The sequence below is a fragment of the Nicotiana attenuata genome, unplaced genomic scaffold, assembly GCF_001879085.1.
Source record: "Nicotiana attenuata strain UT unplaced genomic scaffold, NIATTr2, whole genome shotgun sequence".
Taxonomy (NCBI): Eukaryota; Viridiplantae; Streptophyta; class Magnoliopsida; order Solanales; family Solanaceae; genus Nicotiana; species Nicotiana attenuata.
The window spans coordinates 1,034,077-1,178,255 of NW_017670279.1; the positions used below are offsets into that span (position 1 = coordinate 1,034,077).

Genomic DNA, 144,179 nt, shown 5'->3' on the forward strand with positions numbered 1-144,179 from the left:
TGATTAATCGGGTGTTGAAGCCATATATTGACTCATTTGTCATAGTCTTCATTGATGACATATTGATCTACTCGCGTAATATGGAGGAGCACGAGTAGCATTTAAGAGTTGTGCTTCAGACCTTGCGGGAACAGAAGCTATATGATAAGTTCTCCAAGTGCGAGTTCTGGTTAGATTCTATGGCATTCTTGGGACATGTTGTATTAGGTGAGGGTATTAAGGTAGATCCCAGGAAGATCAAGGCAGTCTAGAGTTGGCCTCGTCCTACCACTGCGACTGAGATCAGGAGCTTCTTGGGGTTAACAAGTTATTATCGTCGGTTTGTGGAGGGCATCTCGTCTATTGAGGCACCTTTGACTAGATTGACCCAGAAGGGTGCTCCGTTCTGATGGTCCGATGATTGCAAGGCGAGCTTTTAGAAGCTCAAGACCGCATTGACTACAATATCGGTGTTAGTGTTTTTCTCCGGGCTCAGGGATGTATACTATGTATCGTGACGCTTCACGTGTTGGCCTAGGTTGTGTATTGATGGAGGAGGGGCAAGTTATTGCATATTTTTCACATCAGTAAAGCCCCACGAGAAAAATTACCCCGTACATGATTTGGAGTTGGATGCAATAGTTCATGCTCTCAAGATCTGGAGGCATTATCTTTATGGGGTGTCCTATGAGGATTACACCGATCATCATAGCTTGCAACATTTGTTTAAGCAGAGGGATCATAATTTGAGGCTGCATGTGGCTTGAGTTACTGAAGGACTATGATATTACCATCATTTACCATTCGGGCAAGGCGGATGTGGTTGCGGATGCCTTGAACAGATTGTCCAAGAGTATGGGTAGTTTGGAATTCATTTCAGGAGAGGAGAAGCCATTAGCTTTGGACATTCAGTCCTTGGCTAACAGACTTGTGAGGTTGGATATTTCAGAGCCCAATCGAGTTCTTGCATGTGTTGTGGCTCAGTCTTTATTATTTGAACGGATCAAGGCTCGTCAATACGATGATCCGCACTTGCTGGTTTTTAGAGAGACGGTACTATAGGGTGGTGCCAAGGAGGTTGTTATCGGTGAGGATGGTGTTATGCGACTCTAGGGTCGCCTATGTGTTCCTAATGTTGATGGCTTGAGGGAGAAGATTCTAGGAGAGGCACACACTTCTGGGTATTCATTCCATCCAGTTGCTAGGAATATGTATCCCGACCTGGGTAGAAATATTGGTGGCGGCGGATAAAGAAGGACATAGTTGAGTATGTAGCGAGATGTCTAAATTACCAGCAAGTTAAGTATGAGCACCAGAGGCCAGGTGGCCTACTCCAGCAGATGGTTATACTAGAGTGAAAATGGGACTGCACCATTATGGAATTTGTAGTTGGGTTGCCGCATACGTTGAGTAAGTTTGATGTCGTTTGGGTCGTTGTTGATAGTTTGACCAAGTCATCACACTTTATTCCGGTGGTGACGATGTACTCTTCAGAGAGATTGGCCCAAATTTATATTCAGAAGATTATTCGATTACATGGTGTACATGTTTCCATCGTATCAAATAGAGGCCCTCAATTCACTTTGCATTTCTGGAGAGCAGTACAGAGCGAGTTGGGCACCCGGTTAGAGCTTAGCACAGCCTTTCATTAACAGAACGACGGGCAGTTGAAGCGGACAGTTTAGATTCTGGAGGATATGATTAGAGCATGACTTCGAAGGGCAGTGGGATCGATTTTTGCCTTTGGCTGAGTTTGCTTATAACAACAGTTATTAGTCCAGCATCGAGTTGGCTTCATTTGAGGCTTTATATGATCGGCGATGTCGTTCGCCCATTAGATGGTTTGAGCCTGACGAAGCTAGGTTATATGGAACTGATTTAGTGAAGGATGCCTTGGAGAAGGTAAAGTTGATTCAGGAGTGACTTCGCACAACACAGTCCAGACAAAAGAGTTACGTGGATCAGAAGACGCGTGATTTATCATTTATGGTAGACGAGAAAGTTATCTTGAAAGTCTAACCGATGACAGATATCATGAGGTTCGAGAAGGAGGGCAAGCTGCGCCCAAGGTTTATTGGTCCATTTGAGGTGTTGAGGTGAGTTGGGGAGGTTGCTTATGAGCTTGCCTTGCCTCACAGCCTATTAGGAGTTAATCCGATTTACCATGTGTCTATTCTCTGGAAGTACCATGCCGACAGATCGCGTGTGTTAGATTACAGCATGGTTCAGCTAGATGAGAGTTTGGATTATGAGGAGTAGCTAGTTGCCATTGTTGACAGGCATGTTCGCCGGTTGAAGTCTAAGAAGATTTCTATGGTAAAGGTCCAGTGGAAAAGTCAACCAGTTGGGGAAGCAAATTGGTAGACCGAGGAGGACATGAGTAGCAGATATCCACACTTCTTCAGCACACCAAGTATGATTCTAGACCCGTTCGAGGATGAACGTTCGTTCAAGAGATGGAGAATGTAATGACCCGATCGGTCATTTTGCCTTCTAGATCCCTGTTCACCCAATTAAGACTCCCTATACGTGCTTTTACAGTTTTATGACTTGGGGAGGGGGGGGTAGTGTAGGTTTGGAAGGGTTCGGGTTAAAATCGGAACACTTAGTTCCTTAGTAGTGGCCCAAAATGACCAAGTTTAACTTGAGTCAACATTTGTAGTAAATGAACTCGGTACCGGGATTTGATAGTTCCAATAGGTTATGATGATTTTGGACTTGGGCGTGTGTTCGGATCGGGTTTCGGGTGATCCAAGAGCATTTCGGCACTTAATGCTGAAAGTTGACAAATTGAAGTTTTCTAGTTCTTTAAATTTGGTTTGGAGTAGACTTTGTTGTTATCGAGGTCTGTTTGGGATTCCAAGCCTAGGAATAGGTCTGTATGGGGATTTATGACTTGTACGCAAAATTTTCTTTCATTCCGAGTTGTCTAAGTATGATTCGATACGTTCGGAGCTAGTTGAAAAGTTTGAAGCTCGTAAGCTGATTCAATTTGGTTTTGGGGCATGATTCTTGGTTTCAAGGTTGTTTTACGCGTTCTGATGGTTTGAGCATGTCCGTATTATGTTTATGGAGTTGTTGGTGCAGTTCGACGGAGTCCCAGGTGGCTCGGGTGTATTTCGGGCTGCCCAGAGCTAAGTCCAAAACGGTTGCATTGCTGGTTCTAGTTTGCTTCTTCGCGAATGCGGAGGTCCTCACGCGTTTGCGATGAAGAATTTGGGCAGTGGGGTGATTTGTTCTTCATGTTCGCGATCAGGCGGTCGCGTTCGCGGAGGCTTGAGGCCCCAGGCCTATGCGTTCGCATAGAAGAAATGGACCTGGTAGGGGTCAACACCCATTACCCTTCACGTTCGTGAAGGTATGACCGCGTTCGTTATGCTCAGGTTGATCAAGCCTTCGCGATCGCGGGACTTCCCTCGCGTTCGCGATGAAGAGTTCCTGGGATTGGGCAAGCTTTTCCTTCGCGATCGCGAGGCTTCTTCCGCGATCGCGAAGAAGGATCGCTGGGCATTGTCTTGATTAAAAGTCAAGACTTAGGCTTATTTTTCTCATTTCTCATTGTGTTGGCCGAATTTAGAGCTTCCTGGAGAGGGATTTTCATCAATCACTATAAAGTGAGTGATTTCTACCTAATGTAAGTTAAATACATAGATTACGGGTAGAGTTTGTTGAAAAACCTAGGTTTTGATAAAAATGGGATTAGACCACGAAAATGGTTATGGAATTGAGTAGAAGTTATATATTTGTATTTGTGAGGTTTTGGGTGCATGTAGGCCCAGGGGTGAATAAAAATCTATATATTTGTATTTGTGAGGTTGTGGGTAATATTAATTTACAAAAATTTCTGGAATCCGGGCATGTGGGCCCAGGAGTGAATAAAAATCTACCAAATGGGTTGATTAATTACTTTGATAGTTAAAGTATGAACTTTTGAGCAAATATTGATTAGTTTGTACAACCTTTGGCTAGTTTCGGGTTGCTCGGCATCGGTTTGAGGCTTTTAGTGTGATTTGTGGACCGGGAAGTGGTTTTGAAAATGAGGTAAGTCTCGTGCCTAGCCTTGTAAGAGGGAATTAACCTTATAGGTGTTTAAATTATTATTTTCTACTAATTGTAGGTGCTACGGACGCACGAAGTGACGAGAGTCCGTACGTAGCTAAAATTCATGTTATGTCCGGGTAGACATAGGATGCAATACTTGCCTATTTGATCATGCAATACTTGAACTCTTTGAAATCAACTTATTAGTTTAATTACTTGTATTAATGAGTAAATTTTGGTTAAAGATTATGTTAGACCGAGCTTCATTACTTAGAGATTTGGCAGAATGATTAATTATGTGATGGAAAATTCATGTTCCTTTATGGGCTTACCTTGGGTTGTAAACACGAAATTCGTAGTCCGGAGAGTTTTTCTATTCATGTGGATCGGACCGAACGCCTCGGCAATATTTTATATAATGTGATGCATCCATGGATCGGGCCGTACGACCTTGGTAGTGTATGTACACGATTGTTATGGATCGAGCCGTACGACCTCGGCATAACTCATGTGTGTTGTCGCTGGGAGTCCGATTATACTCGATATATCCTTCATGACTTGTGAAGTTGTAATTACATGTAGGCCCTTACTTGTTGAGATTAGCATGTGATATTTGGGGACTTCTAATTTGTTATTTTGTTAAAGAATCATTTAATTATTGCCTCCTATTCCATTATTGTTGTTGTATTTCATGACTATTTATAATTCTTGCACTTTATGTATATTGACCACTAGCAAGTGTCGTGGCGGCCCCTCGTCTCTACTTCTTCGAGGTTAGACTAGATACTTAATGGGTACACTTTGTTTACGTACTCATGCTACACTTAGTGTTCGTCCAGGCGTGCATCCGCATTACCCGGACGCCTAGTGGTGAGATGCCTCCCATGCTCCGTTCTGTAGTACTCGGAGCTTCTTCCTGTTGTATTTATTATTTCTGTCTATTTTATTTCAGACCGTAGTTGTAGGGATTTTTGTATATCCTACTAGATGCGCGTGCACTTGTGACACCGATTTTGAAAAATTCTAGTAGATACTCATGGTTATTGATTACTAAATTCACTACTTTACTCTCATGTTTAGTTTATGCTTTACATTACTACGACCACCTACTATTTGTTTCGTTATTAAATAAAATTAATGACTTTAAAAATATTAAAATGAATAATTGAATGGATAGTTCACCATAGGCTTTCCTAGCAGCGATGTTGGACGTCATCACGGCTTATAGTGGGAAATTGGACCATGACAATCCCGAACCAAGGAGGCATTCTGGCAGACGCATGCGTGTAGGAAGGCCGACGACTACATAAGCTAAAAGATTATGACTATAAGATAGGCCGGAAGTGACTCGCTTCTATTCTCGTTGGGATTGGTATAGATGGGAAATCTATAGATCATAGTAGTTCGCCAACCTCTCTAACTAACATATGATAAAATTTTACAACACGGCCAAAAAAGAGAAAGAGCTTCACTCGGTTGGCTGATATTAATCGGAACTGAAGAATTTTAGATGGAGAAATTTCGAGGTCCACCATTTAAAGCGACATTCTCGCGCTTCGAAGAAATTGGATTTTGTTCGAGATCTGAAATTTATGTGAGAAATCAGCTTGGTAACATAGATTCTTGTTGGAAATAATATGCAGCTGAATCCGAAGTTTGGAGGTGATTGAATCTGATTGGGTCAGAAATTTTGAAGTTGATTCCTGCAAAAAAGATGACTGGGTCTTTTGATTTGGTTTCTAATAATGCAAACTAAATAGTGGATTTTGATTTTGGAGTTGTAGTTGATCGTTTTCAAGCAACGAGATGGATTGGAGAAAAAGGAGAGAGGAGATATAGAAGGGAGGAGATATAGGAAAAAGGAGAGAGGAGATGAGAGAAAAAGAAAAAGAGAACTTATAAAAGAAGACAATGTCTGGTAGGAGACTTCTTACGGGGATTGTATACAAATCGTAAAGAATACACAGTTAAAGCTGATAAAAAATATACTTTAGATAATTCGTATAAATAAGTTCGAAATATAATATATGAACAAAAAAATTCCTTTTTGTTTTATTGATTCAAGAACGAGATCATACAATTTTCAAACATTCATCTCTCTCGTCATTTATCTGTGTTTCATTTGCTCTCTTGGAGGACCCTGGCTACACAAGTTACTTTAAAACTATGTTTGAACGATTAACATTATGTAGCTGGTTTTGTATGATTTACTTTTTGGGTAATTAGTTTTACTTATTTCAGATAACTATACGTAGTTATCTTTAATTTAGCTCACATAATAGTATCGAATTCTTTTGCACTACTCTTTTAAATTAGTCTTACTTTTCTTTCCCTCGGTCAATTTCTCTACCCAAAATGCAACAAAATGTCCTCTTGATAAAGGCTTTGCCTGAAAAATATGAATGGTATGAATATCAATTTTCCTTGGAGAAAAAGGGAAATTTTTTAGTGAAGTCTAGATTTTAAAAAAAAAAAAAAAAAAAAAAAAAAAAAGGGACAAAATTTCTATGGAAATTGACTAATTCAAGAAATTGAGCAACCAAAAGGTAGGCTAAAAGTGTCATTTAGGTTGGGTTAGCTCGAGACCGAACTGTCCCGATAAAAGCCCGAATTGAACGACCCAATTGGAATTGGGGTAGGATAGGCTAGGGGAAACCGATTGGGGGCATGACCGACCAAGGGACTAGGCCCGGTAGGCCGGCCCACATATAAGCCTGAGTCTCAGTTCGGACATGCAATAAATTTTATTAAGAGAAATTTTCATAAAGCACTATCTTTTAGTAGTAATTAGCCATCTATAGATACCATTTGATATATTACGGATTATAGATACCTTTTATGTGGTTATAAGATGTATTTGATGTATTTAAGCTATTGTATTCATGAATACAGTAGCAAAAATAGGCGTGAATCTGGGAAGTCCAGCTAATCAGTTGTTGTATTTGAGTGTATTCGACTATATTCATGGAGTGAAACATGGGATTACAGCTGGACAGATTATTGTATTCGACTGTATTCATGGCGTGAAATAGGGGATTACACTGTTTTTAAAACGGAAAGTGAATCAATTAACATAATAGACTCCTATTATAACTCAACAAACTCAATTATAACACACAAATTTTGTATTTTCAGTTATAAAAAAGATTTTCAACCTAAAAATACCCAAAAAAATATAGCAATCTTCAGAGAAATTAGATAATACATCTGAATACATAAATTATATTAATTTAAAAAAAACTTGTGAATACATTCATGGCATATAGCGAGACAGTGAATACAATAAAATACATAGAATACATTGGGGTACATTGAAATACAATGAGAAAAAAAGACTGAATAAAATGAAATACATGGAATACAACGAGATACATTGAATTACAATGGAAAAAAAGATAATGAATACAATGAAATACATGAAAATATATTAAAATATATTAACAGAAAATCAAGTTGCTCAGCCCCAAACTCCATCGTCTTTGTTCAAGAACAAACCCTAATTTCAGGCGAATCCGCCGTTCACCGGAAGCCGGTAGTGAAAACGAGTATTCGAAGAAATCTATGGAAAAATGGATTTGAAGCGAATGGCGAAAGCAGTACTTGGAAAAGTTATGGAGAAGCAATTGAACAATACTTTGAGTTGGAATGCAGTAGATTTGTGCTATGAACAAGTTGAATATGGTGCTATTGATGCTTTTGTGTCGTTTGAGTTAGGGAAGAATTTGTTTAATATACTGTCGAACATAGATGGCCGTCGTGTTAAGTTTCAATCATGGCTGCTGCTAAAAGAGACATTGATTCACAAAACTTTGGGAGAATGGGATGTATCAAAATAGAGAGAGAAAGAAAAAGGTGTAACTGATTAGCGTATTTAGTGGCTTAGGGCTAGGAGGAAACCAAAATTAAATATTTTGCTATAAACCTTAAAAAGTATCTATAGAATATAATTTTTTTAAATGGTATTTATTTAAAATAAATAAGGTGTTAACCTTTGCTACAGGAGGTAAAAATTCCTTTTATTAATTTTGCACTTTATAACCGTCAATCAATGACTATTTTTGCAAACTGTTGGCCAACAACTATATATTTCCAAAACGACCTCCCATCCCCCACCCCCACATAAATTTTATTTTTAGTTTTAAAGTTTATAATTTTACACCTTTCTCCTATTTCTCCTTAAAAATACTCATCATTTTTCTTTATTTTTCACATATATTCTACTTACTATCTCTTTAATTCTCTCTATCTTTCTCTCTCTAACTCAAATTGTTATCAAAATTGATTTGTATAATGTATAGTCATCCTCATATACCTAGGCCCCGAGCAAGAGCAAGTCATGTGTTGAATTATTTTAATTGACTAGAAACAAATATGATCCAGTATAAACTTTATACTCGAACATGTAAGTAGGGGTGTTCATGGTTCGGTTTGGATCGGTTTTTCCCTAAAAAGAAATCAAACCAAGTAAGTCGGTTTTTCAAATATTAAAACCAAACCAAACCAATTAAGTCGGTTTTTTCTCGATTTGGTTTATGTCGGGTTTTTCAGTTTTTTCGTTTATTTGTCGGTTTTTTCTTAATATAAGACATACACTACCAAACACATATTCTGGCGACCACATTTTCAACGTAACACTATCAGATCAATTGACCTTTGAGAAATCTATTATTTACTAAAATATATTGATGATAATTGAATCAAATAGTGATGAATAATTTAAGGACTCAATTAAAAATATTTTTTTTTAACATGAAATGGATTCTTACACTTAACAAAAGAAAACTACCAATCAAACTAGAATATAAAGGTAAAAAACTATACTAAAAGTAAACGATTAACATTCACCATTAAAAATTTGAAATTTTGTATAAAAATATACATATATATAGGTGTAATAATAAATTTGAAATAGTTACTCCTATAGTCGGTTAGGTTGGATTTTTTTCGGTTATTTTTTGATTAAAACCAAAATCAAACCAAATCTGATCGATTTTTTAAATTCAAAACCAAAACCAAACCAAACAAAAAAGTATCGATTTTTTTGGTCGGTTTGGTTTGATTTTCGATTTGGTTTGATTTTTCGGGTTTTTATGAACACCCCTACATCTAAGCATGAGTCTGGAAATAATATGGGAACAAGTTATTTGGTTAGATACTTGATTTATAAGCACCTACAAGTGAGAGATAAAGTAAAAGGCCGCTAGAAGGTCAGAGATTAAATTATATCGGAAAGAAGAAACAAGGAAGAGCATAAGATCGTCTAGAGTTTCATTGTGAAGTTTCTTTTTTTCTTTTTAAAGATTATTAAATTTGAAAAATCGTGTTTGTACTTTGTAATTTATAAGCTTGAAATTTTGAATTTACATTTTTATCAATGGTTGTTTGAAGATTGGTAGTCTAATATAGCTTTGTAATGTTATTAGCATAATTTTAGTATCCTAATCTAATTCAAAGTTTTAGATCGTAAGTCAATAAGACAATAATCTAGTAATAGGAATAAAGTCAGTGGTAAATGGTTGAACGGGCATAACATTCGGCTCGTTTATCCGATTTATATGATTTTTTTTGGGTGTGTTTGGTACGAAGGAAAACATTTTCCGGAAAATATTTTTCAATTTTTTCATGTTTAATTGGTTGGCTTAAATGTTTTGGAAAATATTTTCCTTATGATCTCACTTTCCTCCAAATGAAGGAAAATGTTTTCCTTATCAAAAAAAGGGAAAATATTTTCCAAAACTTTTTCTCAACCTTCCCACCCTCACCAACCCACCCCACCCCCTCTCCAAAGTTTTTTTTCAATTTCAGTTTTTCCGTTACCACCCACCTTACTACCCCTCCACCTCACTGCATCCCCCCCCCCCCCANNCCCCCCCCCCCACCCACACACACACACTGACTAAAAAAATTTAGTTTTTTTACCTAAATTTTTTTTTTTTTGCAATTTCAAATTTCTATTTTTCGTTTTTCTGCACCACCCACCCCAACCCCGCACCTCGCCCCCTCCTCCCTCCCCCTCCCCCTACCCCCCCCCCTCCCGAAAAAAATATTTTTTGAAATATATTTTTCAGTTTTAATTTTTTTTATTCATCGGTTTAAAGGTTCAAAATTTTACAAGTTCCAAAATTATGAGTTCGGAGGTTTATGTGTTTGGAAGTTTACGGGTTCAGAAATTATAAAGTTTACGGGTTCGAAATTCCGCGGTTTTGAAAGTTTAGCGGTTCGAAAGTTTATGAAATTTGTGGGTTCGGAAGGTTGTTAGTTTGAAAGTTTATGGCTTCATGTTTATTATATCTAAATTATTTATGAATACTCTTGAGAAATCATTTTCCTTAATTTGCGTATCAAACACCGAAAAATGAATAAGATTACTACTTGTTTTCCAAGAAAACATTTTCTTGGAAAACATTTTATACGAAAAACATTTTCCGTTATACCAAACACACCCTTTATTTCGTGTATTTTTTACACATTCTCATATTAGAGGACGTACAATTTTTACCTTATCGGTGAGTGTCATGACCCAAAATCCCACCTTAAGGATCGTAATGGCACCTAGTCTCTACAGCTAGGTAAGCCGATCAACTATAACAGCTAAACCAATCAACATGATATTTTTTAAGTAGAGTTTAATATAAATACCTAAATAAAGATGATACAAGTCTACGCAGCAATAATCACAGCAATCTCCCCAACACTAGGTAGTACAGAGTCACAAACTCTACTGAGTACATAAATTAACTCAAAACAAAATACAATATTGTTCGGATAGTGAATTAATAGTACAATCAAAAGGAAAAGGACTCCAAGGGATTGTGGCGATCGAGCAGCTCTACCTTGAATCCTCGCGATCAAAGAAGCTAACAATGTATGGGTCCACAGCCTCCAACACCTAGATCTGCACAAAAATATGCAGAAGCGTAGTATGAGTATACCGCAATTGATACCCTGTAAGTATCAAGACTAACCTCAGTAGAGAAGTGACGAGGTACAAGTCAAGACGCCTACTAGACATAATAACATGTGCAATATTGCAATGACCCGATATGTCGTTTTTAGTTTTAGCCCTTATTTCTATATTTTGAAACCTCGATTAGCTTTGGTAGGCCTTTCTCGATTTACGTGCGCAGTCCATATCTTTATCTGGAAGATTTTATGTGAAAAACTGATGAAAAAATATAAAATCGTGCATTAAAACTCATTTGAGTTTATTTCGGTCAATATTTTGAGAAACGGACCAGGATCAGTGTTTTGACGGTCCCGATGGGTCCGTATTGTGATTTGGACTTGAGCTTATGCCCAGTATCAAATTCGAAAGTCCCTAACTTGATTTAACATAATTTATTGAAAATAAGAAATTTAAAGGTTTAAAAATTCCTAATTTATTGTTGTTACCGGGTTCGGATTACGGTTTCGGACGTTGGTAAAGGTTCATTTCAGTATTTATGACTTGTCTACAAAATTTGGTGCAAAATAGAGTTGATTTGACGTGATTCGGACGTTCCGGTTGAAACTAAAAGTTCTTAAGTTTCTTTGAAAATTTCATTAGTTTTGGTGTCCGATTCGTGGTTCTAGGTGTAAATTTGGTGTTTAATTGCATGAGAGAGTTCATATGATATTTTTACACCGATGTACATGTTTGGTTTGGAGCCCGAGGGGCTTCGGTGAGTTTCGGATAGGCTACAGAGTGATTTTGGACTTAGAAGAATAGCTGATGCATGTTTTTTTCTAGTGCTTGACTGCAGATCTCGTATTTGCGAGGTCTTGCTCGCTAATGCGATCCTCGCTTATGCAAAAAATGAGTCACATTTACGAGCATGGACTGGGTTGGGAAGAGTTCACATTTGCGAGAGATTCTTCGCATTTGCGGACTCTTTATCATCACAATTGCAAAGGTTTTGGTCATAATGGCAACCACTATCTGACTTGGCACTGCTTCGCTTTTGCAAAGTATTGTTCGCATTTGCGGACAGCCTTGGTTCGCATTTGTAATAAAATTATCGCATTTGTGACGAAAGCAGGCTCAGTGACTTTTTCTCATTTGTGAAGGGTTGATCGCTTTTGCGATCATCGCAATTGCGATAACTCCAGTTGGGTAAAAGAGGTAAAAAATGGGATTTAGCTCATTTCTTTCAAATTCTCAACCCTAAACACCCTAGAGGCTATTTTTCCAAGAGATTTCCTTCCTAAATACATTGACAAGTGACTTTAAGCTGCTTCTTTTCAATTACCCATTACATTTCATAAGATTTCAATATCAAATCTAGGATTTTCATGGTAGAAATTAGAGATTTGGGTAGAATTACAGATTTTTGCAAATTTGGGAATTTGACCTCGAATTGAGGTTGGATTTCGAAATAAATTACATAACTAGGCTCGGGGGTGAATGGGTAATGAGGCTTTGGTCCAAACCTCGGGTTTTGACCAAGCGAGCCCGGGGTTGACTTTTGTTGACTTTTTCAATAATGATCTAAATTGAATCTCTTTCATTCATGGGTAGTTTCTAAGGCTTATTTTGAATCGTTTGGTTAATAATTTGCTAGATTTGATTGGTTTGGAGGCCTTTTCAAAAGGCAAGGCCGTGGTTGAACTTTGAGTTGGTTGCGGAGTGAGGTAAGTGTTGGGTCTAACCTTGATTTGAGGGAATTAGGAACCCTTGAGTTATGTGCTATGTGAATTACATGTGTAGCAGCGTATATGCAAGGTGATGAGTGTATATATGTCGTCAAATTACTTGTTTCCACGTTTTCCCGTAGTTCATTAATTTCTGTATTCCATGTCTTAACCATTACCTTACTTGTTTTCCCTATCTTCATTGCTTTATAGTAAATCTTGTTTCATGCCTTAATTACTATATGCTTATTTGACTTCCATGCCATAATTGCTACTTGCCATTTAGCACTTCTTGTATTAAATTGTCCATCCCCTCCCTGATTCCATACTTATTTACTACTTTTCTCTATTTATTTCCCTCATATATCTAAATTGTCTTATGTCTTGTTGCCTTATAGTTTAGTATTAATTGTTGCCTTCACTAATGTAGTTTCACTTGTATGAATTGTTAAAAGTAGATACATTTTAGTTGGTAAAGTTGAGACATCCGAGTAATTCGAGTCTCTTGATTATCATGTTATTCTCCATTGCTCGTACAATTGTTCTCTTGATGTATGATTTCTTGTAAATCTTAGTTATTAAGTTACTATTATTAATTGACATTGTTTTCGGAGCGGGTTGCACACCACAACAAAAATTGGAAGCTAATGAATTGAAATGTTGGAATAAGGATGGACTATGATATTGACAGATGATTATATGATGGGATCGGATTGCGCGCCGCAACAGATAGTTTAAAGTTGATATTGTGAGATCAGGTTGCATGCCGCAACATATTGATAAAAGTAATATTTGTTTGTGACTGTTGGATTGGCCTCGATGTTGAGATAAATTATATGACGGGTTATTTGGGACTCTCTGCTGGTTGATTTTGAGTTTCGTTGATATGAGTTACCTGCTTTACTTCTATTCCTATCTTTTCTGTTATTATTATATTATTGTGTACAGGTTAATGTAAGTAACCTGCCTTAGCCTCGTCACTACTTCGTCAAGGTAGGCTTGATACTTACAGGGTACATGGGGTCGGTTGTGCTCATACCAGAGTTGGTCCCAGCGGCATACCGTAGATTTGCTCGGATCCAGCTACCTAGAGGAGACTTGAGGTATAGCTGCACAACATCCACATCTCTGAAGTCCCCTTCTACTTCTTTTAGTTATTCATTAGATTCGGACAGTTATGTTTATTTCAGACCATTATTTATAGTATCTTAGACGCTCATGTATACGCGACACCAGTTCCGGGATTTGTATTCAGACTTCGTCACCTAATAGTTTATTTACCTGTTCCAGACTATTCGGATTTCCTTTATTGACATCGTATGTGAAACTTGTTAAAAATGGTTAACAATTACATCTAACGTTGGCTTGCCTAGCAAGTGAAATGTTAGGTGCCATCACGGTCCCGGTGGTAGGAATTCCAGGCTGTGACAAGTTGGTATCAGAGCACTAGGTTTCCTAGGTCTCACTAATCATGAGCAAGCTTAGTAGAGTCTGGAGGATCGATACGGAGAGGTATAACTTATCTTCCAAAGGCTCTGGAGTTTTGGAAAATTTCACTTCTTTCCTTCTCTATCGTGTGATTTTTATTCTATCATTGATGATTGAACCATTCTATTCTTGTTCTCTCGCAGATGGCGAGAATGCGCACAGCATCAGCGGCAGGGTAGGAGCTGGAGCCCCCTTTGGCAGCTCCTACCAGGGGAAGAGGTCGAGGCCGAGGCCGGGCTAGAGGCCGAGGCAGAGGCAGAGCTGAGCCTAGAGCTCGAGCAGCATCACTCGCAGTGGAGCCTCAGGTAAATTTTGATGAGGAGCTTCCATCTCAGACTGTAACCGTCGGACCAGCTCAGGTCTCGGAGGAGTTTATAGCCACTCCAGTGCTATAGGATGCTCTAGCCCGTTTGGTGGGCCTTATGGAGAGTATGGCCCCAGCCAGTATGTTCCCGGTAGCACCAGTCATCTCTCAGGCTGGGAGAGAAGCACAGACTCCCGCTAATCACACCCTGGAGCATGTGGATCCCCAGTATCAGACTCCAGCAGCCCAGCCAGTTGGGGCTATGTAGCCGGATGTTGCAGCGCAGGCTGATGATAGGCCCGCCATGTATTTTGAGGCTTGTTGAGGTTGGACAAGTTTACCAAGTTCTTCCCTATTCATTTTGCTATGTTTTAGATGACTGGTTCCGCTAAGAGGTGGTGGAGAGATTATATGTTAACTAGACCAGCTGGGTCGCCTGCACTTACTTGGGATCGGTTCTCCCAGCTATTTCTGGAGAAGTTCATTCCTATCACTCTAAGAGAGGATTACTGCGGGCAGTTTGAGCGTCTTCAGCAAGGTTGTATGACTGTTACCCAGTACGAGGCTCGATTTGTGAACTTGGCTCGTCATGCCATTATCTTGCTCCCTACTAAGAGGGAGAAAGTGAGGAGATTTATTGATGGACTCACCTGCACTATCAGGCTACAGATGGCCAAGGAGACTGGAGATGATATTACTTTTCAGAGGGTCGTGAACTATGGATCGAGATTGTTCGTGCTCAGGAGAGGGGATCGGTGTTTGATAAGAGGCCTCGCCATTTTGTTGGTTTTAGTGGTGCCCCATATGGAGGTCGGGGTTATTTCGCAGAGGCCATCCTCCTAGGCCATTTCAGTAAGGATATGCTTCAGTTCTATTTGATCCGGGCTTACGTGTCATCCTATTTTACTTCATATCTGGTTGTCCCTTACGATTATTTGAGTGCTCCTGTGTATTTGTCCACGCCTGTGGGAGATTTTATTATTGTAGATCGTGTCTACCGCTCGTGTGTGGTTACTATTGGGAGTCTTGAGACTAGTGTACATCTTCTACTTCTTAATATGGTAGATTTTGATGTTATCTTGGGTATAGATTCGTTGTCACCTTATCATGCTATATTGGATTGTCACGCCAAGACGGTGACCTTAGCCATGCCAGGGTTACCTCGATTATAGTGGAGAGGGACCCCTGGCCATTTTTCTAGCAAGGTTATTTCCTATGTGAAGGCTCGACAAATGGTCGAGAAGGGTTGTCTAGTATATTTGGCCTACGTTCGTGATTCTAGTACGGAGGTTCCTTCCATGGATTCAGTGCCAGTTGTGCGTGAGTTTCCAGAGGTATTTCCTGTAGATCTTCCGGGGATGCCACCCGACAGAGATATTGACTTCTGTATTTATTTGGCCCCGGGCACTCAGCCATTTCCATTCAACCATACCGTATGGCCCTGCTGGAGTTGAAGGAATTGAAGGAGCAGTTGCAAGATTTTCTTGATAAGGGCTTCATTAGACCTAGTGTCTCGCCCTAGCGTGCGCACGTGTTGTTCGTAAAGAAGAAGATGGATCGATCAAGATGTGTATAGACTATCGACAGTTGAACAAGGTCTCTATCAAGAACAAGCATCCGTTGTCGAGGATTGATGACTTATTTGATCAGCTTCAGGGTGCCAAGGTGTTTTCGAAGATTGATTTGAGGTGTGGCTATCATCAGTTGAAGATTAGGGCATCCGATGTCCCTAAGACGGCTTTTCGAACTGGTATGGGCATAGTACCTAGTGATGTTATTTGGGCTGACAAATGCCCCAACAACATTCATGGATTTGATGAACCGGGTATTCAAGCCCTATTTGGATTCTTTGTGATTGTATTCATTGATGATATCTTGATCTACTCCCGCGGTCGAGAGGAGCCTGAGCAGCATCTTCAGATTGTACTTCAAACTCTGAGAGATAGCCAGTTATTTGCCAGGTTTTCAAATTGTCAGTTTTGGTTAGACTCAGTCGCCTTTTTGTGAAATGTTGTATCGGTAGAGGGCATAAAGGTGGATCCTTAGAAGATTGAGGAAGTTTAGAACTGGACTAGACCTACTTCAGCTACAGAGATCCAGAGTTTCCTGGTTTGGCGGGTGATTATCGCCGATTCGTGGAGGGGATTTCATCCATAGCAGCCACACTGACCAGATTGACCCAAAATAGTGCCCCATTCAGATGGTCGTATGAGTGTGATTTGAGCTTTCAGAAGCTCAAGACTGCTTTGACTACGGCGCCAGTGTTGGTTTTGCCCACAGGTTTAGGGTCCTACACGGTGTATTGCGATTCATCTCGTATTGGGCTCGATGCAGCGTTGATGCTGGATGGCAGGGTGATTGCATACGCATCACGGCAGTTGAAGGTTCACGAGAAGAATTACCTTGTTCATGACTTAGAGTTGGTAGCCATTGTTCATGCGCTGAAGATTTGGAGGCACTATCTTTACGGCGTGTTGTGTGAGGTATTCACAGATCATCGGAGTCTACAGTATTTATTCAAACATAAGGATCTTAACTTGAGGCAGAGGAGGTGGCTGGAGATGTTGAAAGACTATGATATCACCATCTTATATCATCCCGGGAAGGCCAATGTAGTGGCCAATGCCTTGAGTAGAAAGGCCGTGAGTATGGGTAACCTTGCGTATATTCTAGTTAGTGAGAGGCCGCTTGTAATAGATGTTCAGTAGTTGGCCAATCACTTTGTGAGGTTAGATATTTCAGAGCCTAGTCGTGTTCTAGCTTGCACAGTCTCTCGGTCTTCCTTGTATGGGCGCATCATATAGCACCAGTATAATGATCCGCATTTGTTTGTCCTTAAAAAAATGGTGCAGCGCGGTGGTGCCAAGTAGGTTACTGTTGGAGATGATGGGGTTTTGAGGATGCAGGGTTGCATTTGTGTGCCCAGTGTGGATGGGCTTCGTGAGTTTATTCTTGAGGAGGCCCACAGTTCTCGGTATACTCCACATTAGGTGTTGCCAAGATGTATCAGGACTTGCGGCAACATTATTGGTGGAGGAGAATGAAGAAGGATATAGTTGCATATATAGCTCCGTGTCTGAATTGTAAGCAAGTAAAGTACGAGCATCAGAGGCCTGGTAGTTTGCTTCAGAGGCTAGAGATTCCTGAGTGGAAGTGGGAGCATATCATTATGGATTTTGTTATTGGACTCCCACGAACTCAGAAAAAGTTCGAAGTAGTATGGGTCATCGTGGACAGGCTTGAGGCAAAGGAGGTGACTGGAGATGTTGAAAGACTATGATATCACCATCTTGTATCATCCCGGGAAGGCCAACGTAGTGGCCGATGCCTTGAGTAAAAAGGCTGTGAGTATGGGTAGCCTTACGTATATTCCAATTGGCGAGAGGCCGCTTGCAGCAGATGTTCAGGCTTTGGCCAATCAGTTTGTGAGGTTAGATGTTTCAGAGCCCAGTCGTGTTCCAGCTTGCACAGTCTCCGGTCTTCCTTGTATGAGAGCACCAGAGAGCGCCAGTATGATGATCCCCATTTGTTTGTACTTAAGAAAACGGTGCGGCACAGTGGTGCCAAGCAGGTTACTGTTGAAGATGATGGGGTTTTGAGGATGCAGGGTCGCATTTGTGTGCCCAATGTGGATGGGCTTCGTGAGTTGATTCTTGAGGAGGCCCACAGTTCCCGGTATACTCCACATTGGGTACTGCCAAGATAAAGACTTGCGGCAACATTATTGGTGGAGGAGAATGAAGAAGGATGTAGTTGCATATGTAGCTCGGTGTCTGAATTGTCAGCAAGTAAAGTATGAGCATCAGAGACCTGGTGGTTTGCTTCAGAGGCTAGAGATTCCTGAGTGGAGTGGGAGCGTATCACTATGTATTTTGTTGTTGGACTCCCACGGACTCAGAAGAAGTTCGAAGTAGTATGCATCATCGTGGAAAGGTTGACCAAGTCGGCACATTTCATTCCAGTGGTAGTTACATATTCTTCAGAGTGGTAAGCTGAGATCTACATCCGAGAGATCGTCCATCTTCACGGTGTGCCCGTGTCTATCATTTCTGATCGTGGTTCACAGTTCACCTCGCACTTCTAGAGGGTTGTACTGCGTGAGTTAGGCACACAGTTGTGATGACCCAAAAGGTCATCTCTTGTTTTAGAAGTCAAATCTATGTTCCGAGGCCTTGAAAACCTCCTTTTGTCTATCCTTGATTTGCGTGCGCAGTCCAGGTGTATATCCGGAAAGCCTTTATGTGAAATTTGAGAAAAATGCTAAATTTTGCCTTTAAAATGGAATTAAGTTGACTTCGGTCAACATTTTTGGGAAACGGACCCGGATCCATGTTCCGAAGGTCCCGTAGGGTCCGTAGTAAAATATGGGATTTGGGCGTATGCCCGAAATCGAATTCTGAGGTCCCTAGGCCGAGAAAAGAATTTTTAAAGAAAATTGTTTACTGGAAAATATAAGCATTTTTAGAAATGAAATAGCGTGTAATCTTCATAGTATCGGGCCCGTATTTTGGTTTCGGAGCTCGGTAAAGGTTTAAAATAACAATTAAGTCAAATCTGTGAAATTTGATAAGAATCGGAGTTGATTTGGTATAAATCGGACCCTTAGTTGAGAAAATGGAAATTTTAATGTTCTTAAGAATTTCATGAATTTGAGGTTAAATTCGTGATTGTTGATGTTATTTTGATGATTTGATCGCACGAGCAAGTCCGTATGATGTTTTAGACTTGCGTGCATGTTTGGTTTAGAGCCCAGAGGGGTAGGGCGAGTTTTAGATAGGCCACGGAGTGAGTTTGGACTTAGAAAATTTCTGATTTGCATCTGTATTTGTTGCAGGCTCTGATCTCGCAATTGCGAGCTTGCCGGGCTTGGTAATTGCGAGGGGCCTTATCGCAATTGCAATGACTGTCTTGGCCAGCACTAGTTCGCAATTGCGAATCTCTCCTTCGCATTGGCGAAGTCAACAGGAGTCAACCTTCGCAATTGCGACTAACTGTTCGCAATTGCAATAGCAGCAGACATTGCAGCAGGTTCGCATTTGCGAAGCCTGTCTCGCAATTGCGAAGTTCCTGTCGCAAATGCGACATCTGTAGCTGAGTAAAAAGGGTCTTGGACGGGATTTTCACTTCATTCTTCAAAATTTCAAAACCTAAACTCCTAAAGGCGATTTTTCTAGAGCAAGTTCTTCCCCAAATCATAGGTAAATGAATCTTAACTCATCTTCTTCAATCTAACTCATCTTTTTACATGATTTCACTTCAAAATCTAGGGTTTTTCATGGGGGAATTGGGTGTTTTTGGGTAGAAATTAGGATTTTCAAATTTTGGGGATTTGGACCTCAAATTGAGGTCGGATTTCAAAACCAATTGCATATTTGGGTTCGTGGGTGAATGGGTGATCGAGTTTTGGTTCGAACTTCGAGTTTTGACCAAGCGGGCCCGGGGTCGGGTTTTTACTTTTTGGGGAAAACATGGGGAAATCTGTGTTCATGCATTAGAATTGAGTTATTTAGCATTTATTGATGTTATTAAGCAAATTATGAATAGATACAAGCGGATTGGAAGTGGAACCGAGAGGTAAAACGGTAATTGAGGCTTGATTTGTCTGCGGAATTGAGGTAAGTGTTTGGTCCAACCTTAGCTTGAAGGAATAAGAGTTGTGGTCTTAATTGCTACGTGCTAGTGTTGAGTACGGCGTATAGGTGTGGTGACGAGTATCTATACGTTGGTGTCAAGCATGCCCGTGAGTCTTATACCCTGATTGTTGTGACTCTATTGTGTATTGTCCATGCTTAGGTTGATGATTATCAATGTTGAACATGATTCATGATAATTTCTTGGTAATTGACCATTGTTGAGTATTGGCTCAAGTTGAGACTTGTTTTGTGAAGTAACTGTTGGAACGAGATTGGTTATAGCTGATTCCCTTGCCGGGATGTTATTGTTTATATTGTTGATTCCTTTGCTGGGATGTTATTGTTTATGTTGTTGATTCCTTTGCCGGGGCGTATTGTTTCTATTATTTGGGTAAGGAAGAGTGTAAAGCACAAAGGGTGAAGCCGTGCATGATATTGTGAGTGAGTGTTAAAGCACGAAGGGTGATGTCGTGCCGATATTGTGAGTGTTAATGCACGAAGAGTGATGTCGTGCCATGATTTGAGAGTTAAAGCACGAAGGGTGATGCCGTGCCGATATTCTGAGAGTTAATGCACGAAGGGTGATGCCGTGCCATGATTATGAGAGTTAATGCATGAAGGGTGATGCCGTGTCGATTCTGTTGATTCTTATGGTGAGGACGAGAGTAAAAGCACGAAGGGTGATGCCGTGTACGTGTTACTATTTTCCTTATTCCTGCTGATATAAATATGGTGTTCTTTATGCTTCTCTACTGAAATTCTGTTAGTATTTGATATTCCCCGCAGCATGTTCCATTTCCCATCTTTATCTGTCATATTCTATTATTATCGTTCTGTTTGTATATGATTTAACTGCACAGGTTTATATGGTTGTCGTGTCCTAGCCTCGTTGCTACTTCGCCAAGGTTAGGCTCGACACTTACCAGTACATGGGTCGGTTGTACTGATACTGCACTCTGTACTTTCTGTGCAGATTTCGATGCCGGACCTTGTGAGTAGATCGTGGGTTGCTGCCTTCAGTCCATTAGAGACCCGAGGTAGATCTGCCGGCGTTCGCAGACTCCGGAGTCCCCTTTCCTTATGTTTTAGATATACTGTCTCTTTTCATTTCAAGAACAGTTGTACTTTTCTTTCTAAACCAGTGTTTGTAGAAATTCATAGATGTTCGTGAATTTGTGACACCAGATCATTGGGGTAGACATGTATTGGAGTATTTGAATTGCTATAACATTTTCCGCACTTTATATCTTCTTAGTTTTACTTACTATTTATCTCGCTTGGGGTTAATTGCTAATTTGATAATATCACAGTAGTTGGCTTGCCTAGCTTCCACGAGTAGGCGTCATCACGATCCCGTCGGTGGGAAATCCGGGTCGTGACAAGTTGGTATCAGAGCTCTAGGTTGCCTAGGTCTCACAATTCACGTACAGGCTAGGTAGAGTCTGAGGGATCGGTACGGAGACGCCTGTGCTTATCCCCAGAGGCTATAGAGTTTAGGAAAAACTTCACATCTATTCTTTCCTGTTGTGCGACTTGATTTCTCAATGCTAATTGAACTTCCACTCTGTTCTTTCACAGATGGTGGGGACACGTAGCGCTTCATCAGCCGACCAGCAGCCCGAGCCCCCAGTGGCAGCTCCTACGAGGGGCAGAGGTCGAGGTTATGCTAGGGGCCGAGGCAGAGCTCAGCCCAGAGCTCGAGCAGCAGCACCAGCGACGGAGCCTCGAGTTGAGCTTGAGGATGAGGTTCCGGCCTAGACAGTTCTAGCAAGGCCAGCTCAGGTTCCAGAGGGGTTCATCGCCATCCCGGTACTCCATGATGCTCTGGTCCGTCTAGTGGGCCTTATGGAAAGCGTCACTCAGGCAGGCATATTCCCTGTAGCACCAAGTGTCTCTCAGGATGGAGGAGGAGCCCAAACTCCTGCTGTTCGCACTCCGGAGCAGATGGCTCCCCAGTTTCAGACTCTAGCAGCTCAGCCAGTTGGGGTAGTTCAGCCGGGTGTTGTGGCACAGACCGATGATGGGTCAGCTATGTGTGCTGATGCCTTGTGGAGATTGGACAGGTTCACCAAGCTTTTTACTACCACATATGGCGGTACATCTTCAGAGGATCCCCGGACTATTTGGACAACTGTCACAAGGTTTTACAGAACATGGGGATAGTGGAGACCAATGGGGTTGACTTTGCTGCTTTTCGTCTGTCAGGTTCCGCCAAGACTTGGTGGAGGGATTATTGTTTGGCTAGACCAGCTGGGTCACCGGCTTTGACTTGGGACCAGTTCTCTCAGCTATTTCTGGAGAAGTTTCTTCCTATCACTTAGAGGGAGGACTATTGGAGGCAGTTTGAGCGTCTCCAGTAGGGTTCTATGACCGTCACTCAGTAAGAGATCAGATTTATTGCCTTGGCCCGTCATGCTCTTCTTATACTTCCCACTGAGAGAGAGACAGAGTGAGGAGGTTCATTGAGGGACTCACTTAGCCTATTCGATTGTAGATGGCTAAGGAGATAGGGAGCGATATTTCTTTCAAGGATGCGGCCAATGTGGCCAAGCGAGTTGAGATGGTTCTATCACAGGGGAGTGGTCAGGGGTCTGACAAGAGGCCTCGTCATTCGGGTAGGTTTAGTGGTGCCTCGTCTGGAGGTAGGGATTCTTTTGGTAGGGGCCATCCTCCCAGGCCGTTTCATTCAGCACTACAGGCTTCTCACGGTGCTCCAGGTGGTCGTGGCCCTCATATGCAGTATTCAGATTAGCTACCCTACAGTGAACCACCAGCTCCTATCAGTGCACCTCCGCTCCAGAGTTTTCAGAGTGGTCACTCAGGCAGTCAGGGTTAGTTTCAGGGTCAGCAGTCCCAGCAGCCGAGGACTTGTTATACTTGTGGCGATGCGAGGCACATTGCTACATTTTGCCCTAGAGCCTCGAGCAGTTCTCAGCATCAAAGTTCTCGTGCTATGGTTCAGGCATCGGGTGTTCCACCACCCACTCGGCCAGCTAGAGGTAGGGGTCAGGCAGCTAGAGGTGTTAGAGGTGGAGGTCAGGCCGCTAGAGGTGGAGGCCAGCCAACAGGAGGCCATCCCAGGGATGTAGTTCAGAGTGGTGGGGCCCAGCCCCGATGTTATGCCTTCCCAGCCAGGCCTGAGGTTGAGGCATCCGATGTCGTTATCACAGGTACGGTTTCAGTTTGCAGTAGAGATGCATCAGTTCTGTTTGATCCAGGGTCTACATACTCCTATGTGTCATCTTATTTTGCTACGTATTTTGTTGTGCCTCGTGATTCTTTGAGTGCTCTTGTATATGTGTCTACACCGGTGGGTGATTCTATTGTTGTAGATCGTGTCTATCTCTCGTGTATGGTTATTATTAGGGATCTTGAGACCCGTGTAGATCCCTTACTTCTGGATATAGTTGATTTTGATGTCATATTGGGGATGGATTGGCTGTCACCTTATCATGCCAAGACCGTGACCTTAGCCTTGCCGGGGTTTCCTCGATTGGAGTGGAGAGGGACTCCTGGTCATTCGACCAGTAGGGTCATTTCTTATATAAAGGCTCGGCGTATGGTCGAGAAGGCGTGTTTGGCTTACTTGGCATATGTTCGTGATTCTAGTGCTGAGGTTCCTTCTATGGATTCCGTGCTAGTTGTTCGTGAGTTTCCAGAGGTATTTCCTGTAGACCTGTCGGGGATGCCCCCGACAGGGATATCAACTTTTGCATTGATTTGGTTCCGGGCACTCAGCCCATTTCTACTCCGCCATATTGTATGGCCCCGCCAGAGTTGAAAGAATTTAAGGAGCAACTGCAAGACTTGCTTGATAAGGGCTTTATCAGACCTAGTGTCTCGCCCTGGGGTGCGCTGGTGTTGTTTGTTAAGAAGAAGGATAGGTCGATGAGGATGTGTATTGATTATTGGTAGTTGAATAAGGTCACAATCAAGAATAAGTATCCATTGTCGAGGATTGATGATTTGTTTGATCAACTTCAGGGTGCCAAATTGTTTTCGAAGATTCATTTAAGATCGGGCTACCATCAATTGAGGATTAGGGCATCAGATGTCCCTAAGACAGCTTTTCGCACTCGGTACGGGCATTACGAGTTTCTAGTGATGTCATTTGGGTTGACAAATGCCCCAACAACATTCATGGATTTGATGAAATGAGTGTTCAGGTCGTATCTGGATTCCTTCGTGATTGTCTTCATTGATGATATTTTGATCTACTCCCGCATCCGAGAGGAGCACGAGCACCATCTTCGAGTTGTTCTTCAGACTCTGAGAGACAGTTAGTTGTATGCTAAGTTTTCGAAATGTGAGTTTTGGTTGAGTTCAGTTGCATTCTTGGGCCACATCGTATCAGCATAGGGTATTCAGGTGGATCCGAAGAAGATAGAGGCAGTCAAGGACTGGCCTAGACCCACATCAGCTATAGAGATCCGGAGTTTCTTGGGTTTGGCGGGTTATTACCATCGGTTTTTGGAGGGGTTTTCATCTATAGCAGCCCCGATGACCAGGTTGACCCAGAAGGGTGCCTAGTTCAGGTGGTCGGACGAGTGTGAGGAGAGCTTTCATAAGCTCAAGACAACTTTGACTACGGCGCCGGTGTTGGTTTTGCCCACAGGTTCAGGGCCATATACAGTGTATTGTCACGCATCTCGCATTAGACTTGGCGCGGTGTTGATGCAGGATGGCAAGGTTATTGCTTATGCTTCACGACAGTTGAAGGTTCATGAGAAGAATTATCCAGTTCATGATTTGGAGCTAGCATCCATTGTTCACGCACTAAAAATTTTGAAGGCATTATCTATATGGCGTGTCATGTGAGGTGCTCACGGATCACAAGAGTCTACAGTATTTCTTCAAGCAGAAGGAGCTGAATTTGTGGAAGAGGAGGTGGTTGGAGCTGTTGAAAGACAATGATATCACCATCTTGTATCATCCGGGGAAGGCCGATGTGGTGGCCAATGCTTTGAGTCGGAAGTCGGCTAGTATGGGTAGTCTTGCGTATATTCTAGTCGGTGAAAGGCCGCTTGCTTTGGATGTTCAGGCCTTAGCCAATCAATTCGTGAGGTTGGATGTTTCTGAGCCCAGCCGTGTTTTAGCTTGCACAGTCGCTCGGTCTTTATTATTTGAGTGTATCAGAGATCGGCAGTATGATGATCCTCATTTGCTTATCCTTAGGGACACGGTGCGGCACGGAGGTGCCAAGCAGGTTACCGTTGGAGATGATGGAGTTTTGAGGATGCAGAGTTGAGTTTGTGTGCCTAATGTGGATGGACTTCGAGAGTTGATTCCAGAGGAGGCCCATAGTTCCCGGTATTCTATTCATCCGGGCGCCGCTAAGATGTATCAGGACTTGCGGCAGCATTATTGGTGGAGGAGGATGAAGAAGGATATTGTTGCATATGTAGCTCGGTGTTTGAATTGTCAGCAGGTAAAGTTTGAGCATCAGAGACCTGGTGGTTTGCTTCAGAAGATGGAGATACCTGAGTGGAAGTGGGAGCGTATCACTATGGACTTTATTGTTGGACTCCTACGGACTCAGAGGAAGTTCGATGCAGTATGGGTTATTGTTGATGGGCTGACCAAGTCAGCGCATTTTATTCTTATGGCAGTCTCCTATTCTTCAGAGAGGTTCGCTGAGATCTATATCCGGGAGATTGTTCGTCTTCATGGTGTGCCCGTGTCTATTATTTCTGACCGAGGTATGCAGTTTACCTCGCATTTCCGGAGGGTAGTTCAGCGTGAGTTGGTTACTCGGGTCGAGTTGAGCACAGCATTTAATCCTCAGACGGACGGACAGTCCGAGCGTACTATTCAGATTTTGGAGGATATGCTCCGAGCATGTGTTATTGACTTTGGAGGTTCGTGGGATCAGTTATTGCCATTATCGGAGTTTGCCTACAACAACAGCTATTAGTCGAGCATCCAGATGGCTCCCTATGAGGCCTTATATGGTAGGCGGTATCGATCGCCAGTTGGGTGGTTTGAGCCGGGGGAGGCTCGATTGTTGGGTACGGATTTGGTACAGGATGCCTTGGATAAGGTTAAGATCATTCAGGATAGGCTTCATACAGCTCAGTCCAGGCAAAAGTGCTATGCCGATCGTAAGGTTCGTGATGTGGCATTCATGGTCAGAGAGCGAGTGTTGCTTCGGGTGTCGCCCATGAAGGGCGTGATGAGATTTGGGAAGAAAGGCAAGCTAAGCCCTAGATTCGTCGGGCTTTTTGAGATTCTTGATCGAGTGCGAGAGGTGGCTTACAGACTTGCGTTGTCGCCGAGTTTATCAGCAGTACATCCGGTGTTTCATGTGTCCATGCTTCGGAAGTATCAGGGCGATCCATCCCACGTTTTAGACTTCAGCACCGTCCAGTTGGACAAGGACTTGACCTACGAGGAGGAGCTGGTAGCTATTCTAGACCGGCAGGTTCGTCAGTTGAGATCGAAGAATTTCCCTTCAGTTCGTGTGCAGTGGAGAGCTCAGCCTGTTGAGGCAGCGACCTGGGAGTCTGAGTCCGATATGCGGAGCCGATATCCCCATCTTTTCACCGATTCAGGTACTTTTCTATGTCCGTTCGAGGATGAACGGTTGTTTTAGAGGTGGAGAATGTGATGACCCAAAAGGTCATCTTTTGCTTTAGAAGTTAAATCTGTGTTCCGAGGACTTGAAGACCTCCTTTTGTCTCTCCTCAATTTGCGTGGGCAGTCCGGGCGTATATTCGGAAAGCCTTTATGTGAAAATTTGAGAAAATGCTAAATTTTGCCTTTAAAATGGAATTAAGTTGACTTCAGTCAACATTTTGGGGAAACGGACATGGACCCGTGTTCCGATGGTCCCCTAGGGTCCGTAGTAAAATATGGGATTTTGGCGTATGCCCGGAATCGAATTCCGAGGTCCCTAGCCCGAGAAAAGAATTTTAAAAGAAAATTGTTTGCTGGAAAATATAAGCATTTTTAGAAATAAAATAGCGTGTAATCTTGATAGTATCGGGCCCGTATTTTGGTTTCAAAGCCCGGTACAGGTTTAAAATAATAATTAAGTCGAATATGTGAAATTTGGTAAGAATCGGAGTTGATTTGGTATAAATCGGACCCTTAGTTGAGAAAATGGAAATTTTAATGTTCTTAAGAAGTTCATGAATTTGAGGTTAAATTCGTGGTTGTTGATGTTATTTTGATGATTTGATCGCACGAGCAAGTCCGTATGATGTTTTAGACTTGCGTGCATGTTTGGTTTAGAGCCCCGAGGGCTTGGGCGAGTTTTAGATAGGCCACGGAATGAGTTTGGACTTAGAAAATTTCTGATTTGCATCTGGTATTTGTTGCAGGATCTGATCTCGCAATTGTGAGGTCAGGCTTCGCAATTGCGAGCCTGTCAGGCTTGGTAATTGCGAGGGGCCTTATTGCAATTGCAATGACAGCCCTGGCCAGCACTAGTTCGCAATTGCAAACCTCTCCTTCGCATTTGCGAAGTCAACAGGATTCAACCTTCGCATGCAACTAACCATTCGCAATTGCAATAGCAGCAGACATTGCAGCAGGTTCGCATTTGCAAAGCCTGTCTCGCAATTTCGAGCTTCGCAATTGCGAAGTTCCTATCGCAAATGCGACATCTGCAGTTAAGTAAAAGGGGTCTTGGACGGGATTTTCACTTCATTCTTCAAAATTTCAAAACCTAAACTCCTATGGGCGATTTTTCTAGAGCAAGTTCTTCCCCAAATCATAGGTAAATGAATCTTAACTCATCTTCTTCAATCTAACTCATCCTTTAACATGATTTCACTTCAAAATCTAGAGTTTTTCATGGGGAAATTGGGTGTTTTTGGGTAGAAATTAAGATTTTGAAATTTTGGGGATTTGGACCTCAAATTGAGGTCAGATTTCAAAACCAATTGCATATTTGGGTTCGTGGTGAATGGGTGATCGGGTTTTGGTTCGAACTTCGAGTTTTGACCAAGCGGGCCCGGGGTCGGGCTTTGACTTTTGGGGGAAAACATGGGGAAATCTATGTTCATGCATTACAATTGAGTTATTTAGCATTTATTGATGTTATTAAGTAAATTATGACTAGATACAAGCGGATTGGAAGTGGAACTGAGAGGTAAAGCGGTAATTAAGGCTTGATTTGTCCGTGGAATTGAGGTAAGTGTTTGGTCTAACCTTAGCTTGAGGGAATAGGAGTTGTGGTCTTAATTGTTACGTGTTAGTGTTGAGTACGACGTATAGGTGTGGTGACGAGTATCTATCTGTTGGTGTCAAGCATGCCCGTGAGTCTTATACTATGATTGTTATGACTCTATTGTGCTTAGGTTGATGATTATCAATGCTAAACATGATTCATGATAATTTCTTGGTAATTACCATTGTTGAGTATTGGCTCAAGTTGAGATTTGTTTTGTGAAGTAATTGTTGGAACGAGATTGGTTATAGCTGATTCCCTTGCCGGGATGTTATTGTTTATATTGTTGATTCCCTTGCTGGGATGTTATTGTTTATGTTGTTGATTCCCTTGCCGGGACGTATTGTTTCTATTGTTTGGGTGAGGAAGAGTGTAAAGCACGATGGGTGATGTCGTGCATGATATTGTGAGTGAGTGTTAAGCACGAAGGGTGATGCCGTGCCGAAATTGTGAGTGTTAATGCACGAAGGGTGATGCCGTGCCATGATTTAAGAGTTAAAGCACGAAGGGTGATGCCGTGTCATGATCATGAGAGTTAATTCACGAAGGGTGATGCCATGCCGATTCTGTTGATTCTTATGGTGAGGACGAGAGTAAAAGCACGAAGGGTGATGTCGTGTACATATTACTGTTTTTCTTATTCCTGCTGATATAAATATGGTTTTCTTTATGCTTGTCTACTGAAATTCTGTTAGTATTTGATATTCCCCGCAACATGTTCCCCTTCCCATCTTTATCTGTCATATTCTTTTATTATCGTTCTGTTTGTATATGATTTAACTGCACAGGTTTATATGGTTGTCGTGTCCTAGCCTCGTAACTACTTCGCCGAGGTTAGGCTCGACACTTACCAGTACATGGGGTCGTTTGTACTGATACTGCACTCTGCACTTTCTGTGTAGATTTCGGTGTCGGACCTCGTGAGTAGATCGTGGTTGCTGCCTTCAGTCCATAGGAAACCTGAGGTAGATCTGCCGGCGTTCGCAGACTCCGGAGTCCCCTTTCCTTATGTTTTAGATATACTGTCACTTTTCATTTCGAGAACAATTGTACTTTTCTTTCTAAACCAGTGTTTGTAGAAATTCATAGATGTTTGTGAACTTGTGACACCAGTTCATTGGGGTAGACATGTATTGGAGTATTTGAATTGCTATAACATTTTTCGCACTTTATATCTGCTTAGTTTTACTTACTATTTATCTCGCTTGGGGTTAATTTCTAATGTGATAATATCATAGTAGTTGGCTTGCCTAGCTTCCACGAGTAGGCGCCATCACGATCCCGTCGGTGGGAAATCCGGGTCGTGACAGCAGGTTGAGTTGAGTACAGCATTTCATCCCAGTCGGACGGACAGTTCGAGCGCACTATTCAGATATTAAAGGATATGCTTCACACTTGTGTTATTGATTTCGGGGGTTCTTGGGATCAGATTTTGCCGCTTGTGGAGTTTGCCTACAACACCAACTACCAGTGTAGCATTCAGATGGCTCCCTATGAGGCATTTTATGGGAGGCGGTGCCATTCGCCAGTTGTTTGGTTTGAGCCGAGAGTGGCTCAGTTGCTGGGTACCAATTTGGTTCAGCATGCCTTGGATAAGGTCAAGATTATTCAGGATCGACTTCGCACAGCTCAGTCCATATAGAAGAGTTATGTCGACCGTGGAGTTCGTGATGTTGCATTCATGTTTGGAGAGAAGGTATTGCTTCGGGTTTCACCCATGAAAGGTGTGATGAGGTTCGGAAAGAAGAGCAAGTTGAGACAGTGGGTGAGGCAGCCTAAAGGCTCGCATTGTCACCTAGTTTATCAGCAGTCCATCCGGTGTTCCATGTGTCTATGCTCCGGAAGTATTATGGTGATCCGTCCCATGTGTTATATTTCAGCTCAGTCCAATTGGACAAGGATTTGACTTAAAAGGAGGAGCCGATGGCTATTCTAGCCCGGTTGGTCCGGCAGTTGAGGTCTGAGAGTTATCCTTCAATTCGAATGCAGTGGAGAGGTGAGTCGATCTAGACATCCAATTGGGAGTCCGAGTCGGATATGCGGAGTAGACATCCAGACCTTTTCACCAGTTCAGGTACCTTACTATGTCCGTTCGAGGACGAACGGTTGTTTTAGATGTGGAGAATGTAATGACCTGATAGATCCTTTTCAGTTTTAGCACTCATTTTTGTGTTACAAAACCTCGATTAGATCTGGCTAGCCTTCCTCGATTTGCATGCGCAGTCGTGTATTTTTTCGGAAGGTTTTATGTGAAAAATTGATGAAAATGTAAACTCGTGCTTAAAAACACATTTGAGTTGACTTCGTTCAACGTTTTGAGAAAACTGACCCGGATTAGTGTTTTGACGGTCCCGGTGGGTCCGTATCGTGATTTGGGGCTTGGGCGTATGCCTGGAATCAAATTCGGAAGTCCCTAACTTGATTTAACGTAATTTGTCGAAAACTAGAAATTTAAAGGTTTAAAGAATTCCTAAGTTTGACCATAGGTTGACTTTGTTGCTACCGAGTTCGGATTACGCACTACTAAAAACGGCAAATTTGCGACTCAAACAACAAATTTACGCACTACTACCGATGAATTTCCGACTGAAAAATGTTAGTCGGAAAACATGTGGTCGCAAATATTTGAAACAGAATCAGTCAAACGGATTCAGTCGCAAATTGAAAAATATGGGGACATTTAAATTTAAGCGATTTGCGACTGAATTAGTCACTATATTTGCGACTGATTCAGTTGCTGACGAGAAATAAAAAAACAATTACAAATTAAAAGTTTCGACTGATTTGGTCGGAAAATTTAAAAATAAAATTAATCTTTAATTAATTGTTCCCACTGAAACAGTCGTAAATATTGAATTAATTAAAATTTTCAGAAATTCTGCATTTGCGACTGATTCAGTCGCAAATAATAGTTATTAATTAATTAAAATTTTCAAAAATTCTCCATTTGCGACTAATCCAGTCGCAAATCTTAATTAAATTTTGTTAGAAATTTTCAATTTGCGTCTGATTCAGTCGCAAATCTGGGTAATTCCTGGTGAAATTTGTGACTGATTCAGTCGCAAATCTGGGCATTTTTTAGCAGAATTCTGCTGTATTTCTAATTACACCACCTGCCAAATAAAGCAGCCAACCAAACAACATAACAATTAACCAAAAACCAAATATAACAATCCAAAAACCTAATATAACAATCCAAAATCTAATATTTACTGCAAAACGAATAGTAACATTTATAACAATTCAACCAACTAATCAAACAACCAATCATCAAACATGTCTCTAACTTCAACTCTAAAACATTCAAATAGCGTATTCAGAATCAGTCTCCTCCTCAGACTCAGATTACTCTATTGCAGCTCCTTTCTTGCTTTTCTTTTTTAACAATTTTTGGATCAAAGCCTGAGTTGCTTGAAATTCTTGCGACATTTGATCCACTTTTTGTAGCATAGCTTACATGCCTTTTGGGAAACCGATGCCCCACTGAATGATGTTGATGATGCATACAACCTCTTTAACCTTGGTATAAGGGTTAAGTAGTGCATCGCCTTCACCGAGGTCTTTTTCTTTTTATCATTTGTGGCATCCTTGTAACGAGGCTTGTTACAAAATTTACAGTTCCCTAGAGATGCATCATCCTTATAGAATAACATGCAACAATTCTCACAGCAATGAATCCTCTCTGATGAAAGACCCAACTTGAAAACTAATTCTTTTGCTGTATAGAAATCTTTGGGTAGGTCAATGTTATACTGATTAAGTTCATTTATAAGCCCAATGATAGAATTCATGCCCGATTGAGAAATAGAACTATCTGACTTAATCTGAAGTAATCGAACAGCAACAGACAACTTGAAATGCACTGGGCCTTCATACAACGGACAACTAGCTTCCTCTAACTCTTTGAAAAACTTCTTGGCCTCATCATTTGGTTCATATTGAGCTCCCGGGAACATCTCAAAGGCATCCCTCATCATGTCATTGAATCTAGAATTTTCAACATTATTATCCATTACGGGACTACCCTCCTCACCACCAAAAGAATTATGAAAATCAACATCATTTACGTACGCTATTAAGATTTTCCCCATGAGCAGTCCTTACATGATAATTTTTCATAAATCCCTGTTTTTTTAAAAATGACACATAACAACATCTTTTCCCATTAACTTAACACCCTTGCATTTTCAAACAAGGGCACCTAATCGTTCCTTCAATACGAAAATCATCAAGTGTCCTTGCCTTAGCAATAAATCAGCAACCCCTTCTTTAAATTCATCCCTTAACCCCACACGATTAGGATGATTCATATTATACATCCATCTACGAAGCGCAAATGCCATCTACACAAACAAAACTAGAAGTCGACATATTTATTTTATTTATACTACTTACTAAGTTATATTCTCCTAAAGGTTATCTAAATAGTTTAATTATATATTTTACTATAATACTTGGGTGGTTTCAATATTAATATGTACATTAATTAATTGTAAGACAAAAAAGTCCTAAAACATAAAAATTAATCTAATTTATTTTAAATTAGCATATAATGCGCTCTAATACTTAATTGATTGCGTTTTCTTTATTTCTTTCAAATAATAAATAATATAATTAACACATATATAGGGCATGGAAAATTTCCAAACGAAAAACCGAAACAGAGAATTATTAGCACTTAAGTTGTTCTTAACTAACCTAACTTGAATGTATAGAAATTCTAACTCTTTAAAATATTGTTCAACTCTAACTACTATAACCTAAATTATAAGAAGTATTAGCAATTAAAACTAGTGCTTCATCTTCTACTCCTCTCTTTGGATTATTTTTCTTGAATAGTTATGATTTAACATTAGATAAATTTGTCATTTATTTATTTTTTTGGTATTTAAAAGGCCAAATACATAGACAGACACTTAAACTTGTCCGAATTTAGACACTTAAACTAAGCCCACGACCTATCAGGCACATAAACTATATTAAAACTACACCAAATGAACACACCTGGGTGACATGGCAAGCCATGTGTATCTCACCTAAACTATAGCGCGTGAATTTCCCAAAAAAAATAATTTCAGACTTTTTTGTCTTCTTCTCCATACGCCCGGTCGCCTTGTTCTTCAAAGCCTAAATCCTTGCCGGAAAAAATGGGGTTTCACCGGAAAAAATTTGAATGATCTTCTCCTTCTTCTTCAAGTACCAGAGCTCTTGCTTGAAAAAAATGGAGTTTTGCTGACAAAATTTCTGAGAACCAAATATGTCATCTTCTTCCCCAGAAAATATTTAGACCCAACATATAAGGATTCAGCTTTTTAGCCCTAAAACTATAAATTAATTGCTTCAAACTCAGATAAAAAGCAACCATTATTCAACCAAAGCTCTGAAGATTAATGAGCCAAAGAACTCGAAAATAAGAAATTTGATCCAACAAGCTCCAATTGGTTCTGATGTTGTTAAGCACAATGTTGTTATCCGAAGAGAAAAAACATTAATTGTGACTCTAAGGCCTACGGACGCCGAGCAGGTATACCTTGAAGTCTCCGGATGACAACTACAAATCAACACTAATGTTCAGCACGGGCACACGTACCTGGATCTGCACAAAAAAGATGTGCAGAAGCGTAGTATGAATACACCACAACGGTACCTAGTAAGTATCAAGCCTAACCTCGGTAGAGTACCAGGTCAAGAAACCTACTAGAATATAGATAAACGATATGAAAACATAATAAGGATAAACAATGGAAGGAAGAGAAATAACTAATACTCCCTCCGTTCCAAATTATGCGAACATGTTTGACTGGGCACGTAGTTTAAGAAAAAATAAAGACTTTTGGAATTTGTGGTCCTAAACAAGTCAAAAAGGGGCCAGAGTATTTGTGTGGTTGTAAAAGCTTCTCATTAAGGGTAGAATTGTAAGTTTAAGCTAAATTGTTATCAAATTTAGAAAGGGGACATTCTTTTTGGAACGGACCAAAGAGGAAATAGGTTCACAGAAATTGGAACAGAGGGAGTACGAAACAAGTGAATAGCATAGACTAAAGACAGAATTGTAAGCATGGAGATAACATAAAGGAAGCAACTAAAGAGAACCACAATAGTCAAATACAGACCAAACTATTAATAGAAGGAAGAATAAAAGCAACAAGAAGTGTTTCCCCAATAACTCTTTCAACCTGAGAAGCACAACACGAATCACAACTGAGGTACTGCCTCGTACACAACAGAATCAGAACCTAGGTACCGCGTCGTATATGACAAAAATCACAACTGAAGTACCGCCTCGTATTCACTTTTCACAATTGCAACCAAAATCTTTCCTTATTTTACTGCGGAAGCCTTACATTTAGCTTCATTTTTAAACAAAATCATTTTTCCCGAAATAGCTACCCGTGTTTTAGCCCACCTTATCGCACCGCGTGGCTTCAAGTAGTTCCCCTGCTAGCAACACGCGTATCAAGCACACCTTATCTCAAGGCATGTGTATCAACCCCAAGACTTATACCATCGCATGCGTATCAATTTTACAACATAATCACAACTTGCACCACAAGTGCCCATATGCTACTACTTGCCAATAATCAACAATATAAATGTTTTCACAACAATGGCCCACGGCTCAATCACAATGTGTGCAAGAATATCAACATCAACAATAACAATGGAATATCAACAATAACAATGAATGCAAGTTGCTCAACAAGGGAGACATCTCAACAATTAACAACTTCGCCTTAATGTGATTAAAACTTTCACAACTTCAACATCAATAACTCAACAAGAGGATATTTCACGAAATAACAACTTAATTTACAAGTAAATCAACGATTAAGGATGTATCAAGGCAATAAGGAAACCAATAACTTCAAATTAAAACATAAGAGTAAAGTATCATGTAAGATGTAAAACAAGTATTAACAAAGTCAAATAAGGCATGTACGGATAGACTAACACAAGTAAGAGTATATTGACGTTGAAAATTAAAACATGATGTGAAAATTCAAATAAAGGCATGAAAGGAGTCCAAATAACTTAAACATGTCAAATACCACAAACCTGTGTACCCACTCGTCACCTTGCGTACACGGCTTTCACATAACAAAATTTGCACAAACAAACCAAATTCCTAAGGGGTAGTTCCCCCACACAAAGTTAGGCAAGATACTTACCTCAACTAGGCCAACTCAACCCTCGAAAATAGCTTTTCCCCTAAAATACGCATCCATACGGCTCAAATCTAAACAAAATTGACATAATATAAACAATGCAAGGGAAAACAATTACAATAGATAAAGCTATGATCTTTACACTTTTTCCAAAAAGTAAAAAAAAAAAAGTCAACCCAGGGCCCGCCTGGTTAAAACTCGGGTCCAAGGGTAGATTTCGACTATCCGTAAACCCATGAGTTCATATATGTGATTACTTTCAAAATTCGAGATCGACACTCAAAACGCGATTTCTCATTTTTCAAAAACTTGACAAAATTTCCCAATTTTTCCTCTTTGATTCACATGATTTTGATGTTAAATCTAAGATATATTGATGAAATATAGTTGAAAATTGGTTAGAATCACTTAACTCGTATTTGTAGATGAAAATCCTATCCCCAAATCGCCTTCTACAGAGTCTAGGGTTCTAAAATGTGAGAAATGAGGTAAAATCCCGACTTCCCAGCCCTTATGACCAGCTGCAGATGTCGCATTGCGACACGGGGTTCGCATTTGCAAACCCTCGCAATTGCAAATCAGGGGGTCGCATTTGTGAAGCCTGACAGCCTTAACAAAAGTCGCAATTGCGAAGCTGGTCACAATCGCAAAATGCGACCAAATGATCGCAATTGTGAACCAGCCCTCAAGCCTGCTGACTTTGCAAATGCAAAGGGGAAGTAGCATTTGTGACATCTAACCACCCCCTGTGACCTTCGCGATTGCAGGGCTGGTGCTCGTAATTGCGATAATTGAGCACCAGCACACCAACAATTCCATTTTCAGTTCAAACCATTCTGACTCATGTCTGAAACTCATTTGTGCCCTCGAGGCTCCAAACCAAACATCCACACAAGTCTAAAATCATCATACAAACTCGCTCGTGCGATCAAAACACAAAAATAACATCTAGAACTATGAATCGGACACTAAAACGCATGAATTTCAAAGTACATTTCAAGAACTTCTAAAATTGCAACTAAGCATTTGAATCCTATCGATTCAACTCCAAATGATACCAAATTTTGCAGACAAGTTCTAAATAGCACAATGATATTTCAAGTCTCAAAATTAAATTTCGAACCCGATAGCTAAAAGTCAACCTACGGTCAAACTTTTCAACTTCAAATTGCCAAATTTCAGCAAAATAACACAAATCAACCTATGAACTTCCGAATTCGATTCTGGCATATGCCCAAGTCCAAAATTACGATACGAAGCTATCGGAGCCATCAAAACGGGGTTGTTTACACAAAACTCAACCATTAGTCAACATAAACAACTTAGGCTTATAAGCCACGAACCAATGGGTCTAAATCAACCCGGATTCTTCTCGGAATGAAACTAATCAACCCTGTAAATCATAAAACCATAAACACACATATGAGAAGCATCTAAAGGGGAAATGAGGCACAATTACACAAAATGACCAGTCAGGTCGTTACATTGTCCCCCTCTTAAACAAATGTTCATCCTCGAATGTGCATAAGGACATACCTGAAGTGATTAATAGATGAGGATAATGACTCTACATGTCGTGCTCGGTCTCACAGGTCTCTTCGTTGATCGGATGACCCCTCCATTGAACCTTCACTGAAACAATGTTCATTGATCTCAACTTCCGAACTTGTCTGTCCAAGATAGCCACCGGCTCCTGACTATAAGTCAAATCCTTGTCTAATTGGACTGATCTGAAGTCTAAAACATGAGATGGATCACCATAATACTTCCGGAGCATAGAAATATGGAACACCTAATGAACGGTAGATAAGCTAGGTGGCAATGCAAGCTTGTAGTCCACCTCACCAATCCTCTCAAGGATTTTAAAAGGTCTGATATACCTAGGTCTCAACTTGCCCTTCTTTCCGAACCTCATCACACTCTTCATGGGTGAAACCCAGAGCAAAACTCGCTTTCCAACCATGAATGCAATATCACAAACTCTCTGATCGACATAACTCTTTTGCCTGGAATGAGTTGTACGAAGCCGATCCTGGATCAACTTGACCTTCTCCAAGGCATCTCGAACCAAATCTGTTCCTAACAACCTAGCCTCTCCCGGCTCAAACCAACCAACTGGAGAATGACACCGTCTCCCATATAGGGCCTCGTAAGGAGCCATCTGGATACTCAATTAGTAGCTGTTGTTGTAGGCAAACTCCACAAGCGTCAAGAATTGATCCAAAGAACCCCAATATTCATAACACAAGCACGAAGCATATCCTCCAATATCTGAATGGTGCGCTCGGATTATCCATCCATCTGGGGGTGAAATGATGTACTCAACTCAACCCGTGTACCTAACTTATGCTGCACAGCTCTCTAGAAAGGCGATGTAAACTACGTGCCCCAATCAGAGATGATGGAAACCGGCACGCCATGAAGTTGAACAATCTCGCGGATATAGATCTGAGCTATCTTCTCTGAAGAATAAGTGGTCACCAACGGAATGAAATGAGTCGACTTGGTCAATCTATCCACAATCACCCATACAACGTCAAATTTCTTCTAAGTACGTGGGAGCCTAACAACGAAGGCCATGGTAACATGCTCCCATTTCCACATGGGAATCTCAAGTTTCTGAAGCAAACCCCTTGGCCTCTGATGCTCATACTTCACTTGCTGACAATTTAGACACTGAGCTACACACTTCACTATATATTTCTTCATTTTCCTCTACCAATAGTGTTATCTCAAATCCTGATACATCTTAGCGACACCTGGATGAATGAGGTACCGCAAACTGTGGGCCTCCTCAAGGATCATCTCATGCAACCCATCCACATTGGGCACACATAATCAGCCCTACATCTGCAACACCCCGTCATCTCCAATAGAAACCTCCTTGGCATCACCGTGTTGTACCGTGTCCTTAAGGACAAACAAATGGGGGTCGTCATAGTGAATCTCTCTTATGCGATCATATAAAGAAGACCGAGAAACCAGGCAAGCAAGAACTCGACTAGGCTCCGAAACATCCAATCAAACAAACTTGTTGGCCAAGGCCTGAACATCCATGGATAGTGGACTCTCAACTACCGGTAGATATGATAAACTATCCAAGCTCTCTGACCTTCAACTCAAGGCATCGGCCACTATATTGGCCTTCTCGAGATGGTATAGAATAGTGATATCATAGTCTTTAAGCAACTCAAACCATCTCGCTGCCGCAAGTTAAGATCTTTCTGTTCGAACAGATGTTGTAAACTCCGGTGGTCGGTATAGACCTCAAAAGGGACACCATACTGATAGTTCCACCAAATCTCCAATGCAGGAACAATAGCTGCCAATTCTAAGTCGTGGACCAGATAATTATTCTCATGGACCTTTAACTGCCGAGACGCTTAGGCAATCACCCTACCGTCTTGCATCAACACCGTGCCAAGCCTAATACGTGATATATCACAATACACTGTGTAAGACCCCGAACCCGTAGGCAACACTAACACTAGGGTTATAGTTAAAGCAGTCTTGAGCTTTTGAAAGCTTGCCTCACACTTCTGGGACCACCTGAAAGGAGCACCCTTCTGGGTCAATCCCTTCATAGGTGCAGCAATAGATGAGAAACCCTCTATGAAACGACGATAATACCCGGCCAAACCAAGGAAACTCAGAATCTTAGTAGCTAAAGACAGTTTGGGCCAATTCTGAAATGTTTCAATCTTCTTCGGATCTACCTTGATCCCCTCACTCGACACCATATGACCCAAAAATACCAACGAATCAAGCTAGAATTCACACTTTGAGATTTTGCATACAACTTCTTCACTCTCAAGGTCTGGAGCACGGCCCTCAGATGCTGCTCAAGATCCTCCCAGCTGTGGGAGTACACCAAGATGTCGTCAATAAACACAATGACAAATGAATCAAGATATGGCCGGAGTGCACTGTTCATCAGGTGCACGAATGATGTTAGGGTTTTGGTCACCCCAAATGACATCACAAGGAACTCACAGTGACCATACCGAGTCCTAAAGGTAGTCTTCGAAATATTCGGATCCCAAATCTTTAACTGATGATAACCCGACCGTAAATCTATCTTTGAGAACACTCTGGCACCCTATAGTTGATCAAATAAGTCATCAATGCGCGGTAATGGGTACTTGTTCTTCATTGTATCCTTATTCAACTGCCGATAATCAATACACATGCACATAAAACCATCTTTCTTCTTCACAAACAAAATTGGCGCACCCTAAGGCGACACACTAGGCCGAATAAAACCCTTATTAAGCAACTCTTGCAACTGCTCCTTTAACTCATTCAACTCTGATGGTGCCATACGATAGGGTGGAATAGAAATGGCTTGCGTGCCCGGCAACAATACCAAAATTAATATCCCTATCTGGCGGCATGCCTAGAAGATCTGCTGGAAATACATCTAGGAAGTCTCTCACTACCGGAACTGACTCAACGGTAGGAGTATCAGCACTGGCACCTCTCACGAAGTCTAGATAACCATCATACCCCTTCTCAACCATCCGCTGAGCCTTCAGAAATGACACAACCCTGCTAGGAACATAATCCAAAGTACCCCTCCACTCCAACCGTGGTAAACCTGGCATAGCCAATGTCACCGTCTTAGCGTGACAATCTAGAATAACATGATAGGGTGACAACCAGTCCATGCCCAAAATAACATCAAAGTCTTACCATACTAAGTAAGAATAGATCAACTCTGGTCTCAAAACCACCAATAACAAATAAACACAACCGATACACATGGTGCACAGTAATAGAATCTCCCACGGGCATGGACACAAAAATAGGAGAACTCAAAAAATCACAAGATATATCCAAATATGCAGCAAAGTAAGATGACATATACGAATAAATGGATCATGTATCAAATAAGACGGATGCATCTCTATAACAAACCAGAATCATACCTGTGATGACTGCGTCTGAAGCGATTGCCTCCATCCTACTCGGAAAAGCATAGAATCTGGTTTGACCTCCCCCTCTAGGGTGACCTCTACCTGCCTGACCCCCACCCTTGGCTGGTTGTTTGGGTGGTGCAGCAACTGGAGAAACAACCATGGCCTGTGTTTGTGGACCTGGCTGAATCCGTGGAGCCTAAGTAGTTTATGGAGGTGCACCCCTCCCGAGTTTGGGGCAGTCCCTCACTATATGACGGGTATCACCACACTCAAAGTAGGCTCTAAGTGGGCATGGCTACTAGGACTGGCTCGGGCCTAGTCGGCTAGACTAACCGCTGAAGACACCCCATATAGGATGTGCACTAGAAAGTGGCTGAGCAAACTGTGCAACCTGAGACCTTAGAATAACCAGAGCACCACTAGAAGCTGGAAGTGCTAAATAAATTGGACGGATCACATAGCCTCTACCATGACGGGCTACAACTGGGGCGCGAGCACCACTATATCTGCGTGAATCTCGAGGTCTCTTGGCCTCCCGGTCCTCTCTCTTACGGCCCCCACACCCTCCAACCTCCGTGCGATCTCTACCACCTACAATTATGGGGTATCTATCTCCAACTCTCGAGCCATGCTAAATCTAATACCATAGTTGAGCCCCTCGATGAATCAACAGACTCGCTCTCTGACTGTAGAAACCAAAGACAGGTGCATGTCTAGACAAATCACTGAATCTAACAGCATACTCTAACACTATCATAGTACCCTGGCGCATCTGCTCAAATTTCGCGTGCCATGTATCCCGAAGGGTCTGGGGCACAAACTTTCTCAAGAACATCTCTAAAAATCGAGTCCATGTAAGTGAAGCTGCATCGGCTGGGCTACCCTCCTCATAAGCCCTCCACCACTAATACGCTCCTCCTGACAGTTGGAATATAGTAAAAGCAACTCTGCTTGTCTCCATAATACCTATGGTACGGAGAATATAGTGGCACTTCTCTAGAATATCCTGTGCATCCTCTGAAGCTAAGCCACTGAAAGTAGGAGGATGATACTTTTTGAACCTCTCAAGTATAAGTTGCTCCTCCTCGGATGCCACTGCCCTAACCTCGGGCTGAAACGGAACAACAAGTTATGCTGGCTTAACTTCTAGGACCTGATCAATATAGGGCCGCTGCTCTAGAGTACGGGCCGCAGGAATCTTAGATCCTCCCCATGCCTGAGATGTGGCTGGTGCAAGTGAAATCAATCCCGCATGAGATAGAGTACCGAACATACTCAAAAACTGTACGAGGGTCTCTTGAAGTGCAGGGGTGGCAACAAGGACCTTAGGTGTTTGTCCCCCAACTAGAGCTACTGGTGGCTCCTCTATCGTATCTTGGTCAGGTGCTCTATCTGCACCACGTGCCCCTCCTCGTCCTCTGCCCCGGCCTCATCCTCTCGCGGCTCTAGCAGGGGCACATGTGTCTGATCGTCGGATCTAGCAGTGCGTGTCCTCACCATTTATAAGAGAATAAAAAGTCAAAGATTTAGATTTCGAAGTCAACCAATTCGCACGATAAGGAATCAAAGAAGTGGTTTTCCTAACAATTCTGCAACCTCTCGAAGATAAGTATAGACGCCTTCGTACCGTTCCGTAAGACTCTACTAAACCTGTTTACGACTCGTAACACCTATGAACCTAGAGCTCTAATACTAACTTGTCATGACCCCAGTTTCTCACATTAGGATGTTGTGATGGGACCTAGTCTCTAAGACTAGGTTAGCCTAGCATGTAATAATAACTTAATAGAATAATCAAACAGAAACACTAAAGCAAGACTGACAAACTCATATAAACTTTCCAAAATAGGATCTCAATAACAACTCTCCCCAAAATCAGTGGAACTGAGTCATAAGCTCTACGGAATAATCTAGAATGTCTACTACAACATTGTCTGAATGAGAAATACAACATAATGAAAAGATAAGGAAAGGTAACTACGAGGCCTACGGACGCCGAGCAGGTATACCTTGAAGTCTACGGATAACAGTTACAAATCAACACTAACGTCCAGCACGGGCAGACGTACCTGTATCTGTACAAAAAGATGTGCAGAAGCGTAGTATGAGTACACCATAAGGGTACCTAGTAAGTATCAAGCCTAACCTCGGTAGAGTAGTGACGAGACCAGGTCAAGACACCTACAAGGACATCATAAACAGAATGAAATCATAATAACAAGAAGTAATGGGAGGCGGAGAAATAAATGGTACGAAACAAGTCAATAACATAGACTAAAGATAGAATTGTAAGCATGGATATAACATAGAGGAAGCAATTAAAGAGAACCACAATAGTCAAATACGGACAAAAAGGTTAAGGTAAGGAAGAACAAAAGCAACAAGGAGTGTTTCACATAACTCTTTTCAACCTAAGATGCACAACAAGAATCACAACCGAGGAACCGCCTCGTACACATCAAGAATCACAACCGAGGTACCGCTTCATATATAACATGAATCACAACTGATGTACCGCCTCGTATTCACTTTTCACAATTTCAATCACAATATTTCCTTATATCACCGTGGAAGCCTTACATTTATTTTTTTTTTTAAATATTTTTCCAGAAATTACTACCCACGTTTTAGCCCACCTTATCACACCCCGTGGCTTCAAGTAGTTTCCCTACTAGCAACATGCATATCAATCCCACCTTATCTCACCGCATACGTATCAACCTCATGCCTTATACCACCGCATGTATATCAATATCACAACATAATCACAACTCGCACCACACGTGCCCATATGCCACAACCTGCCAATAATCAACAAAATCAATGTTTCTGCAACAATGGTCCATGGCTCAACCACAAGGTGTGCAAGAATATCAACAACAACAATGAATGTGAATTGCTCAGCAAGGGAGACATCTCAACAATTAACAACTTTACCTCAATGTGATAACGACTTTCACAACTTCAACACCAATAACTCAACAAGAGGATATTTCACGAAATAACAACTTCAATTACAAGTAAATCAACGATTAAGGATTTATCAAGGCAATAAGTAAAGCAATAACTTCAAACTAAAACATAAGAGCAAAGTATCAAGTAAGATGTAAAATAAGTCTTAACAAAGTCAAATAAGGCATGTAAGGATAGACTAACACAAGTAAGAGTAGATTGACAATGAGAATCAAAACATAATGTGACAATTCAATTAAAGGCATGGAAGGAGTCTAAATGACTTAAACCGGTCAAATACCACATATAACTCGTATGCCCACTCGTCACCTTGCGTACACGGCTTTCACATAACACAATTTGCACAAACAAACCAAATTCCTAAGAGGTGGTTCCCCCACACAAAGTTAGGCAAGATACTTACCTAAATTAGGCCAACTCAACCCTCGAAAATAGTTTTCCCCCTAAAATTCACCTCCATGCGGCTCAAATCTAACCAAATTGACTTAATATCATTAAACAATGCGAGGGAAACCAATTACAATAGATAAAGCTATGATCTTTATACTTTTCCAAAAAGTCAACGAAAGTCAACCGAGGCCCGCCCCGTCAAAACCCGAGTCCAACGGCAGATTCCGACTACCCATAACCCCCGAATTCATATATGTAATTAGTTTCAAAATCCGAGTCCAAATCGACTCTCAAAACTCGATTTCTCATTTTTCAAAAACTTGACAAAATTTTCCAATTTTTGCTCTTTGATTCACATGATTTTGATGTTAAATTTAAGATATATTGATGAAATATAGTTGGAAATTGATTAGAATCACTTACCCAATGTTTGTAGATGAAAATTCACTCTCTAAATCGCCTCCTACCGAGTCTATGGTTCTAAAATGTGAGAAATAAGGTGAAATCCCGACTTCATTGCCCTTATGACCGGCTGCAAATGTCGTATTTACGACACATTTCGCACTTGCAAACCCTCGCAATAACGAATCAGGGATCGCATTTGCGAACCCTGACAGCCTCAACCAAAGTCGCAATTGCGAAGGTGGCCACTATCGCAAATACGACCAAATAATCACAATGGCGAACCAACCCTCAGGCCTGCTGATTTTGCAAATGCAAAGAGGAAGTCGCATTTGCGACATCTGACCACCCCCTGCCTCCTTTACAATTGCGAGGCTGGTGCTCGCATTGTCGATAAATGAGCACCAGCACACTAACAATTTCATTTTCAGTTCAAATCATTCTGAATATAATCATGTAGGAAACTCATCTTAGCCCTCGGGGCTCCAAATCAAACATCTACACAAGTCTAAAAATATCATACGAACTCACTCGCGCAATCAGAAACAAAAATAACATCTAGAACTACGCATCAGACACCAAAACGCAAGAATTTCAAAGTAAATTTCAAGAACTTCTAGAATTGCAACTAAGCGTCTGAATCCTATCGATTCAACTCCAAATGATACCAAATTTTGCAGACAAGTTCTAAATAGCACAACAGACCTATTCCAAGTCCCAAAATTAAATTCCAAACTCGATAGCTAACAGTCAACCTACGATTAAATTTTCAACTTCAAATTGCCAAATTTCGGCAAAACAACAAAAATCAACCTACGGACTTCCGAATTCGATTCTGGACATACGTCCAAGTCTAAAATCATGTCGTGAAGCTATCGGAGCCATTCAAATACCATTCCAGCATCGTTTTCACAAAAGTCAACCATTGGTCAACATAAACAACTTAGGCTTCTAAGTCAAGAACCAAAGGGTCTAAATCAACCCGAAATCTTATCGGAACGAATCTAATCAACTCCATAAGTCATAAAACCATAAACACACATGTGTGAAGTATCAAAAGGGGAAAAGGGGCACAATTACACAAAACGATCGGTCGGGTCGTTACAACGGTGGTTCACAAGCCTGGTGGATTTTATTTTATTTTCTTATTTTAAGATTTTGATTTTTTTTTTCTTGATTGAGGTGTCTTTTTACCATTGGTTATATTTTGCCACATGAGAGCAAGTGGCTTTCACGCCCAATAGATTATCTACAATTGTGAAATATGTGCTCAATAGGCGTAGTTTGAGGGTAATTTAGATGATTGATAGATCATGAGCTTACTTTAGGTGTCTAAATAAAAAATCCACAAGTTTAAATGTCTGCCTATGTATTACTTTAAAATGAACTAAAATTTTGATTATTGGACGAAATCCAAATCGAAATCCAAATTTTTTGGATTTTTGGTTTGGATTTTCGGATTACGGATTGGATTTAGATTTAATTTTTTAAAATTTTGGATTTCAGATTGAAAATTGGATTTGGTACTTCAGATTTTTGGATATCCGAAAATCCAAAATTTTATACTTTATATTTAGTCCATCATCCATATGCTAGTAGTAATAAGTTCAATACCCCTATTAGATGTTATCTCATATATTCAATATTAATTACTAAATTACTGTCAGAATATTTTCTATTTGGATATGGTTTTGCTATTGATACTTCTTATCAGTCGTATTTATGTCTATGTTGCATCTCCTTGATAATAATTTTATTACTTGAAACTTTATTTAGATGATTGCGGTGAGAATGAGGAACATTTCATGCAATTTAACATGAGTACTTTATTTAGATATTCATTTTTGTTAAAAAAAAAAAAGAAACATCTCAACTTATAAGCTCAAAATCGAAAATCCAAAATGTCCAAACTGATTAACCCAAAATCGAACTTAAAAAATCCGATCCAATCCGAGCTTATTTGGATTGGATTTGGATTGCCATTTCTTTAATCCGAAAACCGAAAATCCAAACTGAAATTGTAAATTCAATCCGAACTGTCCGAACGCCCACTCCTAATTGGAATCTTTCCTTATCTGAATATGTAAGAAAATCTAATATTTAAGGCTTTAATATCAATTAAGATTTTATTTTATTTCTTATTTGAATTATCTAGCTTAACTATAATTTATTCATGTTAATTTGCTCAAACCTAATATTTAAAACTTTTCTATGTCACTTTTCCTTATTTTGTTTTATAATAATGAACTTAAATATCATATATACTTAATAATGGAATCGGAATACAATCCAATTGAAAGCTCGACCATCTTCTAAACAAGACAAAAAATATTTCATGTTCTACGGACTCAATACATAATAATCGATTTCACAATACAAACACTATATACTCCGTTGAAATCGAAGAACACGTCATTATAAATTTAGGTTCTTATAAAGAGGTTTATTCATAATATAATTTATCGTCCCGCTGTTCCACTTTATATGAGTCTACTAATTTTTGTGTATGTGCGTTGCACGTGTGGCTCGCGCTAATCAATAAAAATATACTACCTCCGTCTCAAATTATTTGTCGTGCTTTCTAAGAATAATAGTCTCAAATTATTTGTCATTTTAGAAGTTCAAGATAAAATAAATTATATTTTTCCATTTTACCCTTAATAATAATTATTCTTGACGATGGACATAACACATAAATAAAAAAAAATATTCCATGAAGAGAGACTATATTTTAAGACATAAATAAGGGTAACATACTCCAATCCCCCACCTAAGTAATGTTTCTTAAGGGGCGGGTAAAAGAGAAACATAACAGATAATTTGACAAAGAGAGAATACATAAGAAACACAAATTATTGAAAATAGCAGCTGATGCTAAAATAAGTGCAACAATTTCTTAAATGCTAAAAAAAGTAATGTTATACCTTGACATATTAATTGCTTCCACTATATTCTAAACTTACAAAGACGATAAAAGTATTTTAAAAAATAAAAGAATTCTCATAATATTTATCATGATTGAAGAGAGATATGGTGAGCGTTAACGATCTTGATCAAGAAAATAAAAATACAAAATTCTCTAACGATAATGTAAAAGATATATGGAGCTATCATCTATTGTAACAAAAGCAAAAGGAGAGAAAACATAAATGAAAAATAAATAAATTATATTCAATTGTTTCATCCTTATTACTTCAAGTTTGTATTATTTTAATTTGGCTCTTGATACTATATCATCGATTCTGTTTTATTTGTTTGATTGCTTTAACCACAAATTGCTCTTTTTTTTTTTTTTTTTTTTGAAAAAAACCAACTTTGTGTACTCTAATAGTCAACTTGATTTTTTCTATTTAGAAAAGAATTGGCTGGCGTTATTTTGTTAATTAGTTAATTCAAACATTTAAATTTTTGTTCTCAATAAGGAAATAATTTATTTTTTATTGATTCAAATTCTTGATATTGGCTCGTAATCTCAATAAGGGTTACTTTGTTTTTTTTTTATTTTTGGATATTTGTGTTTGCAGAATCATGAGTGTTACCAAATACTACTATTCTAGTCTCTCTCTCTCGCCTCCTCTCTGTTTATCTTCTATATTTTCAAATATTATATGTCATTTGTTTTAATTATTAAGTGTAATTTTAAAGATATTATACATAAAAATTTACTAAATAGAAAAATATTGTTCGAAGAGAAAAGTAGTTCAAATATAATATGAACTATTATAGTTCACATATAATAACATGAAAAGAATTACGATTACATTACATTATTCAAATAAAAAAATAATTCATGTAAGATAAAAAAAAATATTAATCGGTTTTAAAGTCATATTTAATAAAAAAAATTAGGTGCAAGAAAGGGATAACTTTTAAAGTATTAACCATTATTTTACACATAAATTTGCANTAGTACGAAGAAAAGGGGATAACTTTTTAAAAGTATTTAACCATTATTTTTACACATAAATTTGCACCTTTTATCCATGATAAAGTTTTCTTGTTATATATTTCAAGATCTCGTGGTTGATTTTTCATAACTTTTACAAGAACAAAATTTGCAAAAATAGTACTTTTACTCATCTTTCGTGGTTGACATTTTTCAACTTCTACAAGAACTAAACATGGAAAATTTATATTACTTATTTAAAGTCCTAAATACGTGAACTTTTAAATATTAGGCATAAAATTTGTATGATCTATTAATTACTTTAATATCGTTAAAACACACATATTAGTTTAATATAAGTATTTTATAGAGTTCAAACACGGAAAGAATTTATGTATGGTAAAATACCAATTGATTTAAAGCCCTAAAATTTAGAACTTCTTATCTACCTCAAATAAGGAAAGATTAATAATTAGAATTTTAGTCAATTTTAAAGTTCTAAATATTAGGAATTAATTAAATGACTATTTTATCCAATGTGAAATTTACTTTTAAAGGGTAAAAAAGGCGAACGACATTTCACTAAGGGGCTTCGTGCTTTTAATATAGTATAGATATAGATTACTATTTGAACAGTCAAATATGGTTTTCGTTTTGCAAATAATTGGAAAATAATTTTTAATATTTTATATTATTAATTGTGACTAATAGTATTTTTTATGTAGTTTCTAATATGTAAATTTTATGTTCAAAATTCACGCAAATGATTAGTTAATATAACCTTCGTATTCCGAAAAGGTTCACATAAACTAAAACAAACGGAGTAAAGATTACATGTTTTAATATAGTTATCCGTGGATATACTTCATAATGGGGCGTGAACGTATAATTTTCATAATATAGAGGGTGTAAGTGCTTGATTCTAAAATACATGAGATGTATCCGCAATGGAGTCATATTATAGGGGTGTTTAGTTTAATTAACCCAAGAAACACAAATTTAAAATTAATCCCGATTTGTGAAAATTGGCAAACTCCGGTCTATCCACAGAAGCTCCTTCATATCTTCGAGCGCCATTCCTCTTCGTGCCAAAGGTATGCTTTCTATTTTGAATATAAACACCTATTTATCCAGTCTGATAGTGGCTAAGAGAATTGGTCCAATCATGCAGTTTTAGATCGGAGAAAGAAATTAGGGCTTTCATTTCTCAATCTTCAACAATTTCCGCTAAACCTATTACAGGTGGATACTTTAAAACTTAAATTGTGATCCCAACAATTACCGGTAGCTAAAAATTGAATATTGCTTGTGCTGGAGCGGTTTTATGTACTAGATGGAATATGGTTCAGACGATAAGTCAGTTAAGATGGTTTTAGTATTTTATCTGTTTCAAAAGAATTACATTGCCTAGTTTCTCTTGCTATATATGAGAGATATTGTCGGTTTAGGTGAATGTGCCTATTATAGGTAGGCGGATCTAGGATTTAGAATCAGTGAATTTGAAGTGGTTGCTGTTTATTTTGTATCTGTTTTCTTTAAGCATATAGATGTAATCTGTGCCAAAACAGTCGCAGGCGCTGCAGAAGGCTTGTTAAAGCGCAGTGGCAGAGAGAGGAATTCTGACGAGAGGATTCAAAGAGGTCCAAATATGTGATAATTGGGATTTAAATCTATATTTCTCTTATTTTTAGGGTTTCTCTATTCAAAATTCTAGATATGTATAGAAACTTTGTTTTTACCATATTTACGCAATATAACTTCGAGAGAAGGGGATTCAATTGAATCCTCCTTAATTACATGTGGCTCCACCATTGACTCAGGGCCAATTTTAGAAAGCTAGATCAGCCTCTGCTTCTACACTTGATTTGGTATTGCCAAACCACTGAACCCTCTTTCATACATTTCAACAATTTATTAGTGCCTGTAGCAAGTTTCTACTCTTTGTAGTTACATATGCACTTTCTTTTACCAGTGACAGTTATTCCAGCACTACGTGTATACCATTGCTAATTCAAAAGAGGGTTCAATGTACTAGCTGAAGGAAACTCGTTTCATGTTTCAAGCTAGTTCTAGTGACGCTTTGCAGGATTTTTGACTTATTTGAGATAATTAGCTTGAACACTTTCTTGAAGATAGGCAACTCTTTGAGCACATTACATCTTTTGTTGCTGGACATGTGGGGAAATGTATTTATCATGCTGATGGAATGTTAAAGCTGTGTGTATTCTGGCACGGTGCAGTGTTGGTTTGTTGTGTTCCGTAAGAGCTTGATTTTGCTGCGAGACATGTTTTTGGATAGTGTAGACCATAAGTTGTAACTAGACATACGTGAATGCATTCGTATATGAATTGTAATATTTTTTGGGTGCTCTGTTCTTGTGATCCAGTGTTTAAGCTCTGGTAATGGCACCTGAGGTAGATCCAGATCATGCTCTGATGATTGAAGATAATTTTGCGGATACCATGCTAGTTGATCCAAAAAGAGATCGCTTTCCATGCTGCATCGTATGGTCACCACTTCCTGTCCTGTCATGGTTTATCCCCTTTATTGGGCATATAGGGATTTGTAGGGAGGATGGCATAATCTTGGACTTTGCAGGGCCAAACTTCGTTTCTGTAGACAATTTCACATTTGGGGCACCAACTCGCTATTTCCAAGTAAGCAGAGAACAGGTATGTTTGCCTGCTGTAATGTGCTCTGTCCTTCATGGATCTCCTTAATCTTATCTGTCACGACCCAAAAACCACAAGTCGTGATGGCACCTAACTCAACCGCTAGGTAAGCCAACTAACATGAACAACACAATACAACTGAGATAATAAGAAAATAGAGAATAGCTAACTGAACCTTTACAAGTTTACCAAGACCTGGTAGTACGAATCCGAGCTTCTAAGATTTTGAATTTCGAAACTGATACAAATAAATACACGTTCTGTTTGAAGATTACATAAACAGATTAACAATAATCTAAACTACCAAGGACAAGTGGCAGCTATATCCAAACGCACGAACATCTTCCGAATCAGCACCCGACGTCACCAGCAACTCCGCTCCAAAATCTGCACGAGACGTGCAGAAGTACAACCGGCCCCATGTACTGGTAAGTATTTTGTCTAATCTCGTCGAAGTAGTGACGAGGCTTTTAGTTAGAAGATGCTTATTTAAATAACTTGTACATTAGATTAACATTAAGGCAGTTCAAAGTATAATGGATAAAAGTATCAAATACAATCCGGCGAGTCAGACAATGAATACTATAAAGAACCACAGTAGAATATTTACGATCTTTCCCGGTTTGAGATATATGTCTAAAATGTCAAAATATCAAGTCACATGGCACGGTAACACCCTTCGTGCTTTTATCTCATCCTCACCATATATAAATAAATTTATGAAACAATTCAATTAGCACGGCAACACCCTTCGTGCGTTCAACTCAACCTTTCCAAGTAATCATATGACAGTGCCAACCATATCACATGAACACAATAATAGGAACTACTAAGTAGGAAATACGCAAGTAACAACAGTGGACGGGGATACACATGTGGATCACAGTAAAGGACTAAGCGGAAAGCACGTGAGCAACAACAACAATTGGAAAACATGGAATATCAACTTCAATTAACAAGCATATTGGAGGCCTAAGTACAAACAAGTAAGAAGAAAACACATGTTCTTTAAAAGTTGACAAGTAAAGGCATGAATGGCTAGCATGGTGGAAGGCTTATACTAAAGTGCAACAGAGTAGATACAACATGAGTATTATAAAAGCAGGAATAGACATGGTAATTTCAAGTTAAGCAAGTAAAAGAAATGGACAGTGCAACAACAATTGAGATAAAGACAAGTACAGGACAATAACAACAATTCACACCAAATATGTAAATACAACAATAACATTTCAAAGTAAGGGCGCAACCGTATACACGGGAAACAAATATCACATCAGAATGCATGTCCCTCGTCCTCACCTGCACGGAAACACCCTTCGTGCCATGACCTCACCATAACATACAAGCATAACAATATAAATGAAATAGCACGGCATCACCCTTCGTGCTTTACACTCTGCCTCACATGATAATGAATATAAAATGGCACGGCATCACCCTTCGTGCTTTACACTCTTCCTCACATGATAATGAATATAAAATGGCACGACATCACCCTTCGTGCTTTACAGTCTTCCTCACATGATAATGAATATAAAATGGCACGGCATCACCCTTCGTGCTTTACACTCTTCCTTACCAAGCATATGAATATCAATAAAATGGCAAGGCAGGAAACATAACATCGATGAGAGTGCTTAAACGGATATACCAAACACATATTCCAAACCACAACCTTCCAAGTCAACAGTGGTTCAAAAACCCTCAAGAACCGTATTATTCAAATACTTCCACGAATCTCATAAATGATATACAACACAAGTATAGAGTCTAGCATCTCAAGAATATCGGTTGTAGTAATGTGGAAATGATTTCGCATAAAGATGACCAAATTAGACACATCAATGTATTCTTACAATTTTCATCAAGTTTGATCAAGTTATAACAAACTAAGTCTTGATATCTTCATTTAATATTATATCCTTAGTATTTAAGAGTCAACATATTAAGCAAAATGTCACGAAATTCTACAAACACATATAGCATAATCCACCCCCGAGCACGATTAACCCTGACACATACATATACGCTCATCACCTTATATATGTATCACCCCCGCATGTAGCAAACAATGACAAATAGGAGGAAAAATTCCCTCAACAAAGCTAGGCAAAACACTTACCTCGATCCGGCTAACTCAATACTCAACTTAGCCTTTTCCTCTACAAATTCGCTTCCGCTCGACTCAATCTAGCCAATGACGACTTGAATACACCACACAATGCAAGAGAAAACAATTTAAATTAATAAAGCTATGATTTTCATTCAATTTCTAAAAAGTCAACACAAGTCAAACCTCGGGCCCGCCCGATCAAACCCCGGGTCCAAAGGTAGGTCCTGACTACCCATAGCCCCACGAGTCCAAATATGTGTTTTGTTTTCAAATCCAAGTCTTATCCGACTCTCAAATCCCAAATTTTTATTTTTCAAAACTTTGACAAAATTCCCAATTTTTTTCATAGATTTCCCATGAATTTGATGTTAAATCTTGTATAAAATCATGAAATATAGTTGGAAGTTGATTGAAGATACTTACCTAATGATTTGGCATGAAAATCCCCTCTCAACATCGCCCCACTTCGAAGCTAGGGTTCAAAAATATGAAAAATGAAGCAAAAACTCCGAATTCTCAGCACTTAACAGGTTGCAGATGTCGCACTTGCGACACCACAATTGCAAAAAATACATCGCAGTTGCGAACTTGAAGGATGTCTGTTGAGGTCGCATTTGCGACAAGAACTTCGCAAATGCGGCTGCTTCATCGCAAATGCGAAAACTGCCCAGTCGCCCGGGCTTCGCAAATGCGAGGCAAATGCGAAGATACCAGAACCAGAAATTAAAAACTATGCAAGAACATTCCGAAACCAATCCGAAACTCACCCGAGCCCTCGGGGCTCCAAACCAAATATGCACACAAGTCTAAAAACACAACACGAACTTGTTCGCGCGCTCAAATCATCAAAATAACTTCTAAAACCACGAATCGGACGCCAAAACGCATGAAAATCAAACTAAACTTCAAGAACTTCTAGAATCACAACCGAGCGTCCGAACCCTATCAAATCAACTCCGAATGGCGTTAAATTTTGCAGACAAGTTCCATATGACAAGACGAACCTACTTGAAGCTTCAAATCACGCATGACAACAACGATGAATCACACCTCAAGCCGAAATCAATGAACTTTGAAACTTCAACTTCCACAACCGATGCCCAAAACCTACCAAATCATCTCCGATTAACCTCAAATTTCGCACACAAGTCACAATTGCCATTACGAACTATTCCAACTTCCGAAATTGAAATCCGACCCCGATATCGAAAAGTCCACTCCGGTCAAACTTCCCAAAAATTCAACTTTCGCCAATTCAAGACTAATTCCACTACGGACCTCTAAATTACAATCCGGACGCGCTCCTAAGTCCAAAATCATTCAACGGAGCTAACGGAACCGAAGAAACTCCATTCCGAGGTCAAATGCCAAAAAGTCAAACTTGGTCAATTCTTCCAACTCAGTACTCAAATCTTGAAGTTCATTCTGCCAAATCGATTCCGGATAACTCGAAAACCAATACCGACAATTTACACAAGTCATAATACATCATGCGGAGATACTTGAGCCCTCAAAACACCAAGGGAAGTGCAGATACCCAAAACGACCAGTCGGGTCGTTACATCATCAAGCTGTCACTGGGTTGTTGTGCCCTTGTTCTAGGCTAAGTTGCGCGGACTCTTCGACTTTGGTGCCGTCCCCATCCCGATACGATACGGGGACGGGGACGGGATACGTCCCGGATTCGGTCAACTGACTTCGGAGATTTTGATCGGAGTCCATCGACAAATTTGGGAGAAAAATTGAGATTTTGATTTCTCAAAATAAAAATAAAACAGATTTAGGACAATGAAAGAATAGTGTCCATCTTGGAGAATGGAAGATTAAATTCTACAACATTCATGTAAGTTTTTCACATAATATCTCTCAAAATTTACGATATTTTTATAGCTCTATTTTTTATTAACCTAATCCCCGCACCTGTATCCATATACGGATCCGCAAGATTTTGCCGAATCATATACTCGGATCCTTCCCCGTATCGGATACCCGCACCCGAGTCCGAGCAACTTAGGTTCTAGGTGCTATCTGCAGCTTTTCCATCCAAGCAGATCTATTAACTTTATGATGTGATTGCGTAGGATTCATTTATTTTGCTTTTTGGCGGGTTGGTTCTGATATATATTCACTTTCTTTTCGTCCCTTTTATGGCCTACAGTGCTGCTGCATATCTCCTTATTCAGCTGAACATACAAGTGAGTATATCCAGAACGATGATGAATCTGCAAGCCATGTGGACACGTGGGATGCTGCCTTGAGGAAGAGCATTCAAGAATTCCAACACCTGTCTTACAGCATTTTCACTTGCAACTGCCACTCTTTTGTAGCTAATGGTTTAAACAGGTTGGGGTTTCAGACTGGTGGATGGAACGTAGTCAACCTGGCCATTTTCATTTTCCTCAAGGGACGTTGGGTAAATAAAACATCTATTGTTAAAACCTATTTACCCGCTCTCGTTGTGCTTGGTTTAGGACTCATATTTGGAGGAGGGACTTTCCTTATGTACCTGGTAATTTTCATGTTTGTTCTTATTGGTTGGTTTCTCTTGGGCACGTACTGTTTCAAGAAGTTGATCCATGTGTAGTCACTTGGAATTGTTTGATTCCTATAGCCACTGTCAAATCTGTTAGTTAGCTGACATTTGTGATTTTGGACATGATACTAGTAACTTCTTTAGTTGATATACTGAAATATCTTAGAGCTGGTGTAATCGCGTTCTGTATATGTCAAAGATAGTTAGAAAAGCTAGCTTCTGTTCCACCTAAAAGATTTTTGGAGGCGTGGCCGTTTCTTCTTTCACAGAGACGAATGTAGGAGAGGCTTCAACTTATGTGATGTCCCAGCAGGGTCAAGAGGCTCGAGTTTTGTCCAGGGAAAAGAAAAAGAAATGTGAAATTTGTATTTATTGGAGATTTTTATCTAGAATTCTTTGTTTTACTTATTCGTTGTCATATTGTTGTATATAGTGGCATCAGAGTGAGCTTCCCAGAAGCATTGTCTATAAATTCACATGGAAATGGGTTAATAAGATAAGAAGAGATTGTTTGAGCAATATTACTGCTTATGGTTCGTCCAAATACTTGAACAGTCTTAGTTAAAAAATTTAATTTGTGATTGTTTTAAACAGTTTCATTAAAGTGGCTATTTATGCAAATTGCACATGAAAATAAGTGTTTTTCAATTGGATCCTTTCTAACTAACAGATGATGGTTCGATTGACCAGTAGAGATTAGATAAGTATATCACATAGAGCTACGTGCACAAATAGATATCTTCATCATACTTGACACGTTAGATTACGCATGCGGAAAATTTATATTCAGAAAGGAACTACTATAAATTAGTAAAAGGAGTAGAATATGATACCAAAACTTTATCATAAAATTTTTATCAATTTGTATTTGATATTCTAATTTAATTAGTTTTTTGTTAGAAAATATAATATTTCTCAAAAATCTTGAGGTCAATGGGTACTAAACAATTATTAACAAAATGATTACTCTTTTCTCGGCAATTTTATGAGTTATTATCCCTTATATTCCGTAGAAAAACAATTTTTCACTAATTAGTTTGATTGAAATAATTTATTACTACAAAGATTAAAGTACTTTAAAAGTGAATAGCTGTAAAGGTTGCCGGAAAAAGAAAAAAGAAATAGTTGTGAAGGTAGAAGTCCCCGGTTACAGAGCAAAGCATCAGCGGTTGAAAACTCAAGGCCAATTTACTGAAATGGAGGACTTGAGAGCGACCTACCGTTTACTTACACACTGCAAACACATTTTTCATGGCCGATCAAGCCCTAATTTTCACAATTCAAAACGTTTTTGCAGCTCAGGTACGGACTCTTATTGCTCTTATTCATCTCAGTTAATCGTATAATTGAAGCAATCCTACTAATTCCATGAGTAGTCAAACAAGGACAAACGGCGAAATTGAACTGTATTTAGTGGAATGGGTGAAGAAGATCCCTATAGAGTGTGTTTGGTATGATGAGAGTCATTCTTCGTGAAAATATTTTTCTGGAAAATGCTTTCCATGGAAGATATATTTCTGGAAAATGTTTTCTGGTGTTTGGTTGGTGAGTGGAAAATATTTTCCGGAGCAAATATATTTTAAAGATCAATAATATTAGCAAACAGGAGAGTTTTGACAAAAAATTTAGTAACATGATCAGTGAGGATTCATGTAGTAGCCGACCCCAATTGTTCTCATAATGTCTAAGTTTTAGTTGCAATAAGTAATATGTAGTTAAAAGTTAAGATAGTTGTCAGGAAAATGACTTTCACCTATAAGTGAGGGAAGTCCCTTTTTGATGGAAAATGTTTTCTCAGGGTATGACTTCTGTCACACTAAACACCAGAAATGACTTCCTAATGGAAAACATTTTCCTAGGAAATGCTTCCTAATGGAAAACATTTTCAAGAAATGACTTCCCTTATACCAAACACGTTGATAGTTGACCTCAATTGATTGGGGACTGAGACGTAGTTATTTGATGATTCCATGTGGAGCTGTCCTGATTCAGAGACTGCAATCATTCGGCTGTAATCGTTACTTGTGCTCAAGGTTGCTTGGTGGAGCTGTCCTCAATTTTCGTGATTTCTAACAACAAAAGAATTATAGTAATGCGTTTTTGGGGTTAGTGATTGAAGAAAAGATCGTTGAGATAGAACTTTCAGTGGTTATCTAGCGAGTTTCCTCAGTTCAATGAATAAAGTGGTGTTACATTAAGGTTTAGCTGAAAATCAATCCAAGTGGAACTAAATGTTACGTGTATTTGAAGATTCTCTGATGAAGCTAACTGAGAACCTTCATTTTTATGGCTTGCAGGTCGTAGGTATCATTTTAACCAACCTTCTGAGCCGATAAATCCTTATATTGGTAATTACCAACAAGAATTTCAAACATATAAACAACCCTCACTATCTCTGGGTATTAATCAGTGGTACAGATGCAGAAGCCAGTATAGATGTTTTGCTTCTCAGGCCACCATTATTCAGAGAAGACCAGATTTTTCAACAATTAGCTCAGAGGACGTGAGCTATTTCAAGAAGATATTAGGGGAAAGAGGGGTAGTTCAGGATGAGGAGACACTGGATGCTGTGAACACGGATTGGATGAGGAAATACAAGGGCACCAGTAAGCTCATGCTCCAACCTCGGTCTGCAGAGGAGGTTGGAATCTCACTTTCTCTTCCAGAAGCTTTAGCTCCTTATTGATAATATATAGATACTAATATATATATACCTTTTGGTTTTCCATTTGGGTTTCTTGGATTTTGGTTCTACAGGTCTCTCAGATTCTTAAATATTGCAATTCCAGGTGCCTAGCTGTTGTTCCTCAAGGGGGGAATACAGGTCTTGTGGGAGGAAGTGTACCTGCTTTTGATGAGGTAAGAATATCTTAGGTATTAGAAATGGTAAGGATAGTACTTAGTAGTAATCGGCGTCTATCAAACATTATCCACATTTGCTGAACTCTATGTCATTTTAAACATCAGTGTCATTGCTACTAGATTTGTTTTTCTTTTATTTTGGGGATAAGTAGAGTGAAGAGGATATAGATGATTCATATAGGCGATCCCAATTGGTTCATGATTGGGAAGTAGTTGATAGACCGATTGCGATAACTAGTGTTGCTGCTGCTGGATAAGCTTTTCGCTATGAATGTTTTGAAAGTTTTCTGACTTAAATATGTTGTCTTATCTTATCTGATTACTGATTTATTCTTTCTTTATTTTGAAAATGTCCAGGTGATTGTTAGTACCAGTCATATGAATAAAATCATTTCTTTCGACAAGGTAAGATAATTTATTTTGAAAATGTCCAGGTGATTGTCAATATCAGTTACATGAATCAAATCATTGATATTGATAAGATAAAAGTAACTCTGCTGATCTTCTTTAATTTTTATTCTTGTTAGTGTTGCATTTGCTGAAAGAAAGAGTCCTTGAGAATGCAGAAAGTTTATGCAGATAGAATAAGTTCTCTTTACATCTTTTTGCAGGTTAGCGGCATACTGGTTTGTGAGGCAGGATGCATTTTGGAAAATCTCATCGCTTTTCTTGATAACCAAGGGTGATTTTTCTTTCTTACACTTTTTGGAGTTACTACATGAATCATGTCAGTGATATTTTTACCTTTGGATAGTCCTGCTTGTACAATTTTTTAAGTTTTAATCTGGAAAAACACATTCGGATACTTCATTGTCATGTAATATGTGCAAATTCTGACCTAAAAAATTCTTTCTTCATTTAATTTACATGTGAACTCTCTGAAATATTATCTATCACATTGACCTAATCTAAGCATTCTTAACATGTCATAGTGAGGTGTTACAGTTTTGTATTTACCATCTAACCAATTTGTTGACTGATCTTCTCCAAACTTGCTTAGCATCTAATTTTATTATATGACAATAGAAAGAAACCCAGAGTGAAGGATTATGCCCTGTTTCTTACATCAGTCTTCTGTCTAGTTCATTTCTTTTTATAAACTTATTCTGGGTATTTATTTACTGGCTCTTCTGATGCCAATGAATAAGCTCCTTTCTGTTCTGCATCCGTATGAAATAAAATGTCAAATCACATTCTCTCTTAGGTTTGTTATGCCACTAGATTTAGGTGCTAAAGGAAGCTGTCAAATTGGAGGAAATGTCTCAACCAATGCTGGTGGTTTGCGGCTTCTCCGCTATGGTTCACTGCATGGCAGCATCCTCGGTAAGATCTGAATGTGCTATGTTATGACATTTCGAGTTGAAGTTGTTACCCTAAATCAATCTAAGAGTGGGTTAATAGGGCTGATGAAAGATTTAACCAACTAGGAAAATCATGTTCTATCTCTTCGTAGAGCTCCTGTTTCCCTGTTAGATAATCTTAGGATCCATTTTTGTGACATTCTTTTGAGAAGAAGGCTATGTATGAGCCTTTCAAGATCTTTCCGTCCTTGAAAACCATAATAGTGAAGTCTATTCTCCTGCATTTGTTCTCAAATGTACTTTCATCTCTTCAGGTCTTGAAGTGGTTTTAGCAAATGGAACGGTGCTTGATATGCTCGGCACATTGCGAAAAGATAACACTGGATATGACTTGAAACATTTATTTATAGGTGAACAGACTAAATTTGCTTATTCTGTGTCAGCTGAAGTTGGTTTACATTGTGATAAAACATTTTATTTTTCTACATGGCATAGGAAGTGAAGGATCCTTGGGGATTGTGACAAAGGTTTCCATACTAACTCCTCCAAAGTTGTCCTCTGTAAATGTGTGCTTTCTTGCTTGTACAGATTATGCAAGCTGCCTGGTAATAATGGTTCTACCCTCTCAAGTATGATGCAGCTATTAAGTTGCTTGAAATGATAGCTTTACTTAATGAACTATGCTCTTTGCCATCAGAAACTTTTGTTAGACGCGAAGAGGAAACTTGGGGAAATTCTTTCTGCATTTGAATTCCTTGATCATGATGCAATGGATCTGGTGAGCTTTATGTATTCTTTTTAATCCATCAAGTCTCACCTGCCCATATCACCCAGCGATGTCAAGTTCTTTTTCCTATTCTATTTTAGTAGCCTTGTGGAAGTAACTTAATGAACTGCATTGTTACTTCTCTGTTATTCAAAATTGCATGGTAAGCTAGCAGGTGCTGCATAGTCGGCAGTGTTTCTGGTGCAGAGCTTTTCATTCCTTACCTGTCAACTGTGTGCTTAAGCTGTTTTTTAAGTTTGAGATTGAGGTCATTTGACGACTATTTTGAAGGTTTTAGGTCTCTTTCATGGCAGTAGATTAATGCAGCATTATCTATTATGTTATGTGGAGCAGGTCCTGAAACATTTAGAAGGTGTCCGTAATCCATTTCCTTCCTCAATGCATAACTTTTATGTTCTGATTGAGACAACTGGCAGTAGTGAATCTTATGACAGGTAATGTCCTTGTTGTTTAATATGCTCGACTTCTTTAAAATACTTCCTCAAAGTTCGATTGCTCAAAATTATTTTATACCTTTTATTTGAAAGAACTTGAGTTTATGTTATGCATTTTTTGTTCTGAAAAAGGTGGAGGAACAAAATCCCTTTTCCACAAAACTTAATTCTCCTAAGGGTGCATGTTTCTTCCCGTGCCTCTCAGGGTATAGAGGCGAGCCAATGGATGTCATTGTGTGCTTCTGTTTTCTGACTTCAAACGTACCATGAAATGTCTAGACCGGAGGTCTGAACATCATCTTAGAATGTCTTTTCATTGTTTCTACCCAGATGCTGATTTGTAAACCATATGTGTCTTGTTTACCATTTTGTAAACTCAATCTCGAGTCTGGGAAAAACTTGTTCACATTTTATCCCTTATCTCTTATTAATTAATAAAGTAAAATTAGTTTGAGCCATTCCAATTTTCGCTTGTTAATGTGCTTATTAACTCTGGATTTTTCTTGTTAATTGTTTCGTACAATTTCACCTAATGCATATAATTTAGAAAGATTATGGGGTGGTAGTAGCTTCTTACAATCGAGAGTCAAGAATCGTTGGTCAAAAGATTTCTATTTTTGTAGGTTATAGAATTTGAAATGCTTAAATAGTAAAAATACCAAGAGAACATTATTTGATTCTTAAGTTGAGTGGAATTTAGAAAAAAAGTTGCTTCCAGTTTTAATTGTAAAGCAAAACGATGACAAATTTTACTTCTAAATTAAGCATTTCACTATTTCTAGGAGATTAGTCAAGTTTTTACTATGGGTTTGCCAGTTACTTTATTATGTTTCACTATCACATAAAAGGTCTACAAAGTAAAGCCATGCATGAATCATTTTAAAGAATCTATAATCTTTCAGAGTTAATATCTATCACGTTTAGTTGCTCTATGAAGCTGATTGGATGTTTGTAGCGCTCTCAGTTCCTCTGGACTTTGCAGATTTCCTGCTTATTCATTATGCAACTTTGATCACGTTGATGAGTTGAATTCCTCCTTTTTTGGATTTTGCTGCTTCGTGTTGACATATGCAGAGAGAAACTGGATGCTTTCTTGCTTCACTCAATGGAAAATGGCTTGATAAGTGATGGAGTTGTTGCACAAGATATAACTCAGGCATCTTCTTGCTGGCATATTCGTGAGGTTATTACTTTATACTTGACAAGCGAATCTGTATTCATAAGCTTGTACTGATAAGTGATAACTTGTGATAATCTACCTATTAGTTTTGGTAAGCAAATGTTTCATTGCCACTAAAGTGGAAACCTCTGTATTTAAGAGGTTCTACGGAATATTATATGGAACCTTTAAGATCCCAATACTAATTTATAGGCTTTCCACAAATTTCATCCAGTCACCTATGCAAGTGGGAACATACTGTGATCTCTACAATAAATAAAAACAGTTCCATCTTTAATTTGGGTAAAGGATTTTTGTGTCCCTTCGGAAGCTGTTCAGTTCTTTGCCTCCATATGGTCCACATCAACATGAAAGGGGCTACCTTCACTAATGAATTAACTGATTAAAACTTTACCCTAATTATTGGTATCATGTATTAGAACCATGGATTTGACGTGTTTCCTCAAGCTTAAAAAGGCCACCCACCATTCAAACATCCAGCTGCCAGATAGCAAATGTGGATTTTCATTTTAAAGTTGCATGAATCCAATAGATGAAAACTAGGACATTCGAAAAATTTCGAATTTCTTAAGCTATCATATGTGTGAAGATGCTTCGCATAGAATGGAGACAAAAGTAGATTTTGACTTCTCGGGAAGGTGGATAGGCAGCAGCATAGAGAGAGTGTGGATAGGTGTGTTTATTACATTGTGGTGCTAATGACAGCATCTTTTTGTCACATAAAACACTGAAACCAGTTCTAATTGGTTCTCAAAAGGCTGTGAGGGAGGGAGAGGTGAATACTGATCAGCTAATGACAGTGATTGGTGCAGCCTCTATCATTTTATCTGGGGGAAGAGTTGATGAGAGGGAGACCGGGGAATAAGGTGATTCAAAAATAATGCTCTCAGATGAAACCTTTGGGTATGTTGTCCAACAGTCTCCATCATGTGAAGTTACTTGAGCAAATGATTCCTTTATATCAGTTCTAAATTCAAATTAATAGCTAACTGCATGGAACAATGTTTATGTGTGTATTCAGTATTGCAATTAGCAATACAAAAAGATAGACTGAATGAAACTCAAACTGACGACACATAACGAAGAACTTTGTTGATAGCCGATTGCTGTAAGAAAAGTGAAACTTTCATGTGGTAAGCATCTGCTCATGTTTTGATAAATGAAAGGTGAAATTCTTTATGTTGCAGGGCATTCCTGAAGCTTTGATGAAGGCAGGAGGTGTATATAAATATGATTTGTCAATACCGGTTGAAAAAATGTATGATCTTGTTGAGGAAATGCGAGTCCGACTTGGTAAGGTTGTCAAAATTCTCGCTTCGCTGAAAGCATGTTCCATTTTCATTCTTATTCATGTATCTGGATGATTTATGGGATCTATTCTTCATAGTACTTCCTTTATTAAGACTCAGTATTCCTGCAGAAAAAGTAAATGCACATAGTTTATTTTAAATGTCTTGTTCAGAGATGCAATATCATACTAGATGGTTTCATTTTTATCCATCTCTCCTTTTTATGTTGAATCAACAATTTTAGAGGCATGCCTCTGTTAACAGTAACTATAAATCTCAAAGAATTTGATGCTGTCTTAATTGTAAATTTACAGATGCTTCAGCAAAAGTAGTCGCTTATGGTCACCTTGGGGATGGCAACTTGCATCTTAATATCTCAACTCCTCAGTATGATGATAATGTACTATCCTTGGGTCTGCCTGCTTCTCACTTAATTTTATTAGTTGATTATCACATTAATTGGAAATGTTGGCTCCAGATTTTATCACAGATCGAGCCTTTCGTTTATGAATGGACTTCTAAGCACAAAGGGAGTATTAGCGCCGAACATGGCCTTGGACTGATGAAAGCCAATAAAATCCATTACAGCAAGTCACCTGAAACTGTAAGACCAGTACTTTTATTTACCATTTGAATAGACATGACATCAGTTTTACTGAGTTGTCTTTCAGGAGATAGTGTTTGGAAGCACCAAATTGTCAGTACATGCTGCACATCTCAATATACAAGTTTCTCTTTCTTTCAGAGAACAAAAGAAGTATCAAATGAACTAGTTAGGGATTAATGAAACTAACATGTAGATAGATAGTATTTTTGCATGATGACCCAGAGAATTTACTCCAAAATGCAGAAAATCCTCAGTATTTTCCTACTGGACATTCTGGAATAATGCAATTTAAGTTCAAGAGACAGGAAGAATAGCAGTTCTTTTCATAGGTTAACACTGGATAGGGATAACCGATCATCTATGATGGTGTACTGTTATTTCGTACAAACATCGAGCCCTGGTCTTCCTCTAAAGCATCATGTATAGTGGAGATAACATGAGCTTGCTAAAGCATCTCTGCAGCTACATGCCCATCTTGCCAGTGTGGTTAATATACCGACATCTAGTAGACCTGCTCCTAAGCAATGTTTGATGGGTTCTAAACCAAAATAGTATGATAAAAAGATTGTGGAATGTGGATGTTGGTATAGGGTGTCAATATGTCTAATTTAGTCTGCATAGCTAACTTAAAATTGAGCTAAAAGGTGAATGAAAAGGTAAAAGATGCTACATGTACCGTTTCCTTTATTCTGTTCTTTGTCCTCCCCTCAACGAATAGGTACATCCTTCTTCATAAATTACTCTGACAATTTATTTCTTTTCCCAGGTGCAACTAATGGCTTCTATTAAGAAGCTACTGGACCCTAATGGGATTCTGAACCCATATAAAGTTCTCCCGCCTTCCCTTTTCTCAAAAGCTGAGGTAACTAGCTCAGGTTTCCATACTGATGTTAATAATCAGTGCTTGTATCAGTGAATAGCACAGTAACTCGATATCTTATATTGCTTCAGATTTGTACAGAATGAACCTCACCTCAGCTTTTCTGTGCCCGGGATGATGATTAGTTTGTTGTTTCTAAATGCGAGTGTTATACCATTCTGGCTGTGCAGGTGAGTTAAAGGAGTACACAATATTAAGGGAGTGAGACAGAGAAAGGTTGTACAGGAAGTGTTAACAGTTTGGGTCCAGCTATATTTGTATATTTGTAGTGGCGGATCAAGGATTTAGATTTTGTGGGTTCATCTTTTAAGGTTTAGCATTGAACCCACTGTATTTTTAAATTTATGGGTTCAGACTTATCATTGTTGCATTTTTAATGAATTTTTACGCATAAATTTATGCTCTGTGTCGAAAGTAGTGGGTTCAGATGAACCCGACAGTCAAACTCTTCCTCCGCCTCTGTATATTTGTATAGTGGTAGTAAGATATGGCTCTTTCATGATAAATACATGATGTCCAAGCTTATGATATAGAGAAAATCTCACTTTATATCCATTAATCCTAAACTATTTACCCTTTAATGCACATGCCCAAACTATTTACTACTCTTACCCCTGGGGTCCAAAACTATTTACCCGGTTTTTTCCTTGCCAACCATCTTTCTTTCTTCTATCGTCCAGTTTATGCATTAGAAAACTGCTCTTTTCTTGGGATTTTATGACAGATTTTGTTTTCAAGAATTCAAAATTTATTGCACAGAAGCCTGTGACCATTAGGTGAATGGAAACCAAGCAATCCGGTTCACAGCTGTGACCATTAGAAGAATCCACACTGATCTTGGCAAATTCTTTAGAGCTTCAAACATCTCTCCCAAAAAAAAAACAGTCCTCCTTTTTTTCCTAATGAACCCAAGTACTCAATGTTGATGAAATCTTTCTGTGGCAACCGTTTTTCATCCACAGTTGTGTAGATTCGTTAGTTATTGTTCTTTGATGTGTAGATTGTACCTTTGATGCTAGTTTTTGGAGATTTATTGTACAAAAATTTGAATCCACCATTGAAGGACCTTGAAGCTTGAAACTCATAATTTGGTTTGTTTGAGTTTCTAATTATTTTGATCCGATCCTGTATGGGTTTGTGAAAGTTGATTGGAGGTTGTAGCTAAAGTTTTAGTCAATTTGGTGGAGATTTTGTAGTAGAATTTAGAAATTTGGGTTGAAATATAGTTGAACCAGAGAAGAAGACGAATTTGTATTGTATACTCAAATAGTATACAAATATACCATTTTAGTATACAATTCATTTCAACTATATTAGTATAACTATATACTATATTGGTATCATATGCTAGTTGAATCATTTTTTGGTTGTATTAGCTGCATTTAATTGGTACAATAATATTTGATAATCTTTTAATAATAGTAATATAGTACAATATCTTGAAATACCTTATTATATTAATATGTGGTACACTATTTTTTTATTTTTATCTTTATGCATGTGTGTTATGTAATAGTAGTATAGTCATATAGTTGCCGGGAATCAACTAGTGAAACTGTATACCATGTTGGTATAGCTATATGCCATATTGGTATCATATGGTAGTTGAACATTGTTTTGGTTGTTTTAGTTGCATCTTAAGTGAATTCTATTATGAAATTATTTATCTGAACATGAGTTGCAATGCTGGAATTTTTGTGTGCCAATGGACATAAATTACGTGTATTATATAGTTTTTATAGTTATAGGCAATTGTTGGAACAACCCCATACAACTATATACCCTCTTAGCATACAAAATGAGCAAGTAGTTTTGCGAATATTTAGCTTGCAATACGAGCATGTAATTTTCTCATACTTTTATTGCGTCCTTTAATGTTTTGGTACAGTAGTATAGTCGCAGATAATTGTAGCAATATTCTAGAGAAATCACATGCTCTGTTGGTATACATATATACCATATTGGTATCACATGGTACTAGAAGTCTTTTTTGCTACTTATACTTTTGTTGTATTTTTTAGTATATTATTGCCATTTTTATTCTAACTAGTATATATGGAGATTTGGTTGCCGTAAATTATGTTTTCTTGCTCTATAACTGGTTGTATTACTGCTAATGGTAGAGTGTGCACTGATATTTATAAGAAAGTAGATCAAGGTTTGCATGGCAATCACATGTTGATTCTTAGAATCTGATTATGTAATTTATGCTGCTCAGCAGCAATCAATGTGATATTCGTGAATTAGATCAAGTGACAACTAATATTATTTTAGTTTAATAATTGAATTTAATAAATGAGAAAGAAAAAAAAAGGTATGTTGTACTAGTTATATTAAAAAAGGTGAACAAATATTTATTATATCAGTTATTTTTTCTTATTGCATAAAAAAAGAATAATAAAAAATAGTGAAAACGGTAAATGAAATTAGATTATGAAGAGAAAAAGAATAAAAAAAAAACTTAAATAAAATTAGAAAAGGGGAAAAGAAGAAAATAAGAAGAAAACGAGAAAAGAAAAAAAAAGAAAAAAAGAAGAAGAAAAGAAGCATAGAAATAAAAAAAGAATTGGAGAATAAAGAAAAAATTTTCCACAAAAACTATTATGGGTAGGAAATGTAATTAGTTTATGGGTAGAAAAATAAATGAGTAGACAAAGGTAAATAGTTTTGTTTTTGTGGGTAACTGTGTCAAAACCGTAAAAATAGCACGGTATAGCCAGTTTTCGGACTGGTCAATCAAAAATAGTCAGCGTTTACCAAGTCAATGAAAAATAGTCACTATTTTGCTGCAATAGAGACCGGTCCAGCATAATATACTGGAGTTCGGTGCACTTGTGTATGAACTCCAGCATATTATGCTGGACCGATATATTTTGCTGGTTCCAGTATAATATACTGGAGACTGGAGCACCGGTGCTCCAAACTCCAGTATATTATACTGGACCAATATACTTGCTGGAACTCCAGTATATTATGCTGGAGTTCTAGTGTACTTATGCTGGAACTCCATCATATTATGCTGGAGTTCCAGCATACTTATTCTGGAACTCCGGTATAATATGCTGGATTTCAAGTATACTTATGCTGGAACTCCAGCATAATATACTGGAGTATTTTCCGGGTTTTGAACAATGTTTTCGCTCAGATTTATCTTTATATAAAAAGTGGCTAAATTTCGATTACTTTTGAAATTGGGCTATTTTTGAACGACCAGTTTTAAATCTGGCTATTTTTAAAATTTACCCCAAACCCCATGATATAATCCTTCTAAGGGGTCATGACACATAAATTTATGAACTAGACCACAACTTGGCAAATAATTGAAGAATTTCCATTGAAACGTTGAAGCAAGCATATCAGCTCATTGGATTGAGTAGATCGAAGGTAGTGTAGCTGAATGGGTTTCCCTTGAACGATAAACAATGCCCTCTCTTTGTAAATTAAACAAAGAGACGAAGACTTTAGCAGCATCTAATAAGATCAATTAAGGCGATTCCATTTCGTATATCATAGATAGAAACAGAGAAGCTAGGACATGATTACTGTTGTCGAAGTCGTTTGCCCTTTGATGTCAATATTAGAAATCTTGAACATTAATTTCCTTGTAAGATGATATCTTAAGGATCAAATTTCTTTGAGTGAGATACTTAGGGGACTAGTCAGGCGAAAAAAAAAAAAATCCAGGAATATTCGTCTTATTAAACCCATTATTCTGATTACCACACTCTGAAAATAACAGACCAAAATATTCGTCAAACAACAAAAGATGGTCTACAAGCTGTAACATCCTCGAGAACAAATGCAATAACAAAGCTAGAAGAATGTTGAAAGAAACTAGAAAACAGAAAATACATACATATTAGTATAAGTTTTCTCGTGCTGCCACGTAAGTTGTGCGTTTTAGGAGTTGATCTTCCTGCAGTTCTTCCTGATTTCTCCCCTGGAACCCGTCAAAGGTGAAATATTTCCCATCTTAACCATAGACTTAGCGAATTGCTCAAAGAAAAGCTCATTTTTATCTGCATACTGTTTCACTAAGTTGAATGATTCTTGATTCTTAGTAACAAGAATTTGGTCTGAGTTCAGTAGACCTTTTGATGCCAACAAGTTTTTGAAGTAGCTGTTGTCAAATTTTGTTGGGGAGACAAAGTCCAAGAAGAATAAGTTTTGGTCACCACCAGATCTTGGGCACTTAGTGCGCAACTGGGCGGCATATGACTCTTCCAATGTAAAGTCTGGTTTGCTGTTTCCTGACTGGTTGTAGAGTCTCTGCCTGAAGCTGGTGCATCTTGCATTTCCAATTGTGTGGCTCCCTGTAGAACAAAACTTTTGGCATTAATTAAGTGATAACTTATTTAGCATACAATTTAACTTCTCTAGAATTCACTATAAAAAAAAAAAAAAGCTATCAGGCCAGCTAAAAGATATAAAGGTCATCGTTACATATTAGTTATCTTTTAGGTGGTATGATTGTGTTCTTTTATACTATTAGGTTTACTTAGTCCGTTCACTTTTATTTGTCACGTTTTGACTTTTCACGCCCCTTAAGTAATATGATAAATAAAGTACATAATTTACCATGATACCCATATTAATTGGTATATAGTCTTAATGGATGAGTAATTAATAAATATTTTTCTCTTGATATGCGAATGTGGACAAGTAAAAGTGAAAATCTATTGTTTATCTAGGAAAGAGAAAGAGAAAGTTTTACCAGATAAAGCTACAAGGTCAACAATATGAAGCCCCTTTAACTTGAATTTAGTGAGAATGGTATTAAATGTGTTGTTTGGAGCAGGAATATTATTGTTGGAGCCACTTAAACTAGCACCTCTGGAGTCTCTCCTTCCCAATGGGACCTCCCAGTTTGGTCCACCAGCCTTTATAAACAAAAAATATTAAAATGTCAGCTTTATAATCTCTTAGAATTGAATCAATTGATCAACTTTCATTCATATATATATATATATGCATGCTAGCAATTTAACTTACTAAAACAGTTGAATCCCTAGCAGCTAATGCCAAGATATCTGCACAAGAGACTGTTTGAGGGCACTCCTTTTCTAATGCCTTCTTAATCTCATCAATAACTTCAAATCCACGAGCCGAATTCCTGTTGGGATTTGATCTTTTCTCACTAATTATGCTTCCACTGCTGTCAAGAAGCAGAGATGCATCACACCCCTACATGACACAATGAAAATAATAGTTAGTCCGTGGTCTGAAGGGGTTCAACTAAATTTCCTTCATCGATAAGATGGAAATAATCTTTTTTTGTATATATCATTGTATGCATGATTGTTGAATCTCTTTGACTTAAGGGAATGTTAGTGTAGTGGCAAAGGTGATAAAATTTTTGCTTTAGGTCAAAAGTACGAATCACATGTGTGACATTCTAGCATTTTTTTTTGAATCCCCTGATTAAAGTTTCGGACTCTATCATTGCTCTAATAAATATAAATACTGCATAAGATAAGGCGTGACATGCATATAATAACATGAGAGCTTTACCTTGACAAAGCAGTCGTGAAAATGCAACCTCAATAATGAAGCAGCCATTCGAGCTTCTTTGGCTACAGCCTTGGCAACAATAAACTTAACAATTTCTTTTGCTTGGGGACATGATTGGTCATAAAATTGTGGGAATAAGTAACCACCATAAGTCTTAGTAGAGAAACAAATTGGTGCAAAAGCAAGGAGAACAATAACCATGAAGAAGCTCAAGGATTGAGCCATACTTAAAGAGACTAATTTGAGAATGTAAGTAGGCTATATGGGCTTGCTTTGATATAATTGAAGGAAAGTTACGAGTACTATATATAGTGTTTAATGAATGGAGTGTTTTTTTTAACCTATATAGTGTAGCAGAGTCATGTGCTTTACAAGTACAATGATGATTGATTTGGTCTGTGATAGGGAAATGACATTTAGCTATAAAATTTTTCAAACTTTAACTCATTCTTAATGCAATACAGATGTTTGGTAACAACTTCTTACCTTACTAATAGCTTAATTAGCTATTTTAAACCTTTACAAAGTTGATCAAGGTTACAAATATAATAAAAGAATAAGAATGTGGACTTGGTGTGGAAATTTTTAATTATTCGTGGGTTAAAAAAGCCAAAAGTTCTTCTATAAATAAATGTGCATGAATTAGCCAAGTCGTCTCCCAACCAAAATCCAAACATATTGTAGCTATCATGCTATATCTAGGGAAATCTTCAATCAAAAGCTATATATAATTTATGGGAGAATGACATGCTTTGGTCAACCACACATCCATTGCTTTGGGGTGAAGGGATGTCTATATGACATACATGCATGAAATATAAAAGTATTCAAAATCTAAAAATTGAGGAAAGTGGGAGCAGAAACACCTGCTCTGTTGACCAAAAAGGACCTCAAGATTTCTTTATTATAACCAAAGATTACTTAATCTCTCAAACACTATACAAGCCTTCCATGTATTATATATACTATACATTAAAGAGTTAATCTATTAGTAATATTTGAAAATTTCAAACTAAATTAATTGCTTGTTGACTAGCAAAAAAGTATATGGATTAATTTAACTGTTTTGGACAGTGCTTATCCAATATACCTTAAGCTTGTAGTTTATAAGTTTAAGAAACAAATATTAGTTCATGTAAGTAGTTGCGTTGTCCTTAAATTAGTAACAGTAATAGTATTCAACTATCATGTATTACAGAAGCAAAGAAATATTATGACCTACAAATTGATAAGATTAGCGAATATTAGGTGAATCTGATTGGTCCAAAGTCCAATGAATGACAAAAAATATAAAGGAAAAAGAATAAGTTAGGAGAGCTGCTCCTCTGATTTGTCAAAGATGAACAAGATCATCCTTATATTTCGAAACTGTTCTTTACAGAGTCGTTTGGTGGAGAAACAAGTTATTTCATGATAAATTATTACAACAATAACAATTACACAGTAAAATCCTACAAAGTGGGGTCGAAGGAGGGTAATGTGTACGCAGATCTTGCACCTACCCCGATAGGGCAGAGAGGCTGTTTCCGATAGACCATCGGCTCAGAAAGACGGAAATAAATAACAAGCAAAGACAATTCATTAGTAACTCCAGTAGAAACCATAATAGTAACAGAAGCATAACAACCAAAAGATAAATGACGTGCAATAACAGTAACCAGTATCTAAGGCCCGGGGCTAAGATAAACAGCAAGGATAGTATGGACTTAACATAGACTGCAAGCCATCTAAGATCAACCCTAATCCAACCCCGCCTCACCCCGGGTATGAAGTAAGGAAAGCTCTACTACCCCCTAACCTACAATCCTAATGCTTGACCTCCAGACGTTCCTATCAAGGGCCATGTCCTCGGAAATCTGCAGTCGTACCATGTCCTGCCTGATCACCACTCCACAATACTTCTTAGGCTGCCCTCTACCTCTTCTCGTACCCACCACGGCCAACCGCTCACACCTCCTCACCGGAGCATCAAGGCTTCTCCTCCGCACGTGCCCGAACCATATAAGTTTTCCAACATTCTTCCCAAAAAGTCAAAAACCGACTCCGGGCTCGCTTGGTCAAAACTTGAGGTTCGGACCAAAACCCATTCACCCCCGATCCCAAATATGTAATTAGTTTCGGAATTCGACACCAAATCGAGGTCTAAATTCCCAAATTTGCAAAATCCCCAATTTTTCCAAAGTCCCTAATTCTACCATGAAAGAACAAGATTTAGGGATAGAAATCTAATGGGTGTTGATGGAAATTGAAGGAAATGAGTTAAAGAACACAAACCTATGATTTGGTGGTGAAATCCCTCTTCAAAAATCGCCCTAGGTCGAGTTCTGGCGAAGAAGATGTGAAATTTTGAACAAATCTCGTCTTTGGTTCTGTTTTAAAATCACTGGACAGGTCTTCAACCCGTTCGCGAGAGACTTGTCGCGATCGCGATGAACTGAGGCCAGGATGGCCTTCACGTTCGCGATGGTCTGTCCCCCCTGACCATTGAGTTCGCGGGCCTAGGACCGTGTTCGCGAAGAACAACTCNTGGTGTGTCAGTGCATCCATCACCAAGGCAAATAAGAATGGGCTAAGCGCAGAGCCTTGGTGTAATCCCATAACAACCGGGAAATGTTCCGAGTCGCCTCCCACAATCCTAACCTTAGTCTTAGCTCCATCATACATGTCCTTGATCGCTTATATGTAGGCTACCGGCACGCCCTTTGCCTCAAGACATCTCTAGAGCACCTCCCTAGGGACCTTGTCATACGCTTTCTCCAAGTCAATAAACACCATGTGCAGATCCTTCTTCTTATCCCTGTACTGTTCCACTAACCGTCTAATAAGGTAGATAGCTTCCGTAGTGGAGCGACCCGATATGAACCCAAACTGATTGTCGGATATAGACGTCGTCTTCCTCACTCTCACCTCCACCACCCTCTCCCAGACTTTCATGGTATGGCTTAGTAACTTGATACCCCTATAATTGTTACAGCACTGGATATCACATTTGTTCTTGTACAACGGTACCACTGTACTCGACCTCCACTCCTCCGGCATCCTCTTCGTCCTAAAAATTACATTGAACAACCCAGTCAGCCACTCCAATCCTGCTCTACCCACACACTTCCAAAACTCAACCGGAATTTCGTCTGGCCCGGTCGCTCTACCCCTACTCATCTTACGCAAAGCCCCCACGACCTCCTCCACCTTAATGCGCCTGCAATACCTAAAATCTCGGAGACTCCCCGAATGCCCCAAATCCCCTAGCGCTATATCCCGGTCCCCCTCCTCGTTTAGAAGACCATAGAAGTACGTCTGCCATCTCTGCTTAATCTGGGACTCTCCCATCAATACTCTACCATCCTCGTCTGCCATAAATTATTCCGGGATTAATTATTCCAGATTAGTTATTCCACCCTCCTATAGGGATAAAAAAAATACTACAATCTCCGGATTAGTTATACCACGATTTCATCCCAACCAAACGTTGGATAAACTCATCTCAAATTTAATTTCGGGATTGATTATCTCTTATCCCATGGTTGAAGACAACTTTCCCATGTGAAAGTGTCGAATGTGATACGTCTAACGTTTACTAGGAGTTCTCTAAAATTACAGTGTGTAAATTAAAGGAATGTGGTGCAGTTTGCTAATGTGTCTGTTTTGGGTACAAAATGTCACCAGTTCAAATGTGTCATTCCTACTTATTATTGCTCCAACAATATCCTTGTACGAGTTCACAATGACTCAAAATGTTTATTTTTGAGTTTATTTCTTGCATAGATTTTTATTATGACCATGTCCATATTAAACCTGTATGCTCAACAGTTCTTTTGTCAACTTTTTAAATTGTCATACTCCACTTCAGAGGAGAGCAGTAGGACCCACTCAAATTAGAGGAGCAGCTCTCCTAACCCTTTTTCTCCTGTATTTTTATCTCTCATTCTTGAAGATTCCTTGAGCCGGGGGTCTATCGGAAACAGACTCTCTATCTCTATGAGGTAGGGGTAAGGTCGGCGTACACATTACCCTCCCCAGACCCTATTTATGGGATCAAACTGGGTTTGTTGTTGTTGTTTCTTGAGACGGTTTACAAGAATGTCATACAAGAAGCCTGCAGATGGTTCAGGGTTCAGACTGGAATACAGTTTACTAGTACAAATTTAGGTAACCTTCAAAATTCGTTTACTAGTACAGACAGGATGTATATTGAAGTTGGCAGCTATACTTAATGCATTTATTTCCAGCTCTAGATATATAAAGAATAGATGAAAGTCCTTAGAAATATATATCTGTACTAAGTTCAATCCATAGTCACAGATGAGTAGTATATAGAGGTCTAATCTGTACACACTAACTAATCTATCTATGTAAGTAAACCAAGAAAATGTAAACACAATATTTGGACAGATTTTTCCAACCAAACTAAGCACTTTCATCCTCTCATTTGGAATACTTAACCAGCCCAAAACTAAGCACAGATTTTCCACCCTAGTTTTAACATGGTGGCAACCTCCATACTCCGGCGCTCTACTTAAAAAAAGTTTAAGCCGGAAACACGAAAGAACTCAAGACTTGTATCAAGATTCCATTATCAAGTAGTCCATCAGCTATCCAAACAGAGTACCTGAATATGCTCACAGTTTCGTAAAATCTTTTGAGCCTCGTTAAAGTATTGAGGGACCTTGGTTCGATGTTACAATTTGCAAGAATCAAGTGAAAGGCTTTGTAACAATATCAAAGCAGAATGGAGCCTAATGAACCATGAATCGCTCTTTGCTAAAAGCTGTTCAAACAACGGCAAACTGCAGATGATTAAAATGAACAGAAAATATATGACAGGGTCAGAAGATATCAATTGACAGAAGAATTGGCAGTGTTTCAAATCATCAAACAACTGATCTTCTAAAAAACTGGGAAACTAGTGTTTGCAAAGATTGACTTTGTTTTCCTTCATATCTGAACTGATAGTTATCCATAACACAACTAAAGCACCGAATTACCAAAATCCTCAAATTTGTCAATCACGTAATAGTTTTGAGAGCTTGTTTCAATATCAATGTTGTTTTGTTTGAGCTTTCCTCGAATCATCATTTGTTTTGTAGACTGTAGACATTATTGCTGATAATGCCATTAATCCCGTAACATAATATATACATAAAAAAGAAGAAGAAAGAAAGTCTACCCAAAAGCTAAGGCCTTGATATCCACATAGTTAAAAGGTTGTGAAAGCCATAGTAGTTGCCCTGTAAAGCTTCAGAGCATGGTGAAAGCTCCAAAAAATCTTTGGTTCAATTATCAGACACCACGCTATAAGGTTTATGATGACTTTGGCCGGGAAATATCACTTCCTGGCATTATCTGCTTCATATTTGGCCAGGAAGTATGGGTTCCTAGCTTTGTCTGCGTTGTATTTGGTTTTGTGAACCAGGTAGTATACAGAAATTGTTTCTGGGGCCCAACATGATTGCATATAAGCTTAAGCTTCTGTCTTTCCCTCATCCATCTTAATACTATCTTCATGTGCCTTTTGCTTGTCAACCCTCTCAACCCAACATCCTGGAGTTTTGCAGGGGAAAAACAGTTAGGAAAGACCAGCCTAGAGTTCTCTAAGTTAAGAACAGTAGGCTCATCAGAATCAGGAAAAATGGTAAGAATTTCACATAATTTTATACTCTGTGCTAAGAAGTACAGGGCGGGAAAACAAAGACTTAACCATCAATATTCCACCACAACTAGAAAGGCAATAGAGCAGCTGTTAATTGTTTGTAAAGCAACTAATTATCCTTGATATGGTAAATTAGACGCTAGGAATATTCCATAAACTTTGCAGTCATCTACCAAAAAGCCTAGTGTCAAGCCTTGAAAAAGAAGCATTCGCAGGATATTATCTGAACTATCATACAGAACGTAAATTGTCTATTTAATTTCATTCTAACCGGAGGAAATCTAGCATATACACAGTTGGTGTACGTGCACCAACAGTGTCTATATAGAAAAGTATAAAATCTTATTAGAGTGATGTATAAATATAAAGTGGAGCATCCACTGCTTCTCTCTATGATTATAATAATTGACGGAGAAATGTAACACACGTGTGTTATCTTTTAGGTTAAAGCAGTTACTATGGCGTTTGGGCGAGTTTATGGAGTTTTTGCAAAAACTGTACTTTCACAAACTCCCAAAAGCTCGCCCAAACGCCACCTGAACATCCAGACAGATCCATAAAAATTGAGGCAATCCTCATAACTTTTTTCTTCTGCCATTCGAGTTTGAAGGCCTACTCTAAGCCCTGAAGAAACGAAAAAAAGAAAAGGACAACTTTTCCTTTTAGTTCACTCAACTATGTCCCAAAGTTCATTTCTTTTTCACCACCACTTCATGAAACTAACATTATCCAACATTACCAATTAGGCAGTCAATCAATCAATTAACTACATCAAAATCCAAAGCTAACTGTGCTCAGCTATATAAATCAAATTGACTCTGCTCTATTCGTCCCATCTCATTCAAAGCTCAGAAATGATTCAAACTTCAGAAAATGAATCAAAATTGTAAAAGACAATCAAGTTTCCATACAATAGTTAATTCAAATTAGAGAATTTGCAAAAACTCATTTTATGAATTACCTTGACACGTTCCCAGGTGTCAGCAATGGTGAGAGGGCCATGTTCTTTCAAAATGTCGAAAATAACCCTGGTGATAGTTTGTGTTTGCTCAGGTGGGGTTTTAAGCTCAACGGGTTTCATTTTGGGCTTTGGTTTCCTCCCTATGTACCTTATCGCTGTCGCAAACATGGTTCCTTCAATCTCTGGCCTATTGGCTATGGCGTATTTTGCTGTTTCAGAGCGGAATTTGAGTGTTATAAGCCCTAAGCTGCTGCTGTGCAAAGCAAGAGGTACTTTACGAATTGAATTAGGTACTCGAATGTAATGACAATTGTACCCTCTTTTCTGTTATCAATTCCCCGATTTACCCCTAACAGTCCGGACGACAATTCTAAAAAGAGAAACTTCATATCCAGCTCTTTGTTTCCAACTAGATATGGAGATTGATTTTATGACTCAATAATAATTTTCATAAGCATGACAAAACTAACACATGAAATCCGTATAATTTTGGCATGCTTACCAAAATTGATGCCCCGATGGACCCATCTTGATTTATAGCATGTTTGACCAAGCTGCAAAAATCAGCTTATTATTAGAAGTACTTTTTTTTAAAAAGTGTTTTTCTCAAATATACTTTTGGTGATAAGCAATTTGTATTTAGCTGATTAATTTGAAAAACACTTCTGAACATATATTATGATTTTTTAAGCCTTGATTATTAATTTAAAAAAAAAAAAACCTTGATTAACGTTTATTCAATTCAGTGCGACTACTTAAGAGTTAAGAAGGAGTTTAATTTTCTGTATGGTTCCATGAGAAAGGAGGGTTTTGGGGCAGCTTCGTCTACCTTTACTGTTTTACTGCTTTATTAAAGGCTTTATTAAAGACTTCATAGGTAGAGGCACATTTATGGGCAGAAAACATAGATCGGTGGTAACTTCTATCTACACCTTTTTTGTACACAATACTAGCACTACTAGAAAATAGTGAAATTCCGTCCGCTATTTTCGACCGCAATCGGTCGGAAATTATCCGAATCCCGACCGATTTTAATGGTCGGGAAAACGATGGCCGCAAACGTGTACCGATCGAAATCGGTCGTTAGTTTGTGTACTAATATCAGCACTTCGCTCAACCAATTCATTCATAACTCATTGCCCTAAGCAACGGGCAAAGTGGAGTGGCACCCAACAACTTCGAGCTCGCTTCAGTCACATTTGCAGTGACTTCTTCATTAACAAGTCTACCGATAAAACAATGCAATCAATCAGATTAAGAGTCAAGACAATAATGTTGAACTATATGAGACTAACTTCCAACAGTACATATAAAAAACTCTCTCCTAGTAGGAGATTCGTTATTAAGTTTAATAAGGAATAAACATGGGTCAGTGCAAAATGTAATAAGAAATTGATAAACTTAATAGGACAAATAATTCAAAACGTTTAAAAAGAATAAGACATATACGTACTGTTGCTGCAATTTCGAGTGATGTATCAAAGCAAAAACACATATAACTAAAGCTAATAGGTCAATTTTTACTATGTTGTACTTAAGAAAATAAGAGAACTTTAGCATCTTTCGGGAAAACTCACAGTTAGAGATTATATCACTTGTTCATGTTTCTGCTTATGTCCCTAAACATGAGAAGTTCAAAAATTTACCAGAATCCTTTTGGTAGAAGATATAAAGCAAGAATAAACTTTGTGAAGCATTTTCATGAGTAAAAGAACAGGCTCAATTGTAGTAATTACCAAGTAATTATATGCTTATGACCCCAATGCTTGACAAGAGTTGAATTGGTTTTTTCTATCTTGTGTCTGCTATCACACTGCAGATAAGATAATGGACTCAACTAAAGCAGTGTGTCGGCCTTATTCACAAAAGAGCACTCGGTCCTGCAAGAATCATCATCTTCTTCTCTTAGGTTTTCTCCTCTTAATCACAAAACCTATCACTAATTCTCAAAAGAACCAAATGTTCTCTTTATCGATCTCAAAAACTCTAAAATACAGCAAATTTTTTTTTACAAGTAATGATATTTTTATAACACTAAGTGCCCTAAATTTACAAAGTGTGCAAACTCCCAATCATATCTAGGTGAGAGAGCTTCCTTAATTCTAATCTATTTCTTGGCTATTTGACTTCAAAATTGTAACATAATAGCTACTATCAGATAAGTAGCAAGCATCATTGATCTTTTTCCGGAATTAGCACCACATGTGATACCATTCTCCAAAAAACAGTCAACCTAACGAACAGATTACAATTCTTAGTCCAAACTCTAAACAACAATTTTGTCAGAAAAGTGAAGATATTACAACTACATTATTGGTGATCACGCCCAACTATGACTTATAAAAAGGACAATGCGGTCGTTGCAAATATAATCCGGTTTACAAGTACGGAGTCGAATCCCACAGAGAACTAAGGTTTAGCTACAGCTGTTCACTATCGCCAAGAAGACAAGCTTGAACAATTCCTAACTTATAGATATTAAGATTCTTCTGTTTAACTAATTAACTAACAAATTAAAATAGTAAATTAACAACTAACGACACTGAGGGTTAGAGGAAAGATTAAGGAGGTCTAGAGTTATGATTTCCCCAATTGTCGGAATCCTTCCCGCTATGTCTTCTATAATTTCGCCTAAGTATTCTCTACCGATCATGAGCACTCTTATTACCGTAAATCTCTCCCGAGTAATTACGACAATTTACTAGACGCACTCTCCCGAGCTACGCTAGCTGGCTTTTAATACAGCTCACTTCAAATCGCACCCAAGGCTTCGTTATCCCTAATCCCGCCTTTAAACCCTCGGTTATTGATCCCTCTATACTCTGGGAGTGGTGTTGTTCAACAATTACCTAAATATGCACTCTCTCCCGAGTTATGCATACTAAATAGGCACAGCTAATTGAGAGCTCTTCAACCAACCACAATATAAACGTAGTTGAACAAATAGAGAAAAGCTATCGCTCAATTATATAAAAACATAACAAGAATTTGTCCTACAAAAGGTTCTATCAAAACTCTAGATAACAAATTAGCTATTCATAATAGTATGTAAAACTACAATACTAAAAGTCATAACCAACAATGAAAAATAGGAAGAGGAAGGAAAAACTCGTAGAAGAATTCTCCGCCTTGCTCCCAATGTGTTCTTGCCTCCTTAGGTCGAATCTATGTCCAAAATATGTCCCCTCCTCTTTCTTGGCCGGCTTCCTTTAGGGTTTAGGGCTTAAAATCCCATGTTAAGTGACTAAGTGTCTCATATCACTCCAACATTACTCCAAACCCGACCCAACCAACACGATACGATGAAATGTAGCTGAACAACACCTAAAGAAACAGAAATGGGAAAAACGGGGCTGTAACTCATGAAACGATCGGCCGGGTCGTTACATAGTAAAGTGTATATATATATATATATATATATAAAGGCTATATTCGATTAAATCTTACGATAACACATGTATATATAGTATAGTATCGTATATATACTAAGTGTATAGTATATAAGCTATATTCGATAAAATCCATTGATTATTCGACTTGTGCAAAACGGCTTAATCGGGTATTTGGAATAAGGGTGTTTGGCTAAGCTTATAAGCTGGTCAAACTGGTTTATAAGTACTTTTTGGCTTATCTACGCGTTTGGTAAAATTAAAAGTGCTTATAAGCCAAAAGCCATAAGTTGGTCTCCCCCAACTTATCAAATTTCAGCTTATAAGCACTTTAAGTTTGACCAAAATATTTACTATTCTATCCCTAAAATACTTCTTTTTAAAACAAAACTCTTCGTATACCAAATTCTTCAGCTGCATATTATTAATTTCAGCACTTTTATCCAAACACATAACTGCTTACTTTTTAAATCAGTTTCAGTACTTAAAGTGTTTTTCAGCACCTAATGCTTATCAGCTAAGCAAAACGGGCTCTATGTCAAACAACAAGTTTACATTAGCTACACAATAGTAGTACTAATTGTTTATATTCACTTATGGAACATAAATATGGACGGAATGTTGCACGACTTTAGTTGGTAAATTTCATAAATGATCATGTAAATATGATTTTTTTTCACTTAAGTCATGACTATATTTTCTCACATAAAAATCATAACTTCCACTAACTCATATAAAAATTATAGTGACCGAAAAATATAACTTTCTGTAGTATTTCTTATTCCATACTCCTATTATTTTTATTTTCAGTCTAATAAATAATAACCAAATTAAAATAGGAATAACTCAACCAAATACTCATATAATTAAAGAAAATAGTAAAATTGAATCATTCCCTCACAATATAGTCTACTTTTATTTTTTATTTTTATTCTTAAGATTTTCATTATATCCAAGAGCTCTCAGATTATTCATACCTTTTATTTCTTTTTCTTTTTTAAATCAGAATCACATACGAAATACTCCAAAGAAAGAAAAAATTACTTGGAAAAGCCATACATACATACACACACCTACCACATATTGTCTATCTGACATAAATAAAGTATAGTTTGGTCCCTATACTATGAGAAAATATTTAAATATATCATTTGTTATACTCAGTGGCGGAGGCAGGATCTCCAGGAAGGGGGTTCAAATTTTTTTTTTTGTAGCTAGTTGGAATTGAACCTATGACCTTATGAAGGTTTTGAACCCCCTTGACCACTAAATTACACTTTTAGGTTGTGTTAAGGGGGTTCAAAACTTAATATATAGAGGTAAAAAACAGATTTTGCCTTATATATACAGTGTAATTTTTCGGCGAAGGGGGTCCCCCTTCCGCCCCCCTAAATCCGCCACTGGTTATACTTTGAGTCCAAATATACCCCTGCTGTAATACTATTGGTTCAAATATATCCTTCTTCTGTTAAATTTGTCCAAGGTGGACATCCAATCCTACGTGGCATTGATATTTGATGAGGTGGATGTCACATGGCATGCCACCTCAGTGCCCCTAATCCATATATAAAAGACTAAAATTTAAAATACAATATTTTTTATGGTGGCAATAGTGATGGAGAGGAAGAAAATTTTAGTGGTAAAAAAAATACAAGGGAGAGGTAAAATGAATTAGGGACGCTGAGGTGGCAAGCCATGTGGCATTCACCTCATCAAATGTCAGTGTGACGTAGGATTGGATATCCACTTTGGACAAACTTAACAGAAAATGGGTATATTTAAACCAATAGTATAACGGCAGAGATATATATATAGACTCAAAGTATAACAAGGGATACATTTAAATATTTTCTGATAGTACGGGGTATATTTGGCTCTTTTTCGTATTTCTTTCTTTGGAATTTTGCATGAGATTCTGATCAAAAAAAAAAAGAAATAAAATGTATGGATAATGAGAGAGCTCCCGAAACAATAATGCAATTAATTTGAATGAAAATCTTGAAACGGAAAACAAAAAAATACAAGTTTCGTCTATTTCGGGGAATAATTCACTTTTAGTATTGTTGTAATTTATGTATATACATATTGGTTTGGTTTGGTTTAGTTTGGGTCGGACCGAGTCAGATCATACCTATTTTAATTGGATTATTATATATTAAACTAAAAATTAAAAAAACGTAGAATAACAAAAAACTATCGGAAAGTTATTTTTTTCGGTCATTATGATTTTTGTGTGAGTTAGTAAAAAATTTATGATTTTTGTATAAAAAAGCATCGTTATATTACTTTGATGGAAAAAAAATCATAGTTATATGATCATTTATGAAATTTACACTCTAACTTTGGGAGGATAACAAATTACCCACTTTTCAGTTTCCTTAACCAAACAGAGTACCTACATACTTATCAAAGTTTTACTATATATTAAGTTGAATACTTGATTGACCAGTATCAGAAAGAGTTGAATATGGACTGGTTAATTAATCGATCTCAAAGTAATAAATTATAAACTAAACTATGTCAAATGGATCGGAAAGGGACAATAAGAATTCTGCATACCACTGTGGTTCTGGTGGATGACATATGACAGGATGATGGGATAATAATAATATACTCGTTCTAAGTGATATCATCTGCTCCAATAAATTTCTTAAGCATACACTCTCCCTTATAATAAGGAACTAAAAGATAAAACGAGTGCCACAACATTAAAAATTGCTCCTCCTTTTAGTTGCCAATTTCTTGTCACTATTATATAGCAGTAAGCTGGAAAGGGCAAAGCAGTAATATTAAAAAACCATTTTTTTGCCAATAATTCAAGCCTGTTATTTCAATTTATGCAAGCCCAACAACCTTCGAGACCTTTATTAGCTGAATTAAATAAACTTCACCGCCAAATTTCCAGCAACCAATTATTTAACAATTGTACATAACGATTACATTTTCTATTTGTCAAAGGCCTCTGTAGTGAAGGATTGCGTAAGAAACCAAGTAGGCAAATAAAAGCTTGTGAATTATTTAGCAAAACAAATGAATAAATTCAGAGTAATCTTGAACACCCAATTAAAAGGCTAATGAAGATAAATAGACCGACATCCCAAAAGAGTCATTAATTTACTCGACAAGAGAATTGCAGTGATTTAATTTACTCACATAATAATGGAACTTGTATTATCTTAATAGTAACAAAAGAAAAAAAAATAGTAGCCCGGTGCACTAAGCTCCCGCTATGCGCGGGGTCCGGGGAAGGGCCGGACTACAAGGGTTTATAGTACACAACCTTATCCTATATTTCTGCAAGAGGTTGTTTCCACGGCTTGAACCCGTGACCTCCTGGTCACATTGCAACAACTTTACTAATTACGCCAAAGCCCCTATTCTTAGTAACAAAAGAAACAACCAATTATCAACTCTCATTTTTCTTTTTTCTTGAAATAATTTATCATTCTACATGTTTTGATAACGACCAAATGATCTGTTCATCACTAGAAGCCATGATAAGCTGATTAACATGGAGCAAATTCAAGGAATCATCTCCACCTTTAATATCAACATTATTCATGTTTTCGCCATAATAGTTCCATAAATCCTTAGTTTCTTTAGTTGTCGTTGCAGCATTAGCTGAAGTCTTGTAGTCAATGATCTCCTTTAGAGACTGTAGCCTGTGGCTTAACTCAGCCATTTGAACTTTGAGAACAGAATTCTCTGCTTCCACATTCAAGTAAAGCTGATCCACCATGTTTATGTTAGTCACAATTTGGTTGTTTTCCTCCTTGAGTTGACTCATTTCAGCCATTAGGTCATCCAAATACTTCTGTTTCCTCATCCTTGATTTTCTAGCAGATTCCCTGTTGGATATCAACCTTTTGCGTTTCCTTTGATTTATTACTTGTTGGAGATGATCATCTTTGGAACCATAGTTCCTCAGCTGGATTACTGACCTTGAAGATGTTCCACTAGAAGAAGCCATAACTCCTTACCAATGGTCTTGCAATTACAATATCATAATACCAAAATTAGAGTTTACCTTGTATAAAAAGAAATATTACCCCATTATTTTATCTTTTTAAAAGACAACTATAAGTAATTGTTTTTGAAATTAGTTACCTGGAAAATAAGGTAGGCAACCCTGCTACAAAAGGTAAATAACAACTGAAATGTAGTCAAGGGGTTGGGATCTTGAATGAAGTTTAAAGAGTAAGAAGAAGGAAACTGAGGTTTTCTGTTTCATGAAAACACGTAGATCCAGTAGAGGAAGACGACTGAGAAGGATTGAACTAAGTGAGTACGACGATGAAGAGTTGAGTTAATGGTAAAACCAGACAGAAGAACTTCGCTGATTACTGGAGACATAATCCCAAACATCAAGAATCAAAACACCGCATCTATGCATCAACAGAGAGAATAAGGCTAATTAGAGATTTCATTCAAAACAACTTTTATAAGAAGAGAGTTTTGGCAGGAAAAATATAAAGATATGAAAGAAGTGGAGAAAAGGAAAATACGAAGGAGAGCAGAGTTTGGTGATAGTACTGGACATCCATTTATAGAGATATTAATGCTCAATATGAATGGAATTAAGCAAATATTTAATTCCAAAAAAAAAATTAAAGCAGATTACGTAGAGCTTTTGAAAGGACTGTATGACATGAAAGCTTCAAAGAGGGATAATGCGCTTACATACGCAGCACTTAATAGTTTTACGATTTGAAAATTTCTGTTATACGGTGAATAATTTACCAAGAAAAATTGGATACGAATGCAATCAAGAATTTCACGTGGAGTTACTAATTTTTTCAAAATATTTCTGATGTACATATTTTCCGGAGCATCTTCTGAAAAATGGAATGAATCCATACCTCTTCATTTTTTGGAAAGAATAAGAAGCAACAGATAGAAATGTTAAACCACTACAACTGACAATGGCACCACTCATTCAATCTTTGGTACATTTCATCTCAAGAAAAGCAAAGACTTTGTAGTAGATACTCCGAGGTATCCCAAGGATTAAAAAAAGAAAAAGAAAAAAGAAAACCAGCAACAGAAAAAAAATAACTCATCAGTCTGAATCAGAATCTGGATTGATTGACGATCTCACTGTCCTATTTCTTTCACCATATGAATCATCATCTTCTTCTTCCTTGTTCTCTTTGATGATTCCTGCACCAAAGATGGTTTAGTGACTGCATTAAGCTATGGATAGGAATCATCAACTAAAAAACATTACCTTTCTTTAACAGAAGACCCTCCAGAGTCCGTGTGCTGAAATCATCTTTTCCTCCCAAGTCTTGAAAACCAACCAGCCTATCTGAAGCTACTCCATTCCTGAAAAGCAAAATTCTTTTAGGTGTAGAACAAAAGGAAATGACAACTGTACCCCTTCCCTTTATCCACTGTTTTGATGAGGCCACAAGTTTGTAACTTTAAACTATGTTTGTGAAGATCACGATAGCTCCCTCATCTAATTTACAATAAAATAGGGCAGCTCCCTTGCCTAATCAAATCCAAGACCTGAAACAATTAAGACAGTTAAGCCCGCTACTCAAATGTTAACTGCTAGCCAGCCTGCCCTAAACAGTTAATTCCACATGACAGACCGATATTTTACTTCCCTCGGTGCATTCGGCCTGTTTTGACAGATCATTTGATCTACATTTTGAAACCAATAAGCTAGGAGAATCCAGGTGCATTCTTCTTGCTTGAAGGAAAGTGCTATTATTAAGTTCTTAATTTTGCCTTGAAAACAACCGTAGAACCACCCAAACATGGATAAATATATGAGAAAGAATAAAGCATTGCAAATCAGAGTACCCTAAAGGCTAAATAGGCCAGGAGGCACTAACCTGAAGAAGATGACACATGGTAGAGTTTTAATTCCCAGCTTTGTAACGAAAAAAGGAGCATTCTGCATTAAGTTATATGAGACAAAATGAGAAATAGCACGAAAATGAGATCCAATGAACAGTCGTCAAAAGGTTATAGAGCCAGTCTTTCTTTCCTTACTTCACTGAGAATTGAAATTTCTTTTCTCGGTTTTACTTGTGTTATCTTCCACGCATAGGTGGGCGCAGATACTTCACAAAATTTCAGGACTGTTCCTACTGTACATAATCTGAGGAAGAATACAAAAACTCAAGATATATAAACCTCAGCATCCAACTTTAGGAACTTTGTATCGACGTGTCTTGGTGCAAGAGACTTCAAATGCTTATCCATGATCCTGAAAGAGCAATGAATTCCATTATGTTTGTGTATGCCTGCATGTGGATATATACAAAGCTAGATTCCTACTCTTTTTCCCTTTCACAAGTATGTATAGCTAGATTATTCTAATCTGAGCATCGATGCATTGAAGTAGGAAGAGAAGCAAGAGAATTGTCACAATCTGGCTAATAAAATTTTGGATGACCAGTTAACCTTGTTAAAGCTGTCAAAGCTGTCACAAACGGAACCTTCAAGATACAAATTTAGGCAACACTTTTATAAATGTCAAGCTTGTTGCATCAGATTACAGACTAAAGTTCTTGCACTACTGACTTTAAAAAAAAAACACGAACTACAAATCTACAGTATGAGATATACCAGAATTGTTCTAACTTCGGAAATTACTCCCCACCATCCTCTCTATCTCAAACACAGATAGCAGCACAGAATAACAGAAACAGGTATCCAGATTGCAGAAAGAACCCTCCTCTTATGTCTTTTTCTTTTATGTGGGGAGGGCAGTAAATTGTGAAACATGAATTAAGTCCTTACTTGCAGCGATAGAACTCCCGATGGTAGAAGTGACAAATCACTTTCTCACTACCAGTAACTTCACCCAAAAAATCTCCTTCACTAATCTCTCTATATTCTCCATGCCCTTGCCTTTTTAAAGCTTGTCGCTTCTCTGCTTCTTTCTGTAGAAGAGAGTCCAGACAAAACAATTGTTTAACGATCAGGCACTCCAGATATAACTAACTGTGTTGACCTGCAGGCAAGACAAAACAACAGACCTTGAGAGCCGCAATCCTATCTGCGTGCAATTTTTCCAGCTCAGGGTCCTGTTAAAAGCACAATGAGCAAATAAACAAGACATACAAATTATATTATGTGCCTAGAAGGAGAAACAGTGATGGATACGCAAACTTACATCCATCAGTTCATCAAGATCTATGTCTTGATTAACAGAAGATGATGCTTGTGCCTTCTCTTGAGCCAGCACTTCCTAAAGGGTGAAGTTGGATTCAAATGATCAGTAGTTAATACCTGCTAACTAAAACTGCTGGATGTTGAGGTATATTACAATGATCTAACTAAAAATCTCAAATATTAAGTTCATCCAAAGGAACAGCAAGTAACATCAAAGGTCAAACTCCCTTGAAATGTTGAAAACCCCCGTAACTGACCGGTCTTTTCTTAAGCTACTGGAGTATATCTAAATTTTCATCCAACATTACTCATCATATCTACATGATTCACAAACCATCTTAGCTTCTTAACAAAATAGTGGTCTTAAATGGTTAGTAATTGGAGTATAGATATTGAAATAAACAGATAAACATAGTAAATAATTCTCAGTATTTCCCATAGAAGGACATCTTTATCCTGAGAGCGGAGGCAGCATTAATCTAGCCACACAATAGAGACACAGCCTGTAGCTCTTAGTTGCTTGGCTACTGATGTAAATACTGTTTTTGCGCTTTCGTCATTTTAATATAATTAATCCATTAGATAAGCTTGAGGGACCAGAAAAGTATACTTCGCATTAACATGCCACAATTACGAAGAGTTTCATACCAATCCTTACTAGTTGCAGGAAAAAGTATGTAAATTCTACTGATTTTGAAAAGACAGTAGATGAACCCTCTATAATTTTCTTTCTTGATAAATGTACCCTCTTTGATTAATTTGTTGAAAAGCAATTATCTAAGTCTCAAGGAGAAATGGTGCATGCAGATTGTGGCTTTGTGGTCATTAAAACTATTTAAAGCTCCATCACAAACATTTGGATAGAATTCTAGTATAGAATTTTAAGAATTCATTTTATCTATATACTGATATACATACAGTTACACCTGTCTTATATGAATACATAAAAATCCAAATTTTACAACAAGAAAAACTACGCCTCAATCCCAAACCAGTAGAGATTTGCTATATGAACCTTAATAACACTTCCGCTCAATTTGGACACAGATATCCAAACTTTACTTTATTTCTGCATATAAAAACGTAAACTTTACTCTAATCAAGTTCATTTAATTAACCAAATTAATAGAATAAGAGAGATTAAAATCAGATAAAGAAAAAAAAAAGAAGTATAAATACCTTCTGGTAATCACGAGCAGCAGCAGCCATTACATTTCCAAATGCTAAATTAGAGAGAGTTGATTTCACTGAATCCGGATCCATCTCCTCTCCTTTTTTTTCCACTTTTAGTAAGGTAATTTACTGTAACCTAAATCCAAAGAATACAATCGAAGAAGATAAAAATGCGAATTTAAACCAGAGAATCTGTGGATCGATATTTTCTGTAACTTGAAAAACCTGTGAAAACGCACAGATTTCAGATTTGTCTGCCAATTGGAAGTTGCTATAACCGAGTTTCGTTTAATACATCTTTTTGAAAAGAATTGATATTTGAAAAAAAGGAGAGAAATGACAAACGAGGTCAAGAAAAAGAATTAAAAAAGACAAAACGATGGCCCCTTAAATATATCTTTGGAGTTAGGTTCCAATGGCCCCTTAAATATATTGCTGACCAGTTTTGTCCATTAAATTTGTTAAAAATAAATATTTTTGGACTCCGTTAAATATTTAATAAATTGTAATTATACGGGTAAATTTTTTAATATAAACTCATATTTCTGTTAATTTTGTCTATTTTTGGAGTATGATGCAACTTTATAAGGTGCAATTTCAGTTATTTCTTTATCTATTTTAGAGTTTAATGCATTTATGGTATATTGGTATTACAGTTTTATGGTCTGCTAAAACGACCTTGTACCAACTTCTATGGCACCTAAATCACATTTCGCTAATTGAAAGGGGAAATCTTTTCATCTATCAGCTCCTCTTATAAATAGGTGTAATTTTATAGAGCGCCTAGGCACAATTTGTTCGCGTTGATCAATCAAGAGGGTTGTCGTCACTCCTTAAGGTTATCAATCTCATATTTATGTGAGATGTAATCATATAGTATATGCTTATTTCAAACAAAACCAAACTTCATAATAACTTATAATGAACTTCAATATATAAAAAAACAACGTAACTCAGATGAAACATAACATGTAATTTGTTCATATTTAAAATTATAGATAAATGCTAGTTTACAATGAAAAGGACAAGAAATTGGTAAAGCTCGTCTTTGTGAATATGAAAAGACAAAAAGAATGTTTTAGCAACTTGACTACGAAAGTGATCATACTTGTATTCAATATTGAAATGAAATGGATCCGAATAGAACACAATGAAAATAGATGATGCATGTAATTAATCTCATCCCAACTAGTTTAGAATTACATAATTGATTAATTGATGTGATGAAAATGATGCTTTGAACAATTGTAAACATTGAATTCATTAAAACGCTCAAATTTTCTCCTTGCAACTGCTTTAAACTATATCACTTCCACTGAATTCATCTTATTTTCAAAACTTTTAATCCGTTTTGTTTTAAAGAGTTCCAACTCATCACTTCCATCTTCTTTAGTTTCTTCATTCTTCATCCTCTTGCGTTTGAGAAATTTGACTAGTCTTTCTAAACAAATATTAGCATTGTCACACTTCATAAGTTCCTCAGCAACTTCTGCAGGGGTGACTTGTACACTCTCAATCAACTCTTGTACTTGTTTAAAATGCCAATTTTGATGATCATGCACCTTCAGATAATTTTTTGCCAAGACCGTGAATCCTTCAATAGTTAAATAATCCATGTGGATGTGCATGTCCATACGCCCCGGCCTTAACAGAGCTGGATCAATCTTGTCTTTATTGTTGGTGGTAAATATGATAACTCTCTCATCTCCACAGCTTGACCATAAGCCATCAATGAAGTTCAGTAGCCCAGCAAGTGTAAACTAGATGAAAAAATCAAAAGGAAAAAAAAGAGGAATTAGGGGAAAATCTCTAATTAGCTGACTTGGACAGAGACGAATCCAATATGGATTTAGAATGAGTGTCATCTTATTAAATATATATTTTTAAAAAAGATTTCGCATATGTATATATAACTTGAGGAGAAAACAATTGGTATAGTTGAACCCGCATAACTCATCAAAGATTCGTCTCTCCCTAGGCTATCCTCAGCGGCGCAGCCAAAATTTTAATAAGATCAATGAAAAAATGTCACACCAAAGATTTGAACGCATAACTAAAACAAATTTTAAACCTCCTTTGCTACTAAACTAGAAGTTACCTTTATAATAAAGGAATTCAACAATTTATGTATATACATAAAAAAAAATTGATTTTATACTATTTGCACAATATAATTTCGGACGAAAAGGATTTAGTTGAATTCTTCATTACATGTAGCTCTGCATCTTTGGCCTATATGAGTCAACCATAAGATGTTGGATAAGATTGAATTGTGACGTATGTCACGGATACGAGCCTTGTGTCATGTCTAGTATTTAAGTGAAAAAAGGGTAAAAGAGAGCTCTTATTATTCTTGAGTTTCAACGGATACGATTGGTAATAATGATTGGTCCTAGATGATTTTCTCGATCACCAAACAAAAAAAAATATTCCAAAAGTTTTTGCTCAAAACTTACACAAAAAGTGACCAAAGGTTCACGTGCCATTTTACTAGTTTGTTATTCATAATTGGAGAGAAATTAACTTTAACCATAAAGGGTGGGGGCAGATGCTTGAATTTAGGTGACAAAAGGAGAAACCTGTTGATCACGAGGTCGACGAGCATCAGCATGAATTGGTAAAGTTGCAGTGTTTCTTCTGTCTGGCAACTCCATGCTGCAATCAATATCTTCAATGACAAGTATGGATTTATTTGTGGTCCTCAACAACAATTTTTTCAAATCTGAGTCTCTCTTTACATTGGCCAACTCTAAATCAAAAATATCAAACTTTAAATAATTAGCCATTGCTGCAATCAAACTTGATTTTCCTGTCCCTGGAGGTCCATACAATAAGTACCCTCTTTTCCAAACTTTTCCTACTTTCTTGTAGAATTCTTTTCTTCTTAAAAACCTGTCAAGATCCTCAATTATAGCCTTCTTCAGCCCTGCATTATATACAAGTGACAAATTAATTTTAAGTTAAGTTTAAACGGTTGATCTATTTTATGGACTTACTCAATAGATTGAACTCGAAATGACTCATCAAACTATTAGGTCAAAACAGGTTAAAATAATGTAAAAACTCAAACACGTTTTGACTCAACATTGGACAGGTCATTTTTGACCCGTTCAAGTTTGATCCAACCCGCCTATTTTGTTACCTGCATCCATCGCGAGAGTATCGAAGGTGGAAGGGTGTTCAAAGTTGATGGAATCCCAAAATTGTGCTGATGAATAAGAAGAAGAACAACCTAAAGTATGTAACTTGACAACTTTCTTCTCAGCTTTAATGACATTGGCTTCTTTCAGTACAAATGGCACGTAACAATTCAACACTTTGTCCTTGTATTTCTTGTCAAAAGACAGCTCAAAATGTCGTTTCTCAGACACAAAAATATCATTCTCAAAATCCCCATGGCCTGGAAATGTTAAAGTCTTTTTGCACTCTTCTGAAACAAACCTCCAAATAACCTCTACTCCATCAAAAACATCAGTAGTTTTCCAACTCTTAGCAAAGTTAACACGTAATTTCTTCTCTTTGGACTGTTTGCTAAGTTTGAAAACGTCAATTTCAGGGCTAATCTTGTCGTACAAATAGATTTCTGCAGCTTCATAGATTTCATTGCTAGACATACCATCCCTTTCTTCAATGACTAGAGTAGTAGTGGATGAAAGAGGCTTAAAATAATGACGAATTCTTGAGAAAATGTAGTCTTGAACTTGATGAGGAAACACTTGATTTACCATTGTTTGAAATAGCATAATTGAAGCAGAAATTGAAGCGTAGGCTGAGAATATTGACAAAGGTGAAGGCAATCCTGAGTAGTTCATCATCTTTCTACGAGCTTCTTCTACGTGCCTAGGTTACTAAATTTCTACGATGAGAAACTTCCCTTTTTTCTACTATGAGTGGAAAACAATACCCCCTTCACCTTTTGAATGGCACCCACAAACCTTTGTACAATCCAATTTACCTCCTCAACTTAGAAATAGAGGCGGATTTAGAATTTTTAGCTAGTACGGTCAAACCTCTCTATAACATGCTCGTTTGTTCCGAATATTTTTTAATATTATAGTGAAGTGCTATTATATAGAAAATATATTATAACATAACATGAAAATTTGTTCGGGAAAAGCTTGGCTTTTTTAGTGACGTATTGTTATATAGGGATGTTGCTATAGAGAGGTCTGACTATATATGGGTGCACTATTAAAAAAAATAGAAAAGATGTATTAAGTGGGAAGTGACTCCTATTCCTCTTGGTAAATAACTCAACATTTCATCAAGTGCACCATTTAGCTTTCTTGGAGCATAGGTATCAACAATTAATATTATACCAAATTTAAAAAATATTTATATAAAATATCTAATTTTACAGAAAGACCATGAGTTCACGTGCCCCATAAGTTATGCCTATAAATCCGCCTCATACACTATCAATGCAATTTGAGTGATTATAATAAGTTGTATTATAAGTTCTCTTTTAGACTACGATATTAGACTTACTAAGAAAAATCACCTTTAATTTTGAACCAATTTAACATTATGATGTAAAGAATTAATGCGTTGTCATTGTCAGTTCATAAAACCTAAACTCATTTAAAAATAGTACGCGTGTAGAATTAAAATATCCCTGAGGGCCACTTTTTTTCTGGCACTTTGCACATTTATAAAGTACAACATCTTACTTAGATGCAGAAACTTAAATAACGCAATTTCAGGAACCAAAAAAGCCATACGATGTGCTGGTAAGTTCACCAACGTTGGATACATGAATCAAAGAGATTTATAGTGTCTGAGGGCGACACCTGTCCTATTACCTATGCGCAGTGCCTTTTCACTATTTTCTATAAAAAGGAAGTGGTCCAAAATCCAAATCGTTGTTTGAATATCCACCATACCACTAATAAAAGAAGAAATATGCTTTGGGTGAATCACGTCACGCACGACAATATATTCGTATTCCTCGCCATCCAATACTATAGTTATCTCATCAGACGACGATTTGATGAAACTCTTATTACTAATTTTGGTTATGGATTCACGTGAATATTAAAAAATTTCTTATTATCATATATATTAATTTAAGGTTACTATAGACGTTCCAAAATTTCAAATCCTGAACCAAACACTAAATTCAAGTTGAATACCACGTGTTTTGTATGTGCACTCCAAGGAATTTTAATGTTTAGATGATTTATCATAGTACCTTTATGACAAAAAAGGGGGAACTTTTTAAATTTCAACAAAAGTTCTTGTCCAAGAAAAATTGTTGAAAAAGGAACTTTGCCCCAATGATGTCAATCTACGAAGGCATCTATGGAAAGAACAGGGCTTGCACTTCACATTAAGATATCACTGCTTAATGCGGATTGGCGTGAGCCTTCAACAATGCCATTTGCTGAAGCAGATCTTGTTGGATCTCAATCTAGGTCACTTTTTTGTCGGTTTTATGGCCCATCATGAATAGGAGATCCGTAAATAAATACTCCATTCGTTTCAATTTAGATGAGGTAGTTTGACTCGGCACGGAGTTTAAGGAAAAAAAAGAAGACTTTTGAAACTTGTGGTCTTACAAGCTTAAAGGGTAAAAGGTCTGCGGGGTCATGCCATTTGTGTGGTTATAAAATCTTCTCATTAAGGGTAAAATAAAGAGTTTAAAGTTAAATTATTTCCAAATTTAGACCTGTGTCATTTATTTTGAAACAGACTTAAAAAGTACCTCATCTAATTTGAAACGAGAAAGTAACACATAACGTCAATAAATAATTTTGTGATACTCAGAAGGGTTGAGAAGTAAGAATGGGATAGGTATTTTGGTGGATCGGGAACTCAGGAGCAAGTTGTAGGTTAGGTGGGTGAATGATAGGCTGATGACTATCAAGTTAGTTATTGGAGATACTTCTAACGTAATTAGTGCTCACGCACCTCAAGCGGGTTTGGACAAGAAGGTCAAAAGGCATTTCTGGGATGATTTGGATGAGGTCGTGCGAAGTACTTTGCACGTCGAGAAGCTAGTCATAGGAGGAGATGTCAATAGCTATATCGGGTCGACCTCTAGAGGATATGATGATGTGCATGGCGATTTTCGTTTTGATGATAGAAACGAAGGAGGAACTTCGTTGTTGGATTTGGAGTGGCTAACTAGGTTGTTTAACGTTATTTTTAGTACGACGAAAATGCCTGAAGAATGGAGGTGGAGTATGATGATTCCGTTGTACAAGAACATAGATGATATTAAGAATCGTAGCAACTATAAAGGCATCAAGCTGCTAAGTCACACTATGAAGGTTCAAGAAAGGGTGGTAAAGTTACGGGTGAGGGGAAGCGTATCTATTTTGGAGAACCAATTCGGATTCATAATGGGGCAATCAATCACGAAAGCCATCCATCTTGTGAGGAGATTGGTGGAGCAGTATAGAGAGAGAGAAGGATTTGCATATGGTGTTCATTAATCTAGAAAAAGCATATGACAAAGTCCCAAGGGAACTTTTACGAAAATATTTGGAGACTAATGGTATACCTGTAGCCTACATTAGGGCGATTAAGAACACGTATGATGGAGCCAAGATCCGGATTAGGACAGTGGGAGGATATTTGGGACACTTTCCAGTCGTGATGGGGTTACACCGGGGATCAACTCTTAGCCCATTTTTATTTACCTTGGCGATGGATGTATTTACACGCTACATTCAAGGGGAGGTGCCATGGTACATGTTATTTGCAGGACATAGTAGGGGTTGACGAGGTGCAAGATGGAATAAACACTAGGCTAGAGGTTTGAAAGCATACCTTTGAGTCTAAAGGTTTCAAGTTGAGCGGGACTAAGACATAATACATGGAATGCAAGTCCATTGCGTTACGCAAGAGAATGACATGGAAGTGAGGCTAGATTCACAAGTCATCCCTAAGAGAGGCAGTTTCAAGTACCTTTGGTCAGTAATCCAAGGCAACAGAGATTGGCAATAATGTTACACATCGTATTAGAGCAGAGTGGATGAAATGGAGGCTAGCATCTGGTGTCTTGTATGATAAGAACGTGCCACCAAGAGTTAAAGATAAGTTCTACAAAGTAGCGGTAAGATCGACTATGTTGTACAGAGAGGGGTATTGGTTAGTCAAAAGTTCTCATGTCCAAAAGATAAAAGTAGTAGAAATGATAATGTTAAGATGGATATATGGGCATACTAGGAGAGCGGGGTATTTGCTAGTAAAAAATTCTCATGTCCAAAAGATAAAAGTAGTAGAGATGATAATGTCGAGATGGATATATGGGCATACCAAGAGAGACATGGTCATGAATAATGATATTTAGGACCAGGTAGGTATGGCATCCATCATAGACAAGATGCAGGAAACGAGGTTGAAATGGTTTGGGGCATGTGAAGAGGAGATGTCCAGATGCCTCAGTGAGGAAGTGTGATAGTTTGACAATGGTGGGCTTGAGGAGATGTAAAGGTCAGATGAATAAGTACTGGGGAGAGGTGGTTAGGCAGGACATGGCACATCCTCATCTTACCGAGGACATGACCCTTGATAGGTGGGTGTGGAGAGCGAGTATTAGAGTAGAAAGCTAGTAGGCAGTTGAATGTTTTTCCTTCATTCTAGTAGTAGTAGTAGTAGTATTCTAGTATTTCTATATTCTTAAAATCTATTACTACCTGATTTTGCTTGTATTTTGTATGTTCTACTATCTTGCTGTTGTTACTGCTTTCTTGAGCTTTACGCTACTGCATTTCTTCTCTATAGCGTTGTAATTTGCTTGCTTGTTTGGAGCCGATGGTCTATAGGAAACAGCCTATCTACCTGCACAAGATAGGAGTAAGGCTGCATACTCATTACCCTCCCTAGATTCCACTTGTGAGACTACACTGGATTTGTTGTTGTTATTATTGTCAATAAACAAAAACGTGAAAGTTCATTGTAGAATTATTTTTTCTACCCAGATTATAAATGGCTATAAAAGATCGTTTCCTCTTGGTACGAACATCACAAAGAAAGCAATATGCCAAAATTGAAACACTTAAAAGCTGACTTATATTTTGTACATCGATAGTGTTGTAAAGAATTCTTATACTCTTAAGTTAACTCTCCATATCGAATATAAAATAAAACTAAACTTCTTCCATTCCATTTTGTTTGACACAATTTTTAATTATTCTTTTCCAAAAGAATCTCACCTTCGTATATTTTTTTAATGATAAATTTTTATAATCACACAAATATTATGACAATACTTATAGGGGTATGTCTAGGTTGAGGGTTGTGGTTTTACGTGAACTAAGCTCCTACCTTAGACCATGTATAGTAATGTATATACCTCTTCAAGACTACTTAAATATACATCTTTACACTCGAGCTCAAAGAGTCATATTGTGCAATAATTTTTAGGTGCACCTCTACGGCTGGAGTTGACGTTTTAAATCTTACGTCTGTCATATCATTTTTACCTTTTTTTTTGTTTTTTTGTTTTTTGGAATCAAAACCCAGTGTAGCGAGAGCTTAGTGCACCGGACTACCCTTTTTATTTTGGAATCAAGACCGGGGTCTCAAATCCCATGTTGTCTTATTTTTTTTTAATTTCTTTTTCTAGAATTTGGCCTATCTATGAGAATTATGGGTGTATAAAGAAAACCGATAAACTGCACCAAACCGATAATCCAAGTCAAACCGAGAAAAAAAACCCGACTATGGTTTGGTTTGATTTGGTCTGGTGTTGCAAAAAAAGTAACCCGACCATAATTGGTTTGGTTTGGTTTTAACTAAAAAAAGTCAAACCGAAACCAAACCATCCCGACATTACATGTATACAAGTTTTAAAAATATTTTATACATAAAAATAATTATTGTAATATAATTTATAAATATAATTTAAACTCTTTAATAGTTCTCTCTTTTAATGTATTATTTCAAGCTTAGACTTAAAATATTTGAACGATCAAATATGTTTTATAGCCCATAAAAGTTAGTAACTCAAATAAAGCCCAAAGAATCAAATTAATACTAATGTTAACAAAAAAAAAATTAATTCAATACTAGAAATGACAATAATATTGAATATTTTTTTTAGTTCACATTGATTTAGATAGTGAAAATGCATAACTCACTTTTATTATTATTTAGTAATGTAATTAATACTTAGTACTTATTAGTCGTACTTATTTTAACATGACTTAGTACTTTTAGATTATGTTTATTTTTATTATGGCTTATTAATTAGCAATGTATCTTATGCGATTTGTTGAGTATTTTAGTATAATTATGACTCATCTCACCTTATTTTGTATAATTTTATTGGATAACATCTTATATAGTTTTATCCTACTAGGAACTAAGAAATATTAGAGCACAAATTATAAATCTTATGCTATGAAGATTTTGTCGGAAAAACCCCGAAAAATCCGAAAAAAACCCAAGAAAAACCGTGATTGAAAAACCCGATTTTTGTTGGTTTGGTTTGGTTTGTAAATTTAAAAATCCGAGACAATTGGTTTGGTTTGGTAATCGAAAAATCCGAACCAACCTGACCTATGTACATCCCTAATGAGAATCATAACCATGTTTGGCCTGCTTGCGTTTTAAAGGGGTGGCAAATGCGCGGGTTGGACTGAATTTGGGCGGATCAAGATAGGCTGAGTCAATAAATGGGTCATTTCCCAATCCATCCCAAAGTGTACTTGGGCTAAGATGGGCTGGGTCAAGAAGGGTTAAATAATGGGTCATAGTCCAACCCGCCCAACTTGGCCCATATTTTAGAACCATGTTCATCTTGCATAAACAAAGCCTCTTGCCTCTTATACACCTATGTATGTTCCTTGCTTTCTTAGCTTCTTCATAATTTATTCTTTATATGGACTGACAATGAATTGCTATATATCTAATTTTAAATTTTTAGCTAAGAAATACATATGGATTAATCTTACATACAGCTATTCATGAGCTTTTATAACTTTCTAAAACTAAATAAATATTTAGAAGTGTATAAGAAAGAAGAAAAAAAAGCAAAGAAAATAGCAGTTGAAAAGAAAGGCTTCAGAAAATCTCTAAAAGAATTTTTTTATGCAAGATAAATGTTTGGTTAGTTGATTTTTTCTTTTGGTCCGATAAACAATTCATTTAGAAAAGAGCCTTCCGACCACACAAAATTTTCAGAAAACTTTGTTGATTAAATATTTTAGAGAAAAATAACTCAGATAATATTATGTACAAACTTTAATTGATATCTATTTATGTAGTTATTATTTCTTCTTTACAATGTAACACAAGAAGCCTACTCCCCACTTAAGAAGTACTCCCTCCTTTTCAAAAAAAAATAATTATTTTCTTAAATAACAAATTAATATTTAAAATTTGTAAGTTGAAAAATATCTTTTATGTTATTTCTAAATAAATTTCACCACAACTCAATTACAAAATTATTCATCATTACATTAAAACTTAAATACCTTGATTCTTATTTTAAACTTACATACATAAACTAATGATGGGGCAACTAAGTAAATTTTCAGACAAACCTTCAGTTGGGTTGAGATCTCTTTGTTTTGGGTGAGTTTCATGTGTTGTATTTGGGCTACTTCATAGGTCAGAATGGGCTATAAAAAATAAATGGGTTAACTTGGGCTCAGCCCAAATAGACCCCTGAACTAAAATGTTTGTAGTCCAGCCCATTAATCTTTGGTTTGGTTGGGCGGATTTGGGCTCAAATGCAACCCCTAATTTTAATTAAGTACTTTTTATTTTTATTTTTGTATAGTTTATTCTTTCAAAATTTGAAATTTTCAAATTTTGACACATTAAAAACTCTTTATTACTTCTGTCACCATAAACTTTACATTGTCAAATCAAATATCTATATTAAAAATAATATATAAAAAAAAGAGAGGATATAGTATATAGTTAACATGTTTAACTATCAGTCTATCACAATGATACGGAATATAGATATGATACTAAAATTGTAAAAAAGAAAAATTAATTAGAACTACAATTTCAAAAGTGCAACATGTTTATAGTAAGAACCTAAAGATTTGATCCAAATATGTATCTTAGATCCATTTTTTCGTAATAGGTCCTTCATCTTCCTCTCTGCATGTTTAAGACCACAAGTTTCAAATAAAGACGGATTTAGAATTTTTCTAAGATGGGTGCACCACTAAAGAAAGGGAAAAAAAGAAAGTATTAAGTGAGAATTGATTCTTACTAGACGAATAACTCAGCATTCAACAGAGTGCACCATTTAGCCTCTTTGGAGCATGGGTGCCAACAGATAATATTAGATCAATTCTAGAAAATATGTACATAAAATATCTGGTTTGGCGGAAAAACCATGGGTTCACGTGCCTCATATATAAGCTTATAAGTCCCCCCTAATTTCAAAATTTTTATAACCACACAAATGCTATGGATATTCAAGATCACAAATTTCAAAAGCCATCATTTCTTTATTAAAGTTGTGCTAAATCAAAATATTACAAACCAAGTGAAATGGAAGGAGTGACTTGATATAACCGATTAAGCTACACGGATAATGTAAAATTTCTTTACAATCTCGATATCTAACTCACTTTTGAAAACAATTTGGCCGCTTGGATTTCGTTCAAGGCTGATTGAGTAGGTGACCTAAAAATAAAGGTCATCAATTTAAAAGAAAAATCATTTCTTTAGTAACTTTAGAAGAAAGGTCATCAAATATGAAGAATAAGCATTTACCTCATTTTCCCCACCCAACTTAGTGGACAAATTAGGAGAGTTCCCCGACCAATCACCCTTTGAAACTCGTAAATTACATACAAGCATGCATGCCTCAACTAGGGGTACGGTTAAAAGAAAACAGTTAACCACCCATATTATCCATTAAAAAATGGGTGGGATAATAAATTTTTTAAAAACGGGTCAAATATGATTAAGAACCATATTATTCATTTAGAAAATGTATAACCAATAGGTAACCAATAGATAACCAATAGGTCTAACTTTTACATTTGTAAAGCCTCAAATTGGGGGTTCCTCAAGTTAGGGAGACTAAAAATTCTCCCAAATGTGATCATATGCAAAAAGTCATAGATAATATAGTTACCCATATTATCCGCCGGTTAACCTGTTTTTTATCCGTATTAAATATGGGTCGGGTCGGATAATTTATTTGTTTTTCCATTACCACCGAACCATATCCGACCCGACCTCCCGTTTGCCACTCCTACGCTCAACCAAACCAACGAACAAAAAGTGCTAGGAAAACCATCACTAAACTCCTATATTTTCAGGATGGCTTATCACTTTTTTTTTGAGTTGCACCGGGTGTCCGAGTCTCTAAGAGCCCCGACTAATCCCGAGGGTGCATAGGCCCTCGGCAAAGAGTTTCCCGCAAGTGCACCACGGTTAATTCAGGTTTTACCCAGTCCGATGGCCCTCAGAAATTGTTTACACCCAGTGAGTTTCGAACTTGAGACCTTGAAAGGGAGCAAACCCCAAGGCTCAAGTCTATTGCCACCAGGCCAACACCAGGATAGCTTATCATTTCTGGAAAGAGATTAATCAACCTTAGAAAATATCGATTTAGAACGATAATAATTAGAAGAGGAATCAACTATTATAGTGACCACAGTGCTGTTATAAAGCAAGCCAATTAGAGCTGCAAAGTTCCTTTTCTGATCATATCGCTGAATATAAAAATCAACTTAAAATTGCTCCACATATAGCATCATACAGGACTCATCTTCACTCAGAACTAACGATGAATCCCACCTACCCCTCTGAGCTTCTTACCTTGTTTTTCAAACCAAATAAGTTTAAACTGCTAAATTTCATCATTGAGCAAACACTTACACTTAATAAGAAACTAAGATTCATACCACACTGATTCATAATTGAATTAGAAACTGATGTCAATAGCCATACAATGAATCCTCCAGGAATTCACGAGCTATGCTTTCTGGTCTTTCAAATCAGTTCAGACGTGAACCGCCAAAACAAGACGTGAGAAATCAGTCTTTTCTGAGCTCCATTTCTTCCCTACGAATACCATTCACATTTAATATGACTATCTCCAGCCTGTCACCCTGCAAAACAGAAGCACACGTTCCGAAAAAATGGATGATAAATCAACTCCTACGTAATCATCTTGAACAAGACCTCACGGAAACCACCAAACCACTACATAAAAGCAGAATACATTATTGACTTACGGTGTATATATCCCTTTCAGTTGCTGAAGCAAAACATGTTTTCACTAAATCAATGGCTTCTGATTCAGAAAGCGGAGTAACAGCATCCTGTGCAGACCATGGAAGCTTTTATTAGACAGAGAGCATGTTTTTCATTTCTCCCTCGTTCTTTGGATGAAATACACAGATGTAAAGAGTAGGTAAAGAGTAGAAAGTGATAAACATTTACAGTTCCTAGAACAGAGAAAAATTTGTAGTTCTCTCCCTCACAGGAAGGGAGACTTAGAATTTAAAACTATAAGCAATTATCCCATTTTCTTGATTCCAAACAAGAGAGAAGAAAATCATTTACTTCTAATTTTCCCTCTTTGATCTTTCCCTTCTCTAATTTCTACCCAACTTAACAAGGACATGTTTGCTTTTAAAATAAACATTTTAGTTATCAACTTGGTTTGATTTCTGAAAAGTGAATAAAACTTGGCTTGTTTTTCCTCTCAGAACATGTGAGATGTGTGGGACCCACCGCTCGCCTACCCGTTTCTTTTTTCAAGTAGAGGGCATCATTTTCCAAATACAAATCTGTTCCAATTTTTTGGCCAAGTTGTAACCTTTTTTTTTTTTACTTCAACCTGATCATTTTTTTCCTTGGAGGGGAGCATGCGTATTTTCATCATTTTCTAACTAAATTTCTTTTTGGCCAAGTTGAATCTTTTTATCCTTCGACCTGATAACTTTTTATCCTAATATACATGAAGTAGTATCTTCAGTGTAGCAGTATCTAAAGCAGGTTATTAATTTCACCCATGCCAAAATCTCAGCAGACTCTTTAGGGCTTCGGTAATATTTTCCCCAACCCAACACCACTTTGCCCCCAAACCTAACCAAAAACCAACTCCATATCAAAATTCAAACACACACAATTGTTTTCCAGAAACAAAACAAATGTTGGTCACTAAAATTAAACCAAGAAACAATTCTTTAATCAAAAGCCACCAAAGTATTTGTCTATGTAACAAAAATCTGACAAATTCAGTAATGAACAGACCTTGGCAGGCAGCAAGAGAGGGCTGGGAGATTTTAGCTGGTTGTCCAGGAAAGGCATGATAAGAGTTGAACCTGAACCTTGAGAACTGTACCCTACCCTCTCGTAGGATCCAACAGCATCATATGTGAAAACACACCCCTTCCCTACAAGGTTTTCAGGATGAAATGCAAATAAGCTTCTTTATCAGCCAAGAATCAAAATAAGAACCTTAAGACATCATTTCCACCTCATAAAAAGTTACCTTCACTGTCAAGGCCACCTAAAACATTGAAGGAGTAGTAGGGGAAAAAGCGTTTGTAGTATAGAGTGTTCGATAGTAGCTGACCCATTGCTGGGCAGCTCATCTGTTTGTTGTGCTGATGCTGATAGATCTATTTCCAAGAACAAACAGCTGAATATTATTCTCAATTCCATAAATATCTAAAATCCTGAAGTCTAAATACAGATGATTTCAATAATTAATATTGCATATCCATTTCAAAATTAAGCCCCATAAAATTGAAGTACATAATACTCCTCTTCTGCACAAGTTAGATGACCTGCTCCTAGGGCACAAACATTAAGAGAAAAGCACAAAATGTGTAACATTTTGTGTAGATTTAGGGAATATGTCAGGTGTAGGTTACAGTTTAATTTTAGGTAAGGAACTCTATGAGCAGAGTGAAAATGGGTGCTCCACAACTTTATCTGTTGTGCAATGTATATTAAGTTTTTTCTTTCAAGGGAAGTTGCTAATAAAAAATAAACGAAAGGAAGATATTCAATTTAGAAACAGAGCAATAAGTTGCACCGGATAAGCCTTCCAAAGCAGCTGTTTGTGATTACATGTTTTACAGGAAAGGAGTAATTAGCAAACAATGTATTGGGTGTTCCAGCAGAATAAAGGTAAGTTTTTCTTCTGGATAACTAAAGATTTAGTAATCATCTAATGAAATGTTAAATGTCAAACAAAAGTATCAATTTATCATTGAAAATATTTTTAATAAACAAGCGATTTTAGGGTTATTGTTTTTCACAATTGACATAATGACATGTTTTATCTTCATATAAATGTATGATAGGATATGACTTCATTTAGAATCTTCTCATTGTTAAATTGCAAGACAGGATAAGAGGAAGATAGACACATAAGCTCTAGGGCATCACTTTTAGTCTTTTGTTTCCTTCTTTTTCAAATAAAGCGGACTCGTTTAGATATTATACCCCACAAAGTATGCTGCTCTAAATAGTCAAGTTGGCTCATACATCAACTTTGGCTTCTAATAATATTTTGATCCCTTAATATACGTAACATGGGACAAAGAAGATGGGTGATTTGACTTGAAAATGAGGGGAATTGGCTTTAAGCTATCCTTCTTTCCCTCCTTTCGTATTCTTTTACTTCTTTCCTCTCTTCCTTTCTACTTTGCTGCCACTCCAGGTCGTGCACCTTCGGCTTGCCCTTCTCTTGCCCCCTGTCCCTTTCCCTCCCCCTATTGTTTTGTACAAGCAGTTTTGGTCTTCCTCTCTGTGTCCTGTCTAGTATACATAAGTTCATCGCCAGTCTAAGACACTCGAGTAACTTCTCAACTATGTTGCTCCGACCCTCCGAAAATGTCGCCGGATACGTGTCGGATCCTCCAAAAGTAGTGTATTTTTGGAGGATCCGACACGGGTGCGGCAACATTTTGGAGAGCCCACGCAACATAGCTTCTCAATCATAAGCATAAATTGAAGAGTTCTAAGACTTCTCAGGTTATAAACAGTTTGTGTTTCTGACACAAAGGAATAAGTCAGGAGAATAAAAGCTCAAGGCTTTGGCTCTCCACAGGCTTAAGTACTCCCACATAAAAACCCATAATGAATAAGAGCCTAACCACAGAAAATCAGTAGAACTCAACAATAAAAAAAATGAAAATCAGTAGAACTGCACTATTGATTTTTTGTTTTTTTTTGTTTTTGGTTTTTGTTGATAAGTAGATTTTTCCATATTGAAGTATCCACGAGGATTATTTAATACAGTCAGCATATTACCAGATGCCGGGATGCCAAAACCTTTTGCAAAGCTCTCACATCAGCCTGAAATCCAGAGGAGGCCATCACACATCTATCCGCGCTGCATACCAACAAAGTAATAATTGATATAAAAGGCTGCTACAGTCAAAATAGTAGGTGCATAAAGATAGTAAAGAGGAAACCTCTAACTACTTGTGATATAAGGTGTAAGAAAAATTTCTCCTTGCAAAATGGGTAATATCAATTCTTTCTATCCTATCACAAGAATCCATAGAAGGAGGTGATATATCTGACCATCAATCAGTTGCAATACAATAGTATGCCTAGCCCCTTTTGCAAAGATAGGTACGGACGCCTAGCATGACTTTTAGCATAGAAGAGAAGAAATAAGACCAGCTCCAGCCACACCTAATACTTTCTACATATAGTATTACAAAGTAGGCTCCTATAAACTTTATATATCATCAAATAGAATTAACTAACAAAGAATCAAATCTCTCGAGGCTTTAAATGGATAGACTTTTCCATAAATATTGTCAACATACTGTCTAAGAACAAGGAAGGGGGTGTGTTGGTTTATATAAGTCATTTTTATTGATATGAACAGCAGTAAGAGGGGGATGGGGATCAGTACAAAAGCAGGATTTTGCTCCATATTTCCTACAAGGAGTCAATATAGCTCCGCAAGGTGTCAAAATGCTTTAAATTTCTCATCTTACACCAAAACGCTAAAAGCTGTTAATATTTATATTTTATACAATGAAATGCAGCTGCTTTGCCTTCAAAACATTTGGAATCCTTTCCCTCCATATTGTCCATTATGCACAGATGTAGGTGCTCCATGTTGCCTCAATGTGCTTCTTTATCTTCTAATTCCTCCAAGCGGTAAAAGTGTACTCCATATTGCTTACAATCACCCGCTTTGTGCCAAAAACATGGGTAAACAAGCCCCATGTTTGCAAGCGTACCAGCAATGCAGAAATAAATGCTCTGAGTCTTCCGCAGCATCTTCACACAGAAAACATCTGCTACACATTCTTATCCCTCTCCTCTACAGATTTGCTTGAGTTAAAACAAGTTTTATGTAGTTCAATCCAAGTGAAACATGCAACCTTTGGAGATTCTTTACTTTTCCACAAGGTTTCTGATGGCCATTGATTGTCTCTTACAGTGCTGTTTAATACACAAGGTTTTTCATGGCCATTGATTATCTCTTACAGTGCTGTTTAATATCTTTTTTATAAGTTAAATTTTCTTGAATCTAAAAGCCACAAGCACTAAAATAGTGCTGGGCAGTACAACTTCCAGAGATTACATCATTGTCATTCCTGCAGGGATCTAATAAATTCTATCAACTTACCCTCATTATTATATTTATATAAGCTAGATTACACCAAGAAGCAAAATTACACAAAGATCTAAACTGCAACATATGATAGATACAGCTTTGTTTCAGAACATCTCCTGTTTCTTTCTGCCAAATAGTCCAGAAAACACAACCTGGAATAAGCTCCAGATCTTTTTCAGCTCCTTGCTGTCCCTGCAGAATAACTAGCTAATAAGAAACTTCTTAACGGTTGCTGCGATGACCCATTTGACCCCAAACATATTGAAAAATAACTGCCAAAGCTTACCAGTGACTTCAGTGTAAAAAAGATGCCCGGTTCTGTTTAATATTTTATAGCATGACTTCACTGTATAAAGCCCATTCTCTTTTGTTTTCCTGATATCTATCATCGAAGCTTCCATATTTCCAATGAGTTGTGCCACCATCTTAATCTCCCAATCAAAGAAAAAGGGCAGCCCGGTGCACTAAGCTCCCGCTATGCGCGGGGTCCGGGGAAGGGCCGGACCACAATCAAAGAATTACTAAAAAATGGAGGTTCCATCTGTTCCCTACTCTACAATCAGCTACAGTTCCTTCTTTGTTCAATGCAAAGCATATAAATCTGGGAAGGTCACCATTAAAAGTGAATATTCCAACCGTACATCCTTCCACATCGTTATTTTCTCTCTATTGACTACTTCCAAATTTAATTAAATTCTGAAATTCTTGCCATAAATTGTAAATGTTCCTCCAAACAGTAACACCATAAGTCGATCTGCAGATTCATGTGCTTCAGAGGTTAGGCCAACCAGTCTTTTGCCATAATACTTTCTTCCATATTATCTCTTCCTCACCACTAAACCTCCAGAGAAGTTATCTCAAAAGAACTATAAACTTTTGGCATCAATCCGGACTTAGATAAGAACAAAATATAATGGAAGCAAATGATCCATATAGACAATTCCAATTAGTTGGGATACCTTTTTGTTGTTTTCTTTTTTACTTTATTTTTGGGTGATAAGTAAGCAAAAATTTCATTACTCAACGAGAAATTGTAGGGAGGGGCGCAAAAGATTTGCAAATCTGTCCTGTCTGTTCATGAAAACTTGCTAAAAGGTATAGTGAAAGTGTGAAACATCTACTTCACATACATCAGTGAATTAACACCAGATAGAGAACTGTTAGAAACATCCGTACTTCAATTTATATGCAGTTCTTTCAGCCTTCCTTCGAATCATCTGTAGTCTCTCTGTCCAGTATCCATGGCACACACATGTAATGATGTTCCAAAATCCTCTTCTGCACTCATAGCAAATGAGATTGTTGATTGGAAGATAAAATCTGGTGAAGCTGGGCTCTTGCTCAAGCTTGATGTTGAGAAAGCCTTCGATAAATTAAGCTGGCCCTATCTCATTTCAATTCTCAAGCAGATGGGCTTGGGGATAAATGGATTAGATGGATCAGATACTGCATCACCACAGTCAAGTACTCTGTCCTTGTTAATAGAGGCCAGTGGGTTTTTTCTCTCCAAATAGAGGAATCAGGCAGGGTGACCCTCTCTCCCCCTTCCTCTTCATTTTGGCTATGGAGGGTCTCAGTAAAATGGTTGACAGAGCTAAGCAACTACAAAGGTTTGAAGGGTTTACTGTGGGCAACAACAGGGGTATTCCCATCTCTGTTTCTCACCTTTTGTTTGCTGATGATACACTTTTCTTCTGTGGAGCTGAGAAGTCTCAAGTCCTCTACCTGGATCTTACTCTTATGTTTTTTGAGGCAACGTCGGGCCTACATATAAATATGATCGAAAGTGTTATTTACCTGGTGAATATAGTTCCGAATCTGATGGAACTAGCTGGCATTATGGGTTGTAGTACTGGCACCTTTCCCGCCACTTACTTGGGCCTGCCCTTAGGTGCCAAACACAAGTCTACTGCGATTAGGAATGCAGTAATTGAGAAGTTTGAGGGAAAGTTGGCAACATGGAAGAAGCAGTACCTATCTAAGTTGCTCGGACTCGGGTGCGGGTATCCGATACGGGACGGATCCGAGTATCGGATTCGGCAAAATCTAAATTTTAAGATTCGGGGGGCGGATCCGGATATGGATACGGGTGCGGATTCGGCTAATAAAAAAAAGAGCTATAAAAATATTGTAAATTTTGAGAGATATTCTGTGAAAAACTTGCATGAATATTGTAGAATTCAATCTTTCATTCTCCAAGATGGACATTATTCTTTCATTCTCCTAAATCTATTTTATTTTTTATTTTGAGAAATCAAAATCTCAATTTTTCTACCAAATTTGTCGATGGACTCCGGTCAAAGTGTCCGAACTCAGTTGACTGAATCTGGGACGTATCCCGCTCCCGCTCCCGTCCCGTCTCGTATCGGGACGGGGACGACACCAAAATCGAAGAGTCCGCGCAACTTAGGTACCTATCCTTTGGGGACAGACTAACTCTTATCAACAGTGTACTGGATAGTATCCCTACCTACTTCATGTCACTCTTTCCCATCCCAGCAAAAGTCCGGTTGCAACTTGACAGATTAAGAAGGAACTTTCTATGGGATGGCAACATCATCAATTAAAATATCCACTTGGTGAAATGGTCCAAGGTCACACTTCCTAAATCACTTGGTGGACTTGGTGTAAAAGATCTAGCCTTGCATAGCAAGGCCATGTTGATGAAATGGCACTGGAGATTCAATCAAGATGATGTTGGTCTCTGGAAAGAGGTTATCACGGCCAAGTATGGGAGACTTAACCACTGGTGCACCAAACCTGTGAGATCACCCCATGGCACAGGGCTACGGAAACACATAAACAGCTTACGGGAAGATTTCTTCGGCAGCACATACTTCCAGGTTGGAGATGGGACCAACATAAAGTTATGGACAGACAAATGGCTAGAGGATACTATACTAAAGGAAGCATTCCCAGATTTGTTCCTTATTGTAGATAACCCAGACTCTCTCATTGCTCACAATAGAGAGGTCAACACATGGAATCCCATTTTAGAAGGAATTTGCATGACTGGGAGGTAAATGAGTTCATTGACATGATGAAAACACTGGAGAAATGTTCAATCAACTCTCAGCTAAGTAGCAAACTGAAATGGGGCAACTCTTAGGATGGCCTTTACACTGTTAAGGCAGGGTATGCTAATCTTTGCTCTAATAATTTGATGATTGATCTTTGGCCCTGGAAGCTAATTTGGAAACAAAACTTCCACCTAAAGTGAGCTGCTTCAGCTGGTTGGCTCTAAAGGGTGCCTGCCTCACCCAAGACAACCTAATCAGAAGAAATTTCCAACTAGCAAACAGATGTTTCATGTGTCTGTCAAATTCAGAATCCATTAACCAGCTTCTCCTGCACTGTCCAGTGGCCACAGACATCTGAAATTTTGTATTTTTGGATTGAAATGGACTATGCCATCATCTGTCAGAGATGCCCGTGCAAGTTGGAGCTTTAGGAAAGTTGACAAGACCATCAGAAGAATATGAATTATGGTTCCTGCTAGCATTTTTTGGTGTATCTGGACCGAGAGGTATCGTAGATGCTTTGATGCTGTATCAACTACAATTGGCTACCTGAAGGCTAGATGTTTGGTTAACCTTTTTAGTTGGGCTAACCTCTCTCCTGTAAATAACTCTGACGTATTTTTGGACTTTGTCAGCTCTCTAGTTTTGTAGCACTTCAATTGTAAATGAGCTGATAAACTTTGCTTTGTAATCTTTTTGCATCTTCTTGATGCCTTTAATGATATCCTGCTTACTTCATCAAAAAAAAAAAAACCTCTTCTTTATTTAGGTATGATTACAAGATTCCAGCATAGCAGGAGGAACAGACAAATTCTCAACTTTGTTAGTAGCATTCTTTCTTGTTGTCTAGTGGAATTCCATAAAATAAAGGAAGGCATACTTAACACACATCAATTAGATGAACCCCTTTGCTGCACGCGACAGTAGTTTCATTCCTTTTCTTAGGACTTTCTTTTATAACAGTTGCATCCGGCCATGGAGCATCTCAATCATTTCATAGACTTGCATCCTCTCACCGGTGCAGGTACGGTGTAACTCTATCTAGTTATGCTTACGTAGATGTGAAGAAATCGTGTAACTCTTTTCCCCTCTTCAATGCTTTGAACAATGTCTCTCATGGTCTTCATTCCAGCTTCATCAGCCTTGACCACACCCTCCATCAACCTTTTCTTAAGACTTAGTTATTGCTGTTACAGTTAGGCTAAATCTGGTGTTTGCAGGTGACTTTTTAGTCTGGTTAGAAACTTGTATGTCCTATACAGATATGTTTGAGATCATAGGCGAATTCAGGATTTGAATTTAAAGGTTTGAGTTCAGGATTCTACCACAGTCCATGTGATTTACGGGATTGAAAATCTATTTTTTTTTCTTTATTTATTATGCTTTTTTACACATATACAGGATCTGAGCCAAGCTAATGGATGAACCCATAACATGTACACTAAATCTCATCTTGCCTGAGATATTACGGAGGTTACCAAGGTAAAGCAGAACAGACGAGGATTCACATAACTGATCCTAACTAGTTTGGAATCGAGATGGAGTTAATCTATTGATCATTGATTGATTCTATCTAAGATATAAGGATAATCCAGAATATTACAATTTCAAGGAGATAAAGAATGTAATGAGACTTGACGGCAAGGCAACAAAACAGCACAAGTACAGAAAATGAATGCACATTAAAGGAGATAAGATGAGGAACATACAGTTTAATGATCTTGGAGTAATCGCGAGTTAGAATGTTGTAGCCAGTAGACATCCTAGTATCTGCGGCTATTACACAATAATCTGCACCTGCTACCGCAACACATGTTCTGCAACATTGCAAAGATGAATTTTTAAAATTTAATAAAGAAAATAAAAAAGAGGAAGAAGCAATTGACGCTGATAATTCCATTATACATTACCCTCCATTGTTGTCATAAGGAGACCAGTTAGCTTGCTGCTTCGTCATGTTGATTCGCTCCGTGTGTGTGTGTGAGAGAGAGAGAGGAAGAAGAAGAGTGATTGATTCGTCTTCAGCAAGACATCCGACTGTAAGTAGTGGATGGGCTTTCAGTCATTGGGCCTTCCAAGATCCATTTTTTGGGAAAATTTCACAAATAGCTTAAAGCCTAATTATCCGGAGAAATTTAAAAATAGCCAGATTTATAACTGGTCGTTCAAAAATAGCCCAATTTCAAAAGTAATCGAAATTTAGCCACTTTTTATGCAAAGATAAATCTGAGCGAAAACACTGTTCAAAATCCAGAAAATACTCCAGTATATTATGCTGGAGTTCCAGCATAAGTATACTTGAACTCCATCATATTATACTGGAGTTCTAGGATAGTATGCTGGAACTCCAGCATAATATGATGGAGTTCCAACATAAATACACTAGAACTCCAGCATAATATACTGGAGTTCCAGCAAGTATAATGGTCCAGTGTAATATACTGGAGTTTGGAGCACCAGTGCTCCAGTCTCCAGTATATTATACTGGAGCCAGCAAAGTATACCGGTCCAACATAATATGCTGGAGTTCATACACAAGTGCATCGAACTCCAGTATATTATGCTGGACCGGTCTCTATTGCAGCAAAACGGTGGCTATTTTTCATTGACTTGGTAAACGCTGGCTATTTTTGATTGACCAGTCCGAAAACTGGCTATACCGTGCTATTTTTACCTAATTATCATACGTACCTATAATTTATTTAAGGTCAAATATATAAGTAGCCCCTTAAACTTGTCCAAAAATTTCATATAGCTAAACTAAGGCTATGACCTATTGAGCACTTCATCTCTATTTAACTTGTGTTATTAGACACAAAAAACTAAACGGGCAAGAAAATAGAATGCGTGACCTTCACACGCCAATAACATGGCAAAGAAGCCAATAAAATGAGGACACGTGGCATCTCAAAAATGAAAAAGATTTATTAGCATAATTTTTTCAACTCTCCCCGCGGTTCTCTTTTTCTTCCCAGAAAATTACTTGGGGTTCTCTAGCTTTAGAGCTGTAGGTGTCACCATTCGCTAATGGTACGTAGCGTAAGTCGATGATGAAATGGGAGGACATGAGGGCAGGCAAGATTCATCAGGTTCTCGACGGTGGATCGAAAGTTGGTAGTGGCAGCCACATGCAGCGCAGTTGAGCGAGGTGGGATCGATTGCAGTTGTATTCTGCGATGGCTAAACTCACCAGTCACCACGTTGTATTCTTGAAGTTTTCCTTGTGAAAATTTGTGTGATGAGCCAGTATCAAGCTTTACTGGTGAAAGGATCCAGAAATTTGTGCACTTGTGAGTGCAGTCATCCATTGTTACAAGCCTAGGTCCATTGTCTTGGTTGTAGATCAAAGATGTTTTCTTTTTTGTCTTATATTATTTTCAATTCAACATTTAATCTAGTTTTATGGGACTTCGCAAATTGGGATTATGTAAGTAGATGCCGATTTGGTGTTCCAAATTAGATTGTGGCCGAATTTTAAGGATAAAAAATGGAGTTTTTCAGTATATTGAGGTTGTAGGAGTAATGGCATTTGGTTTCGTTGGTGAAGAAAGCGACTGTTTAAACCTTTTTTTTACCTAGTAACGCGCTCAAATTAGGTGAAAGTCAGTCTTTGTGCCAAATCAGCTTTTTGTGTCTAATAGTACAGTTTAAATAGAGATGGAGTGTTTAATAGGTCATTGACTTAGTTTAGGTGCCTATATAAAATTTTTGGACAAGTTTAAGGGGTTGTCTATGTATTTGGCCTTTATTTAATTATCATTCATAGCTATTGTTCAATTATGACCAGTTACAACTAGGGTAAAAATATAAAAATACAGAAAAGTAGAATACTCTTGAGAGTCGAACTCAAGACTCCCACTTACTAAGTAGGTACTCTACCAACTTATGTACGAGAGCTTGTCGCTCTCTTATTTCTGTTCTAAATAATTGATCTATTATTTTCTTAATACCGGTAGATTTACTATAAAATTCAAATATAGCTACAGATTATAATTTTTTGAAAGTATAGCTATGATGGTAGGATAGAAACTCATGTTTTTAGCTACATTTTGCACTCTAATTACTACACTTTGATTTTATTTGAGCCTAATTGCTAGTACTTTGTACTAATTACATGTATTATGCTCTGTAGGAGGTGATTTCATGCAAGGGGCAATTTTGGAGCTAAATTGGATGATTGGGAGTTTTGAAGTTTGAGTCAAAGCTTACGGGATTAAATCGGGATCGCGTTCGGGGGTCGAGGACCAAGTTTGGATGTCGAAAATTGAGAAAAATTCCTATTCTAAGAAAAATGCACTACTGCGCAGCGGGCCTCTAGTGCAACATTCCTGCAGAGTGAAAAAAAAATTAGCTCTCTGAAAAATCCCATGTGTGTGGCACCTGCGGCGCGTGGGGCGCCGCATTAGTACAAAATAGTGCCCAACTTTTCCCATTTCGGCTTGGAAAGGGTAGTTTCATCCGGGCTTGTTCCTACAAGGTATAAATACACCAAAAAAAGTAATTTTAAGAAGACTTTTGACCTACAGAAGATTAGAAGAGCATTGGTGTGACGACCCGAGGTCGTTTTGAACACTAGCCTTAATTTATGTGTTTCGAGACTTGTCATAGATTCATTTGATGTTATATAACTTGCGTGCGTGGTCCGTGTCGCTTTTCGGAAAGCTTTTATGTGAAATTTGGAAGAAAAAATGATTTTTGACTTAAAATGAGGCTATAGTTAACCACTATCAATGTTTTAGGTAAACGTCCTCGAATCGGTGTTTTGACGATTTTGATAGGTTTGTATGATATTTTTGGACTTGTACGCATATTTGATAAGTGGGTATTTTACCAACTTATCTCGTCTTTAAATTTAGATTTTTGCTACGTTTGGTTGATAAAATCGTGTGTTTAATGTCATTTACTTCTATTTTACAGGTTGTATGTGATTTAGAAGTAATGGTGAAGAAACCAAGTAAAAACCAGTCAAAAAGGAGCTAAAATGGACAATGGAAATCTGCCCAGTGATTTACCCTTCGCTAACGCGAAGGTCTAACGCGAAGAAGCAGAAAGCCAGACCTTCGCGAACGCGAAGCAGCAGAACTCAACCCTTCGCGAACGCGAAGGGACAATCGCGAATGCGAAGATGAAGGAAACGAACATTCGCGAACGCGAAGGTGTAGTCGCGAACGCGAATAGGAAACTGGGCGAAAAAACTGGGGAGTTCTGGAATTTCACGATTTTGACCCCAAACCATTTAATACACAAACCAACTCATTTGTAAAACATCTTTGGCTTAATTTTCAGTCTTTAGACTAGAGAGAACAAGTTTGAAAGCTAGGGTTTTTGCACATACACTTGAGTTTTGAAGATTTGAAGCTTTTGGTTAAGAATTTCTTACTCATTTGTGCCTTTTCATTTCCTTCCTTTGTATTGAATATCTAAGTGTGTAGTATTTATTTCAACACTTGAATCTTGTTTATGGGAATATTCATAATTAAAGTGTGAATTAAATATCTTGTTGTGCTTATGTATTGAATGATTTTTTAATCTTTTATGAAGTGAGTTATTGTTATTTTCATTATTCTTGTTCTTTAATGTTTCCAAAGGGATTAGCTAACCCTAGGACTCGCCCATTAACTTCGAATTAATTTTGAAAAAGATTATTTGGGGTTGGGAAAGATTAATTAACAAGAACTTGAGGCTTTAACCCTCATTTTATAGATTCTACCTAGGGATATGATTGAACTACTTGTAGCCATAATCGGGTGTGCTTAATCTCCTAATTGTTTTAGGGATAATTTAATTAGGAAGTCTTGTTAGTCTTTGGAAGAAGCTAATATAGAATTATTTCCCGAGGTTAATTAACATAAACTCGCTCATATTTGTAAAATCGTAAAATACATTGGATCGTTACTTGAGTGTAATTCCCCGTGTATCCATACTTGTAGCATTGATCATTTTACTTGCTTTTTAGGTTAGTTTACATTTCCGTATTTAGTTATAAATATTTTCTAAAAACAATTCTAAGTGTTTGGCATTGCATAACAAGTGATAATTCTCTTACATTCCTAATCGCCTACATATTGTTCTCTGTGGGATTCGACCCCGACTCATAGTTGGGTAAATTATATTGCATGCGACCGTATCCATTTACTTTTTAGTAGTGGATTTGGACGTAATCAAAATTTGGTTGCGGTCCCGAGTGACCCGCGCGCGTTTCAGCGCATTACGTAAAAAGCTGGACAATGAGTTTCAAAGTTGAAATTTTGAGTTTTAAGGATTGATTCTTGATATTTGATGTTAATTTGAAGATTTGAGTTAGCGAGCGAGTTTGTGTGATGTAATTATACTTGTTTGAATGTTCGGACTGGAACCCAAGGGGCTCAGGTGAGTTTTGGATGTGTTACGGTTGGATTTAGAACTACTGATGCTTAGTAGTTGTTGGTGTCAAGTTGCAGGTTTCGCATTTGCAAGAACCTGATCGCAATTGCGAGCCTCGCATTTGTGATGTCAGGCTCGCAAATGTGAACATCAGTTGGGGGCTAGTCTTCGCTTTTGTGAAGAATGCATCGCATTGCGACCTGGAGGTGGTCTACATTTGCGACCATTTTTGGAATTCTTGGACTACTTCGCAAATACGAAGCATGCACCGCATTTATGATGGCTAGGGACTTCGCAAATGCGAGGTCCATGTCGCATTTGCGAATTCTGAGGGTCTGATGCGCTGATCGCATTTGCGATCAGTGTTTCACAATTACGGACATCACAATTGCGAATAAGTGTTTGCAATTACTACATATGTAGATGGGTAAAAGTTTACAAAAATGTGACTTAACTTATTTTACACTATTTTTTAACCCTAAGCTCAATAGAGGTGATTTTTGAAGAATACTTTCTCCCAAATTCATTGGTAAGCACCTTTAATTAGTTTTCAATCAATTTCAACTACTTTTCATGAATTTTTAATATCAAATCTATGAATTTCGAGGTACAAATTAAGGGCTTTGGGTAGAATTTAGGAATTTTATAAAATAGAAATTTAGATCTCAAATTGAGGCCAAATTTCGAAACAAATCACATAACCGGGCTCGGGGGTGAATGAGTAATCGGGATTTGGTCAAATCCCGAATTTCGATCAAGCAGGCCCTGGGTTGAATTTTGTTGACTTTTTCAATTTAGCTAAAGATTGAACCTTTTTCATTCGTGGGTAGTTTCTAAAGCTTATTTTGTTGTTTGAACGATAATTGACTAGATTCGGTTGGTTTGGGGGCTTGTTCGAAAGGAAAAGTCGTGGTTGATTGTGATTTTGTTGCGAAAAGAGGCAAGTGTCGTGGTTAACTTTAATTTGAGGGAATTAAGGTAGAATCGAGTCTATTTATTATGTGAACTATGTGTTGGGGCGGGGTATATGCGAGGTGACAAGTGCATATGTGTTGTCCATTGGGATAAGCATGCGGGTGGAAAATTTTATCTTAATTTTACCATGTTATTTCCTTTACCATGCCTTCCCTGCCTTAGATAGATTGCTTATTCTTTGACTAGTTGCTTTCAAGTTATTTTCTATATTGAATTGTTGAGATACTGGGTGTTGAGAACGTGGAACTTGTGATTGGTTGTTGGCTCTAATTGTGGAAAGATTCTCATATGACGAGTGGAATTCAATAGTATTGTTGAAGCATATTTACTTTCCACCTTCCTCGATATTTGTGTTGTTGTTGTTTGGTGAGAAAGAGTGAAAAGCACGAAGGGTGTTGCCGTGCCTCATTTGCATATTGTTGTCATTGATTGAGTGAATGTGAGATTAAAAGCACGAAGGGTGATGTCGTGCACATGCTTATTTATGATGAGAGGTTAAAGCAAGAAGGGTGATGTTGTGCATATGCATTTTATTACGATCATGTGAGGATAAGAGTAAAAGTACGAAGGGTAATATCGTGCACTTGTATTTATGATATATGGTGAGGAAGAGAGTAAAAGCACAAAGGGTAATGCCGTACAATTTGTTGATTTTATTGCTTGAATCTTGATAAATGAAATGTGAACTTGGCTTGATGGTTTCAGAGTTTATTTTGAAAGAAGATTACTCGGTGATTCTTACTTATTATTCCGCTTATTGCCCTTTTCTACATGTCCCTATCATGATGTTACTCTTGACACTTTATTTGTTATTCCATTGCTTTATGTATAAAACTGCACATCTTTTTAGTAGGTGTCTTGTCTTAGCCTCATCACTACCTCGTCAGGGTTTGGCTCGACACTTACTGAGTATATAGGGTTGGTTGTAGTCATACTACACTTATGTACTTCTTGTGCAGTTTTGAAATTGGTACTAATGGAGTTCCGAGAGGTACTTAGTGGATACCAGACAATGTCGAGGTAGAGCTGCATCCCATTCGCAGACCTTGGAGTCACTTTCCTACTTTCTTATACTATTTCCATTTTGTTTCGGACAGTGATGTCTTTTATTCAAAACCTTGTATTTAATTGGTCTAGACGTGTGTGTACTTGTTACACCAAATCTTGTGGTGATCTACGTTTGTTATTAGTTCTAGAACTTATTATGCTATCATAGAGTTACTTATGTTATGTTATTCGTTCAGCTGTCAAATATTGATTACTTTTATGTTCGCATCATGTTGTGTTGGATTGCCTAGCAAGCAGTGTTAGGCGTTGTCACGACCCCGATTGGTTGGGATTTCGGGTCGTGACAAAGTTGGTATCAGATCACTAGGTTGCCTAGATCTCACCAGTCATAAGAAAGCTTAGTAGAGTCTTGAGCATTGGTACAGAGACGTCTGTACTCATCTTCTAGAGGCTATAAGGTTTTAGGAAATTTCACCTTCTTTCTTTCTCTATTGTACGGATTTATTGTATTGTGAGTATAAATATCTCTATTCTTATTCTCTCATAGATGGGACACGTACTGCATCAGTAGCCGATCAGGAGTCGGAGTCCCAAGCTGCAACCACAACTAGTGGTAGAGGTCGGGGCCGAGGTAGAGCCAGAGGCAGAGGTAGAGCTCAGCATAGAGCACACACAACAAAACCCATTGCAGAGCCTCAGATCGAGCAGGGTGAGAAGATCCCTATTCCGGCTGCACTAGTTGGACCATCTCAAGTCCTAGAGGGGTTCATTGCTACCCCAGTACTTCATAATGCCCTAGTCTGCCCGATGGGCCTTATGGAGAGTGTGGCTCAGGCTGGTGTGTTCCCTATGACACCAGCCGTCTCTCTGGTTGGAGAGAGGAGCCCAGACTCTCCCTACTCACATTCCAGAGCAAATGGCTCATGGGTATCAGACTTCGGTAGTTCCACCAGTTAGAGCAGTTCAACCTGTTATTGCTACACAGTCCGGGAAGGCACCAGTGATGTCGTCCGAGGGGCTAAAAGAGGTTGGACAAGTTCACCAAGTTATTTCCTACTCGCTTTGGTGGTATAGCTTCTAAAGACCCCCAAAATTTCTTGGGTCGTTGCCATGAGGTATTGTGCAACATGGGTATAATGGAGTCCGATAGAGTTGACTTCATAGTGTTTCAGGTGCATGGCTCTACCAAAAGGTGGTGGCAGGAGTATGTTCGGGGCAGACCAACAGGTTCACCTACTCTCACTTGGGCTCAATTCTCATAATTATTCTTGGAGAAGTCCTTCACCTTCACTAGAGAGAAGATTTCCGCAGTCAGTTTGAGCGCCTCCAGTAAGGTACCATGACCGTTACCCAGTATGAGACTAGATTTATGGATTTATCCCGCTATGCAGTTATATTGATCTCTACTGAGAGGGAGAGGGTACGGAGATTTATATATGGCCTTACTTATGGTATCAGGCTATATATGGTTAGAGAGACCAAGAATGACATTTCTTTCACTCGTGTTGTGGAGATTGCTAGACGGATCGATAGGATTCGTGGTCAAGGTAGAGAAGCGACATCTGAGAAGAGGCCTCGTTATTTTATTGGTTTAAGTGGTACCTCGTCTGGAGGTAGGGGTACATTTGGTAGAGTCCATCCTATCAGGCTCGTTCAGTCAGCATTTCAGGTGTCTCATGGTCCTTCAGGTGGCCATAGTTCTTATGGACCTCGTTCGGAGCAACTAGCATATAGTGCACCTTCAGCTCTTGTTATTGCACCTACGATTTAGAGTTATCAAGGTGGTTATTCAGGTCAATATGATTAGTTCCAATGTCAGCATTCACATCAGCCGAGGGCTTGTTACACTTGTGGGCTCTCGAGGCACGTCACAAGGTTTTGCCCCAGGTCATAGTGCAGCATGCCACAATAGGGTACTTGTGCGATGGTTCCAGCACCAGTTGCTCTGCGGCTTGCCTAGCCATCCAGGGGTAGGGGTTAGGCAGCTAGAGGTGGAGGCCAGCCAGTGAGAGGTCCTCCGAGAGGTAGAGGTCAGATTGGTAGGGCTCAACCCCGTTGCTATGCATTTCCAGCTAAACCTAAGGCTGAGTCGTCTGATGCAATCATCATAGGTATTGTTCTGGTTGTCCATAGAGATGCATTAGTTTTATTTGATTCACGTTCCATTTTTTCATATGTGTAATCTTATTTTTCTTCATATTTGGATATGTCTCTTGATTCCTTGAGTGCTTCTGTTTATGTGTTTACGCCCGTTGGGGATTCTATTATGGTAGACCAGGTCTATCATTATTGTTTGGTCACTATCAGGAGCTATGAGACTAGGGTTGACTTTCTATTCCTTTACATGGTGGATTTTGATGTGATTTTACATATGGATTGGTTGTCACCTTATCACGCTATCTTGGATTGTCATGCCAAGACTGTGATGTTAGCCATGTCAGGGTTGCCTCGATTTGAGTGGAGAGGGACTTCTGGTCACTCCACTAGCAGGGTTATTTCATACGTGAAGGCTCGACGTATGGTCGAGAAGGGGTGTTTAGCATATTTAGCCTACATCCTTGATTTTAGTGCGGAGGTTCCTTCCATGGATTTAGTTCTAGTTGTGCGGAGTTCCTAGAGGTGTTTCTTACTGACTTGCTGGGCATTCCACCTGACAGAGATATCGACTTTTGCTTTGCTTGGTTCCGGGCACTTAACCCATTTTTATTCCACCATACAGTATGGCCCTAGCAGAGTTGAAAGAATTGAAGGAACACTTGTAGTATTTTCTTGATAATGGATTCATTAGACCTATTTTCTCGCCTTGAAGTGCACCAATGTTGTTTGTGAAGAAGAAGGACATATCGATACGGATGTGCAGAGATTATCGGAAGTTTAACAAGGTCACTATTAAAAACAAGTATCCATTGTCAAGGATTGATGACTTATTGGACCAGCTTCAGGGTGTCAAGGTGTTTTCCAAGATTGATTTGAGGACTGACTACCATCAGGTGAAGATTAGGGCATCAGATGTCCCTAAGACAACTTTTCAGACTCTATTTGGTCACTACGAGTTCTTGGTAATGTCATTTGGCTTGACTAATGCCCCAGCAGTCTTTATGGATTTGATGAACCGAGTGTTCAAGCCTTGTTTGGATTCCTCTGTAATCATCTTCATTGATGATATTTTTGTTTACTCCCGCAGTTGAAAGGAGCATGAGCAACATCTGCGGATCGTATTTCAGACTTTGAAGGATCGTCAGTTATATGCCACGTTTTTGAAGTGTGAGTTATGGTTTGACTCGGTTGTCTTTTTGGGCCATGTTGTATCTTTCAAGAGCATTAAGGTAGATCCTAAGAAGATTGAGGTTGTTCAGAACTGGCTAGACCTACTTCAGCTACAGAGATTCAGAGCTTCCAAGGATTGGCAGGGTATTATTGCCGGTTTGTGGAGGGGTTTTCATCTATCTTAGCCCTGTTGACCCAGAAGGGTGCTCTTTTCAGATGGTCTGACGAGTGTGAGGTGAGCTTTCAGAAGCTCAAGACTACATTGACTACAACCCCAGTAATGGTATTGCCTACAAGTTCGAGATCTTACACTATGTATTGTGATGCATCATGTATTGGGCTTGGCGCGGTATTAATGCAGGACGGTAGTGTGATTTCCTACATGTCTCGTCAGTTGAAGGTTCATGAGAAGAATTACCTTGTACATGATTTGGAGCTGGCAACCATTGTTCACATACTGAGGATTTGGAGGCACTATCTATACAGTGTTCCATGTGAGGTCTATACAGACTATCGGAGTCTCCGTCACCTTTTCAAGCAGAAGGACCATAATTTGTGGCATCAGAGATGATTAGAGTTGTTGAAAGACTATGATATCACCATACTATACCATCTGGGGAAGGCCAATGTAGTGGTCGATGCATTAAGTAGGAACGCTGAGAGCATGGGCAGTTTGGCATATTTACCGGCGGTGGAGAGGCCACTAGCCGTGGAGGTTCAGGATTTGGCCAATTAGTTTGTGAGGTTGGACGTTTCGGAGCCTAGCCGAGTTCTCGATTATGTTGTGGCACAATCATCATTGTTGAAACATATCAAGGCTCGCCATTTTGATGATCCTTACTTGTTGGTGTTGAAAGACACGATGCAGCGTGGTAGTACCAAAGAGGTTGTGATTGGGGATCAAGGCTCTACCTCGAGCACACTATTCATATATAGGAGGACATGTTGCGAGCGTGCTCTACGGATTTTGAGGGTAAGTGGGACCAGTTTATTACTCTAGCAAAATTCGCCTACAACACTAACTATTAGTCGAGCATCCATATGGCTCTGTACGAGGCCTTATATGGAAGGCGGTGTCGTTTGCTGATTGGTTGGTTTGAGCCAGGCGAGGCTAGATTGTTGGGCACTGATTTGGTCCGTGATGCTTTGGAAAAGGTTAAGGCGATACAGGAGCAACTTCGTACAGCTCAGTCTAGGGAAAAGAGCTATGCGGATCGGAAAGTTCAAGATGTGGCTTACATGGTGGGCGAGAAGATTCTTCTCTGAGTGTTTCCTATGAAAGGTGTGATGCGGTTTAGGAAGAAGGGCAAGCTGATCCCGAGGTTTATTGGCCCGTTTGAGATCTTGGAGAGAGTTGAAGAGGTTGCTTATAGTCTTGCATTGCCTCCTAGACTAGCAGGGGTACATCCGGTATTTCATATTTCCATGATTCGGAAGTACCATGAGGATAGGTCACATGTTTAGACATCAACACGGTATAACTTGATGAAACTTGACCTATGAAGAAGAGTCGCTGCCTATTCTAGACCGACAGGTTCGAAAGTTGAGATCCAAAAGTTTTCCTTTTGTGAAAGTGCAGTGGAGAGGTCAACTGATTGAGGGGGCTACATGGGAGTTCGAGACCGATATGAGGAGTAGATGCCAACACCTTTTTACTAGTCCAGGTACATTTATATGTTTGTTCGAGGATGAATGTTTCTTTTAGAGGTGGAGAATGAGACGACCCAATGGGTTATTTTGAGTAAAAGCCTTAATTTGTGTGTTTTGAGACCTCTCATATCTTTATTTGATGTTATATGACTTGCATGTGTGATCTGTTGCTTTTCGGAAAGATTTTCGTCAAATTTGGAAGAAAATGTGATTTTGACTTGAAATGAGGCTAAAGTTGACCACCGTCAATGTTTTAGATAAACGATCCCAGATCGGTGTTTTCACAACTGTAGTAAGTTTGTATGATATTTTGGGACTTGCACGCATGTTCGGTTTGGGCCCGAGTGACTCGAGCGCATTTCAGTGCACTATGTAAAAAAGTTGAAAAATTGAGTTTCAAACTTGAAATTTTCAGTTTTAAGGATCGATTCTTGATATTAGATGTTATTTTAGAGATTTGAGTTAGCGAGCGAGTTTGTGTGATGTTATTACACTTGTTTGGATGTTCGGACTAGAGCCTGAGGGGCTTGGGTGAATTTTGGATGTGTTATGGTTAGGTTTGGAACTGCTGGTGTCATGTTGCGGGTCTTGCATTTGCGAGAACCTGATCGCAATAGTGACCCTCGCATTTGCCATGTTAGGCTCGCAAATGCAAACATGGGCTGGGGGGATGGTCTTTACATTTGTGAAGAATCCATCGCATTTTCGACCTGGAGGTGGTCCACATTCGCGACCATTTTTCTTACTTTTGCGGTGACTTGGAATTCTTGGACTGCTTCGCATTATGCACCACATTTGTGATGGCTTGGGACTTCACAAATGTGAGGTCCATGTCGCATTGGGGCTTCTGAGGGTCTGATGCACTAACTGCATTTGCAATCTATGTTTCACAATTGCGAACATTGTAATTGCGAGCAATTGTTCGCAACTGCTACATCTGCAGCTAAGTAAAAGTTGAGAAAAATGGGACTTAACTCATTTTACACCATTTTCAATCCTAAGCTCACTAAAGGTGATTTTTGAAAAACACTTTCTCCCCAAATTCATTGGTAAGCACCTTTAACTAGTTTTCAATCAATTTCAACTACTTTTCATGAATTTTTAACATGAAAACTATGAATTTCAAGGTAGAAATTAGGGGTTTTGGGTAGAATTTCGGGTTTGTAAAATTGAGATTCAGATATTAAATTTAGGTCGAATTTCAAAACAAATCACTTAATTGAGCTCGGGGGGTGGGGGTGGGGGGGTGGGAGGGTGGGTGAATGGTTAATCAGGATTTAGTCCATATTTCGACATAGTGGGCTCAGGGTTGGCTTTTTTTGACCTATTCAGTTTAGCTAAAGATTGAACATTTTTCATTCGTAGGTAGTTTCTAAAGCTTATTTTGAATTGTTTGAACGATAATTGACTAGATTTGGTTGGTTTGGAGGCTTGTTCGAAAGGAAAAGCCGTGGTTGATTGTGATTTTGTTGCGAAAAGAGGTAAGTGTCATGGTTAACTTTTATTTGATGGAATTAAGGTCGAAACGAGTCTATTTGCTATGTGAACTATGTGTTGGGGGTGGCGTATATGCGAGATATGTGTTGGCCATTGGGATAAGCATGGGGGTGGAAAATTTTGTCTTAATTGTTTGATCACGTCCATTTCACACCCAATTAAGGAGTATGAAATGGTCGTTACAATAATAATACTCTACGCGAGTCGGGTTCGAATCCACAGGGAGTTTGAAGTGGTATAAATGTAAACACTCAAGAAAAGAAACTCGAAATAACCAAATATATCTTTCAGACAAAGGTGGGTAACTGTTATCTAAATTAACTACTAAGAGATTTAACTAACTAGTGAGCAAATAATGATTGAAATATTTTTGATGTTTTTGTCAAATAGGAAAAAGCCTAGGGTTGTAACCTTCACCTAGGTGTAAACCCAATGAGCAAAGTAAATCTATGCTTGCTTGGTAGATCGAGGTTTGTTATAACTCTCACTGCTCAAGTACCCATTCAATACCTCTCGGTTAAAGAGTTATTATGCCAAATTGGCTTTGTCAAGACCAAATGGGTAGAAATCTAAACAATTGAATATGAGTCTAAGTTAGATTATCCATATCTCTAGTTCAAATCCTTTAATCAAACTAATCAAAAGTTCAACTAGTTCAATTTCTTGCTAGCCAAGTTTTTCTAAACTAAATCCCTCTTTCTCAAGTAAGAATGAAGTCAAGTAGGCATGAACCTATATTTGCAACCATTAATTCTAAGTATAAAGCATAATAAGGCTAAATAACATACACCCAATCAATAGAAAGCATTAATATTAAATACCCATAGTTTTACACACTAGGGTTGAATTACAACACTAGAGAAAATCTAGCTACTCATAATAAGTTACATAAAAAACAAGAAGAAGAAGCAATTGAAGACATAAAACTAGAAGTAAAGTGGAAAATTAATTGATCTTCTCTAATTATTGCTCCAAATTGCAAAAAGTGGCTAAATATAATCGCTAGCTGCTGCTACAGTACAAAAGTTGCCTTAAAAAGTGTTCCTCATCTATTTATAGTGCTCTGAAATTTGCTGACAAAGATACCCTTCGGAGGGTTCTGCAGCTACACAATTACATCTGAAACTTTTTTTGTTGCTTTTGCAGATGCTTTGCAGTCATAGGGATTCTGCGGCCGTGCATACGCTTTTGCAGCCGCACTTCAGCTTCCGTGGCAGCACAATATGGCTGCGAACTGCACTTTGAGGAGGCTTCAGATTTGTTCAATTGCAACCTATCCGATCTTTCAGTCTTCATCAGTGCAGACCTTAAGTGTGAATGCATTTTTTGGCTTGCGGATAGCACTTCTGCCTGATACCCTTGAAGCTTCAGTTTCTCTTTTGCGGCCGCAGATGGAATTCTGTGGAACACACTATTCTTTGTAGTTCTCCTCTTGATTGTTCTGAGCTGGAATATATGCTCTTTGAGTTAGATTTCTTGTTTGGATCACATTCTACAACACGCCTGCAATTCACACATTTTTATTAGATTCGGGAGCAAAAATTACTACTTTCGGACTAAAAACTAAAGCAAGAAAGTGCTAATAAGTGATTAAAATCCACACTTATCAACTCCCCCAAACTTAAGTATTTTCTTGTCCTCAAGCTACTCGATTAGTTTTCTCCTTCCCTCAGAGAAAGTTCATTTCTAAAAGTAAATTTTAAGTCATTTATACTCAGTTGGGACCAACAATTACCCACAATACTCATGCATTCTAAATAAGGTGTCAAATCTTTCAAAAATGTGCAACTTGCATGTAACTCTAGTGTGACATTTGAGCTTCAAGAATTGTCTTCATTCATCAAGGACTCTTGCTTTTTCATGTAAATAATGGTGAACTCCAAAGTCTTCCGCTTCTACATTCCATTTGCCATGCCCACTTCAAAATTTAACAATCAATTTCTAGAGCAATAAAGGTTTCACTCTTCTCTCACAAAGGAATGTCACAAGTAAAGCTTCGAGTACCATAGGCTTGCCCCTCATGTAAATCTCCACTAATGTAAGCGTACTCAGCTTGAAACCAAATATGACTTCTTTCGGTTTGTAATGAAGGCTTTGGATTGGGGTAGGATACCATATGGGATAGAAGTGGTTACACCTTTCCTTAAGCACTTCATATCTCATTTCTTGGCTCACATTTTTCCAAACCTGTAGATGCATTTCTTTTCTTAGGGGCTAGAGCTACTTGCCATCACTCTTTATTGACAGTTTCATTCTTTTTTTCCCTTGATATTTATACTAGAGGTGCTTGCCTCATTTAATTTCATCAACCTCCCTTTTTTTGTTCTCTTTTTGTGTTTCTTTTTGTTCTCATCACTTTCTTTTTGTACTTTATCTTTCTTGGAGATCGTTTCTTTTCTCTCTTTTCAATTCCTTGATACCTCTTTTTGATTCCTCAAGCTTGCCCCCCAACTTAGTCTTGAGCCACTTACTACATATGAGTGCTTAGGAAGGTTCGGGCGCCAAGAGAGGATTATGTTCAAAATAGGTAAATGCTTCTAGTATGGTTATCAACGAAGAAAGGCTAAAGTCTCAAAGGGGTTGACTAGGGATAACGATCATAGGGTGGTAGTGGAAAGCTCAAATGAGTCAAGGAAAGCCTACAATCATCTTTCAAACCAAGCAAACTTAGAATTTTGCCATAAATCACATTCGGGGCAAGTTCTAGACTATTCACTCAAGTACTTGGACTAATAACAAAATTTCATCGCACCTCTCATGCAATTGCACCGTAAAAGAGGATAGCATCTAAAACCCACAACAATCACAGTCAAGTTAAAGATCACTATGGGCCACTCAACCACTTAATGGTTATCAAAGACAACTCAAGAACCTCAAAGTCACTTTTACTAGAGCTTATTCTTCTAAAAACCTTGTCTCAAACCATAAGCATGCAATTAAGTATGTTGGTTCCACATGAAGCATAAATAACTCTTTTTTGTAGAATAACTTGATTAGGGCTTTTATTCATTACCACGTACTACTACTATTACCTAAACATGAAACATACTCATTCCCTTAAGAAAGTTGTCACACTATCCATAGTATCTTTCGAAAGAATTGTGGCATTAAGAAAATCAAAGGCTTATTATCAACAAATGAAAGAAAGATATAAAAATTAAATGACCAAAATAATCACAACTAAAGATACTACTAAATGTAACAAACCACTAAAGATAAGTAAAATAAAATCATCTATTATTACATCCCAATATCATCAAATGTGTCAAACATCAAATATAGAATTCTCCACCCCCCCTCCCAATAAAAAGAAGCATTGTCCCCAATGCTTAGCAATATAAGCTCAAAGAGAAGATAAGGCAAAAGAACTCCGTAAGGGTCCTTTGTCATCGAAGTGTCACCAGCAACACCAATCCTAGCTGGCTTAGCTAAGTGAATCATGTCATCATCCTGTGGGGGAGAGGCCTGAGAGCTGAACATATCATGCACCGTATCAACAGTGCTGGATGCAAGGCAAGGATCCTCAGTCTGAGCAACAGGATCCACATGAGAAGGCGGATCTGGGTGAGGCTAGGTGTGTTCCAGTAGCATATCAAATGGCAAATCACCGAGCTCAGGTATCCTCGTCACCTCAGCTCGAAGTGCATTAACCAACTTCTTGCTGGCCTGTGTCTTTCTCATCTTCTTCACCTGCTTGGTCAATAGCTTAATCACTGCACCATGTTGTACCAGTGTATCCATGATCACCTTTTGGTTGTCCAAGAACTTGGTGACCTTCTTATCAATGTTAGAAGGATCCAACTGTGTCTGTGATGATGTCTGCCCTACAACTGTAGTAGAAATCTCTGACAACTTTAAAGTAGCTGTCTGCATCTAGTTGTTGAGGCTTACTAATGTATGAGAGACTCGCAAGGCAGATAATGGGCATGTAGGCAAAGGCACCGGTCTCGGAGCTAGTGTAGGCACAAGAGCAGAGGCTGAGGATGATGGCCCAGTAATGGCAATTCTCGCACTGGCGGAAGGCTCAGCTGAAGCGGAAGGGGTGTCAGAGGGACTAGAGGCTACAACAACCGGTTCATCAAACTGGCCAGCAAAAGTAGAAGGTTGAATGCTCTTCTTCAGGTTCCTCAGGTTTTGCAACTTGTACCACTCAAAAAGACTAGTGGGCTTGACCTTCGTGTCAAATGGCCCGGACTCCACCTTGGCATCAGTCAAATACTCAGTGATGATGTTGGGGTAGGGGTAGGATGTGTTGCCCTGCTCTGCCACAAGAGAGATATTGGCCGACATCAAAGCACCCATATTAATTGGGTACCCGACCATGATAGAAGCTACCAGAACTGCTCTTGGCAAGGGCAAATTATTCTCATTCAGGCATGGGTCAAGTCTATTGGACACAAAGGTATCCCGGTCTTTTGCCTCAAAACTCAAAGTGTTGTGGAGGACTGGCACTCCGGCACCTATCCAAGGGGGAGTAGGCCCAGGTACAAGAATCTCTGTGAGCCACGATTTGGCCTCCTCTTTCTCTACCAACTTATCTAAATACTCCTTTAGATCAACATCCTCAAATTTGAGGTAAGCATTTAGAGTGCATCAATCAAATTTGACTTTAATGTTGCGCACTTTCGTAATCTTTGTCCTTTAACAATGTGCGCCGTGTTGACGCAGAATTCCCGGACTAGGTATTCCTTCACATTCACCAGCTTCTCTGTAAACTGCATCCACCCCTTTTCTTTATAACTGCTCCAAGATAGCGAGATTGTATTTATCTAAGTCCTTGAGGAGGAATTTCCTTTTGTGGGTTAGTAATCTTTTTTTCCACCACATTCGGAAGACTGTGTAAGTTTGCAAGCTAAAAAACCGGTCTTCCCAGACTACTTTCTTCTTAGTTTTTGCATGCCTACCTTTGCACTTGATCCCCCTCTTCCATCATTTGGGGCATCATCAAAATTTGAGTCCTAAGCAGCTTCATTGGACTCATGACTAGTACTAGCTGAGCCCTAGGAGGTACTATGAGATATGGAGGGCACAACTTGGGGCTCAGACCACCCTTGTGGCCTAGATTTCTCCTCGGCGTGCTCTTCAGGTGAAGGCACAAAATTCCCTTCTGAGGCCTCCCTAGATGGGGCATAAGAACTAGACTTTGAAAGGCTTCTACCTCTCCCCCGGCCTGCAATTGTTTTCTTTGCAATAGCCCTCTATGCACTCCGGTGCATGGAACCCCTGCCTCTACCTTTCCCTGGTTCTCCCTTTCCTTTAGAAGACTCTCCTTGTCTTCTTGATCACAACATTGTCTATAAATGCACAAAGAGAGTTGTCAGTTGACATATAAGTTACAAAACAATTAAGAGTCATGCTACTTATTGGATGACACCATAGAAGCAGTAGAGTTTTAAGTTTGCAACATGCAGTAGATTGGGTATAAGTGAAGTCCGCACAATTTGGAGTGCGGTCTGCAAAGAGGAAGTGCGACAATTTCAAGTGATGTCTGCACTTCAGCATAGTTGTGCCAAGTCCTTAGAGAGAGGTCTCTAATGGACAATGCAGACTCCATCTGTAGCCGTAGAAATTCAACTGCGGTCCGCATAATTACTTTTGCGGTCCGCACTTAGGTAAAAGTACTCAGGACCTTAGAGAAGAAGTTCCCTGATTATTGATGAGAACCTCCCTTTGCGACCGCAAAATTTAAACCCCGATCCGCACAATCAACTAGCCTTCAAGGTATCAATTAAGAGGTTTGCGGATCACACAATTTCAAGTGCGGTCCACACAGTTAAGCACAGTGATGGGTACATGTCTTTTTACCTAGGTCATGCAATTATGTGTTCAATCCTAATGGGTAACATGGTAAAGGGATGATACTCAACAACCCAACCTTATCTAAGCATGCTTTGACAAATAACCAATGTTAAATTACCCCACATAGACACATTAAAGGGATGCAATAGCAGATTGCTTAAAAAGAAGTTAAAAGGCAAAATAAATTCAAAAAATAAAAACAACAAGATTTGAAGTGATGCATACCATAGTGTGCTAGTGTGGTAAGATCAATGGAAGTGTGATAGGTTGTTTTTGATCAAAAAGTGCAAGCAGGGAACCTCTTAGAGTAACAGTGTGAGAGTGGAAATAGTGAAAAGTGTAAAAGGAGGGGTTACTATTGTATTTATACTTAGAGAATAGTGAGAGTGAAAGAGGGTGAGTGAGGCCACATAATTCCAAGTGCGGTCCGCACGTTGTTACCTGGGCAGAAGGGAAGCATGCAATTGTTTGGTCCGCACTTTTTCAAGTGCGACCACACTTCTGTCAACTTAGTTCCAGCTACTTCTATGATAATGCTTTTCTGTGACCGCATAATTTGTGATGGTCCACAAACTCACTCTGCACTGTTGGGAAAATTTTTTAGAGGACCTTCAATCTAACACCTGAACCGACCCTTGCAATTGTGGTCCGCAAATGAAATATGCGACCGCACAAAATATTCTACGATCAACATTCCTTCTTCTATGACTGCACTTGAAAAAGTATGGTCCGCATTTTGCCCTGTGTGACACAACTTCAGCTATAATTTCAATATCTAACACTTACCCCTGCAGTACACTTCAAATCATGTTAAAAAAACATCTAACTAAAAGAGAAAAAGGAAAAGAACTTGGGTTGCCTTCTAAGAAGCGCCTCATTTAACGTCGTGGCACGATGCAATGTCATATCATCCTCAAATGAAGTAAAGAACCACCACCACATGGCTCTCACCAACTTTCCCCAAATTACGCTTCACCCAGTGACCATTGACTCGAAATATTTCATTGTTCATCTTTTTCTTCAAGTTCAAAGCACCAAATAGGGTCACACCGACAATTTCAAATGGACCACTTCACTTTGACTTGAGCTTCCTGGGAAACATTCTCAACCTTGAGTTGAACAACAATGCTATATCACCGGCCTTGAACTCCTTGTTCCAATATACTTGTCATGAGATATTTCATCTTCTCTTTGTACAAGGACGAACTTTCATATGCATGGTAGCGGAACTCATCCAATTCATTCAAGTGTGCAACTTGTAAGTTAGTGGCTACATCCCAATCAAGATTCAATTTCTTCAAGACCCACATTGCATTGTGCTCTAGTTCCACCAGAAGATGACATGTTTTTCCGAACACCAATCGGTATGGAGACATTCTGATAGGTGTTTTGTAAGCCGTTATATATGCCCATAGAGCATCATCAAGTTTTTTAGACCAATCTGTCCGCTTTGCATTCACTGTCTTGGACAAAATAACCTTTATCTCCCGGTTGGAGACTTCCACTTCACCACTAGCTTGTGGATGATAGGGAGTTGTTACTTTGTGAGTGACACCATACTTGCCAAGTAAAGTGTCAAAAGCTTTGTTGCAAAAATGTGACCCTCTATCACTTATGATTGCTCGCAGAGTCCCAAACCTTGTAAAAATGTTCATCTTCAAGAAAGCAAACACACTTCTAGCCTCATTATTGGGTAAAGCAACGGCTTCAACCCATTTAGACACGTAATCCACCACGACCAAAATGTAGGTGTTCCCACAAGAACTCATGAAAGGGCCCATAAAGTCAATACCCCAAACATCAAAGATATCAATCTCCAAGATGGTTGTAAGGGGCATCTTATATTTCTTTGAAATTCCTTCGGTCCATTGACATTTATCACATCTTTTCACTAAATCATTTGCATCTTTGTAAAGGGTAGAACAATAGTAACCACAACTTAGGACTTTAGCCGCCGTTCTTGCTCAACCATGATGACCACCATATGGCGAAGAATGACAAGCCCCATGAATATCACCTTGCTCTTCCTCCGGCACAAACCTTCTAATCACCCTATCCGTGCAAATCCGAAAAAGGTATGGTTCACCCCACTAGTAATCTTGACAATCTTTCTTGAGATTATTTTTTTGGTTTGAAGAGAACTCATCCGGAATGATACCATGATCCACGTCCAATCCACACTCAATAGTGAGTGAAAATGGTCGTTGGAAGAATAGTACCCAACAAGAGTCGGGGTCGATTTCCATATGGAGTTTAATATGGGTGTTAAGGGTAAACACTTGATGAAAGCAAATGGAACAACTAGATTGCACTTCCAAACAAAGGGTTTTGATTTCTAATACTAATTTTAGTCTAACAATTATAAGCTAAGAGAAGAAACTAGAAAGCGAATGATTCATTTTGGTGTTTTTTCCAAAAAGTTAAAAAGCCTAGGATGTGACATTAACCTAGGTATTCACCTAATAGGTTAAACACGTTAACACTTGCTTTGTTAATTGGGGTGTATTATAGCTCTCAACTCTATGTTACCCACTCAATACTTCTCGTTCATAGAGCGATATTGCCTAATTTGGCTTTCTCAAGCCGAGATGGGTGTCAAGCTAAATAGTTGATATGACCTCAATTCGGGTTCTCACTATCTCTAGTTTGAACCCTTTAATTAGGCTAATCAAACTCTCAATTAGCCCAATTCCTTGTTAGCCAAGTTATCCTAGACTAGGTCCCTCTTTCCCAAGTAAAGACCAAGTCAAAAGGCATGAATCAATATTTGCAACCGTTAATTCAAAAATTAAAGCATAAAATAGGCTAAATAATCAACACCCAATCATAAACAAGCATTAAATTAGATACCCATAAGGTTTACACACTAGGGTTAGGTCACAAGCCTAGTAAGAATTTAGCTACTCATAGTGAAATATGAAGAAAATAAAGAAGAAATACTAATTAAACTCATAATCTAAGATTAAAAAGATAAAATATGATGTTTAAATCCTAAAATAGTCACAAACTTCCTAAAATAGAAAAATACAATGGCCACAGCAGCTCAAACTTCGAAACTTGACCTAAAAATGTGATTCTCGTCTATTTATAGTACCCCAATATTGACTGACATATATGCCCCTCGAGAGGTTTTGCGGTCGTGCAATTCCATGTGCAGTCCGCAGATTGCTTCAGCTTGCAGCTTCTTGGATTCTGTAGCCACACAATATGTTCTGCGACTGCAAGTCAGCTTCTGCGGACGCACAATTCTTGTGCGGTCCGCACTTCAGGCAAGGCTTCAAGGCTTGGTAATTTGCACATTCTCTGAAATTTTGAACATTTGTCGGTGCACATCATGATTTGTGGTCGCACAATTCATGTGTTGTCCGCACATTAGCTGAAAGTCTACTGGGCTTATTCACTTGATCTGTGGGCGTAAAGGGAATTCTGCGGTCCACACTTTCTGCGGCCGCAGAAATACCTCTGCGGACCGCACATCTTGAGTGCTGTGCCCCTTCTTGCATTTTGAGTCGGAACACTCCCTTTTTAGTGAGATTTCTTCATGAGAGCCCAAATTTCCAACATTCCTACAATTTGCACATTTTCATTAGTTTTGGGAACATAAATCACTACTTTCGGACTAAGAAAAAAGTAAAAAGGTACTAATAAATGGTCAAACTCCGCACTTATCAACTCCGCCAAACTTAAGTCATTGTTTGTCCTCAAGCAAATAGATTAATTCCCTTCCCCTCACAGTTAAAGGTCATTTCAGTGAGTCAATGGTGAGCCTTTCATACTCCAATGGATTAACAATTACTCACACTACTCATGCATTATCAACAAGGTGACAAGTCAAATATTCATGTACATATAGTTCTAATGTGACATTTGAGCTTCAAGAATTACTTTACTCATCAAGGACTCTTGTTCTATCATGTAGGTCATGATGGACTCCAAAATCTTCCTCCTCTACTTTCCATTTGCCAAGCTCACTTAAAAAATTAGCACTCAATCTTAAGATTCATGAAAGGTTTACTCATCTCTCATAAGAGAATGTCACAAGTGCGGCTTCAAGTACCATAGGCTTGTCCCTTATGTAGATCACCACTAATGTAAGCTCACTCGGTTCGAAATCAAGTAGGACTTCTTTCGGGTTGTAATGATGGCTTTTGGATTAGGGTAGGATATCATATGGGTGAGTGGTTACACCTTTCCTTGAGCACTCCATATTTTCATTTCTCGGCTCATGATTACCAATTCTTAGAGGCATTTTCTTTTCGTTGAGGATTAGAGAGACTTAACATCACTCTTTCTTGTTCATTTCATTCTTGTTCTCCCTTTTTGATTGCTCATGTTATGGATAATTGTCATTTTTTGAAACCATCAACCCTTTCACTTATTAACTTTTTGCATTTTTCTTTTTATTCTTTTCTTTTATTGCCTCCTCTTTCATAGAGATCATTTATTTTCTCTTTTTGCGCCTTGATATCTTTTTCAAATTCCTCATATCTCCTCCAAACATATGCTTTAAGCCACTTATTTCACAAGAGTGTTAAGGAAAGTCAGGGTGCCAAGAGAGGGTCACGACAAAACGGGTAAAGACTTATAACATAGTTATCAAATGATAAAGGCTAGAGGCTCAAAGGGGTTGACTAGGATAAAGACATTGGTTAGCAATAGAAAGTTCAAACGGGACAAGGAAAGTCTACAATCACTTCTCAAACCAAGCAAAGCTTAGGATTTCTCCTTGAAACACATTCAGGACAAGTTCTTGACCATTCACACGAATACTTGGACTAGCAACAATTCATCACCCCTCATTCAACTGGATCGTAAAAGAGGATATAGTCGAGAGCCTATAATGACCACATTCAAGTTTAAAGATCACTATGGTCCAATAAACCACTCGATGATCACCAAAGTTAACTCAAGAGTCATAAAGTCACTAACTAGTGCTATTTCTTTTAAAAACCTTGTCTCTAACCATAAGCACGTAGTTAAGTCTGTTGGTACCAAATTAAGCATGATTAACTCTTCAAGAATGATTTGATTAGGTATTTTTATTCGTTATTACTACTATTATTATCTAAACACAAAAACTGACTCATTCCCTTAAGAAGGTTGTCACGCCATCCATCATTGGGATGAGTCACCCGGTTCACAATAAAACTACCTTTGGAAAGAACCGTGACATTAAGAAAACCAAAGGCTTATTATCTACTAAAACATAAAAAGAAACTACTTAACAAAACAAGGACTAATATGGAAAAAATAAAGAAGCTAATGAGCAACAACTACTAAAGATAGATAAATATACATAAAAAGAGAGAGAGAAGATAAATAAATACAAATAAGGAAAGAAAGAGCATCGTCAAATTATTACAGACCAAATGTATCCAAAATGTACCAATGTATCAAATAAACTCCACCCCCTAAGTACAAGTAAGCATTTTCCCTAATGCTTAGAAAAATAAGAGTAAAAGAAGATAGGGTGAATAAAACTCCCTAAGTATCCTTTGACATCTCACTGTCCTCGGCAATATCATCTCCCTCAGAATCAGCCAACTGAATCTCATCATCATCAAATCTAGGCATGGCTGGGTTGTCAAACATTGCACCATTGTGTCGGCAGTAAGGTCTAGCTCGTCAGACTGGCCAGCTGGTGCTACCGGTGCAGATGGTGTTGGAGGATCTGGGGCAAACTGGTGTTGGTCAAGTAGCATATCAAAGGGCAGGTCTCCGGCTGTGGCAAGTCTAGTCACCTTCTTTTGAAGTTTGTCCACTGATTTTTTGCTTACCTGGGACTTCCTCATCTTCTTTACTTCCTTTCCCAACTCCTTAATAACTGACCCGTGCTGCACCAATGTGTCCATGATAGCCTTCTGGTTGTCCAGAATCTTCTTTAGCATCTCATTAATGTCAGAAGTAGCCCGTGGTGTCTTTGAAGTGGACTGTGCTGCAACTGTACTGGTTAAGTCAGACAGGTTTGGCAGTAGCTATCTACATCTAGTTATTGAGGCCCGCCAATGTCTGGGAGACTCGTAGTGCAGATAGTAGAGTAGTGGGCATGGGCACTGGCCTCAGAGCTGTGGTAGGAGCTGAGGACGATGGTAGAGGCATAGCAGCAGCACTGGAAGAAGGCTCAACAGAGGTGGATGGAAGATCAGCTGTCTCAGAAACTACCACTTCTGGCTCATCAGACTAGCCAGTGATGGTAAAAGGTTGGAATTTCTTCTTTGGGTTGCTCGCATCCATCATTGAATACCAGTCAAAAGGCTTTTTCTCTTTCACCTTGGTGCCAAAATCTCTCGGCTCTACCTTTGCATCGGTGATGTACTCTGTGATAATGTTTGGGATAAGTGTAGGCCGAGCTATCCTGCCGTGCTATCAATGAAATATTGGCAGGTATCACGACACCCACATTAATTAGTTACCTGGCCATAATGGAAGCCACAAGCACAACCCGAGGAATAGGATCATTCTGGAACGGATCCAATCTGCTACAAACAAAAGTTTGCCATCCCTTCGCTTTAAAACTCAGAGTACTCAGTTGGATACGCACCCCAGCGGTAATCCGTGGTGGTGGTGGCCCCGGTGGTGCTAAGATCTCAGCCAACCAAGGACATACTTCCTCCTTCATTGCACACATCTCCAGATACTCATTTGGCTCAACATCCCTAAAGCCCAAGTACGCGTTTAGCGTATGCTGATCAAACCTCACCTTGAGGTTGCGCACTTTGTTCACCTTCTTCCCTTTCTTTATATAAGCAACATTGGCATAGAATTCTCGAAGGAGGTATTCATTGGCATCCTCCACTCTCTCGGTGAACCACATCTAACCCTTTCGATCTCTGAACTGCCTCAATATTACCGAGTTGTATGTCTCCAAATCTTTCAAAGAAAATTGTCGCTCAAGAGTCAACGGCCTCACTGGCCACCACATACGAAAACTAGTGAAGGCGGCCAAGTTGACAAATCAATCCTCCCAGACCTCCTTCTTCTTTGATATCTTCAGATCTGTAGTTGTAGCTTCTCCGCCGCTACTATCATCGGGGATGTCATGTATAACCTGTGCCTCAGGGAGTGGTGTAGCTGATGGCTTAAAAGCCTGGCTAGCACTCTCCGACCCCTCGGAGGTGCTGTGAGATGAAGACGGCTCATCCCTGAGCCGGTACCTCCCTTGCGGCCTCGATTGTGTGGTCGTCTGCTCCTCCTGAACAGGGGCTGTATTTCCCTCTGACACCTCCCTAGACGGGATGTAGGAGCTAGACTCGGAGAGGTCTGTACCTCTCCCTCTGTCGGCTGTGGTTTTCTTCCTGATTGTATTGGGCTAGCCAAGGGGCAAGGTACCTTTACCTCAACCCCGAGAAGATTCACCTCTTCCCTTTCAAGTGTCGCTTGGGCCTCTTGATTGAACCATTGTCTGTATCAAAGCAGAGAAGATTGTTAGTTGCAATCCATTGTTCAACACATACATGACTCATGTAGGTAAGGAAGAAACACTTGGACACAGCGGGGTTTATGAAGTTAATACATGCATGCAGGATAAGGGATCTGCAGTCCGCACATTTTTGATGTGCAGCCATAGAAGGAACTCGCGGTCCGCAGATTTTTGGTATGTAGCCGCAGAAGGGAAGTGTGGTCCACATATTTTAGCTTGCGGCTGCACTTTTGTGCCCCAAAATTGTTAACTCTCTGATGATAGAGGAGTGGACAATCTATGGCCACAAAGGGAAATCTGCGGTCCGCACAATTTGACTTGCGATCGCACTTTGGAGTCTCAAAAATGAAGACTATGATGACAGAGAGTGGGCTAATCTGCGGCTGCAAGGTGAAATCTGTGGCCCACACATTTTAGCTTGCAATTGCAGATTCCTTCCTCACTTGATTTTCCAAAAATCCGAATATGTGGACCACACAATTTCAAGTGCCGCCACGTATTTTAAATAATTACGAGCAGACAACTTTTTCAACTTAGATTTTTCAATTTCTTTCACAAATAGACATGGCAACATTGTAAAAGCTTGAAATTACACTAACCCAATCCCATTAGAGCATGTATCTTACCCAGTTCAGATCTACCCCATTTGACACACAATTGAACTCTAATAATAGATGGCCTAAAAAGAACTAAAAATCTACAAATTAAACTAACACAAAGAATTAACATGAAATTGAAGCATACTAGATAGAGTGAGTGTAATGAGTGAACGATCAAGGTGGTGTATATGTGGGCAGTTGAAATCTCCAAGAAAAATTTACAGAGCAACAGTGTTTTGTTCAATGTGGGAAAAGTGTAAAATGAGTCCTACTATTCTATTTATACCAAACTTTTTGAGAAGGTAACAGAGACGAGTGCGGCCACACATTTTCATGTGCGGTCCGCACTCTTTAACCTCAGGGCTTCATTGCATAACTCCATCTTCGGTCCGCACATTTTTTGTGCGGCCGCAGATTTCACGTGCGGTCGCATATCGACCTCCGCACTGACAAGCTTAAACTTTAGAGAGTTGGTATTTTATACATTTTAAATGTGCGGTCCGCAAGAGAAATGTGCTGCCGCAATGCTCTTCTGCTATGGCACATAGAAATGTGCTGTCTGCACAGATAAAGTGCGGTCCGCACAATTTTGAACACTTAGCCATATTTTTGTCCATATTTCTTATAAGTCACACTCATCCCTGTAGTACACTTCAAATCAGGTTAGAACACAAATAACACCTAACTACAAAATAAAAAGCAAAAGAAACATGGGTTTCCTCCCAAGAAGCGCTTGATTTAACGTCGCGGTACGACGCAAAATACCCTCAAGAGAAATGAATGACGCCCCCACGTGTCTATCTCCAACCTTGCAGTGCTTCACCCGGTGACCATTGACTCGGAATACTTCATTATTTTTGTTCTTCAAGTCTAATCCACCAAAAGGTGTCACACCAACAATTTCAAAAGGACCACTCAACTTGGATTTTAGCTTTCCGAGGAACATCCTCAACCTTGAGTTAAACAACAATACAAGATCCCCCACCTTGAACTCTTTGTTCCAAATGTATTTGTCATGAAGATATTTCACCTTTTCTTTATATAAGGACGAACTTGCATAAGCATGGTACCCGAACTCATCCAATTCATTCAAATGTGCAACCCTCAAGTTAGCGGCTACATCCAAATCAAGATTCAACTTCTTTAGAGCCCAAATTGCCTTGTGCTCTAGTTCCACCGAAAGATGAAAAGTTTTTCCGAACACCAACCGGTGTGGCGAAATTCCTATAGGTGTTTCGTAAGCCATCCAATAAGCCCATAATGCATCACTAAGCTTCTTGGACCAATCCTTCCGATTAGAATTCACCATTTTGGACAAGATATTCTTTATCTCCCGGTTGGAGACTTCCGCTTGCCCACTAGCTTGTGGGTGGTAGGGAATTATGACTTTGTGAGTAACACCATACTTTCTAAGTAAAGTGTCAAAAGTCTTGTTGCAAAAGTGTGACCCCCATCGCGTATAATTGCACGTGGAGCACCAAACCTTGTGAAAATGTTCTTCTTCAAGAAAGCCACTGCACTTCTCACCTCAGTGTTGGGTAAAACAACAACCTCAACCCATTTGGACACATAATCCACTATGACCAAGATGTAGGTTTTTCCACAAGAACTCACAAAAGGGCCGATGAAGTCAATACCCCACACATAAAATATCAATCTCCAGAATGGTTGTAAGAGGCATTTCATTTTTCTTTGAGATTCCACCGGCCCGTTGACATTCATCACATCTTTTCACTAACTCACTTGCATCCTTGTAAAGAGTGGGCCAATAGAAACCACAACTAAGCACTTTGGTTTCCGTTCTTGCTCTACCATGATGACCACCATATGGCGAAGAATGACAAGCCCCACGAATTTCACCTTGCTCTTCTTCCAGTACACATCTTCTAATCACCCCATCCGTACGAATCTGGAAAAGGTATAGTTCATCCCAATAATAATCTTGACAATCCCTTTTGAGCTTCTTCCTTTGGCTTGAAGAGAACTCATCCGGAATGATTTCACACACAAGAACATTTTCTAAGTCCGCGATCCATGGCACCTTTTTCATTGAAATTGCCAAGAGTTGCTCATCAGGGAAGGAGTCATTGATTTCAAGGCCATCATGCGGCCTCCTCTCCTCCTCCAAATGAGACAAGTGGTCCGCTACTTGGTTTTCACTCCCTTTACTATCTTAGATGTCAATATCAAATTCTTGCAACAAGAGTACCCATCTCATCAATCGAGCTTTGGAGTCCTTTTTGCTCATAAGATAACGAAGAGCCGCATGATCCGTGTGGACAATAACTTTTGCACCCATCAAGTACGGGCGGAAATTCTCAATTCCAAATACAATAGAAAGGAGCTCTTTCTCTGTAATGGTATAGCTGACTTAGGCACTATTCATGGTCTTACAAGCATAGTAGACCTAATGGAAAATCTTGTTGATGCTTTGCCCCAAAACAGACTCAATTGCTACGTCACTTACATCACACATGAGTTCAAAAGGCACACTCCAATTTAGAGTTGTGATGATGGAAGTAGTTGTCAACTTGAGCTTCAACATTTCAAAAGCTCTCATACAATCATCATTAAAATTAAACTTAGCATCCTTCTCAAGAAGCTTGCACAACGGGTTCACCACCTTAGAGAAATCTTTGACGAAGCGCCTGTAAAAACCCGCATAGCTTAAGAAACTCCGCACACCCTTCACCGAAGTTGGGGGTGAAAGCTTAGAAATAACCTCAATCTTTGCCTTGTCAAATTCAATTCCATTCCTTAAGATTTTGTGGCCAAGGACAATACCTTCCTCGACCATGAAATGGCATTTCTCCCAATTGAGCACCAAATTAGTTTCCTCATATCTAACCAACACTTTGTCCAAATTTTCAGGACAATCGTCAAAAGAATCTCCATCCTTTGAGAAGTCGTCCTTGAAAAATTCAAGGTGGTCCTCCACCATGCCCGTAAAAATAGACATCATACACCTTTGAAAAGTCATCTGTGCATTGCACAAATCAAATGGCATCCGCTTGAAAGCAAAAGTACCACAGGGACATGTATAGGTTGTTTTCTCTTCATCTTCCGGAGCAATAAGAATATGGTTGTATCCCGAGTACCCATAAATAAAGCAATAGAAAGTACGACCGGCCAATCTATAGAGAATTTGATCTAAGAAAGGAAGTGAAAAGTGATCCTTCCTTGTGACTTTGCTGAGCTTGCGATAGTCCATACACACCCTCCAGCCGGTCACCATTCTTGTAGGAATTAATTCATTCTTGTCAATGGTGACCACCGTCATGCCCCCTTTTTTGGGACACATTGAATGGGAGAAGTCCATGAACTATCGGAGATGGTGTAGACAACCTCGTCATCCAACAACTTGATAATCTCCTTCTTTACAACTTCTTGCATAGCCTCATTGAGTCTCCTTTGATGTTCAATAGATGGTTTTGCGCCATCCTCCAACTTGATCTTTTGCATGCAAAAGGCGGGGCTTATACCCCGAATATTCGCCAAGGTCCACCCAGTATAATTCTTCCTCTTTTATAGCACCGCTAATGTGGAATCTACCTGCACGTTAGTCAAACAAGAGGAAAGAATAACCGGTAGAGTAGAACAAGGACCAAGAAATTCATACCGAAGATGTGGAGGCAATGGCTTCAACTCCAAGGTAGGTGGATCTTCAATGGAAGGCTTTGTAGGAGGAGGAGTCCTATTTTCAAGATCCAAGGACAATTTTCGAGGTGCATAGTTGTACGACCACATTCCTTGCAAAGAGTTCACATATTCCATGAAGCCATCCTTCCCGTCATCATCAAAGTTGAGCAAGACGACCTCCAACATATCACCAATTTTTGATTGTCGCACGTGTATCATCAACAATGACATCGGTCACAAAGTTCACAAAAGAACACACCTCATTGCAATTTGGTTGCCGCATGGACTTACACACATGGAATATCACTTTTTCATCACCAACCCGAAAAGTGAGTTCTTCGGCTTCAACATCACAAAGAACCTTACCCGTATCAAGGAAAGGCCTCCCAAGAATAATTGGAACTTTGTAATCAACCTCACAATCTAGAATGACAAAAACCGCCAAAAGAATGAATTTATCAACCCGGACCAAAACATCTTCAATCACACCCAACAGCCTTTTCATGGTCTGGTCGGCCATTTGCAATCTCATAGAGGTGGGTCTTGGTTGCCCAATTCCCAAAGTCTTGAAAATTGAATAGGGCATCAAATTTATGCTTTCCCCAAGACCACAAAGAGCTTTAGCAAACTGGGCACTTTCAATTGTACAAGGAATCGTGAAAGCACCGGGATCCTCTAGCTCAGGAGTCATTTAATGAACAATTGCACTCACTTGATGAGTGACTTTGTTGGTCTCAAAATTCATTGACCGCTTCTTTATCACAAGATCCTTCATAAACTTTGCATAACTAGGTATTTGTTCCAAAGCATCAACTAATGGCACATTGATTGAAAGACTCTTTATCATTTGAATGAACTTCTTGAATTGATTCTCACCTTTTTGCTTGGCAAGTCTTTAAGGGTATGGAGGTGGAGGCTTAGGCAATGGGGCCTTAGTCTTTTGCACTACCGGCTCTGGGATGTCAATAATGTGTTCCCTAGATGGTTCACCTCCTCTTGAGTCTCTTCCACACTATCATCAATATCAATCCTAACTTCATCATTAGGTTGCACCACATTGTTCGCGATCTCTTCTTCTTGCATCACTTGATCATCATCAATAAGTTGCCTTCCACTTGAGGTAGGTGCATTACCGCCTCTTCCACTTCTTGTGATAACAGCCATGGCATGCCCCATATTGTTACCACCCTTTGGGTTTACCACCATGTCACTTGGTAGTGCCCCCTTAGGACGAGAATTTAAAGCTTGAGAGATTTGTCCCATTTGAACTTCTAGGTTGCGGATTGGTGTGTTGTAGGAGGCAAGTTGGGTATCTGAATCGACATTCTTGTCCATCATTTGCTTGAATATACTTTCAACACGTCCCATTCATTATTTGAAGAACTTGAACCATGGGAAGGATAAGGAGGTGGGTTGCTCAGTTGTTGGTACATTAGGGCCCTTTGAAAACCTGACCCCCCCGATTGCCTTGATTGTTACTCCACCCACCTCGATTGTTGCCTCCCAAATTCCCCTGGTTTTTTCCACTCTAACTCCCTTGATTGTTGTTTCCACTCCAATTTCCTTGATTGTTGTTGTTATGCCAATTCCCTTGATTTTTAGAATTCCAATTGCCATGATTGTTTTGTGGTCGCCATTGTTGTTGGCTTGGGCCTTGGAAATTATTTCTTTGCCCTTGAAAATTGTTCATATATTGCACTTACTCCTCTTGTTCATTGTAAGAACCATCTTGCTTAAAACCGCCATCATCTTGCACATAGTTATCCACTCGAGTTTGCACTTGAGGACCCTTGGTCCTCCTCTTGTTCACCAACATATTTACTCCCTCTGTAGCATTAACTTGCTTAGGAGCTTGCACTTGACTAAGTTGAGCCTTTTCTAGTTGATTCATGGTAGTGGTCAATTCGGCAATGGCTTGCCCATGGCCATGCAATTCTTTGTGAAAGTGGATCATATTCAAGGTCATCTTGTGGAACATTGGCCCGGGATCGCCAAGACGATGACGTTTCCACCATCTCATCCAAAATCTCACATGCCTTCGCATAAGGCGTCATAAATTTCCCACCGGCTAGTTGATTCACTATACATTGGTGGGGGTGGAGCGGGCACATTGTCATGAGGCACCTGGCATCTCCATTGGCTTGAGGCTCAAGAGGTACCTCCTCAACATGTTCATCCTCACAGTACAATTCCCCCAAAGGCACATTTCCGAGATCATTGTTCGCCATGTTTGTACCTATAATTTCTTAAACAAGCTAGTAATATAAAAGAAAAAAGAAGATATTCCAAAAATAAACCCAAATATATAGTCAACACCGTCTTAACTCCCCGGCAATGGCACCAAAAATTAATCCATGTCCAATCCACATTCAATAGTGAGTGGAAACGGACGTTGGAAGAATTGTACCCAACAAGAGTAGGGGTCGATTTCCACAAGGAGTTTAATATAGATGTTAGGGGTATACACTTGATGAAAGAAAATGTAACAACTAGATTGCACTTCCAAACAAAGGTTTTTGATTTCTAATTCTAATTTTACTCTAACAATTATAAGCTAAGAGAAGAAACTAGAAAGCGAATGATAACTTTCGGAGTGCATAGTTGTAAGACCCCATTCCTTGCAAAGAATTCTCACATTCCATGAAATCATCCATCTCATCATCATTAAAGTTGAGCAAAACAGCTTCCAACATGTCACCAACATTGGTTATAGCACTAGTATAATCAATAATAACATCGATCACCAAGTCCACAAAAGAGCACACTTCTGTCACGACATAAACCGAAGGGTCACGACGGGCACCCGGTGCCTTACTCAACTGAGTACCAATGTAACATATCTTTTCGTGTCATACTATCATAGATAACTGAGCCGGAGAGGCTGCCGTGAAATAGGTAGAATCTAACATGTAATACCAACTTGTATATAAGACATATGGGCCTCTAAGACCAAAATAACCACTCGTAC

At 38.5% G+C, this 144,179-nt stretch overlaps 8 protein-coding genes across 13 annotated transcripts; 2 read left to right on the forward strand and 6 right to left on the reverse strand.

The window, feature by feature from the left end:
- The first annotated feature begins 48,956 nt into the window (after positions 1 to 48,956).
- On the forward strand, positions 48,957 to 55,690 carry LOC109237170 (protein RTE1-HOMOLOG). Of its 4 annotated transcripts, XM_019403433.1 has the most exons (4): positions 48,975 to 49,058; positions 49,533 to 49,604; positions 50,352 to 50,637; positions 54,912 to 55,690. In XM_019403433.1, the coding sequence occupies exons 3-4, from the start codon at positions 50,368 to 50,370 to the stop codon at positions 55,335 to 55,337; spliced, it is 696 nt and encodes a 231-aa protein (XP_019258978.1). In that variant the 5' UTR covers positions 48,975 to 49,058; positions 49,533 to 49,604; positions 50,352 to 50,367; the 3' UTR covers positions 55,338 to 55,690. The 4 variants fall into 4 exon arrangements, with proteins under 4 accessions (XP_019258977.1, XP_019258980.1, XP_019258978.1 ...); XM_019403432.1 differs by lacking the exon at positions 49,533 to 49,604 and having other exon boundaries at positions 48,957 to 49,058; XM_019403435.1 differs by lacking the exon at positions 49,533 to 49,604 and having other exon boundaries at positions 48,957 to 49,058; positions 50,352 to 50,622.
- Positions 55,691 to 56,143: 453 nt separating this feature from the next.
- LOC109237171 (D-2-hydroxyglutarate dehydrogenase, mitochondrial) lies at positions 56,144 to 65,025 on the forward strand. Of its 2 annotated transcripts, none has more exons than XM_019403437.1 (16): positions 56,144 to 56,588; positions 57,584 to 57,927; positions 58,044 to 58,145; positions 58,506 to 58,553; positions 58,760 to 58,830; positions 59,353 to 59,471; positions 59,764 to 59,859; positions 59,945 to 60,054; positions 60,147 to 60,227; positions 60,570 to 60,670; positions 61,745 to 61,853; positions 63,038 to 63,143; positions 63,454 to 63,539; positions 63,618 to 63,743; positions 64,513 to 64,608; positions 64,797 to 65,025. In XM_019403437.1, exons 1-16 carry the CDS (start codon positions 56,483 to 56,485, stop codon positions 64,803 to 64,805), a joined length of 1,710 nt encoding a protein of 569 aa, XP_019258982.1. In that variant the 5' UTR covers positions 56,144 to 56,482; the 3' UTR covers positions 64,806 to 65,025. The 2 variants fall into 2 exon arrangements, with proteins under 2 accessions (XP_019258982.1, XP_019258981.1); XM_019403436.1 differs by having other exon boundaries at positions 56,146 to 56,588; positions 64,698 to 65,025.
- Positions 65,026 to 68,315: 3,290 nt separating this feature from the next.
- LOC109237172 (peroxidase 72-like) lies at positions 68,316 to 70,551 on the reverse strand. The gene is made up of 4 exons (XM_019403438.1): positions 70,138 to 70,551; positions 69,619 to 69,810; positions 69,341 to 69,506; positions 68,316 to 68,939 (listed from the first exon to the last, which is right to left on the reverse strand). Exons 1-4 carry the CDS (start codon positions 70,360 to 70,362, stop codon positions 68,527 to 68,529), a joined length of 996 nt encoding a protein of 331 aa, XP_019258983.1. The 5' UTR covers positions 70,363 to 70,551; the 3' UTR covers positions 68,316 to 68,526.
- Positions 70,552 to 74,394: 3,843 nt separating this feature from the next.
- LOC109237173 lies at positions 74,395 to 77,036 on the reverse strand. The gene is made up of 2 exons (XM_019403439.1): positions 76,749 to 77,036; positions 74,395 to 75,678 (listed from the first exon to the last, which is right to left on the reverse strand). Exons 1-2 carry the CDS (start codon positions 76,914 to 76,916, stop codon positions 75,439 to 75,441), a joined length of 408 nt encoding a protein of 135 aa, XP_019258984.1. The 5' UTR covers positions 76,917 to 77,036; the 3' UTR covers positions 74,395 to 75,438.
- A 6,196-nt stretch (positions 77,037 to 83,232) lies between these two features.
- On the reverse strand, positions 83,233 to 84,816 carry LOC109237175 (bZIP transcription factor 11-like). Its single transcript, XM_019403442.1, has 2 exons — positions 84,245 to 84,816; positions 83,233 to 84,124 (listed from the first exon to the last, which is right to left on the reverse strand). Exon 2 carries the CDS (start codon positions 84,105 to 84,107, stop codon positions 83,580 to 83,582), a length of 528 nt encoding a protein of 175 aa, XP_019258987.1. The 5' UTR covers positions 84,108 to 84,124; positions 84,245 to 84,816; the 3' UTR covers positions 83,233 to 83,579.
- Positions 84,817 to 85,029: 213 nt separating this feature from the next.
- On the reverse strand, positions 85,030 to 88,814 carry LOC109237174 (thioredoxin domain-containing protein PLP3B-like). 2 transcript variants are annotated; one of them, XM_019403441.1, is made up of 9 exons: positions 88,681 to 88,814; positions 88,448 to 88,577; positions 87,270 to 87,344; positions 87,133 to 87,180; positions 86,894 to 87,036; positions 86,285 to 86,357; positions 85,981 to 86,042; positions 85,365 to 85,462; positions 85,030 to 85,297 (listed from the first exon to the last, which is right to left on the reverse strand). In XM_019403441.1, the coding sequence occupies exons 2-9, from the start codon at positions 88,529 to 88,531 to the stop codon at positions 85,197 to 85,199; spliced, it is 684 nt and encodes a 227-aa protein (XP_019258986.1). In that variant the 5' UTR covers positions 88,532 to 88,577; positions 88,681 to 88,814; the 3' UTR covers positions 85,030 to 85,196. The 2 variants fall into 2 exon arrangements, with proteins under 2 accessions (XP_019258986.1, XP_019258985.1); XM_019403440.1 differs by having other exon boundaries at positions 88,667 to 88,814.
- A 713-nt stretch (positions 88,815 to 89,527) lies between these two features.
- LOC109237176 (AAA-ATPase At3g50940-like) lies at positions 89,528 to 92,392 on the reverse strand. The gene is made up of 3 exons (XM_019403443.1): positions 91,584 to 92,392; positions 91,021 to 91,367; positions 89,528 to 90,201 (listed from the first exon to the last, which is right to left on the reverse strand). The coding sequence occupies exons 1-3, from the start codon at positions 92,254 to 92,256 to the stop codon at positions 89,743 to 89,745; spliced, it is 1,479 nt and encodes a 492-aa protein (XP_019258988.1). The 5' UTR covers positions 92,257 to 92,392; the 3' UTR covers positions 89,528 to 89,742.
- An 8,656-nt stretch (positions 92,393 to 101,048) lies between these two features.
- LOC109237177 (proteasome subunit beta type-1) lies at positions 101,049 to 111,017 on the reverse strand. Its single transcript, XM_019403444.1, has 7 exons — positions 110,905 to 111,017; positions 110,704 to 110,811; positions 104,645 to 104,726; positions 102,873 to 103,002; positions 102,632 to 102,774; positions 101,608 to 101,694; positions 101,049 to 101,481 (listed from the first exon to the last, which is right to left on the reverse strand). Exons 1-7 carry the CDS (start codon positions 110,949 to 110,951, stop codon positions 101,407 to 101,409), a joined length of 672 nt encoding a protein of 223 aa, XP_019258989.1. The 5' UTR covers positions 110,952 to 111,017; the 3' UTR covers positions 101,049 to 101,406.
- Between the last annotated feature and the right edge of the window lie 33,162 nt (positions 111,018 to 144,179).

Bases quoted from the DNA above. Each gene is read 5' to 3' on its own strand.
- LOC109237173 (XM_019403439.1), bottom strand. From the start codon at position 76,916: ATGTTTGCGACAGCGATAAGGTACATAGGGAGGAAACCAAAGCCCAAA. The intron at 75,679-76,748 runs GTAATTCATAAA...GCAAAACTCCAG, and splicing joins ACACCTGGGAACGTGTCAAG to GATGTTGGGTTGAGAGGGTT.
- LOC109237176 (XM_019403443.1), bottom strand. From the start codon at position 92,256: ATGATGAACTACTCAGGATTGCCTTCACCTTTGTCAATATTCTCAGCC. The intron at 91,368-91,583 runs GTAACAAAATAG...TATATAATGCAG, and splicing joins TACTCTCGCGATGGATGCAG to GGCTGAAGAAGGCTATAATT. The intron at 90,202-91,020 runs GTTTCTCCTTTT...TTTTTCATCTAG, and splicing joins GTCGACCTCGTGATCAACAG to TTTACACTTGCTGGGCTACT.
- LOC109237177 (XM_019403444.1), bottom strand. From the start codon at position 110,951: ATGACGAAGCAGCAAGCTAACTGGTCTCCTTATGACAACAATGGAGG. The intron at 110,812-110,904 runs GTAATGTATAAT...GCAATGTTGCAG, and splicing joins CCTTATGACAACAATGGAGG to AACATGTGTTGCGGTAGCAG. The intron at 104,727-110,703 runs GTATGTTCCTCA...GTTGGTATGCAG, and splicing joins TACTCCAAGATCATTAAACT to CGCGGATAGATGTGTGATGG.
- LOC109237170 (XM_019403432.1), top strand. From the start codon at position 50,368: ATGGCACCTGAGGTAGATCCAGATCATGCTCTGATGATTGAAGATAAT. The intron at 50,638-54,911 runs GTATGTTTGCCT...TATGGCCTACAG, and splicing joins TCCAAGTAAGCAGAGAACAG to TGCTGCTGCATATCTCCTTA.
- LOC109237174 (XM_019403441.1), bottom strand. From the start codon at position 88,531: ATGGATCCGGATTCAGTGAAATCAACTCTCTCTAATTTAGCATTTGGA. The intron at 86,043-86,284 runs GTTTATATATCT...AACTTAATGCAG, and splicing joins TCCTAAAGTTGGATGCTGAG to AATGCTCCTTTTTTCGTTAC. The intron at 85,298-85,364 runs GTAATGTTTTTT...TCTTTGGTGCAG, and splicing joins GGGTCTTCTGTTAAAGAAAG to GAATCATCAAAGAGAACAAG.
- LOC109237175 (XM_019403442.1), bottom strand. From the start codon at position 84,107: ATGGCTTCTTCTAGTGGAACATCTTCAAGGTCAGTAATCCAGCTGAGG.
- LOC109237172 (XM_019403438.1), bottom strand. From the start codon at position 70,362: ATGGCTCAATCCTTGAGCTTCTTCATGGTTATTGTTCTCCTTGCTTTT. The intron at 69,811-70,137 runs GTAAAGCTCTCA...TGTGTCATGTAG, and splicing joins TTCACGACTGCTTTGTCAAG to GGGTGTGATGCATCTCTGCT. The intron at 68,940-69,340 runs GTAAAACTTTCT...TTTGTTCTACAG, and splicing joins TGACCTTGTAGCTTTATCTG to GGAGCCACACAATTGGAAAT.
- LOC109237171 (XM_019403436.1), top strand. From the start codon at position 56,483: ATGGAGGACTTGAGAGCGACCTACCGTTTACTTACACACTGCAAACAC. The intron at 58,554-58,759 runs GTAAGATAATTT...ATCTTTTTGCAG, and splicing joins AAATCATTTCTTTCGACAAG to GTTAGCGGCATACTGGTTTG. The intron at 60,055-60,146 runs GTAATAATGGTT...CTTTGCCATCAG, and splicing joins CAGATTATGCAAGCTGCCTG to AAACTTTTGTTAGACGCGAA.